Raw genomic sequence first — 144179 nt, forward strand, 5'->3', positions numbered from 1 at the left:
GCACGTACTAGTTTTGATATTTTTTAAGAACAACCTGGATATTTATTATGAGAACAGTTGTTTTGGTATAGTGGCAGGCTAGAAAGGCATTATTGCCTGAGTCTGAAATATCTGTATGTGTGTCTGTATCACCAAATCCAGTTAGCAGTCAGGGCCATTAGACCAGCTACTGTTATTATTTGCAAGTTTGATATGACAAAAAATGCTTTGCCACCTACACATTTTAATGGAATGCATTTACATTTAATTTATATGGTGAATAAAAGTCAGTAATGCAATCATTTTGTATATTACTTACAATTGCTACTACTGCAGCGTATTGCGTAGGTGCCTTTTTTGGAGTATTATATATGAATGTCATTTATATGTTTCATGGAGTATAGTAGCAGTATGATTTTTTTAGGGGGGCTGGTGATACTTTCAGCATAAATAAATATGTGTGTGTGTGTGTGTGTGTGTGTGTGTGTGTGTGTGTGTGTGTGTGTGTGTGTGTGTGTGTGTGTATGTGTCTGAGACTACCAACATTTAATAAATGATAAGAAAGACCTTTGAGGAGATAAAATGTGCCAAATGATATAAGACAGGCTGGGATTATACTTCATGGTTGTATAAACTCATATGCATTTGGCTCCATTTTGACTTTTCTAAACATAGTCAGCTTTGAGCGTAACTGAGATTTTCTGCTTGCTGCCACTGCATGCTGGGGACTGCTGAGGAAAGCTGGTGACTTTGTTGCTTTCCACAGCACATTCACATGAACCTAAAGCCACATTCATGAGTAGCTGACAGCTATTCACATGCATAAGTGGCTGTATCTATTCACGTATTACTATTCATAGAGATACAAGTAAAAAAATACATTTGCATACAAATCATGTAAATGACCCTGAACTTACATGAAAAAGTTTACCACCACCATATTAACATGTAGTTACTCGAGTTAGATGGCAAATTGCTTAGGAAACCACAGACTTTTTAAAGTAAGAAAAAATAATAGAAATATTATAAATTAATATGAAACAATTCAAAATTATGTAAAAGTGAGTTTACTTCAAGAAATGATTTGTTTTAATGATATGATATGCATAGTACAATGGCTTTAGTGAATGCTGTAAAGCTGTCATTTGTAAATGGAAAAGCATTACAACAGCAGTGGAAATGATTAGTGATCACTGAGAAAATCATTTACTTTGTTGCCATTTAGTGATTATCCATACATTGTTGAAATGCAGTGATATAACTGTGAAGTACTGAAGTGGCAAATGGTAATTTGTTGGCTCAACATACATGTGTCTTTATTGGGAGATTTCTGAGTGTCACTGATGAATGAAAGATGACAATATTATGAATACCAAAAGTGGTATGGGCTAGGGGTAGGATAGATGTTAACAAACTGATTGTCTGACTATTATGAATGTATTCATGATAGTGCAAACATTACTTCAGCACAACTTTATACCAGCTAAGTAATACATCCTCTCCATTCATGGGGATGACTACACCACCAAAGATGATGGCACTGGAATAATCAGCGGTAGTGTGGACATTGGCCATTACCAATGTCTGCATCAGCAGCACTCTTCTGCTCAGGAAGGTTAGTTTAAAACCAGTGACATATATTTATATAGAGAATTGAATAGTAACATGTAATGATTAAATTAAACGTGACAATTACTATTAATAGGTGAACCTTCCACTTCTACACAGAATGACAATAAAGGCAATGTGTATGGCAAGTGACTCCCGCACCAAGTATACAGTAGTGTATACTATTTTTATTAGTAATGTTTTCAAATCAGTTTTACAGGGTCAGCAGGGGAAACAAACACTTCCACTAAATCATTACATTTGGAGGGTATTAGAAGCAGAATGCCTGTTCGGAATTATAATTATCAGATGCACAGCTGGCTTTTATTGCACCTTTGACTGATGACTGCACTGTACTGTTACCTCAATGAAGAGCAAAAAAAAAAAAGGTTCACTCCTTATACTGGCATTAATGGCCAGCTCATCAATGAAAGAGCAAAAAAATAAAAAAAAAGCAAGTCCACAATCTGGTGTCTGGTGCGACTGAAACACTGGAGCCAACAAACCAATCTGGTCGTGTTTCTGCATCCTATCCCTGCTCCTTCTCAGCTAAAAAAAAAGTATGTGATCAGGTACTTGGGGCTCCTGAAATGCAGGAGCCAGTCAGATAATATTTCTGCAGCCTGCTCCCCACCCGACCAACCTTCTTCAGATTTCTATCTTTTTTTTTTCTTTTAAGCTATAGCAAACAGCTTATACCCAACACAGAGTGCTACAGTACTCAGGTTTTAGTAAAAGAAAATGTTTTTGCTTTAAACTATAGCAAACAACTTGTTACAAATGTAGCAAGCAGTTGCGATAGTTTATACCCTGCACACAGTGCTGCAGTGATCAGGTTTTTAGTAGAAAGAAAAAAAAAGAAGCACATTTTTTTTGTTGTAAATTGTAGCAAACTGTTTGCTACAAATGTAGCAGCTGCTACAGTTAAGACCACACAGGGAGTGCTACAGCACTCAGTTTTGCCCACAAATGCAATACCTGCTTTTAAAAGCCGGAATGCACTAAAGCATTATCAGGGATAGGATTGGATAGCTGATTGCACTCCCTAATGCACCTGGGGCAATTGATCCCTTTGCTCAATCCTAGCCATGCCAGTGATGATAACATAATTATATTTATTAAGTAACCTGAGGAAGGTGGCATGCAATCCCCAAGTTTTATGGCAGGATTATATGCCCCACAACATCTTAGTAACTCTGCAGGAAGTGATATTTCATCATAAAGTCAAATACATGCTGATATTACAATCCAGCTTGTACAGGGAGAAAACCCAGATGCAACTACTCCAGTATTTCCAAACCCAGATAAACAGTTTCAGGGTGATAGGAGACATTCAGAGGTGACAGGATCCACAATGACACCTTTCTGAAGAAGACCCAGGTGCATCAATTTTTCACAGCTACTCCAGGAAACACATAAAGCATTGGCTACCCAGCAGCAAATATGCCATGATATTGTAAGGTGTCAGAGCACTGCCACAGAGAGTCTACTGGAAATGGTCAAAGTTTTCCAGGGATTACATGAGGATTTCTAGCACTACATGGAAATGGCACAGAGTAGGGATAATGACATGATCACACTGATGCATGGTATGGTTGTACCCCAAGCATCCATGGCCGCCTTCATTCATACACTAGTTAGGACTTACCAGACTCGAGTAAGAGTTAGTCTTGGTTGGGGAAGAGGACAGGGTACTCTGTGGACATATGTGGGCAGATGACATGAGACTACAAGTGCTTCTCAAAAAAGTACTTTAATTAGTATGTGGAAACAAGCACAACAGATTTCCTTCAGGGAACATCAGCATTCATCTACACTTAGCAGAACCTCTCATTGAAGGTCCCAGCCCTGCAGCACTGTGAGATCAGTCTCTGCAGGATCACCTGCATCAAGTAGTTCATGATATTGGACCAACTCACCATCCAGCTCTCATAACAGCCCATCTTCAAAACCACTTGTACCATCTCCTAGCCTATCTTTCATATATGTGTTTAACACATTTGACCTTGACCTATTTTGATTCAAGTGTAACATTTCTGTTACTTATAATTTGACCTTCATACATACCTGTCAATGTGTAACTAAAATGGGAAAAAGTTATTACATAAAGTAATAAAAAGGGGGGCTTAGGACATTTTTAACTGTATGCATTTCATTTCTTTAATGGCATTGCTTAAAACCTCATGTAATTGTGGAAAGAAAGAAAGAAAGCTGTGTCATAACATAAGACAACAGTCATTAATACCATTAATTCAGAAAGAATTGCCATTGTTACAGCTGGCAGTTGCCTACAACTTAATAGCAGTAATAAACACATATTCAGGGGAAACACTAATAAGAAAATTAAGACTAAAATGAGTATCCTGCCATGTAAACAAACACTATTGCTACTTCACCCAAAACACTCCATAAATTATGATATTTTTGTCTCTGAGGTCACAAATTATTGTGTTTGACAAAATAAAATACTTTAATCTGCAGTACCTCAACAGACAACAGTCTTCAAACTGAGAAAACATTGCTTACTGTAAAAAAAAATATGCTAAATTTTCATTCAAATGCAAGGTATGAACTCATGTTAAATACTGAAGTAAAACTTTTCACTAATTATTCCACTTGAGGGCATTCAGTACATGCATACTTAGGTACACGACCTTACTAGAATTTATTGTGCAAAACAGTTGAAAATGTGATTATTACTTACATAATGCCTTGTGACATTGCTGAACAGGAGTCAGTGACCACTCAGGCATGACATTTACAATAATATGAGATAGTGATAATATAATTAAAAAAATAGAGCTTAAAAAGGCTCTAGGCCTGCTATCCTAGTAACATCCTTTGATCCTATGATTACCAGTTCTGAAACAAAAAAAAAAGAATTATTTAAAGATGAAAAGAAATGTCAGATGAACAGTGATAGTAGAACGTGTATCACCAGTCAACACAGAAAACAGATTTTACTGCATGCATTAATTATACTTTGTGTTTTTCACAAGAAAGAAAACACTAACCAGAATACCATAGCTGATAGCTCTGGACTAGATCCCGCCTGTTTACCTGTGCAGCCATATGCCATGTTCAAGCCTACTGCAATGGGTAACTTATTATTGCTGCCAGTTAGTTGCCATTAGTTAGACTGGGACTGGGAATGGGAGCTGCAGTGACAGCATGGGTCACTTCACCACCAGACTGATGCATGGACATGTAGCGCAGAATGCAACATGAAGTAAACATTTTGCATGCAGTAGCTGGGTCATACTGAAGGGTAGTCCCAGACTCACTCAGGCACCTAAAACAACTTTTTAGGAGGCCAAGACCCTCTTGATGACAATATGGGTCTGGAATAAGTCTGTATTAAAGTTCTCTTCTACAGCTCTACTTGGATTTCTCGCTGGGATCATGAGCCATGGATATCCAACATCACTTGAAAAAAAAAGAGAAAGAGAAAAGGGAGCATTGATAAAAGAAAGAAAAAGTGATTTAGTATTCAGCAATATAGTTTACCATGTTAACTACTGAAAATAGAAAAAAGAGAAAATATTTTTCTACTTAACAACAAAATGGACACTGGGCATCATGCCGGAAGAGTGGTAGAGTGAGCTAGTGCCAGATACGGGAATCATGTGCACTGCCAGGATATTGAGCAGAGGCATTGGCTGTGCACCCCATGTGTCAAACACCATCCGGCTATTTATGGAATGGTAGCCCTACTTATTGCAGTACTGTTCCACCAGTGGACTAGATGGGGGTCTTAACTGCAACATAGGTGCAATCTATCACAAAAAGTACCTCATGGAAATGTGCCATCCCATAAAAAGCACAAATAGTCCTTACTTGGTCCTGAAGTGACACTGGGAAATAGATGCATTGATCTACACATGCCAAGTGTACATCCAAGAATCGCTGCAGTATCCTCAAGGCAGAAGCCTGAGAGATGCCCATTGTATCCCCACTCTGTCTCCGGAAGGTTCATGTGGCAAGTGTAGTGAGGGCTATATATATCTTAGTATCCACAGGAATAGGAAGTCGTACCCTCTGGGGTTATACATACTCACTAAGACCCTTATAATATCCGTGTCAAGTCTAAAACTATAAAGAATCTTTTGATTATCAAAATTAAAGTGGTCTATTCTCTGCTTATATCTCTGCATTCTTAGCAAGTGAGCACCATTGGGAGAAGTAGTATTGGCTTGGGCAAGACAAGCAGTGCAAACCAGGAAACAGCAAACAGGAAATGCAAATGACAGCATCGTCATGGATTGCAAGGTAGATAGAATAGGTGTGACTCCTCTTTATATAACAGATATGTGGACAGTCCTGAAAAATGGGAACATTTTATTATGAATTCCAAGTAGTCATGAGAACTTTTAATTAGCATAGGCATGTTTACATCATTTCTCATCTACATCTCATTATAAGTTCATTTGCTTACGCTTATGCTTCTTTGCAATCAACACACATTACCATAAATGGCCACTGTGAAGGTTGCCAGCCTAGCCAGATAGAATTTTGTAGATAATTCTATGTCATTGTAAATATTAATATAATCCACAGGCTTATTTTTACAAACGTAAGAAAACTAAATGTAAGAAAACTGTGTTATATGCAGAACTTCAAAAATGTAACAACAGTGCACCCTGCTGGAAGAAAGCCGTTAAGTAAAGAATTACAACTGTGTTTGATTTCAAGCTTGGAAACAGGATATCTGGGCTAGCAATTTTTTTCTAGTGTCTTAATTTAAGAGATAATTACTAAGGTTTTACATGTAAAAGTGTCTTTTATTGCTGTGGCTTCCTGGCCAGGTGCAGCTTACAAAGAAATATAGATTTTGAGTTTCTGTTAACCTGGGAACTAAAGGAGTAATGATAAAAATGATGTACTGTGAAATGACTCAGCAGTGATGTGTATATCAATTTAAGACTATCTCAGAGATAAAGATTTGAGTATTTTGTATCTTGTCTGGGATCTAGTAAGAACATCCAGTCACAAGCACGTGCTTGCTCTGTATGTAAGTAGTATTTAGAACAGTGATTTCTCTTAGAGTTATATAGAAATATAGCCAAATTAGCCTAGCTGTTTTCTATATTTATTTCAGATCCTATCCTACAATATTGTTTTAAAGTTTATGGTGATATCTGAACTCTTGATTAGCACTGTGTTGAATTGATGAGATTTGTCTTGTGTTTTTATTATTTATTATTAAATATTTTTAAACCTTTCAACTGTAGCTGTTTTGTGTAAAGATAATTTAAGCTATTAGGGTACATTGCATGTATTTGGTGATACTGTCCAAGCCACTCCAATAGTCTTGCTGTTCAGCACACTTACTATTTGGATAACAGTAATATTACACAGTGAAATTGGCCACCCTTTCAGAAGGGCCTTATAGTAGATGATAGTAGTGGTTGGTGGCAGTTGGTAATACCTTATAGTCTGGGCAGAAAGGGGGCATAGCTGGAGAAACTGTGCCAACCTTCCCCAGGAGTTTCTGTCTGTATCAGCTACTTGGGCAGGGACATGAAGCACTGGTTGGACAGAGAGGGTGCTGGACATTTTAGCTTGACCACTAGGCTGAGATCTGGACACTATAGCTGTGCCAGTGGGGAGTCTTATTGGGGATCTGGAGAGAAAGGGAGAAACCAGCCCCAGACTAACTGTGATCTCTGTGTGCTCTTAAGGGAAATTGTACTTTACTGTGTGTGCACTTGTTATCCTCCCAATGTGCATGCCCCTCACTGGTGCTAGTGGTGAGGATTGAGGGTCCTTATTACTGGGCCAGTGCACGGGTGTCACAGCCTCTATGAATCTTGGTTACATGTGCTCATTTGCACACAGCTCTGATAACCTTAACGCATTTGCGTTATGACTATGAATACCACCCTAAATCTTGTAAGAAGGATTTTTAAATATTGTAATATATTGCTCAGAAGTGCCATAATATTTGACAACCCTAATCATATAATTCTGATTCAATGAATGAAAAGCTGTGGTCCCATCATGAATTAACAGAAAGACCATGTCCTGCCTAACTTTGGAGTTCCAGGCTTCAATTATCAGCTTTAAAAGAATTGTTTTTTTGGGGGATGGGTTTCTGATAGGGACAATTTAATTCTGTTGGTGAAAAATTAAATTGTCCAGATGAGAAATCATATGTGGATTTATTGCCTTCACGATGATTTTTTAATCATAGTTTAGAACTGAGATTAGTCTATAATGTTCAGTGGTAGTGGAAGTGTAAAGTTAGGAAGGACCTGGTCTCTCTGTTAACTAATGACCAGACATACCATCTTTCTGCAAAGAATAATTTTAACTCTTTGCAGTCAAGATTTAATATTATATCCTTAAATTGTCAAAAGATACACACTCTACCTTTAAATGGGGATCACAATTCTGAGAAGGTTATGTAGAGTTTGAGTGAAAGCCCATGTACAGTAACAAATTTTCCCTTCTTACAGTTTTTATTATATATATATCTTAATTAATGAACTGAAAAAAGGCCTAAAGTGACTCTCCATTTTAAGCAGGAAATATTTTCTATGCAGCTCATTAACGTGTCGATGAGATCACCTTTTGTCAAGAAGACGTTGCAAAAATACTGTTGAATATAACAATATAGCTCAATCAGAGGAATAATAATTTTGTCATTTTCTTTAAAGTGTTAGATGTAATTCTTAGTTCATTAAAAGCATTTCTGAAGTGCTAGTGATTTCCCTGGTTTGTCAGCTTAATATAAAAACTGCACAATGCCCCTTATCTTTAGTATTCCAAAACTGTGTTTGTTCTGGTACTTTTTGTTTTAGAAATTAAATAATTCCAAAATCTTTATCTGATTATCATAGACCAATAGCAGCATAAACTCTACTTTTATTTGGGAATCCAATTCTTTTAGCTGTTTTATTACACTAGAATCAAAATGTTTCTTTAAACTGTATAACTTGCTATACAGCAGCATTCTGTTGCATCACAGACATAAATTGTTGATATTAGATGGGTTATTGTTTTCAGAAATAAATCAGGCCAAATCACATTTAACCATTTAAACTATCCATTCAATAGCTGTAGTGTTATACATCAGATTGACTAACTATCAACATCTGAAATGTCTACACATTAACCCTGGAGCATGTAAAATAAAAATCAAGTGTTTTTGCAGGGGGGGAGGGGTGCTGGGGGCTTGCATCTCCATACCCTCTGCTAATTATATATACTAACTCTGAGATCGCACAATCCCCGAGGTAAGGGCATGTTTATTTACCCCAGGCACTGTCAATCTCACTCATCAGTCAACCATCTATTTTGTTGATCAAAGCATGCTGTTGATATTAGAATGTTTCTTTCTAAGGAAGAAAAAACATTTCAGTAGCTTGTAATAAAAATCTAAGAATCACCCTCTTACCAAAATGCCTTTATGGTGAATAAAACTACCCTTTTAAATATATGGCCCACTGATCTGAATAATGATAGTAGGCACATCCAGACTCATTTTGTACATTCAGATATTCTGGGTAGCCAAATGAAATATACTGTAGAAAACAATTTCTGCTTGATGGGCATATCTTTTCACCTCAGAATTATTTACTATCTGGATAGCATATGAGCTACTTATAAAAAGGAACTATGAACTTCATGATAATATCCTTGTTCAGGTTCTTAGGACCTATCAAGAATCAAGCCTAGGGCTGCATTCTAATAATCAAAATGAAGGACATGAGTATAAACAAATACTGCATACCTTTAGGTTTATAATCTAAAAAATATTCTATAGGCAGAAAAAGGGAGCATCGATCAAACAAAGGGCCACTAATAATAATAATAACAATAATAATAATAATCATAATAATAACCTGCTTTGAATTCTCAAATATATCTTTATATATTGATCACATCACAAGAATTAATTATAATTAGAATTATAATTAGAACTGTGGCTGAAGGAGGCATGCCAGGGTTCAAAAAAGCATCCATATTCTAAGTATTTTTTTATTTCCAGGACTTATATTTCCTTTTCTTTTAAGATATTTCAAAATGTGTGGTATTTCAACTGTCATTATACTATACAAATCATAAATAGCATGCAAACTCCAAGACATTCAGGAAAGGACCAAAGCAAAGTCGATAAGGTTTTAGGAATACAGTACAGAGTTCATTCATTTGGATCAGAGCTCTTCACAGGTCAGAGGGGTCTCTCCATCCATCCTGCTTCATAAAACAACTCTTCATTATCTAAACCACAAAAGGCCATCCACTTGATTGCTCTGATAGTCTTTAATTCCAGTTCTGCTGCAAAAGTTGTCCCATGCCTTATTCAGTGTTGAAAGAAGGGTAAAGTATGATTTTATTTGTTAAGACCAAAATAATTTTGTTAAAGTGGTAAAATTTCTTTCTGGACTCAATTATATCCCTGAGGAGATCCTCAAAATCAGAAATGCCTGCATATTCTGTTTTTTAATGCTATTTTTTTCTTTCAACTGCCCAGATATACTTTTTTCTTTCTAGATATATATTATATGTCTTTTAAATACTCTGATCAAAACTGAATATACATTCCCAGCTTTCTGACTTTCTAGAAAATGCATTTTTTCCTTGTAGCTCATCTTTTCCAATCTTTCATACATTCCAACATGTACTTCTGGGTTTTCAGATGACGTTAAAGATCATGATAAATTTGTTAAGCTTTTTTAGCTTTTTGGGGGTTTGGTGCACCTCTAACTCAGACATTTATAGCCTGATTTTTAGCTGATCTCATCAGTAATTTGCAGTACAAGCTATAGCTTTTCTAACTTGATAATGATATAACTTAGTTGTTACATGATTTTATTCCAGGGTTGTTGTATCTGGGTATTTTCTGAAGGATTGTCAGAATTCCCCATAATTTCAAGCTTGAGTGGGCAAGAAAATGTAAAAATGTCTCAGTTTAGGCAAAATCAGCAGGAGAGGTACAATCTTGGGCTGGTATGAAGTCACATTTGTAGAATCATTTTCTGTTGAGAGGCCCTTCTCTTTTTGGTGTACTTACAGATGTCACAGAAGACAAAGTGATAATTTTCATTTGTTTCTGACTTCCTGCAGGCTTGGCTAAGGTTATTTTGCTGTGCCAGATTTGTCTATGAAACACTAATGATTAACATTCATTTGTATATCACTATTATGTGACTACTGGGCTTCTCCTGAGAAGGTCACAATGCTAGTGTATAAAGAATTTCTCCTTTCCTTGTGATGGGCAGCCTTGGAGTCTTTATTTAGAAGTAACAGGAACTGGGATGCTTGTTGTAATTAAAGCTATAGATGATCAATGTAGATATGTGATCTCTGGATCTTACTAATTCCACTTATAAAGCTGTTTAAGGTATTGTAGCTCACAGTTAAGGATCTGCTTGAAAGTGTGGGATACAAATATAGTTCAATTTAACCTTTTGATTAGTGAGTTGTGTAGTATGTGACATGATATATGACGTAAAATGCATGTTAAATGTTCTGGGTATTTGTAAAGCTTTTGCTAAATTGATATTGACATTTCCTAGTGCTTCAAGATTATGGGCTTCCATGGGTGGTTTCAGGCATATTTTTGTGTAAGATTTTAAAAAGATGTAGTTTAGTTTCACTTGTGAATAGGTATACATGGAAAATAATTATCTGTGAGAGAAGCTTGCATTAAAGGTATTCTACTTGACCATTGTTGGTTTATATGCATGTGTGTGTAAATCTGTCTATATATATGTATATGTAAGTACATGTGTGTGTGTGTGTGTGTGTGTGTGTGTGTGTGTGTGTGTGTGTGTGTTTATATTTATTTATTTATTGACCAGTGAAGAACACTGAACTCAGTGGACCATTTTTCCAGCTCAGCTCAGGGGATACAACTAGAATAAAGAGCACAATGTTATAAGCATTTACAAAAAGGCAATTATGCAGTAGAGGTTGAATTTCATAAACAATCAGACAATGGTATAGATAGGCAGTGATGTACAAGATAAAGAGTATTTATCATAGTATGGAATTATGTGAGATTTTGTCGGGTTGATGGAAAGCACAGCAGTAATAGCAATGGATAGAAATGGAGAGGGAAGGAGGAAGTAGAGAAGGATGGAGTAGAGCTGATGAGAAATGCAGAGAGGAATGAGGTAAGAAAACATATCTGTGGTGTTTGGCTTTGAGTCCTAGTATAAGTGGCACTGTAAATAATCAGCGGATATCAGGTTTGCCTTTCACAGACAGAGCAAACTTATAAAACACGTGTGTTTGTGCATGATTGGTGCTAATACGTCTAGAGGTTGGTGTTGGTGAAGTTACCAATTATTTAAGTGTTTAGTGATCACTTCAGAGGCGAGAATATTTCTTTTCATTGATGCACCTCATAGATATGAAAGATAGTTGCTATGACATAATCAAATCATTGGGTATTTTATTTGATATGTATGACACTGAATATTTTAATTCTCAGAATGGGAGGATGCAGATGATGAAGCCATTCTTAAGAAATAGACATAAAACGGACAATATTTAAAAATGCTGACCTTGTTAACACTTCCATTATTTCTTTAGGTTTAACTTATATGTTGCCTATTTCAGCATTATTTTGGGTATATGGGTATTTTTTTATTTTTAAGTAAATATTCTTAAACTAGGTAGACCTAAGCCAAAGTCTAGAGCAAACATTACTGAGCTTACTATTTTGTTTAATGAATTTAAGGATACGAATGTCAGGCATTCATCTACAGGAAAATTAGTGGCTGGTAGCACAAGACATTTTATGGGACATAAAAATATGCAGCATTAAGACTGTGCGTGCCTTTCTTTGGTACAGATACGACTGAAATAGCCTATTTTGTTCTACAGATTCATTTTAAAAGTGAAATATGGGCTGTTTATATTTTATTGTTATGTTTCAGTGAATCACAGTTGGACAAGCCTAGTCAGGTAAAAAAAAAACTTGATAATAATGTTCTTAACTTACCCCGAGGATTTGCAAAGTTGCAGTTAGATTTATTGGGAAACAGCAAAGGGTGGACCCACACATGGAGGCAAGATATTCCTGCTGAGGTATTAAAGAACTTTCTTTTTAATTGTTAATGTTTCCTGTTGATGCAGGAAACTAGGAGGATGATCCATGGCCTTTATCAACAGAAACATTCTACACAGTGATGAGGGACTTCATACGTTTTTGTTTCTTTAGTCTTTACTGGTGTTGAGATAAATATTACTATCAACATTTAAATGTTAATACTCCCTTTATTTCAAAGTAATGCAAAAGTTTCTATAATGTTTCTTTCAGGGAAATAAGAGCAATATTAGGTAAGTCTTGATGGTTGGACACAGGCTAAGATTTTTTTATTTTCAACACTGAACCGCTGTGGTAACATGCATCTCAATCCTGGACCCAGTTCTACCCCCTCCCCTGAACCATCAAACCCCATTAACTGCTGCAAATCATTACATATCGTTACACTTAACCTACAGAGCAGTTGCAAAAAGATAACTGACCTTCATGCTTGGATAGCCCATAATAAACCGGATTTCATTGCTGTCACCGAGACCTAGCTAAAACCAAATAGAAATGATTCAGAATTCCTCCCACCTAACTACTCCACAGTAACGGTAGATAGACCTAACAAAAAAGGTGCTGGAGTTGCTCTCCTTTTTTCAATACCTTTAATATACTCCCAAACAGTGATCACATCCCTCAATTTTGTACTGTTGGAATTATGGTCTCCTTTCTCAAAATAAATAAATCAAAAAATCTTTGTATCATAGTCCTATACATTCCCCTTGCTAATAATATACCAGTACTAGAGGAAATTCTATCTTGGGTCTCCCACACTATTAAAAATGAAACTATAATTCTGGGTGAAGTAAATATTAATTGGTCAACTATATGTTCAAAATTTCCATCGTCAAATATAAACCTGTTTCACTTTACTCAACTTATCACCTCTCCCACAAGATATAATAATGGTACTAAGGAAGGTTCCATCCTAGATTGGATCCTAGCTTCTAACCCTACTAAAATCTCATAATCTGGTACCTTCCTTAGCACACTAAATGATCACCTTCCAGATATTTTAATTGAACAGTGCCCCATACCAAAAACATCATCACTTCATGCATGTTAGGAATCTTACCCACTTTGTCCCCAGACATTCAACAACATTTTGAAAAACATCATTTGGCATAACCTAAAATACCTTCCACTAGATGATGCAGTGTAGTACTTTAATACTACCTTTTTAAAAATATTAAACAGTCTCACACCCCCCCCAAGTGAAAAGGGTGAAAACCAGCCATACTCAATGGTTAACCAAACCTACTAAAGAGCTAACGCTAACTAGGGATAAAACTTGGAAACAGTGGCAAAACATAACAGCTATTCTGACCTATTAAAATACAAACTGTTTTATAACTTAGTGAAAAGATTAGTAACCAGGGCTATGAAAAAATTATTACTTAAAACTTCAAATAAACCATAAGCACAACCTCAAACAATTCTGCACTTCCATAGGATCACTTCTAAACCCTGGCACAAAAAGCAACCCTTGCTTTACCCAGACAAATCACCAGAATAAGCAGCTGTCTCATCAGCTCACACTTTATAAACACGATAGCTAATATTACACATCACAGCAAACTTTTCACAGCCTCTCTTTACTACAAATTATTCTGGTCAAACTACACAACCCCATCTCCACTCAACTACACTTTCAAATGAATAGACTATAAATGATTCACCTAAATTCTCACTCACTACAGCGCCAACTTCTACTATTAAAAAACTACTTCTGAAACTTCAACCCAGTTCCAATGCAGCGGATAGTATACCCTCTGAATATCTAAAAATTGCTTCTGAAGCCATTGCCTAGCCTATTAGTATACTCATTAATAGATCCATCCAAGAATCTTATGTCCCCTGACTTTGGAAAAGAGCCTTTATTCTACCTCTTCACAAAGGCAGTAAGTCAACTGATATCGCTAACTTCCATCCCATAGCTTTTTTATCTCCCATCTCTAAACTCCTTGAAAAATGTGTAAACAAGCAACTACTACACTAAATCACTAAATCCTGTCTCTAACGCAACATGGATTCAGACCAGGTCACAGTAGTTCGACTGCCTTACTATCCTTCATGGATTCAGTCGACAAAGCCTGTGACTCCAAAAAAATTATATCCTCTCTAGTCCTAGACTTATCAAAAGCCTTTGATACTATCTTCCACTCACTCCTTCTATCCCAACTCTCAAACACCAGTCTATCGACTCTCTCCCTAAACTGGTTCGCAAGTTATTTGTCTGGCAGAGAAGAAGCAGTTAAATGGCAAAACTCAATATCCTCGTATCTCTCCAACTTGACTGGAGACCTGCAAGTCTCCTTTTCAATATTTTTATCAGTAACCTTCACTCATTATTCAGTCAGGGATCTCTTGCACAATATGCAGACAACTCCATAATAATAAGCTCTGCTGACACTATATCTCATCTACAACAGACCAATCAGTCAGCATTTTCTGCTATAGAAACATGGCTTTACAGCTTTACAATACCCATCTATCATTAAATCCTAGCAAAACCAAACTTATTATATTTACCCCTAAGAAAAGTACCTCCCTAAACAAACCTCAACTTACCATACTTTCCCAGACCAATACAAATATCAAAGTAGTAACCAACACTAAGCTGCTAGAATTAATAATTGACGAAAGTCTAAAATTCGACTTACACATACAATACAATATCAGCAAAATGCACCCAAAACTAGGCATTCTATACAGGCACAAACATTTCCTTTATCCCCCACTAGACAAGCACTAGCTACTACTTATCTACATCCTTCTCTTGTCTATGGTGCCCCTTTGCTAATCAATATCCAATCTTCATTAAAAATATAACTAAAAGCATGTTCTGCCTACCACTGCATATCCTCATATTCATTAAACTGGCTTGAACCCCTCCCCCAACTATCTCACCTATCTTCAATTAACTACCATTCACAAAATAATTTTCAATCTCCCAAGCCCTGAAGTCCCTATTTACCCACTACATTCCCAGTAGGTCCCTTAGATCAGAAAAAAACAACATCTTCTGCAAACCTATAAGTGCAATCTACCTTCTGCTCAACGACTTTACTCCTGTGTGGTGGCTAAAACATGGAATACCCTTCCATTAGCAATTTGCTCTGCTCAGAGTCTCATTTCTTTCAAAGCAGCGCTGCATGAAAATGAACTCCTCTCCACTAGCTGGATCTGTAATTGTACTTAACTCATCCTTCCATAACACAGCTAACATCATTTTCCCTACTAACTGCATATATCCAAAGGCAGCTAACAATTAATTCTCTGCTGATAACTTAACTACGACTGCCTATTACCCCTTCTGACTCTTTAACTACTCTTTTGGTATTACTACTTTTGCATCTTTTGCATTTATTCTTAATCTCAAGATGATTATACTCTCTACTCTACTCCCTGCTTCTACTAATTCCTAAGTATGCATTATAAATTCTCTCATGAATTTCTATACAATCAATGTCCTTCATATGTTATATTTCCTGTATTTAGATTAGAATTTGTTGCTATTGCTTTGCCTTTGCTTACATTTCCATGTAAACACTATTTAGGAAACTTTTGTAAAATGCCTAAGCTGTATGAATTACATATTGTTACTATTTCTTATGGAGCTTTTCTCCCCGGGGCTCCACTGAAAATGGGCTCTTCATGGCCCAGCGGACTATCCCAGTAAACAAATGCCGATAAATAAATAAAATAATTCAGTTGAATTCTGCAGATTATTAATTGTTTCCTTTTCCTTTTATAGTGTGTAGATGTTATTTTGCCATACACTTTGGTGATGCTATCAGTATTTATATTGCTTCCCTTGCATCTTTTATAACTGTTTCTCTGCAATTTTCAGTTGTTAATTTTCTGATGCTCATACTCAGCATGGATGAATAATATTTTTCTCCTACCCTTAATTAAGTGCCATAGGATCATTAATTTCCAATTGAACTAATAATGAATCAGGCAAATGGAACCTTGGTTTACATTCTCATCTGAAAGGTGACAGTTAAAGAGTGCAGCACACACCTTAAATCATGCCACACTGCCAGTACTGGAGCATGAGTCCAAGCACCAGGTGTGCAGATAGAGCCTGCAGCCTTCTGATCTACCTTGCTTCAAATGTACATGTGCAACCTGCTGAACCATATCTAACAGATACAGTTTTTCCATAGACATATTTTCTGTTCTGCTATTATTTGGTTATCTTACTTTACATATTCAGTTGTGGCAGTGCTAAGCACCATCTTCAGGTAATCCTTAAAATGAGTCATATAAACAGTCATTATCACTCAGTTTCTGTGAGATAAACTCTGTCATGATGTCTCATAAGCTTGAGTTTTGTATGTGAAATAAATGTAACTGTGACATCCCTGCACTGGCCCAGTAGTCAAGGAGCCTCAATACACACCACTAGCACCAGTGAGGGATGCACACATTGGGAGGATGACAAGTATACACACAATAAAGTACAATTTCTCTTAAGAGCACACAGAGATCACAGTCAGTCTGGGGCTGCTGAAAATCTCTAACAAAGCATTTGCCACCTTTTCTACCTCAGTGGAGGACAAAACCACTGTCTCAGGGTATCTGGTAGCATAATCTACTAGCACTAGGATATACTTTTTCCCTGTGGAACTTGGGGTACTCAGAGGCCCCACAATATCCATAGCTACCCTCTGAAATGGCTCCTCAATCACAGGCAAAGGCATCAAAGGAGCTTTCACCTTGTCTCCTGCCTTGCCTACCTTTTGACGCTGCTCACAGACCATGCAATACCCTGTTACAGCTCTGGAAATCCAAGGCCAATAAAAGTTCTGTATAATATGTCTCTTTATACGTTTTATGCCCATATGACCTGCAGAGGGAATAACATGGGCTATGGCTAGAAGTGCCAGATGGTAGGCTCTGGGTGCTACCAACTGATGTATTCTTTCACCCCCTAGCCTTCCCTCAGGAGTCCAATCTCTATACAGTAGCCCTTTGTCCCAGTATACAGATTCCCCTTTCCCTTGAGAATCAGGTGCCTCATTAGCTACCTCCCTCAGGCCTTGTAATGTAGGGTCTAAGAGCTGAGCCTGTCTCAATTCTCTCTTTGTAACACTGCCCAGCTCCCCTTCCACTGGAAGTCTAGTATCCTCTGACAGCAGTGCCTCAATGTCAGCCTGGGTACTACTACTCAGCTCTGCCCTTGCGGTCACTCTGTCCAAGGGAACATCAGTACCCACAAGCAGCTTTGGCTCACCTCAGTCTCACTGCTACAGGGTAGCTCCCTCCCTGAAGTAACCACCTCACCAGTCCTGGCTAAAAATGTGTGGTCTGTCTGAGTCTCCCCAGGCTACCAGATCCACATGCTTGTCTCCAAGCCTGACTGTGTGTAACTGCATGCACACACGGTACTGCATTATCAAAATCATTCCGTATCAGGACATCAGCAGGGTGTTAGTTTGGTACCCTTGCTGTCTTGAGACAACCTAGTTTTGGCATTTTGTCACTCCCAGTTACTGGATCTCCTGTCTTTTGTTCCCCACCTTGCCTCCATGGACATTTATATGCTACATGGCCCCACTAGTTGCATTTAAAACATTTAACCCTTGGTCCTGGATGTGTACCTGGACTAGTGGCTTCCCTTGCTACTGGCGGACTCTGTTGGAGCAGTCTGGGCTGCCCAACATGGGCTCCCTTAGACCCGTGAGCAGCGCTGGGTGCCCCTTTCCTGAGCAGTGATGTCCTGCTTGCTAGGGTATAGGTCTCCCTTCTTCCTCAACTCATCTACAGTAGTGCATTGTCTATCAACTAACCAGTTTCTCATGTCCTCAAACAAAGTGCTAAGGGCTTGTTCCCTCTCCAAAAGGTTTTCCAGCCCTTCAGAAGTGGTGACCTGACATCCACTCACTCACTTATGAAAATAAGTGCTTAGTTCAGCAACATATTCACACACACTTTTATCTGCCTTGCGTCTATGCTCAGAAAACTTTTTCCTATAAGCTTCAGGTGTTAACTTAAAACATTCTAGCAAACAGTTCTTTACAACATTATAATTTAAACAATCAGTATCAGACAATTTAGAGATAACAGTTACAGCTTTACCATGGAGTAAAGGGGTCAGGCACCGTACCCACAGCCCTTGGTCAACATTATACTGTATACATACCGTCTCAAACAGATGAATGAAACTATCAAAATTATCCCCCCTCTGTAAATACTGGAAGAAATGTACTGACCTTTGTTGCTTCTGTGGTTCGGTTACTCCCTTCTGCATTACCTCCATGACTCTGGTGAAGAGTCAGCATCTCCTTTTCATGTTGCCTCTGCCTCTCCATCTCCTCACCTTCCAGGCATTGCAGTTTCTCATTTTCCTCAGCCTCAAAATGTCTCAGTCTCTCTGCTGCTTCTATTTACAAATGCTTGGCCTCCAACTCAAGACTCTTTAACTCCAGACAAATTTTTAAGTCCTCTGTGGAAAGGTTAAGCTGTCCATTTTCAGAGAGTTGTACATCTCCAAGGCAAGTCTGATTGTCCTCCTGGTTGTTATCCTGTGATACAGCTGTGACTAAAGCTGCAATTATGTCTGCTTTAGTCAGGTTGGCCTGCACCAATCCTTTAGCCTGACACATTTCAGCCAACTGGCTCCTTGTCAGCTTGCCATACTCCTCTGCTGACATGCTTGCCTGCTCTCCCTGACTAACTAAGCTAACGAAAAAATAAAACAATTGTGATATGAACTCTGAATATTCACTTCATGGCTGACTGAGAGTGCAAACACCTTCAGTAACCACTGTACACAGGCTACAGGAATTCAATATCCACACCACTACGACCTATTAATATGTGATGTGGCTATCTCACCACAATCAACCAATTAATATGTGATTTGGCTATCCCACCACTGCCACCAGTAAGTATGTGATGCCCCTGCACTGGCCCAGTAATCAAGGAGCCTCAATCCTCACCACTAGCACCAGTGAGGGAAGTACACATTGGGAGGATGACAAGTACACACACACTAAAGTAAAATTTCCCGTAAGAGCACACAGAGATCATAGTCAATCTGGGGCTGGTTTCTGCCTCTTTCTCAAGATCCCTTTTAAGACTCCCCACAGGCATAGCTATAGGGTTATGATCTCAGCTGAGTGGTCAAGCCAAAACCTCCAGCACCCTCTCTGATGAACTAGTGCTTCGTGTCTTTGCCCAAGTAGCTGACACACACACACACACACACACACACACACACACACACACACACACACACACACACACACACACACACACTTTGAGATTTGATTTATATACAAACACACAGACACTCCTGGGGAAGACTGGCACAGGTTTACTAGCTATGCCCCCTTCTGCCGAAACTATAAGGTAGTTATCACTGCCACCAACCACTACTTATCAGCTACTCTAAGAACGTTACTAAAGGGTGACCAATCTTACTGTCCAATGTTACTATTGTCCAGATGGTATGTGTGACCAAGGCTGGTTACTTACTATTAGCAAGACAAGTGCTGATGAGAGGATGTTTCCAAGTCCAAAGACAAATACAAAATGCACAGATTCTGATTACTATCAAAACATTACTTCTGAGTTAGCCTAGATGACATCACTCTTTGTCACCTGCCTTCAGTTCCCAGGCTAACAGAAACATAACAAAATGTTAGCATCTCTGTGTGAGAAGCACATATCTCTCAGACATTTGCCTAGAACTGGAAGTTGTAAAACAGTTAAACACTTTTACATTTTAAACCTAGTAATTATTTCTGTTTCAAGACATAGGAAAACCTCTAGCTCTAGAAACTGTGTCCGCTTGCTGCACTGAAACTAACTTTTTTATAGCACATCATAAAGCACTTAATTTCAACTTATTTTCTTAAAGTTTTGTAAGTTAGCTTTGCATGTTCCAGCCTCTACTAGCAAAACATACATTTACACAGGTACACATCTCTGTTCTTTTCCACTAGGTTACACTGTGGTTACATTCCCGAAGCTCAGTACATAGCATACAGTTTAACAGACACTTCTGCACCAGTAGTTTAATATCCACATAACATATAGTTCTCTTATATTTGCAAGACAAGCATACAAATCATATTAATATTCACAAATGACATATGATTATTTACAAAATTCCAGATCGTTGGGCTGGCAATGTCACAGTAACTTTCATACATTTGTTTTTCTTTTTGATGCTGCAAAACCCCTCAAAGCAATGACCCCTCCTTACCTGCACACTATTGGTTCATTCCCCTATGAGGATAAGATCCACGCTCACTATCAGGCAGATGAGGTCTCTTTGGCTTGTTCATGTATAGCCTCAGATAGAGAATGATGAGTCCACTCATTCCCCTGGGGTAAGAGTTGTGTATTAGGAAGTGGACAGTTTGGAACTCACGTGGGCTGACCCTAAACCTGTCCCCAGTTCACACGGGATTCTATGCATTGTGCTGCTGTCCTAGAGAGACTGTATAAGGGCAGATCTTCAGCTGTGCTCCTGACCACCTCCTGCCTTATGTGTTGAATTCTTCTGATGTCTCCTGTAGCTGCATGTTGATGCTTCCCAATTTGACCAGCTATGGCCAGCAGTGCAGTGGGGCTAGCCATCTCCATACCCCAGGATGGGTGAGCCAGCATTGTCCACTCACTTCCACATTCTCTTTTTGGCTCTTCCTGTACTAGAACTGCAAACCAAATTTGGGTTGCCTGGGCCATAGTCAGGGCTTTATCCCTCTACATGACAGGGTTTGGCTATACATAGGATTTTTTTCATCCTGAACTTGTAGGGCTAGTCAGTATGAATCTATAATCACAGTTAATACTGGTTTGCAGGTCAGTGAAAGGGAATACATTACATCAATTCCCAGGACAAACAAAAAGAAATGTCCATATGAGCTGGGTTCAGACCATTCAGACCATATACTTCTCAGAGGTACAAGCAAGCACAGGAGGGCTATGGCTGACCAAGTTCGCAGACGACTGTAAACTAGGAGCAATAATTAACTCTCTGGCCAACACAGACATCCTCCAAAAGGGTCTCACTGAGACGGATACCTGGTGTCAAAATCATGGCCTCAAGCTAAATGCCAAAAAGTGCATAGTCATCCCCTTTGGAAAAAACAAAGTACCCACAAACTACCACATAGGTGGTAGTCTCCTAAATATGGAAGATGTAATAAGAGATCTGGGGACCCAAGTAGATAGTAATCTCACCTTTGATAATCACATTGCCAAAGTGGTTAGAAAATCCTTCTACGTGGCCCACCTAATCAGAAAAGGGTTCGCATCCAGATCAAAAGAGGTCATTGTGCCCCTCTATTCATCACTCATCAGACCCATCATAGAGTACAATGCCCCATTTGGGATGTACCTTACAAGACACCTGCAACAGCTGGAAAGACCACAGAAGTACCTCACCAAGAGGATCACTGGCCTCAAACAGATGCCCTATGCAGCTCGAATGAACAAACTACAGCTGTACTCAGTTGCATACTGCCTACTCAGAGGTGATCTCTGCTTGACATACAAGGCCATGTCCAACCCAGAATTGATGGACATGCTCCACCTAAAGAAAACCTTATCCCCTCGAGCCACACTCTCTAGGGATCTAAACCTCACCACAACAATAAGCAGGACATGCTGGAGGGATAGATTCCTGTCCCAGAGACTTCCCATGCTTTGGAACAAGATCCCAATCTACATTAGGCATAGCTCCTCGCTAACACTCTTTAAAAGAAACCTTGACGAGTGGATGGGAAACAGAAAGTTTACCTCGGGGATCACTTCAGTGGCTCTGCTGGACAGAGGCACAGGGAACTAATCTAAGGGTGCGGCGAAAGCCAACACATTCTGGCTAGGCTTATAAATGCCTTCGGGCAGATAGCCTAGTACCTACCTATGAATCTATTAATCAGTTATCTAGTATTGATATTAGGTACAAAGATGACTTCAGTCTAATTTTCCTCTAACTAATAAGTATATGCCTGCTTTTGCTAGCATGTTCCAAGTGGTGAGTGCCAAACCAAATTAAAGCCTTAATCACTGACCCTTGCTGCCAGAACATCTTGTAGCTGAGGATAAAATTACACCGAGGCATGCTAACATATAACAGGCAGCATGTTGTTATAATAAGAATCATTGTAGCATTCAGGGGTATTGATGATAATAAATCAATCTCTAAAACAGCTTCCTATGAAGAAATAATATATTTATTTACACTGGGCACCAGAAAAAAAATTGATTCCTTGTAACAAACATGGTAAATGACAAAATAAAGGCTAGCTCTTTATATCAGGTTTAGCAAATACAGTTAATTTTTGCAGAAGTTCTTTACAAATGATTTTTAAAGCAAATATTACTTATAATTATACACGGGTATGGATGAGTTCTACTCAACAGCTCTGCTCCTTGCTCAGGCTTCAGGATTATCTTCCAAACATCATACTGGAGGGACAGCTTCCAGCCTGGCTCCTTCCATCAAACATAACTTAATTGAAGAAACCCTGACACAATCCTATTTAGACCTAGAGATCAAAAAACTTGAATCTACTTTTGCTTGCTTCTTTCCATTATATTTCCCAAAGGCAATTGCTCATTGCTCGTAGGTTCATAGGAAAGCACTAAGCTAGTTTCCCTTGTAGGCCATTTTAAGCCTAGCCAATTTCCATTTTTGTGCCTGAATTAAACTATTCCATTTGGTTATAGACTGGCCTTACCCATCCCATGGTTGATAATTATATATATTACTCCAAATGAGAATAACTGGGATCATACCATAGATAATTTGAGGGGACCTATGTATGGGGTAAAGCATTTAGGAGCTGCCTGTGTCTATTAGTAGTACAGGTGGCAGTCCTGGAGTAAATGTTCTGATTCTCATCCATAGAGCTAAGTTGTGCTTGAATATGGACAATAATGAACTTTGTTTTATGTGGATGTGGAGTCTGTTCCAATGCAATGGTATCCTCTGTGAGATAGTAAAAAGATTGTCCAGTTGATAAAAGTGCATAGGAAACAAACTTAAATGTAGATAAACAATATATTCCTTGCACTAATCCACAGCACGAAATAAGTCCTGTGAGCAGGAATCAAAATATAATGCTCTTTATTAAAACAATAAAATAAAATAATGGTAAGCACTTTTGTGATCCCTCCAGATCGCTTCCTCAGACCATAATAAAAACCATTTGACTCCAACGACTTAAATAGTAAGTAATTGCATAGATGGCCTATCACAAAACATCAATAAAACTACACCATAGCTGTTAATTGATTTAGTGAAGCATGATACTTTAAGTAATTATTTAACTAACACTGCTTATATACCATTTAAAAGTAATTTTTCCCTAAAACTTATTACAAATATTCTTAAAACCTCTTTCATCAAGTATGTAACATTTTTATAACATTTATATAACATTCTTAAATATGTTCCCTTAATTTCCTGTCTTTCAGGGTGGGTTTCAAAGAAATTTGATCATTCAAACCAGGTTCCTTATGGGCTGTTAATAGGATTATCCATCTTAATTCCTTCCATTCAGTTCTATTCAAAAGGTCACCCATCCTGGTTCCTTCAAACAAGTTATCTATTACTAAAAAACTAAAATAATGATCCTGTCCATATCGTAGCATGTGTTTAGCTATTGCATTGTAATCAAGATTTTTCTTAAAGCAGTAATAATGATCTCTGATGCATTCTTTCAACTGTCTATTGGTCTTACCAATGTAGAGCGTAGAACAGCTCACACAGTGAGCTAAATACACTAAATCTTTAGTTTCACAGTTTGCTGATATGTTAAATCTATACATCTTCTGTGTAATCGGATGTGTGAAAAATTTACTGCTGTCTACATATTTACAAAAAGCACATTTGTTGCAGCCTTTAGTACCATAATGCACATGTTGACTAAAGGTCTGCTTATTCAAATAACATAGTACTTGTTTTAAAGATTTCTTTTTCCTGCAAGTAAGTCTTGGCTCGCTCCCAACTATTTTCAAAATACGGTCATCTATGTCTAGCATGTGCCAATTTTTATTTATTATCTCTCTAATAGCTCTGCTATCTGTGGAATGAGTCATGCAGAATGATAAAGGTGCTTCCCTTTTTGATTCATTAATTAATATTCTAGATTCTGGTGTCGAGAAATAGGGTTTACCCTTTCCTATCCTCGTCGACCTAGCTTTAAGACAAGCTTGTTCAATTTCACCCTCCTTGTATCCTCTAGTTACAAAATCTTTCCTTAAGGTGACCAGATTAGTCTCAAAATCTAAATCCCTATCATGTAGCCTTGAACTTCTTAGAGCTTGATTATTGACTACATTTCTGAAGATATGAGGGGGATGCATGCTGGTGTGGTGTACATAACTATTTTGGTAGCAATCTTTCCTGTAGACTTTCATGTATAGCTTATTGTCAACTTTATCTATTAGTATTCTTATATCCAAAAAGTCTGTAATCAATTGTGAACTTTTAGCAGTAAATCGCAAAAAAATCACTGCTACTATTTAAATATTCTACAAATGAATGTAGTCTAATTTCATCTCCTTTCCATAACAGAAATAAATCATTGACAAAATGGTGATAGAACCAGATATCCTCCTTAAATGGGTTATTATTTACTAAACAGACCTGTTCCCGTTGTGCCATAACCAAATTGGCATAGCTATTGGCACTAGGTGTTCCCATAGCTATGCCTGCAGTCTGTAAAAAGTATTTGTTCTCAAATGTGAATATATTAAATTCAAGTACTAGTTCAAGTAAAAAACAAATTAAATCCACCTTTTCCAAATTTAATGAATTATTCCTGATAAAAAAGTTGCGTACATATTCTATCCCTTTATCATTCGGGATGACAGTGAAGAGTGATGTTGTATCTAACGTCACTAAATATTCATCTCCTCGCAATGATTTGTCTGACAAAAATTCATATAAATCCCTTAGAAAATGTTCAGAGTCCCTTAATACTATATCGCACTCAGTTAATAATGGTCTTAATTGTTTCTCTATGTAGATGGAAACCGATTCAGTTATTCATCCTGCTCCCGATACTATCGGTCTAAAAGGGGGTGTGGTGTTATTTTTGTGTATTTTAGATAACCCATTCAAATGAGGAACAACAGGATGTTCTACAATGAAATATGAAAACAATTCTTTAGTGATACATCTTTCTAGGAAACAGTTTTGAATGTGTCTGTTGTAGCAATGTATCATTTTCTCAACAGTAACAGCATTGATATGTTTATAGGTTTTCACGTCTCTTAGCATGTCATTCATAGATTCAAAATTAAATGCTTTATCCATGACAATCTCCTTGTCATTCTGTAAATTAATCAATGATTGGGTATCATCGTAGTTTAAATTATGAAAATTTCTACTTCTGCTCTTAAAATTCAATAAATCATATAATTCATTCTCACAAGCTTTAATAAAAATATCTAAAACTGCTGGCATGGAAGGTATAAATAAACTCATTTTTTTACACAAATTAAAGTCATTACCTTCATTGTATGTGGAACCAAACATTAATTTGGGTAGGAAGAACTCTATTATCAATTGCATATAAGAGAAACTGGTGTTAATATTTAATTGCTGCAATTTAGCTAAAAGTTCTGGAAACATTGTGCCATATGAGGGCATGTTTAGAATTCAAAGCCCTCTTGGAATTATTTTCAACTTACAGCATGCTTTGAGGTGCAGTCTCTGATATTGTAGCCTATTCAGACAACAAAGGTCATTCACCAGCTCATGGATTTGCAGTTGTAAACGCTGCTTCTCAATTCTGAGACAGTTCTCATTTTCTGTTTGTGTGTTTAAATCTCCCACTAGGAGTGGATTCGATTCCATAGCCAACAGACTATCAAACCACTCATAGCTGCTTTGTACTCCTATATGGTTCATGTATAATCCAATTCAATGTTATTGGAGCTTTCCTCAGCCATGTTCAACTTAGGCAATCAAACAAATGAACAATATATGAAGAAAGTAAAAAGGCTGCCCAGTTGACAAAAAGTGCATATGAAACAAATTTAAATGTAGATAAACAATATATTCCTTGCACTAATCAATTAGTAATGCACTAATCCACAGCACGAAATAAGCCCTGTGAGCAGGAATCAAAATATAATGCACTTTATTGAAACAATAAAATAAAATAATGGTAAGCGCTTTCGCAATCCCACTGGATCGCTTCCTCAGACCATAATAAAAGCCATCCATGACCTTACATATGAGGCTTGTCAGACGTATTGGCCTGTAAATACCCACATCAGTGGTTGGACCTCATTTGTGCCGGGAAACGACTGTAGCCATCTTCCATTTCTTGGGCACAAAACCTGACTGTAGACTCCAGCTGAAAAGTGATTCAAATGGACCAGAGAAGTTATGTTTCATGCTATTTAGTAAGCATCCTGGGATGTTATCAAGGCCCACTGATGCAGTGTTTTTGGCCTTGGAAAGTGCATTGAAGACCTGTTCCCTAGCAGTGGTTGGGGGATTGTGTTATGTGGTATTTCCTTTGGACTATGGGGGGAGTGTGTGGGGAGATTTGAGCTGAACCTGTCAGCCAAAATGTCAATGGCATCTGGTTCAGCGTAGTTGATGTTATTTACAATAAGTTCTGTGTATTGTTGCATATTTCCCTTTAGAATACAGACACAGCTGCAGAAAGCTTTGTGATTGCGTATTATCTTCGATACTATTTTTACTTCAAATTTAGCCTTTGAAGTACTAACTAACCCCCTTAACTGCCTGTTTAGAGTGGTCCGTTTTTTCTAAATATTTTGGGCTTTGTTCATCCTACACTTGGCCAAGATTTGTTTTCCTTTGTTGTATAACTGATTGATATTATGACTCCACCTCAGTGGCTTATCTTTTCACTTCTTATTATTGTTAATACATGTGGGCACAGCTCATTATACACAGCTATCAACATGGCTGTACAGGGATTTTGTAAGTAGCTCAGCATATGTACTGTGGTGTCTACTGGGTTTGGAGGTGCTTGGAATTTAGCCATGGTGTTGCTTAGTAGAGAGAGGTTAGCTTTGGATTAGTTCCTAAAGGTTTTTGGCTTCACTAGGTCCCTGGATTTAAATTTTATTTCAAGCAATACTCCTTGTGGTTAGATTTGATGAGTAAGGACATTACATTGGATGAAGAACATTGCTGCCCCATGTTTGTGAGCATAAGGACAAGAATGTTTGTACCCCTGGTAGGAAAATGAACCAATTGTTCGAGGATGTTGGTATTAATGAAGTTTAGGAATCATTGGGCTTGTGCATTAAAAGTAGTTAGGACTCCCAGTCTACAGAGGGGTAGTTGAGATCTCCCATTAGGACTGTATTGGGTTGAATGGTAAGGGACTCCAGTACATTGACAGATAGTATGGGTTTCCTGGGACATGGAGGGGGGACCTATAGGTTGCAAGGATATAGTATGAGATCCTGTTTATGGTGAGCTGCACATGTATGAGTTCCGGTGGCTCATACACTTTAACTATTCTAGATGTGAGGTTGTTTTTAATACAAACTGAGATTCCTCCTCCTTTAGTTCCCTCCTGTGCAGTAGCTGGTCTAAAGGTGTGGAAGGCATTATAACCTTGCACTGCTGGGGTACTTTCCATGACTTTAAATCATGTCTCCGTTACTACACAGATGTCTGTACTCTCTAGAGCGAGGAGGGCTTGTAGGAAGTGAATTTTTTTGTTAAGACTTCTAGCATTGAGCAGTACCACCTACAGATATTCATTCATAGGTTCAGCTAAGTCAGGAGGTTTATCAGTTTGGCATTGTCTAAAAAACGCACCATGGGGGTGGAAAAGGTCTTCACCAATATCCGAAAGCTTAGAGGGGATAAGTGCAGACCATTCCTCGCAAGGCAACCTGTCTGTCAACCATGTCATCCCAGGCTGTCAAATATTATATCCCCTTGAAGTGACACCAGAAGCTAAGCCAGTTGTTAAAATCAATAATTTTATTTATTTATTCACTGACATTTGATTAACAAGACTGTCCAACTGGGTAGAAGCCCATTTCAGTGTAAGCCCTGGGAGAAATGCTCCAAATTATTATCAAACATTTTGAGAACAATAATTTTACAATCTTCAAAAATAAAACAAAAATATCTGCAATTTAAATAATTATAACAAATTAAACATAATATAAAAACATTGATTAAGAATCGATACAAGGTATATAACAATAATTTAATATTTAGAGACATTTTAGACAGTTTGGAGAGAAATTAAAGGTAAGTTAGTCTAATACAAATAGGAATTTCAGTATGAACTGAGGGGAAAACTAATGGTATATTTAGAGAAATTGTCAGGGAAAATAATTAGATAAGAGTAATGAAGTAGGTTAAGAAGGGAGAGCAAGGAGGTATAAAGAATGAAAAGGTACTTGTTCACATTTAGGGATACAGTTTATCCTGGTTTTGAGCAGGAACAAAGCCAGATTTTAGCAAGGATGTCTTTCAGAGTGGTTTTGAAAGATGGGAGGGAGGGTATAGACATGATGGATAGAGGTAAGGAGTTCTGGGCCTTAGCAACCTTGTACAAGTATAGACAATGCCCAGAGGATTTGCTAGGTTTCTAGACCAAGATAGACAGGAGGTTTTGGTCACTGGATTGCAATGACTGACTGAGAATATAGTTGCAGAGTGAGGAGTGCCATTTTATTGACTGATGCCTATTTGATAGGTAGCTTTTGAACCACAGAAGGTTGGACTGAGAGAGACCTAGTGAGGACATTTGAAGTAGCAGTTTGCTGTGACAAACTGTATCAAAGGCTTTAGACAAGTCTAGAAATATGGAAGAGACTAGCTTGCCATTATCACTAGCTTTATTGACAGTATCAACATAGGTTAGAAGGGCAGTGCTAGTACTATATGAAGGATGGAAGCCATGTTATGTAAGGGATAAGAGTTCCTTCTGTAAGAGATCGTCTAGCAATTGTTTTTGAATGCATTTCTCAAGTATTTTGGTGAGGGGAGATCAGATTGCTATAAGTCTAAAGTTATTAATGTCTGTTAAATTTCATCATTTGTGTAGAGGGATAATGTGTGACTTTTTCCAGATAGAGGGACTGTGGGATTCCTGGCTTGACTATTTATAGGGATTGAGACAGGATAAGCAATGCTTTTGACTGCTATTTTTAGGGACTCACTTGGAAGGTTATGAGCTGAAGAAGAGCATGGTTTAGGTTTGTTTAAGAGTAGTTTTATATAGGATGTGGGCACAGGTTTGAAGGTGAAAGTGGATGTGATAATATGTGGCTATTGGGCAGGGTTAGGATTAGATGTTGAGGAATCCATGGTTACAGATGCTATACTATCTATAAGATAAGAGTTGAACTGTATTGCAATTTTGAGTGGTGAGTTGTGGGGAAGGGGTTTGTGTTGAATTTTTGGCTGGGATGTAAGATTTCTTTAATGAATGTCCAATTTTTTTAGGGTGTTGTTTACTGTTATTCTGAAAATTATTATAGTATACTTTTCTGTCTTCATTTATTTGCTTTTTAGTACGGTTGCAAAACATTCTGAAGTTTTCAAGATATTGAGGTGTTTCGTATTTTTGCCATTCTTTTCCATTCTTGTTCTCTATTTTGCATTAACATTCTACTTGTTTTTGAATAGCCAAATTGCATTATTTGTTTTCTTTGGTAACAGGGCATCATCCTTGGAGAAGGTAGTATGCTGCTCAGTGCAAGGCTCATACCTGCCTAAGACAAATAATCGGTGAGCTAGATCATGTCCCACTTCATAAAGTCAAGGGAGGTAAGTGTCAGGTCATTAATATCAACATGGACTATGGCAGTCATACTCGTACCTGTGGTTCAATGACCTGTGTGTGACTTAAGGGATCCTATTCCCTTAAAGGCAGCTAACCATGACTCTCTTCTCATTCAGTCTTGTGAGGTGGACATCAGTGTGCCTCACTATAGAATCACCAATGACCAGGACATTTTGCTCTGTGCTGGTTTGCTTTAAGGGCTTAGCAGTACAGACATTGAATATAGGGTTACTATATGTAGCTGTGGCTGGTGCTACAACGGAGTGTTTACATGATGGTTCAAGAACCTGTTTCTGATTGTGCTGTACAGGAAGTCTTAGTGTTTTAGGAAGTAGCTGTGAGTGTCTCAGCATGAGTAGTTTCATGTGTAGGGTCTTTACCTTGTGGGGTAGGCATGGCACAAGTGCCAGTGACAACCTCTACAGGATTAGTTTTGGTTTTATGAGTGAATTTTGCCTCCAGCATTAAAGTGTATTAACAGCTCACACATACGTTATCTGTTTTATTAAGAATAAGTGGGTTGTCAGTGTACATGAGGCAATTGCTACAATGCCTCAGAATACCTATCTCAACCGGTAGACCACAGAGAGTTGTGAAGTGCATATCCACGGCTGCTGATCTACTAGGGGTATTCCTTGCCGCTTTAAACCATGTCTCACTAACTGCAGAAATGTCTATATTATCAAGTGTGAAGAGGGTTTGGAGGGAGTGTAGTTTTTTTACATTAAGCAGTAACACCTTCAGGTTCAGTTGAGTTGATTTTGCAATGTGGGTAGAATGATCAATGCTACTTTTCTCTTCTTTTCATAGATCACTATATCCAGTTTTCTTGCATCTGCCTTTTGAACTGTTGGTAATGGGTGATCCCATGTGATGTAGACTTCATTTTCTATGATACTTTGTGGGTCGTTTCCAGTGTTTTTCAGCCATTTCAATATCATAATATTTGCAAAATCCCCACTGCAATAGTATTGCCACATTATTATGGCTTTCAATATACAGTCCTTCTGCCATTAGTATGTCACAACCAGTAGTGAAGTGTGTGAATGTTTCCAATTCTGTTTTACAAAACCTACATATGTCTGTTTCTCCCACGTCAATGGACTTTGTAAACCAATGTGTACATAGCTGACTATCTTGGGCCACCAATATTAACCTTTCATCTCTTGGTTTGAATTCGCCTCACCTTAACCATTCCTACATTCATAGGTTCATAGGTTGGTACTAGGCTATCGGCCCTAGGGCTTATACAAACCTAGCCATAACAATTCCCTGGCTATTTCTTCCCACATTATTTACTTCCCTGGACCCCTGTCTAGCAAGGCAACTGACGTGATCCCTGGGGTGAATTTCCTTTCTCCCATCCAATCGTCAAGGTTCCTTTTGAAGAGGGCCAAAGAGACACTCTGCTTGACATGTATGGGCAGTCTATTCCAGAGTCTGGGGAGTCTCTGAGTCAGGAATCTATCCCTCCAGCATGTTTTGTTTATTGTAATGACAAGGTTTAGATCCTTGGAGCATGTGGCTCTGAGGGATTGGGATTTCTTTAAGTGTAGCATATCCAACAGCTCTGGGTTTGACATGGCCTTGTATGTTAAGCAGAGATTGCCTCTGAGTAGATGATATGTGACAGAGTATAGCTGGAGTTTTTTAAGGTGGTCAGGATAGGGCATCTGCTTTAGGCCTGTGATTCTTTTAGTGAGGTATTTCTGTGGCCTTTCCAGTTGTTGCAGATGTCTTGAGAGGTACATACCAAATGGGGCATTGTATTCTATAATGGGTCTAATAAGGGATGAGTACAGTGGGACAATGACCTCCCTTTTTCTGGATGAAAAGCCCTTAGTGATGAGGTGTGTCACATAGAAGGATTTCCTGACTGTTGTGGCAATGTGGTTATCGAAGGTGAGACCACTGTCCACCTGTGTCCCTAAGTCTCTTATCACACTTTTGGTGTTTAGTGTACTGCCACCTATGTGGTAATTTATGGGTACATGTTTTTTCCCAAAGGGGATAACTATACATTTCTTGGCATTGAGCTTGAGCCCATGGCTCTGGCACCAAGCATTTGTTTCCGTAAGGCCCTTTTGTAGAATATCCACATAATTTGGGGATTCAATAATGGCTCCCAGGTTGCAGTCATCTGTGAACTTTGTTAGCCAGAGTCCCTTAGTGTTGGCCTGTATTTCAGAGAAGTAGATGCCAAACAAGAGCGGTCCCAGGACTGAAGCCTGAGGTTCTCCACTTGGCACTTGTCTGGAGCTGGATTTGGAGTCGGCTACTTTTACAGTGTGGGTTCTGTCAGTAAGCCGGTTGGCAACCCATCGAGTGACGTAGGGATTAATACCCAGCTTAGTAAGTCTATCTATGATTCCAGAGTGGGGGATGGTGTCAAAGGCCTTGGCGAGGTCTAGATAGGCTGTATGGACTGCCTTACCCTCATTCACGGCACTGGAGACTGATTCGAAGAAGTCAGTCAGGTTCAGGAGACAAGACTGGCCCTTCATGAACCCAAACTGGGTTAAATGGACAGCTTAATGGGTTAAGGGCAAGACAGAAAATTAGCAGTGACAAAGTCACCCTGGAATCCTCCCCCTTTGGATTTTTATCCCTGGGATAAGAATTTGTCCTTTATCATGGCTTAATTGCAAAGTGGTTTGCCACTGTTTCATGGCTATGTAATGTAATCAATCAATATATAGTGTATCTTGTATGTTTTTAGGCACTCTTTTAGCCATGAATGTGAGATGCTATCAAATGCTTTTTTGTAATCAATCCATGCCATACTTAGATTCTTCCCCTTTTTACAGTACTCCATTATGACTTTATTTAACAAATGATTCTTTGCTCCGTATGACTTTCTTTTATTGCCCCCTTTGTTCTATTGCCATAATTGAGTTTTATTCTAAATGACTATACTATAAACTCTATCAGCATCAATTCCAGTGTATGGTTTATACATCATCGGAAGGTAAGTTATTTGTCTATAATTTTTGGGGTAGCTTGCAGGTTCACTCTTAAGTAGGAGCATTGCTTTTCATGTTGTTAGCCAGGTTGGTGTCTGTTCTGGGTGCACATATAAATAGCTCTTACTCATGGCTAAATCTTCATGCCAAGATGTTAATATTTTTAACCAGAAGTTAGGTACTGCATATGGGCCTGGAGTTTTCAAATTAGAGGCTTTTCTTAACTTTCTTTCAATCTCTCTAGCTGTTACTTTATCCCATTTCATATCCTGTACCTTTAAACTTCTTATTTCTTTTACTTCTTCTCTCCATTTAGCATCTTTGTTATGTTCCACAGGATCTTCATAAATACTTCTCCAAAATATCTCTATTTCTTCTTTTTGTGGTGATATTTCAATTCCTTTTACCGTGTTTCCCAATTATCTATAAAACTGTTTTGAGTAATCAATAAATTGCTTATTTTGCACTTTTCCTTTATATGTAACTGTGTATCTTCTAAGTTATTCAGCCTGTGTTGAGATTTTGAGTTTATTTGAAATAGTGCATGACAGATCATGGTCTGTTCTAAAACTGGGCATTGCTTTTATCACATCTACCTTTCTAAATATTTTTGTTGATCTGTTCCCTCTTCTATACTCTTCTAACAATGACACTTCTTGTCTTAATTGCTTTATGGTTTTCTCTATTTGATACTTCCATGGTGGTACTCAATGTCTCCCCTTCCTTTCCCTTCACTACCCTGTGTTCTTCTGGTAGAACTTTATCAATTTAGTTGCTCAGTAATATATCCTGTTGACTTATTTTATATTGCATGGATCTCTATGGACAGTCCTAATTACTGTGTTCATTTGTTTTATCAAACTTCTGCCTTTTGGGGTTTTATCGATCTTCTGCAGTCTGTTTCATTGATCTTAATATGTCTATCTATCTCCATTAAATCAAGCAACTCTTCTCTTAGCTCATTTTCTTCTAAACTGAGGGCACATTTTTTGTTTTCTATTTCCTGCAGGCATTCAATAGAAAGTTCTATAGCATCTTCCTGTGGTACATTCTCTTCAATTTCATCCTGTGCCATCTGTTGCTCTGTCATATGGAAACTCACTGGCCTATCACTCCTCAACACAGACTGCATCAGAGTTTCCACAGTTTCCTGTTACTTCCATTGCTGTCCATCTTCAAGTGAACATTTATATTGGTTTCCTATGGAAGGCTCCAAATATCTTCATATGGCACCTGACCATTTGTTTTCCCTTCCACTGGTTTCCCCTTAATTTAGATGTCCAATGCTCTATCCTGTTATGGTGCTTTTTGAATTCAATTTTCTACACTAAATCCTTTACTTTGCAGGTACACCATAACCTCAGTTCCTATTTCTTTAACTTCTCCATTACTAATCTCCTTTTCTACTTTTCCTCTTTGTCTTCTTATTTTTGTATTGTAAAGTTTTCCATGTCCAGATTCCTTTGCCTGTCTTTCTCATCAAATATCTTTGTTGTTGCTCTTTTTGTATTGATTAGTTTTGCTTTCTTCTTTGCATAGATATTACACCATATTCAATCTCCTTTTCGTTCCCCATGTCCATATTTCTTCTTCAGATGTCTCCTGATCTTCCTGTTTCTATTTACATTGGGGACTTGCTCCATCAGGCTGTGATGTAACCTGTATTACACCTTCTACACCAAATCCTTCACTTTGCAGGGACTTATAACTTCAACTTCTATCTTTTTAACTTCTACTTTACTAATCTTGTTTTCTACATTCCCTCTTTTTGATATTATTTTTTATTGTAAAATTTCCATGTCTAGATGCCTTTGCCTGTATTTCCCTTTGAATATCGTTGGGAATACCTTCTTTCTATTGATTAATTTGGCTTTCACCCTTGCATGAATATTGTACCATATCAAATCCCTCTTTCTTTCCCATGTCCTTATTTCTTTTTTATACTTTTCAAAAATCTCTAAGTTTTGTTGTTTTTATTTTTGCACTTCCTCAGGTGCTTCTTTTTCCAAACAGATCAAAGTTTCTTGGTCTATATACTGTTTTTTACAAATCTGTTGTATTAATGAACACATTTTTTTATTTGAGGCTTCTGACAGTTTTTCTTGTGGAAGTATTTTTTCTTTCCTCTAATTTCTCTCTTAATCCTTTTGTCCTTTTGTTTATCTTGTGTCTGGAAATTCTGGGCTTTTTGCAAAATAGTAACAATACATAATTTCTTTCTTATCCTCAATAGTCCACTCTATCACCTTTATGGCTCTTGTTTGGCCTATCAATGTTTTTGATTTTTGTGGACTGCTACTTCCTTCTACAACTCGGGGGGGGGGGCATCCTCCCCCTGGTCCTGGTCTAGCTACATTGTAGGAATGTTTCTATATTTTAAGGATTCTACACTGTCATTTTTTCCAGTCCTGGCACCAGTGCGCCTACCAGGATTGGGCACTTTTTTTTTTATCCTGGGTCTTGTGCATACAGCTAGCTTTTTAATTTTTGACCTACTTCTGTTCATGATATATGCTATATAAATACAGTCTATATATCAGTGTCATCTTGGTGAGATTTTGTAAAAAACAGGGTCCACCTTATGAAGGTAATCACCAAAACTTGAGGACGAATTAACTTTTAGCAATACTACTCTTCTTTGCTTGCTGACTTATCATCTCTCCATTCCGACCCCAAATTCTTTAAGGATTAAGTGGTTGTCAATAAACCTGATACAATTGCTACATTGCCTCATGATGCCCATATTCACCAAGCTGGCTTCAGAGAAGTTAGGAAATTGCATATCCATACTGTCCAGTCCTTTGATTGGTGAGCTACAAGGGGTTGGTGTATTAGGGTTAGAAGGCTATTAAGGGGGCTTTGTTTGTGCAGACTAATAAGGGTGCTTTACTGGGACAGATTATGCTAAACAGTACTAAATTTTACTAGCTTTAATGCTTACACAATACTGAATTCTACTAAATTTGTAGGTATTGCCACTTAACTCCCTACTAGGCACTTTAAGCTTGTCTGCAAGCAAGGTAATATTGCTGCTTTACAGGGTTCAGTTTTATTGATTATTCTGCAGGGACATTTTGCTTTCTAGATGTTTGCTACTGTACAGGGGGTTGCTAATCCATGCAAAGATGCAACATTTATAGCAGCACAGAAAAAACAGAAAATTAACTTATGAGCCCTCTGGCCAATAAAATGACTACACTATAAGTCCTTTTGCGTTTACCAACTCATATAGACCAGGCAAATACCTCCTGCTGCAAGATGAATAAACCCAGTCCTCCTAATGTAAAAATGAGTAGAAAAGACCCACAGGTGCAATGCAACCACAAACCAATTAAACAGCTAGATGGTAATCCCTCACTGATGGTGATTTCAAGACAGTCTGGCAGTAATAACAGTGAGAGAAAGACTATTTTTTTCAAAAAGTACAGTGAAATGCACACATAAAAGCAGGAACCAGTACTGATTATGCAAAGTAACTTAACCAAGTGTTATTTAGCAGTCAAAGGTACTTAGCTTTGCCTGGATGACAATAGCTGCAAGTAAGACACTTCTGAAATGCAGGCTAGGACTCCAAGCTTTGTTGAGCTCCTGGAACATAAATAGGAGACAATATGTAGTAAAGAAGGTTTGGTCAAGAGCAATAATCGTTTGCTGGGTGGGGATTCAGTAGCATGGATCTATGGAAAAAAAAGGGTGGGAAGAGTACACACATAGATTGTACAACAGACAATAGCAATGAAACAGGGGAGGGGGGACTTTAAAAATAAGATTACCATAAGGGGTGGAGGCCAGAGACACAGCCTTATTCAAGGAACAAGCAGGCTAGCTAGAGAGGCATCCAATCAAATAAAGACATTTGCCATAAAGCCATATTGGAGCTCTTTCCGAAACCTAAGCTTAATGTGTGAGTGGGGGGTGTGACATACACAGAATGCAACTTTAAGCAGGTAAATGATAAGCAGAATATAAAAGCTTTGAAGCACAAAGTAGAGCAGAGACAATTCTCTCACTATTGAACTTCTATTATAGTTTAAGTCAACAGACTATGCAGAAATTTACCAGTAACACTCTCTATTGAAATATGCAGTACTAAATGACTAAGGCTCATATCTGGTGGTTGTACATAGCCCTGCCACAACTGTGAATTAAACTACAGACTATGGCCCAGAAAAGTTTAAAATGCAAACAGATAGCTTTTACAAGTAATTCTACCTGTGGAAATAGTGCAGAATAATGTAGAAACACAATCTTCCCACTACTGCAGATTAAAATGTAAGACTAAGGCCCCACAACAGAGTAAAAAATGCAAACAGATAACTTTTTTGGCTAAAACATAGAAAAAAGCAGAACAATACAAAGAGGTATCACCACACGGGTCACTATAAGTAAAATTTAAATATTTACTCAGAATTGAAAAAAATCTTTTTTCTTTTTGATGAAACACTAGTTACTTACTGTTCCACACCTCTCCAATTCTTAGTTATGATCAGCGATCTGATAATAATTTTTTCTAGTGCATTGAGATTGATCTGCTCCATGTACTACTGGCTAAAGACAAAAAGTGTAAAGTGTTTTTCTGGCTTTCAAAGACATTGAAGCACTTATTGAATGCTGTCAAACAGACTGCTAGACACTTCAGAGAAAGATTTGGAAGAAAGTCAAGGACAGACTGTAGGAATAAACATTAGGCAGAAATGAAGATGTTTTGACTTCTGCCACTATCATTTGCTGGCTAACACTGTTGCTTCTTAGTGCAAGATTAAGATCTTAGCAGCACTTAGGGGGTCTGTTTAACAGTTGTTAAGACCACGTCTCACATTACTGAAGAACTTAACAGGTTTGTTTTTTTCCCCGATATTGGAGCATAACTAAGGTGCTCCATGCACTACATTGCTGTTACCTATACATAATTTAATCAACATTTATCAATTGCATGTATAACTATCTCAGAAACAAGTTTTTTTTTAAACCTCATCCTTTAAACGTTTACTTTTTATAGATTGTAACCCTTTCCTCTCTTGTAGATGTTAAAGTGCATGACTTCACATAATATTCATTATGACTGTTATTATTATTAATGAGTCAAAAATTATACAATACCATTGGTTAGCAAGATTCTTATGTTATCTATTAATTTACATGTAGAAAACTGTGGACTCAAAATATTACTTATTTGAATTAAAGGGAAAAAAGTGCAAACTATTTTGCTGGCTTTCAAATCACTTTTGCTTCTTTGAAATGACATGTTTCTTCCATAAAAATATTAAATAAAATATTATTCACATTTTTATTATAAGTTCTTATGCAGGCAAACATAACTAAAGTCATTATAAAGCAAAGCACATGCTGGGTTTGTTTTAACCAAATATAAGGAAAAGCATGTATGCGGCAGTCAATACTTGTACACCAGATGTACTTGTAAAGAAAGGGTGCTCGACTAAGCTATACTCTTTGCATGAGCAACTGACTTGTGTTTAAGGCACATGAATAACATATATTTTGCGAGATATATATTTTGTAAAATGAGATGTAGAGAATACATATCTAAAGACATACATTAACAACAATTATTCTATGTATAAATGTCTGTTTCTATGCATGTGCCATTTGCATTTTAAACATTCTCTTATATATTTTGTGCAATATACTGTACTCAGTGGATGTTAACCTGTATTGAGCTTTTATACCTTAGATGCCACTGAAAAGGAGCCTTTTGGCATAGCTGATCTATCCCAGTTAATAAATAAATAAATAAATAAATAAATAAATAAATGAATAAATACATAAGTAAACGTATGACTAAATCATTTCGGATTAAATGTAATAACTCAGCTTATAATGTTTGAAATATGTTGTGCAAATACAGACGTAAAAAAATGTCAGATAACACAAAATCATCTCGACGCAAATAATCAGAATTTATGTTGAGCAATGTCTTTTAAAGTAGATCAGACATAGTTATGTATTACAGAGAAGATCTGTGCAAACAAATGTTTACATTATTGGCAGATATTAGTCTATAAAAGCACATATTTGTAATATCTTTATTTATGCTCTTAAATCTTAACAGCATGTGTGTGTGTGTGTGTGTGTGTGTGTGTGTGGGGGTGCTTAACAATTATTAAGATTGGGTGTTGGACTAGTGAAGCTCTTAAATGGTATGTTTTTTCCCCACTATCTGAGCTTAATCACAACACTTCCTTGCTACATTACTGTTTCCTATACATTATTTAATCAGCAGCTATCAATTGCATGTATAGCAATCCTAGAAACAAGTTTTCTTTAAACCTTATCTGTTGAAGTTTTACTGTTCATAGCTTGTAACCCTTTCTCCTCTTGTGGATGAGAAAGTCTCTGCCTTCTTATAATATTTATTGAGTCAGAAATTATACAATATCCTTTCTTATCAGGATTCTGAGATCCTTAGGTTATCTATTAACTTACATGCAGAAAACTATATTATTATGTGTCCCCAAAATATTATTTATTTGAATAAAAGCAGAAAACTGGATTAGGCACTATTTGTCCAAAGACACCTCTCAATGAACACACCAAAATTGCATAGCAACCATTTATTGATAAAATACAATGATGCATCATAAATATAGCATATCATAATAAAAATCAGTACAACAATAACATAACTGTTGGCAATAGAAATCTGCTCATCTTCCTTGACAACCAGCAGAGCTAAGTTCCACCACTTACCCTGACATCAACAAACATCAACATGCTCTGAGGCAGCATCCCACCACTCACTTCTGAATGACCATTTGCCCAAAAGAAAAAGGAGGGTAGCAGAAGAGGGTTTAATTGAATCTCTCTTCTCCTGCCCTAATCATAATACATAACTCCTACAAGTCCACACTCCAAACAAAAAAGGGGGAGGGAGAGAGTCTTACTTCAAAACACGGCAAAGAGGTAAACCCACTCACATTAATATAAACCTTAATCCCCCTCTTCCTACCTCCCTCACTTACTCATAAGCCCACCTATCACTTTCTCCAGCCAACTAACCCTTTCCTCTCTTGCCTAGCTTAAACAAATCTCTTAAGATATTCAATTCCCCTTCCCCCCCAACTCACTATCCAGGAGCATTTGGACAAATGTGTCTGCAAGCAAATGGTATTTGTTTACAGGCACCTCTGAATGAACACACCGAAACTGCATAGTGATCATTTATTGATAAATTCCACAATGCATCATAAATATAACGTCATAATAAAAATCAATACAATAACATAGCAGTTGGCAGTGTAAATCTGCTCATCTCCCTTGACAACCAGCAGTATTAAGTTCCACTGCTCACTCTGAAAACACCAGTACCAACATCCTTTGACGCAGCATCCCATCACTCAATTCTGAATGTCCATTTGCCCAAAAGAAAAAGGGGGAGGGGACAGAAGAGAGTTCAGTTGAACCCCTCTTACTCTGCCCACCAGACTACCCTTACAGGTTGTTCCTCCATTTGCATTAATAGTCCTTAACTAAATACTTCAAAAATAAAGATAAATGCATAGTCAAGAAGTCTAAACTTATGTCACTTAAGTGAACTCCAACTCATCTGTAGCAAGAAGCTGCCCCATCACATACAAACCTAGCTTCTTCAAAACCCTTGCCACTCTGTGATTGACAAATTGTCTAGCTCTCTCAATGTCCTTAAAGCTGTCTGCATGCCTTTAAAACCACCCAAGGAATAATTTCTGACCACATAATAACCATCTGTGGGAATCTCTGCTTTAAATATAAAAAAATCAACTACAATCTTCCCGAACAAGGCCCTTTCAGACAGTTACCCCAAATCACTTCACCCTAAATGTACAACCAAAACACAAGGTAAACCAAAGCCCACCCGAAACTAATGTTGGCAGCAGCTTCTGTCATCTAAGTTCATGAAAACCATAATATCCCCTTCAAAATGTGTTGATCCAATCTCAACATAACTTCAGCAGGTTGAATCATCACTCTCTTCTACACCCAGAAAACAAAATATTGCCCCAACAGAACAATTAATTCACCTGTAAAGGAAACAAAAAACAGCAACTAAAAAACAGGCCTATCTAATGTAAGGTAAAAAAGCTTTAGAAAACCATGTCCCCACCCTATGAATCAACTATTCTAACTGATTGTACTGAGAATCTAACACCATCAATGCCCTGACATTTCAAAATATCCCTTAACACATCTTTAAACTGCAATGCAACAATAATTTTACCATTATCAAATGAAAAGCTAAGTCCTCTGTCCTACCACTTCTTAGCTTCCTCAGTTGCCTAACCCAAGCCACTGGACATGACGAATGTTCAGAATTGCAGTGCATAACAACCTGCTGACCCTTTACCAACTGGTCTGTCCTGGATCTCCACAGAAAAATCACTACCACAGAATCAGTAATGCAGATGTCATTCTACCATAACATCCCCAGGACTTCTCCAGCTCTAAACTCTCCCATATACATAAGAGCTTGCACATGTGTACAAATACTGAGCACATGCAAGCCTGACTGCCATTTTGTAGTAAGCTGTTGAGATGTAAGCATGTATGTCTGTAAGGTCTGTCTGTTAATCATTTCATTTATATTTTATAATACTGCTATCCATTGTGATGTGTTTCTATGTAATAAAGCATCTAAATGACCTACCCCGCCTGTTCATCATCTATGTTAGAGAGGGACGATCGACATGGTGTCAGAGGTGGGATCGCTAAAAATGACATTGCCAGAAAGAGTTCCAGTTTCTCCAATTTGAGTCTGAGAGGCATCCGGTTGGTATTAGAGGAATATACAGGAGTGGATCATCCCTACTGCATGTATAATTCGCAAAACAGGTCAGAAACAAATTTTAGATGTTATAACGCTCAAATAATTTCTTATTCGCAAAATATGAAATGAAGCACACAGAATATTCTAAACAATATTTAAATAAACCAAAATGTCCAATATTGATAAAAATATTTGAATTGCTACGGAAAATGTTTGAAATAAAGTCCAAATTGCATAAAACAAATAAAATAACAGGAAATGACTGCATTTTCGCTAAGCACATATTTTTCATATTAATTAAATATATCTGAGTTATCAGAACTGTATGAAGTGTTCACATGTTTGTGTAGTATTATAGTAAAGTTATTTTGCAAGATACAGCCATTTCAGATCATATTTTGCAAAGTACAGACTTTTAAAGAGTTCATTGTGCATTTGAATGTTATTACGAGCTCTCACAGCACAGCGTGTTCATACATAATTACAAGGGCCATATTTTCAGTGTGTTTGTGTACACTTTGTTGGCATGGCAGATGAATTTTGAAAACCCAGTGCACTTGTGTTTGACAATAATATTGCAGAGAACTGGAGAGTGTTTGAGCAAGAGTACATTTCCATATAGGCTGCATTTTCTGATAAAAAACATACAAAGGCATTTATTCTACTTAATTTAGCTGAGTCAGAAGCCATTGAAAGGGAAGTTCATTTGTGTATGCACCTGCTATCTTTGCAGGAGAGGGGAAAAACATCATATTGTTGTACCTGCTAAGTCAAGGGAGGGCCCTGAGTGCTTGTAACATAGATTTAGAGAAATGTGTAACCCCCAGACAAACATTACAATGGAAAGACACATTTTATACAAAGGATCAAAAGCCTTGTAAAACTTTTGCAGCATATATAACTGATTTGAGAAATAAGGCTAAAACATGCAGATTTGGTGATTTAAGGGATGAGTTGATATAAGGGTGATGCTGTGAGAAAGATTTTGCTTTGTGATAGTGATTTAACTTTAAATAAGACTATTGAAATTTGTCAGATATATGAGCTCACAGAAAAGCACACAGACATGCTTACAAATGAGAGATGCATGCTTCCAGTAACTTCTAGAGCTCATGTTGATAGTATGCAGCATGTGGTTAAAAGAAACAGGCCCAAGCACATGGCAGGAACTGTAGCCCCTGCAGCACTCACTAATAAACCCAAAGCTTTCCAGCAAGTTCCAGAGTTTACACAGTCTCAGTGAAGCATAAGTGGGAGTCAGCAAACTCAAAGCATGGGCCCTAACCTACTTTCATTGCCAACTGTCATAATTGTGGTGGAAATCATCAATCTAAAAAGGAAAATGTTTAGCTTTGGGTCAGCAATGCCAGAAATGCAATAAATGGAATCATTTAAAGAGGTTTTGTAAATGAAAAGGCACACATTCTTTTATTAGAAGGGAACATTTCAAGAAATTAGTTAATCAATTAGAAAGCTGTGACCCTACATCACGTACTTTTTATGTTGATGGTGTGTCAGTGCTTAATGAAACAGTCAATGCAGTAGATTTGTGGGCAAAGAATGAAGTAGTTCCTATTGTTCGGATAAATGAAAAGCCCACAGAGCTCAAAGTTGATACAGGTTTCAAGTGCAATGTTATGTCAGCAAAAACATTTGCTAGAGTGTGTAGTGGTGAAAGGCTTGATTTGGCAAAGTGTGCGAAGCTTGTTGTTTATGGTGGTAAAGAAATTCAGACTTAAGGCTCAGTAGTGCTTTCATGTTACTCTGCTGGGAGAAGTTATGACTTGTTATTTTATGTGGTCAAGAGGCACATCCATTCATTATTAGGGATCAGATACAGTTTGAAAATGGGACTGCTTTCATTTAATAAGGAAGTCCATCATATTAACTTGAAAAATCATTACTCTAATTTTGCCCAACATATTTTTCTACCTATGCTGATCTTTCTGAAGACAAACTAGGCAAGCTTCCAGTTGTATACTCCATGATGTTAGACCCAGATGTCAGTCCAGTTATCAGGCCAGCCCGAAAAGTTCCAATAGCTATGCAGGACAGAGTCAAAGCTGAGCTAGATAAAATGGTGCGACAATGTTATTTGTCCAGTAGATGAACCGAGTGGGTATCTTCCATGGTGGTAGCTCATACGAAAAGCTCAGATGACATCAGAATATGTATTGGTCCATGAGATTTGAACAGAGCTTAATAAAGACCTCATCATCCAATGTGCACAGTGGTAGAAGTTACAGAGTTAATTTTGGCAAATTTTGCTTGACAAGAAATCTTCATTGCTAACTACTTTCAGTACTCTGTTTGAAAGGTACAGATTTCTGAGAATGCCATTTTGTATAAATTCTGCAAGTGAAGTCTTTCAACGTGCAATGGAGCAATTTTTTCTGGGAGTCCTTGTGCTATTATAGTAGATGACATAATAGTAGGATGTAATGGTGAGGCTGAGCATGACAGAAACCTTAGAAAAGTTTTGGAAAGAGCATATCAAGTGAATCTTAAGCTCAATTCACAGAAATGCAAATTCAGGCTACAAGAAGTTACTTATGTAGGTCATTTATTTACCATTTCAGGCCTACGACCAGACCCTTCTAAGCAAACAGCCATTCTCGAGAAGCTAGCTCCAGACAATGTTCAAGCCCTGGAATGTTTTTTTGGCATGGTTAACTATCTGTGCAAGTTCATTCCAGACTTGAGCCAACTTTCAGCACCACTCAGAGAGCTGATACATAAATATGTATACTGGTCTTGGTTAGAGCAGCACCAAAGAGCATTTGATTTCTTGAAACAGAGAATTGCTAGTCCACCAACTCTCAGATACTATGATGTTCACAAGCCAGTCACTCTTTTATGTGATGCTTCGAGATTTGGCCTTGAGAAGCTCAGCCTGTTGCCTATGCATTGAGAACTCTTACCTAAACTGAAATGCAATATGCTCAGATCGAGAAAGAGGTTTTGGCAATTTTGTTTGCATGTTCAAAGTACCATGATTATGTTTATGGTAGACCTATTCAGATCAAAACAGACCACCAACCTCTAGTTACTATTTTGAGAAAGCCTATGCATACAACACCAGCCAGATTGCAAAATATGATGTTGTGATTGTAGAAGTATCATTTCACTCTTGTCTACAAGAAAAGCAAACTTCTTTATCTTGCTGATACATTGTCCAGATCACCCAGAAACACAGCTGAACAGCATGAGAATGAGAACCTTGATTTTGAAGTCATGGAAATGAGAAATGTTTCTTCCAAACGGCTTGATGAGCTGAGAGATCACACAGCCACAGATCCAGTTTTACAGAGGCTCAACCACTTTATTCAACAAGGATGGCCATCAAAGCAATAGAGTTTACCTCAAGAAGTGCAACCTTATTTTCCATACAGAGATGAGATTTTGTCTCACAATGGTATCATTATGAAAGGTCCAAAAGTAATTGTTGCAAAGTCCTTGCAACAAGAGTACATTACTATCTTGCATCATGGTCCAGGAGCAGACTCTACCAAAAGAAGGGTGAGAGGTATAGTATTTTGGACTTTTATGTCACAAGATATTAAGAGAGAGAGAGAGTGCTATTATCTTGTTCTGTGTGTAATAGTACTAAGTCACATCAACAGAAAGAACCACTTCAGCTAAATCAGATTCCTGTACTACCTTGGTCGACAGTAGCTACTGACATTTTCAAATGGAATGGTCAAAATTATTTGGTGTTAGTACTCTTATTCAAATTGGTTTGAGATTATCCTACTTCTTAATCTAGCATCCAATACTGTCATCACTAAGATGAAGCATCATTTTGCAGTCCATGATAGTCTACACAAAGTTATTTCTCACAATGGCATGCAGTTTACAAGCCAACAGTTCAAAAGATTTGCAGAGGAGTGAGACTTTACTCATGTCACGAGTAGCCTAGAGTATCTGCAGTCAAATGGTTTGGCAGAATGTACAGTTCAAAGTGCAAAACAGTTACTTGAGAAGTCAAAACGAGACAATAGTGATGTTTTCCTGAATCTCTTGAATCTCAGAAATATTCCTTGTGATAAACATCTTGGCTCACCTGCCCAGATATTTCTGTTGAGCCAGACCAGAACCACATTACCAATCAGTAGTCAATTCTTGGTTCCATGTGTCAAGAACAACAGGTCAGTGAAAACCAATCAGTCAAAGAAGCGTTTAACCCAGGTCCCACTACAATAAGACCAGCAAACTGCTTAATCCATTATGAGAAGTAGAAGTCGTAAGGATGTAAACGTCCAAAGGTTATGATCAGACTGGAATCGTGAAGAATATTTGCTCAGAGCCAAGATCGTACATTGTGGAATCACAAGGAGTAGAGTTTAGTTGGAATCAGAAACATTTGATTTGATAGCACATAGCCTGGGAAAAAGGCTCTTTATTTAAGATTGAGTTATCCAGTGTTCCAATTCCAGAGAGTTCCAGAGAATATTCCCATTTCTGTGATGAATCCAGAAGTTACTGATACAGTTGTTCACTGAAGACTGTCCCTGTTGCTAAACCCAGTCCAGATTATTATGTTACCAGATCGGTCACAACTCCAGATGATGTAATAGGTACACGGCAACTTGGACGTGAACATTGTGTTTGTTTCTAATGTCTATAGTAATGCATGTCTAACTCCAATGTTATTTTCAGCTAAGGGCAATCTTTTTAAGAGGGAGGATGTAGATCAATGTGTGTGTATGTACCTTTAAGAAGCTATCTAAGGGCTTGCACAAGTGTATAAATACTGAGCACATGCAAGCCTGACTGCCATTTTGTAGTAAGCTGTTCAGATGTAAGCATGTATGTCTGTAAGGTCTGTCTGTTAATCAGTTCATTTATATTTTATGATGCTGCTATCCATCCTGATGTGTTTCTATGTAATAAAGCATCTATATGAATTACCCCACCTGTTTGTCATCTATGTTAGAGAGGACCGAGTGACATATGGGTCTTGAAGCTCCCTGGTTACCTGCACAGCATCCTCTAATGACACATGTAGCACCTGGGAATCAAATCTGCTGATAAAATCATTTGTGGAATCTCCTTCTAGATAAGATAAATGCTGAATCAATCTAAATTCCCCTGGCTTCTTCTTAGGGACTAAACCCAATGGAGAAATGCAGTAGCTCTGAAAAGGAGGCACCTTAAAAGGGCATAACACCCTGCCAGCCTCCACTTCCTTATCCAACAAACTGCACACAATGACTTCCTTCCCCTGAATAAATTCAAATTGGTACAGGTCATCCCTGCATCCCCATTGCCCACAGTTTAATGGAAGACCCTTCTTGAATCCTTCCAACAACTCCTGCCTCACCTCAATATCTGGCAAGGTTTCCAACAGTGCCTCCAACTCCACTACATTAATAGGTGAATGACAAAACTTGCCTCCCTGCTCGACCTTGAATAGGCAAAGAGCCTCTCTGGCTGTGAAAATACCCCTGCCTCTTAAGTTCTGCTGCTGTCCGACATTAACCCGCCTAAACCCTTTGTGCACTGGTGCGGTCAACTGCCCAGCATCTCTGTCTCTATGCCAGTACTTCAGTGAAGAATAATTGCCTCCCATACCCTGGACACACATGATTAAACCTACAAGCTGGCCAGGAACATTGACCAGCATTAAAATCCCAGCATGTCTCTATCTTATCTCCCTTTCCATATTTTCTCTTTAACAGCTGTCATAATGTGGGGTGTAATAAACAGCCCAACCCCCCACCAAGAAAAGTCTGAGTTTCCACCCAATCCCCTGTTTGCATACCCATGTCCACAACACTATCCTCAACCTCCTGCCCCAAAACCAGTTCACCCTGGCCTGGCACCAGCACTAAGCAATCTCCTTCTTTACCCAAAGTCATGTCTCCATCACCTGTCTCCTTGTTTCTTGCACTTGCTCCTCGAAACCCATCATCTCCTGCAAATTGTCCCTTTCCAATTTCTCTAAACCTTGCAGTGACTCAGATAGTCTTCCATCGACTACCCCATTCTCAATGTGATCAATAGCATCACTGCTTGTAGGCAGTTGGGGCTCCACTGCCAAAACTCTGCTGGCCCCCCTCTTTCCCCACTCTAGGTGATTTCCTTTAGCTCTTCCCCCTTATGCTGCTCCTTGGCTCCTCCACCACCTTGCCCTGCCTTCTTCCTCTCATTCATCTGTCTGCAGCCAGCTCTGTTGAAGGCTCCCCACTGACTTGCACTGATGTCTCCACATCCTTGGTCAACTCCTCCACCTAGGATGGATACCAACTAGGCCTACCACCCCTTTAGCGCTTGCATCTTGACCAGCTGAAAAAAAAGACAATTAATGACAGACTTATACTATGCCATATGACTCCTCCCAGCCAATAAACACCCCCCCAAAAACTGCTCCTAGTCTCCCCATCCCAGTGTCCCTCCAGCCTCAGTACCACCTGTTCAGCATACTCTCAGCCAGCCCTCTCAATAATAAAACCTCTCCCCTTTTATTTTTATTTTTTGCACTGCACCCCCCCAAAAAAGCAACTGTGAAGAAACCTACTCATACACTGTTTTTGCACATATGCTTGAATACCAAGGGTGATGTAACCTCCCTCATCCTGACACTGACTTGCCTTTGCAGTAATGCCTGAAACAAGTTGTTACTGTCATGTCAGGACACTGACAACCCACTCCACCAAATCTACCCAGTGGATACCTAACCTAATGCCAGTAAGCTCCCAGAGTCCAGAACCCATAGTCAAATTAACTCCAGGCAACTGCCCTATAAAAGTGCAGCTAGCCCTTACTGCAGCCAAACTAAACCAAGTGTGATCACTTAGACAGCTGGAACCGTACCAACACCTCACAATATCTGCACCACCTAAGCATGAGAGTTGTAATTTTAACAAAACTGTGGCAACAAGAACCCACCCCCAGTCTGATTTGTCCGCAACTATGAAAATGCCCTGTTTCCTGAGACATCGGAACAGGGAATTTTTTTTTTTATTCCTTCTTGACTTGGCCTAAAGAAAATGTAAGGCAAGACAAAACCAATACAGCTGTGATGGTGTAGCAACACCAGAAATAGCCAGAGCTGATAATGCACAGTGAAGCATACAAGGAACTGGAGCAACCCCAAAGACAGACCTACTATGGTCCTCTAGCCCCAGCTCTATGACCATAAACCAGGGAAGTTCAACATACATACTACACTGAGGAGATCCCAACTCAGCACACCCATAAGAAACTGTCCATGTCACAGTCATGCTTCCTCTTCCTACAGCTGAGCAGCACATTCTCTTCCCTTCCTATCTTAAAAGTATTTCTTCATCTCTCTCTCTCTCTGGTGTTACTATATCTCTATATTATTTTTTTAACAACAAACTGACACTGTGCATGAAATACTGGCATTACTGCAACTTTAACATCTCAGACTTTGCAACCTCTGCCCTCCTGCCATGCTGTTGGGAAGAATCAACACACAACTCTTCCCTTTTTCCATCCCATGCATAGAAGTGCCCTTAAGTAAACATTTACCAGCTGCTATCATCATCATCATCTTTCAGCTTTTCCCATTAGGGGTCGCCACAGCGGATCATCTCTTTCCATTTCTTCCTATCCTCTGCATCTTGCTCTGTCACACTAGCCACCTGCATGTACTCTCTCACCACGTCCATAAACCTTATCTTAGGCCTTCCTCTTTTCCTCTTACCTGGCAGCTCCATCCTTAGCATCTTTTTCCCAATATACCCATCATCCCTCCTCAGCATATGTCCAAACCAACGCAATCTCATCTCTCTTGCTTTGTCTCCAATCTGTCTAACATGAGCTGACCCCCTAATATACTGATTCCTAATCCTATCCATCATAGTCACACCGAGTGCAAATCTTAACATCTTTAACTCTGCTACATCCAGCTCTGACTCCTGCCTTTTTGTCAATGCCACTGTCTCCAACCCATATAACATAGCTGGTCTCACTACCCTCTTGTAGACCTTCCCTTTCACTCTTACTGGCACCCGTCTGTCACAAATCACTCCTGACACTCTTCTCCACCCATTCCACCCTGCCTGTACTCTCTTCTTCACCTCTCTTCCACATTCAGCATTACTCTGAACTGTTGATCCCAAGTAGTTAAACTCGTCCACCTTTACCAACTCTACTCCCTGCATCCTCACCATTCCTCTACCCTCCTTCTCATTTACACACATATATTCTGTCTTAGCCCTGCTGACCTTCATTCCTCTGCTCTCTAGAGCATATCTCCACCTCTCCAGAGTCTCCTCAACCTGATTCCTACTCTCACTGCAGATCACAATGTCATCTGCAAACATCATAGTCCACGGGGCCTCCTGTCCGATCTCATCTGTCAACCTGTCCATCACCACTGCAAATAAGAAAGGAATCAGAGCTGATCCTCGATGTAATCCCACCTCCACCTTAAATGTATGCACAAGCCAGTGCATTTCTTTGTGCCGGTCCCAAGCCAGGATAAATGGGGAGGGTTGCATCAGGAAGGGCATCCGGCGTAAAAATTCTGCCACAACATTTACGGCGCAGAAATTTACCAGCTGCTATATTACCTACAATTTAACAGTATTAACCATCAACCTCAAATCATCCCCTAATCATGTCTGCTACCTTCTACTGTTATTTGGTCACAAAACCCTGCTACACAACTCACACTTCATTATCCAGAGAGTATAACCCACAAACAAAAGTGACATCAAACTCTAACCATGCTTATCAGTCAAGATGAGATGGCATTATCACCCCCACATTCCACATTCCAGGATATACAAAAAAAAAAAAAAAAAATATATATATATATATATATATATATATATATATATATATATATATATATATATATAAAGTGAACCTTACCTCTCCAAAGGAAATCAAAATGTACCTGGCTTTGATTTACCTACTATCAGGCCTACAACGCTCTTGGTTGCTCAGACATGGCCTCACATAGTCAGTTGCTTCAAACCACACCAAAGAGGTTTAACCTAGTCCACTCACAGTAATAAAAACCTCAATCTCCCCTTCTTTTGTACTTCACTTCCTTATAAGCCCACCCATCACTTCTTTCAGCCAATAAACCCTTTCCTCTCCTGCCTTGCTTAAACAAATCTCATAAGCCATTCAATCCACCCCTTCCCCCTACAAACCCCAATTTACTACTCAGGAGCCTTTGGACAAAAGTCTGTGCAAGCAAACTGTATTTCTTCTTTTAACATCATACTTCTTCCATAAAAAGTATTAAATAAAATATTCTTTACATTTTTATTATAGGTTCTTATGCTGGCAAACATAATTAATTTTATTTGAGAGTAAAGTGATGCAGAATATCACATGCTAGCTTTATTTTCGGCAAAGTATAAGGAAAAGAGAAATGCAAAGAAGATAAGCATTTGTATGGTAGTCAATATTTGTACACCAGACATAATAATATGAAAAGGCACCGGACTAAGCTATGCTCTTTACACTGAGCAACTTACTTTAAATAGAGGAGTTGCCTTTGAGCTGTGCAAGACTTCATTGGAGTTTTTGCATTCAGGGGACAGCACCTTATGTTCTTAACCTGATACTTACCATGTCTCTCTCTGTCTCTCTCTCTCTCTGTCTTTCCTGTTTATACATCATTAGTACATCGGGCAACAAGCACCTTTCAGCACTCATTTCTGTAGTAGTTACGGGTTTTGCGGGCGCTGTGGTTGCTAGACCAAGGCCCAACCCTCCTCATAGGGTCACCGTAAACACTCACATGCACACACTCACACCTACGGCCAATTTATAGTGCCCAATCCACCTACTGCATGTCTTTGGAATGTGAGAGGAAACCAGAGCACCTGGAAGAAACCCATGTGAATGCAGGGAGGACATTCAGACTCCATACAGAAGGCATCCCAGCCAAAAATTGAACCGGAGAATCTCTTACTGTGAGACAACAATGCTTATTGCTATGTCACTGTGCCATGCCACCCATCCTTACCATGTAGTGCATAGAGAATAACTGTACACTCATGTTATAGAATCTATATGCAAGACTACTATTTATTCCTACTGTTCTGCTCACATTTAGCCCACTGAAAGAAGTATAAAGGTTTTCTTTACGTACTTATTTGGTTAAGATTTGCTGACCATCTAGTAGCAGATTGGTGTGCTAACAATCTGCCAGCAGGTTGTAAAGGTTTAAAGGTCACCTGACTTCATTCTCAATATATTGCAGTATCTCTTTGTAATAAAATGCATTCTTTCATTTCAGCAGATGAGATCTCTCTGTGTCTTTATTGAGCATAATAGCCGATTGGCTTAGATAGTTTCAGTCACTTACAAAATTAGTTATTTTAACCTACTGTTTGCTATATGAAGCTTGCCTTTTGAGGTCAGTTTCCTCAGCTTGGTTTAATATTTAAGTAAAAAAAAAGTGTTGTAATAGCATCACTAGAATACTGACAGAAGTGCATTCTGGCTGTAGAAGTGAAAAGAATTTTGGATTTGTGCATTGTTTAAGAGACATTCCATAAGAAGCATTCTTCATCTTGAGAAAGGAAAAACAATAACAGCAGGGAGGAGTAAATGGTATATACTGTTCCATAGGCTGACATAAAAGTTATGCAAATGACTACTTAAGTTTTGTCGAATAAAAATGATTCTAGTCTGTTCTGAACTGTGCTGGTACATTTAAAATTAATGTGAGAATTTTCAAGTAAACTTTGCCATTTTCACATGTATTCAGAAACTTCACTCACTCTGTCACACTCTCTCCCTCTGTCTCTCTCTGTCCTTCATAGTCACACACACACACACACACACACACACACACACACACACACACACACACACACACACACACACACACACACACACTGCAGTTTAGTCTAGAAAAAAGTACTAAAATATTAAAGAACTAGAATCTTCAAAGTATTACTAATTATACAGCGACCCCCCATTAATATTCCAAAATGTGCACTTTGTAAATCAGACTTATACTAATGAAAAAAGGTCCGGTTGCCTGGACTTTTTCCATTAGTATACGTCTTTTTTTTTGTTACAGCAACGGAGAACGCAAGATCTCCATTGCTTTTTAGAAACTGTCTCGCTATGCTAAAGGAGTTTAACATAGCGAGACAGCTTTAAAAAAAGCAACGGAGATCTTCTTTTCTCCGTTGCTTTTTTTAAAGCTGTCTCACTATGTTAAATTCCTTTAACATAGCGAGACACTTTCTATAAAGCAATGGAGATCTTGCATTCTCCGTTGCTTCCACACACAGCTCTGATATACTGCGTAAGCATACGCATGCGCAGTACATCAGAACTATCGTAGAATACCAGACAGCTGTGGAAGGGCAGCATGGAGGCATTATACAATGCCATTATTTAAGAAAGCATTTTTTTTTTCTTAAATAATGTCATTGTATAATAGCATTAACCCACTTCTGGGTGTGGGTAATGCTGGATTTACCCACGGTTGTCTTTGTTTGGCCACTCGGGCTTCACCCTCATGACCAAACCACACCAACCGTGGGTAAATCCAGCATTATCCACACCCAGGCATGGGTTATTGCTTAAGTAATACACAGTAAGGGCATAAATATGATGACAATAGTCTGTTACAGATTACCATTTAAACAAATAATACATTTAAAATAAAGAGCTAAATATCAGAATCAAATTATTAATAACAATTCTCTAGCAGTTCAACTGGAACCTGTAATGCTGTACCAAATACTGTAGTCATTCTGTCTCAGTGAGTACAAATGCTCAACAAGGTTTTAGGGTCTGTAAATACCTTCATGAAATGTATGTTGTATTTGGAGTCCAGTTCGAAGCAATTCACTTTTAAGTTTCCAGTGATATTGCCACATTTTAAGTATCAATATGTATAAAAAGGATGTGGTATGATTTCCATAACACACCAATTAAGGGAAGTAATACCCCTCATTTTAAAAATGCCAACTTGCATTTATCAAGCAGGATATTACCAAATGCTAATTCTTTATGGATAACAAGACATTTTATTTATTTAGCATTTGTTCACCAGGAAAGTCTGACTTGGAACAAAGCCAATTTTCAGTGGAGGCCCAGAGAAAAATGCTCCAGATGCATGTCTTTACAATGTGGGAGGAAGCCCACACAAATGCAGGGAGGACATTCAGACTCCACACAGAGGGCACCCCAGCCAAAAATCAAACTGGAGAACCTCTTGCTGTGAGGTGACAATGCTACCGCTGCACCACTGCACCATCCCTGATGCGACTGACGTGGCAGGAGATGATACAGAACATAATTACATAATGGAGAAATTATTAAAAAGTGGTTCATAATGGAGAATACTAGACTGAGTGTAACTTGTGTCTTTGAATATGAAAGTCAGTTACACTCAGTCCAGTGTTCCCCGTTATCGACTAGCACTCAAAATCTTGCCTCCAGAAACAATCAAGGAAACTTTTTAAGATATCAATTCTATTATCTTGGAAAGCTGAAAAAGTAAGAGAATCTCAGTCTATAACTAATTATTGCCATTGCCCATTAAGTATAGTCCACCATTTTTCTCTCAGAGTAATAATTACAAGAGAAAGAGCAACATTTTGAAGCAAAGACAAAACAGTTGAGAGGCATGCTTGGAGAGAGAGAAGTGCACAAAAATAAAGATTGCAACCTCAACTGCCAATAAGTTTTGTAACTGTTACTTCTAAATGCTGTGGGAAAGTTACCCAAGATTTGTAAATATAAAGATGGTTCAATGCAAATAACTTACATTGAAGTAAAAGCAACAAATCTACACATTATAGTACCTGTCAAACCAGCAATAATGGAGATCACTGGACTGAAATAGTGTATTTTTGATCATGATTTAAAATGTTATGACAGGAGCACACGTGTAGAACTACGCTTCTGCAATAGCACTTCAGCCATCACACAAAGACATTGTTTCAGTCCAGTTTCTCTGTTATTGTCAAAAAGTGGTTATGAAACTGTATCAACATTACAGGGAATTAGAATTAGATGAAATTAAAAGTTCTGTGGCTTCAAAAACATTCAAGATTTACTCAAACACGGTATATATGAAATAAACTCCAAAAATAATAAATGACAAGACAGCAGGAGTTAAAATATAAGTAAATATTTCAACTCAGCTCCTCAGTTACTAGACCTTCTCAGGGTTCATAGAATAAAAGAATGAGTAGTGTATAAGCAAGCAAGAAGTATTTAAACCATTGACTGACAATCTGAAAGCCAATAAAAACAGAAAATTAAAAAACAACTAAAGTAAAAAAGCTAAACAAATTTGATAAATATTAAATGAACAAATTTCAAGTTAAATAGTTAATAAATCATGTAGGTATCAAAATACCAAATTTCAGTATTAAAATATTTATTTCCAAGATGCATCACACCCTATACCATCATTTCTTTTTTTTCAAAAACATTTTTATTTTGTTTTCATTATAAACATACGCAAATGTACATATAACAAATACAATAAAACAATAACAAAATGATTTACAATATTTACATTCATCCATGATAAACAATCATTTTATCCATGAGAAGTTATAAGTAAATGTTCAAACAGTTTTCCAATTTTTGCCATGCTATTTTTTTTTATGAGTAATGTTATGAGTTCTATAACAAATGGTTTGCAGTTCTTTTACAAACAACTTTTGCTAAATATCTTGTTTACTTTTCCAGTTCAAAGTAATAACTTTTCTGGCAATTGCAAGAATTGACCAGAGTAACTGAATCTGAGATTTAGGTATTACATTAGTTATAAGAACATTGAATAGGATTAGTGAGTTAGAAATATGACAGTTATCAGACCATAAAGCATTTACAAAATATCTAAAGTCTTTCCAGTATTGAACAACATTTCTACATTCAATGAACATGTGAACCCAGTTGGCCTCTAGTAATTCATCACATTTCCAACATTTACTTTCACTGTTTTTGAGTATAAGATTTATTTTATGTGGAGTATAGAAACTCCTATTCATAAATGTCCATGTATACAATCTCCAATATAATGAAGAAGAGGTACCATACGTAGAATTCAATAACATTTTTTGATTAATCAGATATTTGTTCTCCATTAATCTTTACATAGTAATTCCAAAAATCTGAGTCAAACTTTAGAGTGTCTTCTCTTAGTATCTTATAGATAGGTGAAATACTTAATTTTTGATTATCTGTCTTTTCAGGACAGCTAATAAAAAGCTGAATCAAACTAGGTAGAGGTTCAGTCTCTAGGTTGATTGATACTCTCATTTTGTTTTCTATAAACTGCCATAATGAGTGTATAAACAACCAACTGCTTTGACTATTATCAAAACTACATAAAAGAGAGTTTAGTGGTTTAATACTCTTATTTTCAATAAACCGATGCCAGAATATCAAGTTGTTTTCCTTTAATTTTTGCATTGCATTGATGTTGAAAGAATCTAGGGAATCAGGAAAGTATGCTATAGGGAATATAAGAAATAAAAATTGTTTAATGTTGTAATTACAATCAATTATACTTTTAAAGTTATTAAATATTTGATTAATGCCATAAGAAAAATGATCAAACATTTTATTAACTAAACATAATTCACATAAAAGCCAATGAACTCTACTTATTCCATATTGTTCCTTGAACTGATTTTCTATAGTTCTGACATCAGTTATATGAATCCCATGTATTGTTTTCCAGCCAGGTATATAGGTAGGTATGATCCAATTTAATATTACATTAATTATAACTGATTTGGAATAAAGATCTAAGCTAGGGAATGCTATCCTGTTACTGTTCCAAGCTCTAATGTGCCATTTATATGCAATCCTAAGTTTTAAGGGGAACCATAAAAATTTAAGTAGTATGGAATCTAATTTTTTTAAATAAGCTTTTGGGAGGGGGTAGTATCAATGACTGTATATAAAACAAAATTTTAGGTAAAATTATCATTATAATTAAAGAGAGCCTATCCTCCATTGTGAAGAACATTTTATTCCATCTTTTGATTAGTTCACTAATGGTGGTTATTAAATTACTGTAGATTAGTTTAACAGACTCTTTCCATGTACTCTTTATACTGACACCCAAATATTCTAATACATCATTCTCCCAATTAAACAGGCTGTTCTCGTTTAGGTTTTAATTGTTTTTTTTGTTAATTAGCAATGTTTTGGATTTATTATGATTAAATTTAAGCCCAGAAATTCTTTCAAACTTGCTTAAGGTATTTATAACATCATGCAAAGAACCATCAGTATCACCCAACATTAACAACATATCAGAAAATAATTGTATCTTAGGACAAAAGTCCTTATTAATTTGAAAGATTTTATATTTTGCTTGTTTCTGGCATATGTAGCAAAAGGTTCCATTGAAAGAGCAAACAGTAATGGTGAGAGAGGACAACCTTGTCTAGTTTCCTTGAAGATTTCTAGTGACGAGGATAGACATGATCCGATTTTCACATAAGATTAGGCCCCACTATAAATTGTCATTAATAAGTTGACAAAATCTGAGGAGAATTCAAAACCAATCAGAATTTCTGGTAGATAAGACCAACTAATAGACTCAAAAGCCTTTTCTATGTCTAGACTGATAATAGTTAGTTGTTTTTTTGTATTTGCTTGCTATGTTTATTAATGATAGTAAATTAATAATGTTATCTTGCACTTTTCTATGAAGAATGAACCCTGTCTGGTCATTATGTATTAGATTAGGTAATATTTTCTTTATCTTATTAGCTAATATTGTCATGAAAAGTTTATAATCAGGGTTTAGTAATGAAATTGGCCTATATGAATCACAAGATTTGGGGTCCTTACCTTGTTTTAATATGGGGGAGATAATTGAGTATTTCCACTATGGGGGTGTTATACGTTTTTGCTTAACCATAGTAAAGGCAGTCATCATTTTCTTTATTATATATTCAGGAAAAATCTTATATAGTTCAGGAATTATTCCATCCAGTCCTGGAGCTTTATTATCTTTTAACATTTTTATTTGCTCTTTCACTTCTTATTTGTTTATTTAATATGTTATTTTGTTGCATTGATACCTTAATAGTTATATTTTCTTGAATAAAAATATTTATTACATTATCTGTCTCCAAAAGTGGTGTGTTGTTGTTTATATCTTTAGAGTAGTTTTTGAACACTTCTAATATGCCCATTAAATTAGATGTGCTCTTAATTGAACCCTCACTTTTATATTTAATCTCATTAATAAGATTTTAAGTGTTTATTTTTTTTGATCTTGCCGCTATTTTATGTAGATATTTGGGATTTACAGCATAAGATTGTAATTTCAAATTTTCCAGGTTTATGGCTACTTTATGATTCAGAACTTCTAAGTATTTTTGGTTTAATTTAGCAATTTCATTATGTGCTACTTTATTTAGTTTTGAGTCCATTTTTATCTTGTCTATTTTTTTTTTGTAAGTCTAAAAGTTCTTTGTCCCACTCTCCCCTTTTTTAAGGTACTAATATTTTATTCTACTATATATATAAACTTTAAAGGTGTCTTATAGTATAGTATTAGTCACTTCACCACTATCATTTGTTTCTATAAACATGTCTGTTTCTTTCATTATCCATTCCCTAAAGTCTTTTAACTTAGTTATGTAAGCAGGAATTCTCTGTAGAAATCTTAAATCATCTGTATGCGTAGTTAATGTAATGTTTATAGCATTATAGTCTGAAAGTGGACAAGTCATTATAGATACATCACTTATTTTAGAGTATATATTATTTAATACAAAGACCTTATCGATGTTTGTTTGTGTACCAAACCGATACAAATAGTGAGTACAGAATAAGGAATAATGTTCTCTTAGACAATGTATATCTTTAAGGTTCATCTGGTTTGTAAAGTCATTTAACTTCTTGGCTTGAGATGTTAGTTTTATTTTACCATTTATAGATGTATCATTGCCTGATAATAGGCAGTTAAAATCACCTGTTGCTATAATTTCTCCCTTTGCATTTAAAGTAATCAGGTCCAGATATTTGCCAAAATATTTAGTACTCAGTCCTAGTATCCAGTATGTATTAATCAAAGTATAATACTTCCTAATGATTTTCAAAATAACCATGCTTAACATCCCATCTTTATCTGAAATTGTATCTATAATTCTTGGCATAGTATAAGTATGTTTCCATAGAATAAGAGTGCCCCTTCTCTTAGTCTTAAAACATGAATCAGCCAGAATGGTATAGCCATTGAATGAGTATTTTTGTAGATCTTTTTTAATAGATTGGTTTCCTGTAAAAAGATGATTTGGACTTTATGCATTTTGATATATTTAAGCAAACCAGCTCTTTTGACAGTATTGTTCAAACTATTACTATTTAATGATAAACATTTATAAGCCATTGGCTATAATGTGTATGTTATTACTAAGTGAAAGACCTTTCTTCCATGTTGACTTGAAATCTACTGAAAACTTACTTATCATGGATGCATAATGTGTATTAAGCACTACTTTCAAAAACCCAAAACTATTTACAAACACATACATGAAACATAAAGTTTCTGGTTAGGTTAAAAACTTAACTAAACCATCCATCCACCATCTCTCCAATGACAAAAGACACAATTTATCCATCTTTGCTTAGAATATAGTATAAAAATGAAAGCAACTAAAGAAATCTGAATCCATGAAATATACATTAAAATGAAAGTGTCCAAAATATCTGAAGCTATATGAATATGTCACATATAGGTTCATAGGTTCATAGGTTCATACTAGGCTATATACCCTAGGGCATTTATAAGCCTAGCCAGAGTGTGTTTGGCTTATGCCACCCATTTTAAATGAATTTTGCTATGCCCTTTTTTGAGGTTAGTATACTGTGCCTCTGTCTAACAGTGACACAGAAGTGATACCCTGGGTAAACCTATGATCTCCCATCCACTCATCAAGATTCCTCTTGAAGAGAGTCAATGAGGGACTCTGCCTAACCTGGACTGGGATTTTATTCCAGAGTGAAGGGAGCCTCTGGGTTATGAATCTGTCCCTCCAGCATGTCCTATTTATTTCAGTGCTGAGGTTCAAGTCTCTCAAGCGCGTAGCTCGATGGGATTTGGATTTTCTGAGGTGCAGCATGTCCATTAATTCAGGGTTGGACATGGCTTTATACGTCAGGCACAGATTGCCTCTGAGCAGGCGGTATGCCACTGAGTAGAGCTGGAGTTTCTTTAACCGGCAGCATATGGCATCTGTTTGAGCCCTTTGATCCTCTTGGTGAGGTACTTTTGGGGTCTTTCCAGTTGCTGCAGGTGTCTGGTAAGGTACATCCCAAAAAGGCATTGTACTCAATTATGGGCCTGATGAGGGATGAGTAAAGAGGCACGATGACCTCCCCTGATCTAGATGTGAATCCCTTCATGATTAGGTGGGCTATATAAAATGTTTTTCTAACAACTTTGGCCATGTGGTTTTCAAATGAGAGATTGCTATCAACTTGGGTCCCCAGGTCCCTAATTACTTCTTCCGTGCCAATGGATTACCACCTATGTGGTAATTTGTGGGCACTTTGTTTTTGCCAAAGGGGATGACTATACACTTTTTGGCGTTTAGCTTGAGGCCATGGCTCTGGCGCCAGTTGTCTGTTTATATGAGGCCCTTTTATAGGATGCTTGTGTCGGCTGGAGAGTCGATTATGGCGGCTAGTTTGCAGTCATCTGCAAACTTGGTCAGCCACAGTCCTTCCATGTTGGCCTGTACCTCCGAGAAATATATACCGAACAAGAGAGGTCCCAGGACTGTGCCTTGTAGGACGTCACTTGTAACTGGTTTGGAGTCTGACATGGCTCCAGCAAGTCTAACCATGTGGGTTCTGTCCTTGAGCCAGTTTGCAACCCATCTAGTGACATAGGGGTTTATATTTAAGCTGGTGAGCTTATCTATAATGCCCGAGTGGGGTATTGCATCGAAGGCTTTTGCGAGGTCCAGGTAGGCTGTGTGGACCACCTTCCCCTTGTCAATGGCCTTGGTGACTGTTTCAAAGAAATCGACCAGGTTTAAGAGGCAGGATCTGCCCTTAACAAAGCCAAACTGGGTAGGATCCAGTGTCTGTAGGTCCCCGATATCTTTATTTATGAGGTCCATGATGATCCTTTCCATAGCTTTGCAGACCAAGCTAGTCAGGCTTATGGGGCGATAGTTTCCAGGATCTGTTGAGGCACCACCTTTGTGGAGAGGGACCACTGTTGCTGTACACCACTCTTTGGGTACATATCCTGTAGTAAGGCTGAGATTTTACAGTAGTTTTATGTTTGGGTTTAGCTCTTCTTGGAGTTCATGTAGGATGCAGCCTGGGACACCATCTGGTCCCACTGATGCTGTGTTTTTTGCTTTGGAGAGGGCGGCTCTTACCTGAGCATCTGAGATGTCAGGGGGGCAGCACTCTGCTGGGATAGATATTTGCCCTTTTGGTGGGGGGGGGGGGAGTTTGTGCTGAACCTGTCAGCTAGGATGTTGGCAATGTCTGTGGGTTCAGTGTATTTTTTGTCATTTTGGACTAATTCTGAGCATATCTGGGAATTCCCACCCAGGTTCCTAACATAACTAAAGAAAGCCTTGTGATTATCCTTAGTGTCCTGTGCAATTTTTCTCTCTAAACTGGCCTTAGACGATTTTATGAGTGCCTGTAGTTTTTTGCTAATACTGATCAGAGATGCCTTCCCTTTTTGGGATTTTGATCTATCATGTAGTAGCTTCCTCCTTCTATTGCATAGTTTGTTTATGGCTGAGGTCCACCAGACAGGACGCCTGCCTTTGGAGGATTGGGTCTTGGCTTTATTTGGGATTGCATGATCCATGCATTCCTGAAGGTGTTCATAGAATGCGTTTATAAAGGATTCTGCGGTCTGGGCCATATTTTCCACAGGCCCAGGGGCTTTGAAGGATTCCACCTCAGTTTTGAGGAGTGTGAAATTTGCTTTAGAGAAGTTTTTCTCTGTGGTTTTCTGGGCAGGGGGTGAGGTCGGGATGTGAATATCCAGTGAAATTAGTTTATGATCTGATCTTACCAGTGAGGGATACACTTCTGGTCTGGAGCATAGAGCCCCCATGTTGGTGATGATCACGTCCAGTATGTTTTCCCCTCTTGTGGGAGTGGTAACAAGTTGTTCCATAGCATTTGAGTTTATAAATCCTAGGAACCTTTGTGTTAGGGTGTTGGAGCTAGAGTAATGCTCCCAGTCTATGTTTGGGTAGTTGAAGTTGCCCAGTATAATGGTGTTTGGAGAGACCTTCATATTTTCCAGTGTTCTCAGGAAGGCCGAGTGGGGTTCCTGGGTTTGGGAGGGTGGTCTGTAGCAGGCTATAAACTGGAAGGTAGTTTTACCCACTGTTAGTTGCACATGGATAGTTTCTGATGCTTCGTGCTGTGCCACCAACCTGGAGGTGTGGGTATCTTTGACGAATATTGATACTCCCCCTCCTTTTGTGATTTGGTCCAAGTTTTGGGACCGAAAAGCATGGTATGAGGTATAACCTGGTAGTGCTGAGGTGCTCTCGGGAGCCTTGAACCAGGTTTCTGTTACTGCACAGATATCGACGTTCTCCATGCTAAGGAGAGTTTTGAGTGCATGCATATTGAGGTTTAGACTTCTGGCGTTGAGTAGCATTACTCTTAGTTTCTTATCCCTCGTGATACCTATGGAGGTGGGTTTGTCTTTTGAGCCTTGCCTAAAAAAGGCACTATGGGGGTGGCAAGAGGGTTTGCCAATATCTGAAAGCTCAGGGGTGACAGGTGCAAGCCGTCCCTAGCAAAGCATCGTGGCTTGTCGAGCATGTCATCCCAGGCTGACAGGCATTGGATCCCCTTTGAATGACACCAATACTTAAGCCAGTTGTTGAAATTGATCATCTTGTCTTCATATTGTGGCATCATTCTTGGTGAGGGTAAGATGCTACTCAAGATCAGGGTCATACCGGCCTGGGCTACATGCTCAGAGAGCTCCTCTATGTCTCTTTTCATGTAGTCCAGGGAGGTACATCTCAGGTCATTCACACCAACATGGACAATGACTGAGTCAAATTTGTACTTGCCTTGGAGTGACCTGAGTGCTTGTGTTATGTGGTGGATCCTAGCGCCCGACAGGCAGCTCACTGTGACCTTCTCCTTGTTCAGCCTGGTGAGCGGGACGTCAGTGTACCTGATGATAGAGTCACCTATTACAAGTGTATCAGGTGTGTTGTTTAGCCTGAAGGGCTGTGACTGTTTGGCACACTGGCTTTGTGAGCTATGTGTTGCATGTGTTTTGTTTTGGGGTAGCGGTTGCTTGGGTGTCTGCTTTGGAGGTCTCTGCTGCTTAGGCAGATTTTTATTTAGAGCCTCCGAGTATGTTTTTGTGTGTTTATGTGTTTGGTTTGCTGTCGTGGTAGGTCTATGTGAGACTGGAATTGTAGTGAGTGTGGTTTCCTTCTCCTCCTGACTGGTTACACCAGTACTGAGTTGAGAGAGCTTAGCCTCCAGTTTGGCTATATGGTTGCATCTCTCACATGTGTTGGAATTTGTTGGGAGGAGGAGAGGGTTGTCTGTGTACATGAGGCAGTTGTAACATTGCCTCAAGATTCCCAGATATGATAATAGCACCTCTAATACGTAGATATGCCAGAAGAACACACCAGATCAAAGTATGTATAAACAATTAGAAGCTGAAGGTTAAGAACATTGTCAATATTTCCAAGTCTTTTCAAGAAATGTCAGATGATTTAACCATTTTATCAGTCATCTATCTAACATTTTTCATGTAAGGATCTGTTGAATATATATATATATATATATATATATATATATATATATATATATATATATATAGCACTTATTACAACATAACTATTATATTTTGCAATTATACACATATTACTCATATGTATTAACAATATCTATGCTGACGTCTTTCATCAGGAAGCGGGAGAGAGAGAGAGAGAAAGGGGGGCCTCACAACCCTCCGTTTAGTTACTAAAGGTTTAGTTATATACTATAAGTCTGATGTTAATATGCATAATGAGTTTTCTAATGCAGCTCCTAGTTCACTTGATGTCATTTAGTTACTAAAAGTGTCACTGAATCTGCAGAATGTATGCATCGATAAGAGAACATAGGGATTTTCAAAGGAGTAAAACACTTTTATCAGAACTAATTATTTACCATTTAAAGTATCTAGTGAAGGATAACAGAATTTCAAGAGAAAAGAATTCTAAGTACAACCATTTAATAAGTTCAAAATGTCAAATGATGTCATCACTGTTGTTTCCTCAAGTTGTAGCTTCATAAACTTGTTAAAAAGTATCTAAATAGGCTCATGCACAACAGAAGTTGTCTCTAGTCAAGAAAAAAGCATTTTCGGCAGGAAATTCAGATCCTGAAGCTTTCAGTGTTTACAGAAAGCAAAAAAAAATAAATAAAAAAAAAAATGCTCAAGCTGCCTTGTCAGTGCATGTCATGAATCTCCACAATGAGAACAGTCACACAGACCACCAGATTCCTCACAGAACTTCAACATCATGAAAAAATTAACCCTTTCATATAAAAACAGCTATTTAGAAGTAACAACAGCAGCCTCAAATCAGAAATCATATTATAATATTTCAGTCATTTACTCACCAGTTAACCAGGCCATAGAAAAAACAAAAAAGGAACCTAGTATATATATATATATATATATATATATATATATATATATATATATATATATGTATGAAAACACTTATATATAGCTATCTATAAAACACAATTGATGTACTGTATTAATGTTTAAATGTATCTAAACAAAGAGTCTAAAACATCTAGTTAGATACACTAATCAGAAACACCTTCCCCCGGATTTACTAATCTCCTATGTAGGACTAGCTTAGTCCTGCATGGAAGTGACCATTTAGGAGCAGGATGGCAGCGTGCCATGCATATTCATGAGGCACACTGCCCAAGCTCCTAGGCTTACATGGAGCATGTAAGAGTGCAGAGGGCGTGTCTGAGAGCAGAGAGCTCAGAATAAGCATGCCCCCGCAATGAAGAACAGCAGAAAGGGGTATGCAATGAGCAAGACCGCTCACAGGTGATCACATATCCCCACCAACAGTCCCCCTTGTGAACAACAGCAACAGAATGTATAAATAAAATAAAGAAACCTTTTTATTTTTTTAAAAATTCGATTACAGCTAACTGTAGGTGCACGGGTGTGCCCATCGCTTAGCTACGGTTAATGTAGCTTAAATGGCTGAAGAGGATAACAAGGAAGATATATGCAAATGAAGCAGCATAGCAATAGTGTAGTGGGCAGAGCAATCACCTTTTGAGCAGGCATTCCTGGTTCGAGTCCCACTGCAGCAGGTTTCATTTTCCATGGCAAAGCACATTATGAGTAATATTTATGTTGCATAAGCCACTAAATAACATATTTTTATGAACTGCAGTACTGCAGTAAATGCACATGTGAGATGTCAGTATCATGATGAATAAGGCACTAGTAAGCAGGTTTAAGCACCAAAAAGCAGTAGTAAGCATATTTAAGCACTAGTAAGTGAGTGTAACCCCGTTTGTGTGGCGGTAAGCAATGCCTACACTGGTTAAGCAATTCTAAGGCTAACTCTCTGTAAGCAGATGTAGCGGCAAGTTAACAGTGCTTACCATCGCACAAACCCGTGCACACCCACTTACAAATGCTTAAAAGTGCCCTAATCACCCTGTATCCAATGGCCCTTGTTCTGCCCATCAACAAATAAACAGCCATGCAAGTTTCGAACCCAGGACCCTATACATTATAGTCACAGTAGTTAACCACCAAACCATCGTAGAAGCACAGAGAAATGAGGTATCAGCAAACAAGTCCTCACCATAGTAAAACCAAACTGAACCTGTGAAAGGAATCAGTATACAGTCATATGTTCCATAACCCACTATATAACATAAATATGTAAACTGGAGTACAGTAGTAAGTCCAGAAGTGAGGTGTTATAGTAATAGAGTGTTAAAGTCCCCAATAAAACACAAGGACCCCATAGAGTGAATATACACATTGATCTTGGATACCAGGCAGATATATAAGATGCAAGGAATAAGAAAATCAATGCCAAAAAGAAAATATAATGCAAAGTCTAATCTAAGCAATGCAAAGCATTGCACAGGCCAGCTTAGGAGGTGTAAGCAATGTGTAGGCCAGCTAACTCATTGTGCCCAGTGGTATACACCTTTAAACAATGCCAACCTTAGGTAAGCAGGTTTGCCTATTGCTTAATCACAACCAACAGCAAAGCCAACAAAATAATCCAAGAAACGACAGTAGATTCAGTTCCACAGTAAAATGTATTACTTGTCTTAGCGCCTCGGCCACAACAGCCTTCAAAGAGTACAAAATTACAAAAAACACATTCCCCTATTTATACATCACCAACAGTCATTTAATTAATTAATTAATTAATTAATCAATTAAACAAATACTTTAAAATTTAAAGCAAACTTCTCCAGTTAACTTCTCTATTCAAGCCTCTTGGTGTTAGTGTATCAAACTTCAATATACATACAGTTTCTTTATACAATAAAACATTTTTAATTAATTTTTCATTCCCCTTCCTAATTACCACTTCTTCCAGAATTTTAGCTTGTAATAAATTAGCATCATTATTATGTTTTTCCCCAAAATTTCTCTCTTTCTTAATATCTCTAATATGTTCCTGCAACCTAATTCTAAATTTCCTCTTAGTTTCCCCAATATAGAAAAGGTTGCAGGGACATCTCAGGCAATAAATTACACCTGTTGTGTCACATGTAAAGTGATTGTGTGCTCTAAATATTTTCCCATTAATCCTAGAGAAACTCGATTTAATATGAGAACATATATTACAATTATTACAGGGTATAGTACCCAAATATACTAGGGAAATAGAAGGACTAACTACTGGTACAATAAAATAAGCTTTAACCAGTTTATCCCCCAAATTCTGTCCTCTCTTATAAGCCACGTAGGGTAAATCAGAAAAAATCCTATGTAGCAATTCATCTTTATGTAAAAATTTCCAATAATGCTTTATTAGTTCCCAAATCCTGGTGCTTAAAATGTTGTAAGTAGTCACAAAAAACATTTTATCTTTCTCAACCGGAGAGTTAATATTGCTAACATTAATGTGTCTTTTTCTACTATTAATATTATATTTATTAAGGTTATGCTGTATTAATTTATCGATAGACCCATGAATTAAGTTCTCACTATATCCTCTCTGTAAGAACATAAATAAGGTTTGACCAATTTGCTTTTGTAAATCTAACTTATTATTACAAAGCCTAGACAATCTAATCATCTCCCCATAAGGTAAAGATTGAATAGTATGAACCGGATGGCAACTAGTACCAAATAAGTACTGGTTGCCATCCTCAAATTTTCGATTAATTGTATTTTCAATAGAACCATCTCTCATTCCAGATAGATGAATATCCAAGAAATTAACCTCTGTGCCACATTGTAAACCATCAAATTTAATATTGTAAACATTACCATTTAATTCCGAAAAAAATATTGGTACTGCATCTAATCCTGCATCACAAACAAAAATCAAATCATCAATGTATCTAAAATAAAATAAAACATGTTGTTGTTCAAATTCATTTATATATATATATATAATCCAGCTCAAACCTAACCATAAAGAGATTCACATAAATGGGGGCAAATGGTGCCCCCATGGCTGTACCTCTTAACTGATGGTAGACAACTTCATTGAAACTAAACTAGTTATGAAGCAAACAGAAGTGAGTTAATTCAATAATGTAATGAGAACTCAGACTATCATCTAAAAAATATTGCAAGGCTGGTATTCCATCACTATGTCTAATATTGGTATATAGACTACATACATCCATGGTTATCCAAAACATGTTCTGATTCCAATGGATGTCCAAAATTTTGTCAATAAAATCAAATGAGTCTTTAATATAAGAATCCAGTCTCTCAACATGAGGTAATAGATAACTATATATCAAAATTCCAATATTGTGTAAAAAATAATTTACAGCAGACATAATAGGACGCCCCGGGGGGGTTAACATTATCTTTATGCAACTTCGGAAGACAGTAAAAAGTAGCTAAATTGCAATTATCTAAATTAAATTTAGTATCCAAGTCCTTCTTAGAAAAATAACCCAAGCATACTCCCTTTTCAATCAGTACAGAAAAATCTTGCATAGCATTCAGATATGTAGTAATCTCACATGTTTCATAAGTTAAACTATTACTTAAATGTTGCATACACATACTATAGTACTGTGATAATGAAGCACCACTATTTTGTTGCCTTTATCAGAAGGCTTAATAATTAAATCATTCCTAGTTGCAAGATTCCTAAGAGCAAGCCATTCATTCTTTGTGAAATTATATTGAAAGGAAGCATGACTATGCTCCTCAACAAGTTCCTGTATAGAAAAGTTGAGCATTTCTGAAAAATGTGTAACAGTACTGTTAACATGAGGGGGTATAAATTTACTTTGGAAATTAATTCCATTAGTATCTAACAAAGCATAAGCATTTGGAGAAATGTTAACATCAAAATCATCAGATATACAAGAAAATAAACTGTCACCTTCACTATCAGTTTCCAAACTATATTCAGGATTAATATTTCTTGACTGTTTATCCCCTTGCACATGAAAAAAACATTTGATATGTAATTTCCTAATCAATTTAAAAACATCTTGTTTAATTAAATATAACCTAGGTACTACAGTCGGTACAAACTTTAAACCAAGACGAAAAACAGCAACCTGTTCATCGGTTAAAACACATCCAGATAAATTCACAACATTTGAAATATTTGAAACATTTGAACCAGTATTTGAAAAAGAGTAGCCTAAAGGAGAAAAATCAGTTCCATCTACCTCATTTGTAAGGCTGTTTAAATTGTCCTTCACTTGCTGCAGGATTGAAGCCAATTCCCTTCTTCTTGTTTCCCCTTTTGGTGCCTTCTCCATTGTGGCGAAAACGCTGCTGATGAGATTCAGGTTCTTGTGCTGCAGGCAATGGGGGAAAATCACGGACATCATTCTCAGAGTCCGTAATATAACCTACCCCATCTGAAGAGGCAAAAGATACAGATAACTGTTTTTTATTACCTGCAGTTTTTGCATATTGTCCAGAACAAGCATTATGTTTGTTTCTCCATAAAAAAGCACGTCCATTTCCGTAATCACGTACATCACGTTTAATTTTATGTAATTTAAGGTGGACCTGCTCATTTTCAAACTTGTTCAATTTTTCTTTTAGGTTTTTAAAGATGTCATTAACTTTTAAATTACCCACTTGGTTCAAAAGTTGTGTGTGCATCACGTCATTCTTCAATTTAGAATGTAATAACTGCTCCCTTTCTACCAAAATGCTTACCCACTCCATAGCACAAGTATGTGCTGCAGCTAACCAGCGATCCTTAAAAGCTGCATCTGTAGTGTCCGCTGGATCAAACGGAGTAGCTGGGCTCTTAAAAGCTCTCAATCCTCAGGGGGGCGATATTCAGTTCCGTATATCTCACTAAGCCTAGTAAATTAAAATTACAGCGTGTTTCACAGAAAATCAATTTTTCAAAGCTGTCAATATCATCTTGCACTTCTTGTGGAAAAGAGGCATTCGACTTATCACCAATACCACCGAAAGGATTGTTATGTCTCTGAATTCTATTCTCCATAAACTTCGACACAAAATTAGAAGGTATTAACTCACCATTATTAGAAAAATGAGCAGTTCCAGAGACACTAGCAACTCCAGCAGCATGAATAGGAGTGGGTAAAGCATTCAGAATAGAACCTGAAGTACCATGGACCACAAAGTTATCCATGGTTTTCTGTAGCACCATACCCGATGTACCCGATGTACCTGAAACTGGTAGGGATGCAGTCAAGTCCTCACGAAACACCCGGGGAATGTTCAGTAAGGAATCTGAATCCATGAGTAAACACCAAAAATCACAGCCAACAGCAAAGCCAGCAAAATAATCCAAGAAATGACAGTAGATTCAGTTCCACAGTAAAATGTATTACTTGTCTTAGCACCTCGGCCACAACAGCCTTCAAAGAGTACAAAATTACAAAAAACACATTCCCCTATTTATACATCACCAACAGTCATTTAATTAATTCATCAATCAATTAAATAAATACTTTAAAATTTAAAGCAAACTTCTCCAGTTAACTTCTCTATTCAAGCCTCTTGGTGTTAGTGTATCAAACTTCAATATAAATACAGTTTCTTTATACAATAAAACATTTTTAATTAATCTTTCACCCCCATTCCTAATGAACACTTCTTCCAGAATTGTAGCTTGTAATAAATTAGCATCATTATTATGATTTTCCCCTAAATGAGATGCTATAGGGCTTTCCAGTCTCCCTTTCTTAATATCTCTAATATGTTCCTGCAACCTAATTCTAAATTTCCTCTTAGTTTCTCCAATATAGAAAATTCCAGTCGTGTGTAAGCATCCCCCCAGTATGTGTGTAATAATTGCCAGCTCAGGTAGATCACGGACAGGTATGGCTAAATATTCCTCTTATGTCCACCACAGCTGCAATGGAGCAGGCCGCGAACTAGGAGGCCCACATCAGTTGCCTGGCGAGATAGCTATGTGAGGCAGGTCAGTAATACTCACACATTTACTGTCGTAGAACATAAAAATAAAAGTAGTATTATTTATTTATTTATTTTTATTTTATTTTACATTTGTTGACTGGGCTAGTCTAGCTGGATACATGTCCATTTTCAGTAGAGGCACAGGGAGAAAAGCTCCACAAAAAGACAGTAATATAGAACACTTATACAAAAGGAAATATTTTACAATTGGAAAGTAGTATATAACTATTTCATAAGTAGTATATAACTATTTCATAAGTAGTATATAATTATTTCATAAGCATAATCAAGAAAATCCAATAGGTGCCTTTTTTTGTCTATCTCAGTGGAATTGATAAATAGAGAATAGAAAAACAAAAGTACTTTAGTAACCTAGTAAAGATTAGAAAGTCTAGGAAAAGGTAGAGGAGAAAAAAAATTTAGTCAGGGTTAGTACAAGGGCAGAGCCATTGGGAATTAAGCAAAGTTTTTAGATGCTTCTTGAAAGTAGGTGAAGAGGTAATTGCAGTACGTTTACTTGGAAGCTTGTTCCAGATAGGTGCAGTACAGTTGGAGAACAGACTGTCCCCAGCTGTGTTGTTGGATTTATAGGAGGCAGCTAGAAGCTTGGTGGCAGAGCGTAAGGAAGAGATGTTTTTATAAGGAGTATTAAGGGAACTAAGTATAGTGGTATTAGAAGGCTGATTTTGTGGGTGATGGTTAGTTGCTGTAGTCGTATTTGATTTTCTAGTTCTAGCCAGCCTAGTTGTTTAAGATTTGAGCAATGATGGGTACGAAAAGGGGCTCCTGTTGCAAATCTGGCTATATTGTTATATGATGTTGCTAGTTTATTGAAGTTAGATTTAGATAAGTTTGTATAAATCGGTGAGGCATAAAGAAGGGTAGAGAGTAGGTGTGTTTGTGCTATAGTACTTCTGGCTAAGATTGTAAGGTAGGATTTAAGCCTATAGAGAGATCCAAGTTTTCTATTGACTGACTTGATGGTTAAGTTAATGTGGGAATCAAAGTTGAGATTGTGGTCTATTGTGACACCAAGATGTTTGGTAGTAGGGTCAGGGGATATTATAGTGCCATTGTTAGAGGTTATATTGGAGGTAAAAGAAGATGACTTTTGTGAAGGTGTGAAAAGTAATAATTTAGTGTTTTTGGGATTCAGTAAGAGGCAATATTGGTGGAACCAGTTTTCGGCTGCTGTGAAGACTTTTTGTATAGTAGTCTGAAGCTCAACTGGGGAGGATGCTGAACATATCAGTGTTGAGTCGTCGGCATATTGAATACAGATGGATTGTGGAAGGGACTCATTTAGGTTGTTAATAAAAATAGAAAAGAGGAGAGGACCCAGTGTTGAGCCTTGTGGTACTCCTATTTTGATAGGAAGAAGAGATGATAAGTGATTTTCCCATAGCACTGCTTGTCTATTTTCTAAGTAGGAATTAAACCACTGGATAGCCTGAGAGTCCAAATCAAAAGATTTAAGAATGTTTAGTAAGAGAGTATGGTTGACCATATCAAAGGCCTTAGAGATGTCTAAGAATAGAGCTGAGGACAGCAAGTTGTTATTCCGATTTTTATTAATATGGTCAGTGAATGACAAGAGAGCAGTAGTAGTGCTGTGATAAGGTCTAAAACCGTGTTGGCAATCTGCTAGGAGATTGTTTTGGAGGAGATGGTCAAGTAATTGCCTATGTACACATCTTTCCATGATTTTAGCTAATGGAGAAAGTAAAGCTATGGGACGGAAGTTGGAGAGCTCATTTGAGTTAACACCCTTATGTAGTGGAATGATATGAGAGACCTTCCAGAGGGTTGGGATAATGCCTTCAGTTATGGTTCGATTAATTAAAATGGAGACAGGAAAGGCAAGTGCTTTGGCTGCAATTTGTAGGTACTCAGCTGGGATGAGGTCAGCTGAGGGGGTACAAGGTTTAAGTTTCGTAAGTAAGGTATAGATGAGATCTGTCGAGACTGGTTGCAGATTGAAAGAGGGGGGGATTATTGTTTAGGGAGTGAGGTGCTTGAGTAGACTGAGGAGATAAGGTTGATGCTAGGGAAGTAACAGTGTCCGAGAAAAATGAATTGAAAGTATCAGCGATTAGATTGGGTGTAGTCTGAGTGAGGTTAGAAGGAGTAGGTGTTTTGGACTTGCCTGGGTGTAGTAGTTTGTTGATACCAGCCCAGAATTTCTGAGGTTTTTGACATTGTGTGTGTTGGAATTTCCAGAAGTAATTTTTTTTTTATCTAGGAATATTAGTTTCTTTGTTTCGTTTCTAAGTTGTTTAAAGGTCTGGTGGTCAGCTGGGTTTTTGGTAGATCGCCATTTGTCCCAAGTCCTATTTCTAAGTAGCATTTTTTGTTTGGTTTCTTTGGTTAGGCAAGGAGCAGGCTTTGCTTTGGTTTTTATTAATCTCGTGGGGGCATGGTGGTTGAGGATTTAGAGGAATTTGTTGTTAAAGTATTAAACAGACTCATCAAGAGGTAAGTATTTTAGGGGAGACCAATTGCAAGCTTTGAGTTCTAATTGGAAGTTGGCTTGCTTGAAATTAGTTTCGTTCCTGGTAGATCTGAGTTGTGTATTATTGGAGATAGGGCTTTTTTGTCTGTTGATGAAAGTGATTTGATGGTCACTAATATTATCAGGTAGTGTTCCTGTGATATAAGTCATAGGGTTGCTATTAACTAGAATCCAGTCCAGGGTGCTCTGTTTGGAGCTGGTTTTGTTTATTCGTGTAGGGACGGTAATGGTTTGATTAAAGCCATAGAGGTTTATGTGTGAAGTGGGTATTTGGGAAATACAACAATTCCAATCAATATTAAAGTCTCCTAGTAGTATAGTTTCCTGAGGGAAGGAGGTTGAGAGCCAGCTCAGTAAGTTTTCAAGGGAATTAATATTGTTACCTGGTGGGATGTAACAGCAAATGATATAAATGGATTTATTTGTATTAATTTGTAGTTTGGTGATTAAGATTTCACTATTACTTTGTGAGGGTGGTTTGGTATCTAGTAGGGTAACCAGTAGTTCAGTCTTGTAAAGTATAGCTACACCTCCACCCTTTTTGATGTGACGGTCAAGTCTAATGATGTTATATCCTGGTGGTAATATGTCATTATCCTTGGTGTCTGCCTTTAGCCAGGTTTCAGTTAGGCATAGGGTATCAAATGAATATAAGTCAAGAAGGGCATGCAGTTGGGTTATTTTATTATTCAGGCTGTGAATATTAAGGTGGGCTATCTGGAGAGAATTGGGACTGGTGGTAGGATTTATATAAGTAGCTTGGTTTATTGATGGGATAGTGGGGTGGTAGGGGTTTGGGCCTGGATTAGGATGAATGTCGCCATAAAGGAATAATAGCTGTTGGTGACTATGTGTGTGTTTGGAAAGTTTGGAACATATTGAAAAAGGTTTCTTATTTTGGAGAAACTTGGTATGTGTTGTTCTATGGTAGTGAGGTATGAGGTATGGAGATGGTGAAGTTATGTTGCTGTGTGGTTGTGGGGTGTATTCAAAGTGGGTAGTAGTCTGTTTTACTGTTAGATGGGGTACAGTTAACTTTCTGTTTTCGAAGAAAGTGAGGGAGTAGGAAATGAGAAGAGTGTTTAGGAGTAGGAAGGAGGAGAGAAGGATGTTATATTTAGAAATGCTTGGGTTATACATAATAATTAAAGCGTGTTCTAAGAAGCAGGTAAAAGATAGGTTTGAAGATAGAGAGTAAACAGGGTGGAGTTACTTTACTTTACTTTCTTATTGGTGGATGAAGTCGTGGGTTGGGTTAGTAGTAAATTAATTGCTTGTATAAAACCTGTATTGTTCAAGGCAAGTACTGCATACACTAGAGAATATGGCAGGAAGAGTCTCATATTGTTTGTAAGTCAATACAATTGTAATAGCCTGACAAAACAGGTATAACTGCTGGACTGCATGTGTATATCCTGGTATCATATGGTAATGTAGATATGCAATCATGTAATAGTACTGTAGTATTAAGCACTGTTACCCACACTGTGCACCATAAATTGAATGTGTAGGAATGCCTGTATATGACAGGTGTAATCCCCAGAGGCCATTTAGTACAACTGAGAGACACATAGACAGTAAACACGGAAAATGCAGACAAGAAAAACCACGTAGCACATGCAACTGAGATGTGAACTGCTGTTTTTTTAGCACACACAGCCACTGTTTGAATCCTGCCAGCGGTAGTAGTCTGCTTACAGAATCATAACCCACAACTGTACAGATATGTCCGGAATGTCTATTAAAGTTGCTCATATCTGTTGCCTAACAACCTGTCCCCCTGGGAAATCAGTTGGATGATCCCAGACATATAGGCAGCAAACAGGAAATATGACTGATTGACACACAGCTATGAGAACAAAGCTGGCACACTAGCAACTCCCCAATACCTTATGTGACTAAGAAGCCACGTATGTCCCATTTACACCCCAGCTTGTCAAGCTGTGGTCAGAGTGTGTACAGTAACAGAGTGAGATGCATGTGCATAATAGTAATGTGGAATCTGGCACTGTGTGTGGGAACATTCAAGTAGTGCTAATAAACAATCCTCCCTCAGGTCTATCAGATACCAACACTGTGCCCAGAAATACAAGAATGATATGCAGTTGTTCTGAATAATGAGGTATTACACATCACTGTCACCCACACTGTCCTACAACATATAACTGTCTAGGAAATCTGTATATGAGTGTTGTAATACAAGGTCAGAATGCATGCAAAAGCACATGGGGATTAATAAGACAGAAAGCAGATAGGTGATATACAGCAATATCTATATAGCAGACACAACTGTGATGGATAGCGTTTAAGTTGTAGCAGACACAGCCATGGTCTGACTCCTGGGAGTGGAATTAGGCCGCATACAGATTCATACCCCACAACTGTACAGATGAGGCCAAAATGTTCAGTATATGTGCCCAAATCTGCTGCCTGTCCCCCTGGTAAGTCTGTGGGATGACCCCAGATGTTTAGCCAGCAAACAGTGAATACAAGTGAATGTCAAACATCATGAGAACACACCTTGTCACTGTAGCAACCCCCGAAACTGTTAGGAGAATAATATTTCAAGTATGTCCTATCTACACTCTCATGTTGTCAAGCTGTGACCAGAGTGTCTACAGTAACAGAGTGAGATGTATGTGCATAATACTAATGTGTAATCTGGAAATTTTTGTGGCAACAGCCAGGTAGTGCTAACAAACATTGCTCCCACAGGTACATTGGATGCGAACACTGTGCTGAGAAATACAGACCATTATAACCTGTACTGGTACTGTTCACTCTGGTATTGTAGGGAATTGTGAGTGTTGCAGTTTCTCTGAATCACTGATCACTGTCACCCACACTGTACTACATAATATAACTGTGTAGCAAAGCATGTATATGTGTGTGTCAGGTCACTAAAGGTTGAAGAGGGCAATATTCTAGATACGTCCCAGCACAAAAGCATGTGGTCAACACATGGCCAGAGTCTGTGCAGAAAGAGTTGGATAGCTATGTGCAAAACAGCAACCTGGAATCTGGGAGTATGTGTAGAAACAGTTAGTGTTAACAAACGTTCCCTCCACAGGTATACCAGGTAAGAGGTGTATACTGCAGGTAAAACCGGTTCATGTGTAACGATGACGACAGCCATATCACTGTCCAAACTAAGGCTATAGGGTAGTGTAGTAAGACTTGTAAGGCACAGATAACAGCACTGAATAGGAAAGTAATGTGGACTACAGGAATATACTAGTTGTTAATTGACATCTTTCTCTCCCCCCACCATATCTCCAACAATAATCAACATACCCACCCCGACTGGTATGTAATGACTCTGATAATGTCCGATTGATAAATATTTTAATGGTTCCCATGCATGTGCTATATTGAATTATCTCAACATTGGTGGCATGGTACCTGCATGCTGTTTGTATTACTACTGTAGTCCCATATATGCATGTGTTCTGTTTGCTATGCAACTGTTCCATATCTTGTGTCTGGGTTAATGGGAATATCTATGCATGCTGTTATACCTAACCATGGAATGTGTTGACTATTACTAACCCATATATGATTAAATCTAAACATTATAGCATGCTTGGGAGGGCCGGTCCCAGCAGACCCACCTGTCTCACTTCAGCTGGCTGTGGCACTGGGCACCAGCATATCTGGGGCCCAACCCCGGACCTCCCTGTCCATTGGTCCTGCACCACCTTTGGGTGGAACTGCCTCAGGGGATGGGGCTTTCCCCCCTGGGAGTGGGCATGGACAAGCACCTGTCACCCATTGCCAGGTCAAGGCTATGGTGTGTAGAGAGATCGACCAGCAGGTTGGTGATCTTCTACGCCAGCTCGAGGGCCACGTGTCACGATTAGTCTGCCTGGCTCTGCAACACAGCCCCCAGCACAGCCACCTTCGGGGCTGTGAAGGTGCAGTGGTGACTGCCCTGGGTGGGGACCTCAGTCTCACTGTTACCACTAGGGAGCTTGTGGGCTTCTGATATCCCAGCACCCTTCCCCATCAAGGTGTTTACCCCCACATGTGTCATATACTGCCCCTGTATGCATCTTGTTTGTCTTGTCTGTTAACCTACCCAACCTACCTCCCCAAATATACCTACTACCCCTCCCCAGCATCCCACTCTCACCTGAAAAAAAAAGGGCAATCTGTTCCCCCCAAAAAATCTCACCCCATACATAGCTGTCCATTTCACACATGTTTCCACTGGACACATGTAATCTGGTCTAACTGGCATCATGACTTATTGTTGTCCTCACCCCTTTCCCATGGGTTTGAGTGTCTAAATCTACCTCCAAATTCAGTGTATATGCACAGCTGTTGCTGTAGAAAAAATGGGCAGCTATGGACCTTCCCTACACCCTTCCTGGCTATTTTTCCTACTGTCTTTCCCTCTTTGTGCCCCTTTTTCCACCACTTTCCTATCAACCCCTTTTTCATTTCTTTTAAAGAAATTAGTGTGGGGGTAAGCAGGAGTAAGCACTTTTAATCAGCAGTAAGCGGGTTTAACCTTGTTTGTGCAGGAGTAAGCAATGCCTACACAGGTTAAGCAATACAGAAGCTAACAGAGTATAAACAAACTGTAACCGGAAGTTAGCAGTGCTTGCCTCCACGCAAACCCTCTTACAACTGCCTTAATCACTCTGTATCCAATGGCCCATGTTCTGCCCAGCAACACAATAATCAGCCACTGCAAGGCTCAAACTCAAGACCATGCACACCATAGACAAAGTGATTTACCACTAAACCATGCCAGATTCACATAACCCTTGTGTTTTCAATAACATATCATCCAGCCCAGTCATTAAACAGTACAGAGAATGTATTCCAACATTTAGATGTATGTGTGTGTACATATATTATCTAAACAGATACAACATATCTATATATGTAAATATATATATATATATATATATATATATATATATATATATATATATATATATATTAATATATACATATATATAAATATATATGAACATATATACATGCAAATTCCTACAGCCATAGAGATGTATGTGTCTGGATATATATGGCAGGTTATATATATGTCAGCAGATATATATATGTGTGTATATATATATATATATATACATATATATATATATATATATATATATATATATATATATATATATATATATATACACACACACACATCTGTAGATAACAATGGGAAAATAAAAACATATATGTTCACATGCAACGTCAATGGGGTTGGGGGAGTATAAACACTATACGTCTTGTACGAATAGATAGACCCCCCACAGCCAAACATGTCTCCCCTGTGGTACACTACCAAGTGTTGCAGATCCCATAACCAGGACCAGACATGACATGGGCATCCCTAGGATACATATACACAGACACATATATGCAGATACAGATATATGTATATGCATATATATATATATATATATATATATATATATATATATATATATATGTAACTACACATACACACGCAGAGGCATGCACATGAAGTTACATATGTAGTACATGCACACAATATGGAACAACCACTATTCCTACAGTTACCACCTCACCAACTGGAGACTGTATGAGCCACCCATACAAATAACATGCATTGCCTGCAACATATACCCACAGAGATATCAAAGGCTATAACACCACACACAGGTGTGCATAAATGGGAAACCATTAATTGTGTACTATTACAGTTGGAAATTCCATGCCATATAGCTGTTTAGACACAGACATCCATATCAACTGAATAATGCAACTGTGAAATAGGTATACTAATACAGTAGTCTGGAAATGTTAACAAATGTTGCTGTCCAGGCCAAGGCCATCAAGTAGTACAATAGTAAAGACAGACTGGGCTACAGGATACCAAACAATCAACGGTAAATAATGCAGGTATATAGTTCAGCCGCCTCTATCTACACTCTGTAGACAATCCCTAGGGGGTAAAGACCTCAGTTGATACACTGGGATGTAACTATTACTTAACAAGGCACAACTGACACCATCACAGGCACACTGACAAACAGTATGGTCTGTATGGCATAGCAGGCTGTACAGGCATACCACATCACAAAGTAACATACACCTGTGTGTAAGTGCATCACCACAACCAATGTGAACACAGCCGCAGCTACATGTGGCATGCTAGCGTATTATTACAGTATATGGACTATCTGTTCAACACCAACCTCATATGTGCCACCCACACATTAACCCTGCATATACTGGGCCGCTACACAGTGTGGTCTGCTGCCTGTCTGTGGTATGGGACTTGTGCGTGTATGGCCCTATAAACATGTAAGCTGATAGGGTAACAGACAGTGGAGCAGCATGTAACATCAGATAGAACAGGACCAAGAACAATGACATCTACCACAGTCTGTACACAGGCCAAGGTACATATTAACAGTACACACACTGCCGGCAATTACCATAACTACACAGACCTCAGTACTGTACACACAACCACAGAATTTCCAGGTTATGTCATCAAATATAACCCCTACTATACATTACATGTGTAGCAGTCTGATATCTCACTGGCTTGTTACCAGATATGATGTCACTAATTATGGTGTACAGTACATATGCACCCCTTACTGCATGACATATGTACAAAGGTTGTCAGGTTTGTGGCTGGAGGCACATACACAGGGCCAATAGTGACATGTTGCTGTGATAACCTCATACAGTTACTGTTGTAACGGGGTGTGTTGTACCATATGTCCTATGAGGAATATGAAGTCATTAACTCTCACAGCTGTCACCAGCTACAGACTGCAATCCTCACACTAACTTCTGCAGTTCACAGATAGGTGCTCAGTGGATAACACCTGAAACAAAAGACAGTACACACTGGCCAGTCTGCAGATGGCCCTACAGATGGGTGTTCCCTCATTAACATAGCACTAACATGGCAGGTATGTAAGCATGTAGGACAGCCATATCCACACACACCCTGTTAAACCAACACTACTCCAAATGCAGTATAGCAGCACTTACAGTCTGTAGTCAGGTCAGGCACATCCCTCTCATGTGTGTTGGCCTGCTTCCACAGCGTATGTTGTTAGAGGTACTCCCCAATCCATCTGAGATGCTGTTTGCCAAACAACAGATCGAGTTCCTGCTCACAGTGACTGAAAGGCCCAACAGCAGCATGATGTTCCCAGATATTGGTGTGTGTTTCCATGCAACTGTCTATGGGAATGTTACCACAGCTGTTCCACATGCAATCAGCTAGAGGAGGGCTGCAATTCATGCAGAGACCATCAGCTGATTCTGCACATCACTTCAAATACACATGCTGTTGCCTAAGCAAAGCAGGTGTAGGTCTCCATATCCACCAGAGAGGGGGTAAGAGGGGCAGACAGAGGCATAGAAAAGCCAAGGAGGGGTGGGAGAGAAAAACTTATGCATGTCTGTGTCACACACCTACCAGTACAGGGTATCAAACCCCCAACAACTATGCAGTGCTACCACATATCCCTGCAATTATTGGATGCACCACATAGGTTACATGATGGGGAGCCCCAGAACGTATATGTGATGGTGAGTGACATCTGCAACAGGGTTTTGGTAACTATGTTGTAAGTGTAGTACCCATGCCTGTCTGCATGAACTGGTGTCAGCGTCAACACAGCCACAGTCTCACAGGGATGCACACACATTGCCACACTTGGCAGGGCCAGGAATACAACTCATCAGTAGTGAGATTGCCACAACACATTACTGTGCAGGTATTACATGCACCACAGAGATCATATGGAGGTTATATGGGCAAAGGGTATGGGGAGGTGTCAGACATCAGACAGCATGCTTCAGTATGCCAATGGGGGTTGTAGTGAGTGTGAATGTGATCATACGCATCATACAACACACACACACACACATACACACACACACACACACACACACACACACACACACACGCACACACACACACACGCACACACACACACACACACACACACACACACACACACACACACACACACACACACACACACACACACACACACACAGTGCCAGTACTGACATGCAGGGTGCATTGATTCATGGGTGTGTAGTGGTTAACTGTGCCAGATGGCTACACATGGCTAGGTGATGGCTATACATTGGCAGCAGTGCACATGACAATGGTCTGCATTGTGGCTCAGGGGTGTAGTTTCTGGAGGTGGCCACACAGGTGTGTATTGTAATCACCATCCAGTCACCTGGGTGACTATTGCTTGTGGCCAATGTTGTGCATTGCTTGCCATGTATACCTTCATTCATGACATGGACAGTGTCTGTGATGTGCACACCTCCCACATGCATGTACAGTGACATGTGGAACTGTTCCTGGGGTGTCTGGCCCATATTGTGTACACAGATTATCATCAGATGTGTCAGTCCTGGCCTCATGTGTCGGGAAGTGGTAATGGACAGCAGGTTTACCCTACACCTACATTGATAGCATGCTAACGGCATTCCCTGCTGTCAGTATCTGTCCATACAGGGCACGTTTTCAGGCATGGTATGTCCTTTGTAGTTCACATTTGATAGCACCACAGGTGTTGCAGGTGTCCAGTGGGGAACATGGGGAAGGTGCACTGTCTGCATGTACGTGCCTATTGGACAGATGAACAGGGTACCATGCCCTTTGTAGCCCACTGCAATCACTCCATAGTTACTATCAGTGGGCAATATGCAGTGTACTATCAGCATAGTGGCTGTTGCCTAGGCAAGTGTGTGTGTATGCGACATGGGCCGGGAGTATTTTCAGGGTAATACTAGGGGTGCTAACTTTGTTGGCCTGGCCTTGATATCACATGTATGGGTTTCTATTTGAACCCCAGCCTCTCAGCTATTTCACATCTGTTATCCCTGTACGGTGGACGTTGTGATATATACTAGGGCCACCATATAAGAAATTTGCAAAACCCACTCCACATTGGGCCCAGATGTTACACACTCACAACCACCTCCACACAGGATTCGTGTTACACACACACACACACATGTCATGTCTGGGATAAGAACTCCTAGCTAAATAGCTTATAACATTACTGCACTACACAGTTATAGGATGCACCGCAGAGATTACTGGAGTACTCCTTCCCCAAAGGTGTATTTCACATTGGATGACATCAGCATGATTGCTAAAGCAGGGCATTGGAATTGTAGTGAGTGTGGCTAGACTAAAATGCATTGCTCCCTACACAGACACCGAAACACACACAAAACATCCACAACCGACATGTGTTGGCATAGAACCCTTGACAGAGGACTATATCACACTACAGCATGAAGCTGTTACAGGGTGCACCACAGGGATTACTGGAGAGCCCTTTCCCCAAAGGTGTATTTCACAATGAATGACATCAGCAGGATTGCCAAAGTAGGGCATTGGAATTGTAGTGAGTGTGGCTAGGCTAAAATGCATTGCTCCCTACACAGACATTGAAATGCACACGAAACATCCACAACCGACATGTGTGGGTATAGAACCCCTAACAGGGGTCTATATCACGCTACATCAGTATGCAGTTATGGCATGCGCTACAGAGATTACTGGGCTGCAATCTTCCTAGAGGTGTATTTCTAGGTGGATGACATCAGCAGCCTTACCAAAGTACAGAACTTGAATTGTAGGGAGTGTGACTACCCTAAAAAGCATTGCTCTCTACACAGATAGACAGACACACACAGGTGCCAAGTCTGGGATTAGAACTCCTACCTAACTAATTTATCACACTACAGCAATACGCAGTTATGGAACATGCTACGGAGATTACTGGGCTAAAGTCTTCCCAGAAGGTGTATTTCTAGGTGGATGACATCAGAAGCCTTGCCAAATGTGCAGTCATGTTGGACGGCTAGCACGTGCACCACATAGTCTGTAATGCTGACAGATACCGGTGGCTAGAATCTGCAGTGAGTGACATCTGACCCTCATGTGGTTGTGGCCCTTTGGCTGTCTACTGGGTGGGACAGGCCTGTATGGCTCCTTGTCACAGTCACCCTCTTCCACACATCTATGTACATCTACCTTTGGCTTATTATAGTGTGTTGTCCTTACATATATGCTTGTATTGCTATCCACTGTGTGTGCAAAGCATGAGTGGTGCATACTGAGAAGTGTCTGCACTAACATGTGCGACTGCCAGATATGTCTGGTCCACTGGTGTTTGCAGACATGGCCTTCATGTGTTTAAGTGTGTGAGCATGCCCAATATGCCTGTCTGTATTGACTGTGTGGATTCAGTCCAGGTAGTTTGTATTGCAGTGCTGACCTTTGTGTTGTACACCTACAAGTAGTATGCTGTCTCTGCAGGGTATCTGTCATTCATTTGGCATTGACTGTTACTACATTTCTGCATAGGATGGGGGGGACACACCTGACAAATTTCTACATTTCTACACGTGTTTGGGGGGGGCAAACCCGACTTATTACATTACTACGTAGGATGAGGGGGGGGCAATCCTGACTGTTTCTACATTTCTACACAGGATTGGGGGGCACACCTGACTGTTACTACATTTCTACGTAGGATGGGGAGCACACCTATTTCTACATTTCTACACAGGATTGGGGGGCTCACCTGACTGTCAATACATTACTACATAGGATGGGGGGGCACACCTGACTATTTCTACATTTCTACACAGGACTAGGTGGGCACACCTGTCTGTTACTACATTTCTACGTAGGATGGGAGGGCACACCTGACTATTTCTACATTTCTACACGGGATTGGGGGAGGCACACCTGACTGTTACTACATTACTACGTAGGATGGGGGGCACACCTGACACTTGTACACATTTGCTAGGACTGTACTGGTATGTCAGGTACTCCATTTTATTCTGTAGTCTTACCTATCATGCTGACTAGAGGCATACCAGTGTACTACAGATCTTAGCTTTTATTTACCTACATATTAGTTTCTGACTTTCTACCCTTCAGAACTGACATCCCACTGCCTGACCTGCTGTAGTCTGTCTGTATAGGCCTGGGGTGGTGGTTACCCACAGGCTTCATTCAGAGGCCATAGCACAGCCTTTGCTTGTGTTTGCCTACACCTGTCCTGCTGGCTGTGACTGTTGTTGGGTATGTGAACCCCCCCTGACTGGCATGTGCAAGTCACTTACCTGGTGGGTGTCCCAGTATTGAAGATGGTGCTGCAGGGCTGCCCATGTCAGATGCACATAGTACACTCCCTACACATGGCTGAGCACAGATAGTGTAATCTTTGGCATCCTTTTTACTGTATGTGAGAGTCAGGAAGAGGTGTTATTACCAGGGCCCGTCCTGTGTCAATGTATGTGCTATGTGTTGCCTCTTTGCCAAGGCCAGGGCATACTGGGCATGCCTCCTTCTGCCTACTGGGGCAGGCTCAGGTTGTTCCTCCAAGTCACTCTGTGCCTGTGCAGGCCTTGGCAATGGTGGGGGGGGGGATGTGTGGCCCTGCCCCATGCTGTTCCTGCTGCAGCTGTTTCCCCAGGATCATATTGTGTAGCATGGCACATACAAGGACAATTTGGGTACATGTAGCTGGTGAGTACTGCAAGGCTCCACCGAATGTGTCCAGGCACCGGTACCATGACTTGAGCATCTCAGACACATGCTCTACTATAATTCTGGTATGTGCGTGTGCCTCATTATTTAGTTTTTGTTCAGGTGTGTGTGAATTTCTGATGGGTGTCAACAGCCACGGCTTCAGTGTGTATCCAGCATCCCCCACTAGGTGACCGTCAGGGATTTCCCCATTGGCAAATCTCTGCTACAGCTGCATCAGATGCCAGATGTTGAATCATGATAGCTTCCAGTGCAGCCAGCACACACATTCATTATTATGCCCTGGGCATCACACGCAACCTGGAAGTTGATGGAGGGGAAGCCCTTGCGGTTGATGTAGACCCTACCCCACTCACCGGGTGGTGCTTTGATTCATATGTGTATGCAATCTATAGCACCCACTACCTCACGGTATTCTGCTATTTGGTGGAACAGTTGCATATTGCTGGCCAATGCCTCACGGGTGTTGGGGAAATATACATGCTCACCGACATGTGCTTTCATGGCATCCAGGAACTGGTGGAGTACCCTGGATGCTGATGCCTGTGAAATCCCCATCATATCCCCAGTTGGCCTTTGGAAGGTACCTGAAGCTAGCATTCTTAGGCCTACACATACCTTGGTATCCACTGGGATGGGTTCCCCTCTGTTAGTTCTGTGTGTCAGGCATGGCTGGCACAGCTCAACAATTTGCTGTAGGAGGTCCCTGTCCACCCTATAGCATTTCACTATCTCCAGCTCATGTAGCCCCTGGTAGGTTACTCTGGGTCTGTACACTCTTTTCCGTCTCTTCACTGTGGGTTGGTTAAAAGCATTCACATACTCACCACCCTCAAGTTGTTGTATGATAGCTATTGCAGCCCCTATCATTTTGCTGTTGTGAGTGTTTAAAGTTCCATGCTTGTTTACACCGGTGGTGTAGAGTGTGGGAAAAACCAGAGGGGAAGGTGTTTGCATAGTTTATAGTAGTGTTTTGGGCTGGGCTGGTCTGCTGCCTTTGTAATTGGCTGATTCCGATACATTTCACATGCCAGCTATGCTAGTTCTCCTTGATTACCTTCCTACTGCTGTTTTCCCTTCCCATTGCCTTCCTGTTTAAGCCCAATTTGCACGCCGCACAAACAGAGTGCTCAAATGTGGACAGTGCTGTGCTAAGCTAAGAGGAAACCTGAGCCAAAGGGTTCCAATCTGTTTACAGTATGCCTGACCCCCTCATGATGTCACCTAACTCCTAGGCTTGCACCAAGCTATTCCTACTCTTACACTGTTGGGACCTGACTAGCATGCTGGGGAAAACTGGGGTTCACTATCATTCCCCTCATTTTCATAGGATTGCCTGCTAATGCATAGTTACATGTCTCACACTGAGCCTCCCCCATTAGCAACCTCTACTCACTGGCCATGTTGTCTTCTGCCTGCCATTGACTTGCATGGCAGAATACTGATTTTAGTTAGAATGCTTAATTTAGGTTTAATTTGTTATTTTCCCCCTGATCCCGTTTGCGAGCCGCTGCCCTACACTTAAATAGCCGAGATCGGCTGAAAAAAAATAAAAGTTGATTTTTGTATTTTTTTCACTGTTTGCAATGCATGGCCTTATACATGGCCTTTGGCAATCTTACTACATGATATGCAGCCTTTATTTGGAGCTGTCACAGCTCCATTTTGCATTTTGCAGAAATGTACTCTGTTACTAACCGAGTACATTTCTACAGATTGCACTAGTCCTGCACGGCCGGTTGCAAGCTTCCTGGATTGCAAAATCACCTCATTTACATAGATTTCTCCTGCAAATGGGGTGATTTGCATATAGGGGCTTAGTCCATCCAGGATTAGTGCAGCAGCGCTCGTGCACACCCCTACAGGCTGTTCCTGAATCGCACAGCAGACATATTTCCTGCTAGAGCTTCTGCACCAATCTTGCACGCCGTGCAAGGTATAGAGAATCTGGGGGCTTGTTACCCCACCACTGACCCACTAGAAAAAATACACTTTGGTATTAAGTCAAATTATACTATTACTGAAGAATTAAAAGACATACATCATTAGTAGTTATTTAAAAGGGAAAAGTATGTAAAGTACTTAAAATGGGTAAAAGAGAGAAAAGGAACATTAGTAACAAAAAAGAATAGGAAGAAAGAAGAGAGAAAGAGAGAGAGAGAGAAATAGAACATTATTTAAATACTTGGTACTATATGTAATTAGAAGAAGTAGATATAGAAAGGAAAAGAGAAAGTTAATAATAAAAATGATTCACATTACCTTACAGCATAGAGACTTTCCAGAATCAAATATATTATGATTCATAAAACAAAGCATTTAAAATTAGAAGGAATTTAGTCATTTGTCCTTTAGTTTCTTTGTTTTGTTTGCTCCTTCCTTCACAGACCATCCATTTTTTGTTGCCTGTCTCTTAAAACTCTGGGATGATAATTCCATTTCTTCTAAGTCAGACAGTATTTTCTTCTTTTGGACAAATTCTACTGCTTCTTGTAGTGAATCAAAGATTTTCACTCCTTCTGGCAAGGTGATTTTTATTCTTGCAAGAAAAAGAATGTATTTGAGCTTTAATATTGACTTTTTTCAAGGACTTAATTAGAGGAACACACTCCTTTCTTCTGGATATGACAGTAGAGGTGTAGTCATTGTCAAAACAAATAACTTTTTCACCTATCTTGATAGGGGAATTATTCCAAGCTGGTTTCAGCACTAAGTCCTTGTCTTGCGAAGAAAGAAATCTAACTAGTATAGACCTGGGGTTAGATGAACTCAGAGATGAAGCTGGATTTGCCAGGGACTGATGAGCCCTCTCAATTCTAAAAGATAAGGATTCAGGCATGTTTAGTGCTGATGAAAGCCACTTATTGAGGAACTGAATCATGTTAGCACCATCTTCTTTCTCAGGAATTCCATATATTCTTATGTTATTCCTCCTTGATCTACTTTCAAGGTCTTCCACTTTCTCAATCGGCGTGGTGTTTTGTTTCTGAAGAAATTCATTGTGATGTTCATTTTCTGTCACTCTAGTATCTAGGTCAGTTACTGTTTCCTCTAAGGCAAGAATCTGTTCAGATTTTTTTTACTATTCCATTTAGAAGTTCCAGTTGTTTACTGCATTCTTGTTTGATAATATCCATTTTGTTTTTGAATTTGTCAATGTTTATTGACAGTTCTTGGATGTTTGTTATTATAAGATGTAGTTCTTCCTTCACTGCACTCTCCTGGTGTGGGGTCTTCGAGTTGCTCATCTTGAGATCTCCAGTAGAAAATGTCTTGACAGGAATAACTAAAACACTCTCTTGACTATGTATTAATTTTTAGAAAATAATAAAGAGTCTATGTTAATCTAACTTTTAGTATACTTTTAGTTAGACTTTTTTCTAAAAATTAAAGTATATTTCCTGTCAGGATATTAAAATCTAAGCAGAGCTATGGATTCCTGCTGCTATCAGACTGGCATCTTGGCCAAGCCCCCACCCATATCATCATTTTGACTGGCAATCAGCACAGAGGACTAAGGCTATGAGCTGTTAATGAACTATGTCCTGTGATATTGAGTTTCAGTTGCTCAGCTGTTGTTTGCCTATTGTGCAACCTTGAGCAACTCACTTAACTAGAAAGTGCTTTGGGGTAATTGGAAATTTGGACTAGGGCCTTAATGGTCTCCTGGACTGCATGCCTAATAGCTACCTATGATATACATGGCAGTGGAAGAATCACTAACATAGCCTTTATGTATTGCATTAATATGTGTAGTAAGATGACCATGCAGTTTATTATGAACCTCAGGTGCTCCTGGTGTCTTCATTTAAACTTCCATATCACAAGAACACCTTGGGGCATATATAACAGCTTTCTGTAATCACATATTTGCAAATAATTCATTGGTCACAGGGGGTAGTTTTCCTTTATGAAGGCATAGGGCCTACTTCTAACAGTGACTATAGTAGGTTGAGTAAACCTTCTGCACACCAAACAGTCTGAGATCTTTTTCCTCTTTTTTTAAAGAAAAAACTGGGGAAGTTGCAACCAAATTATTTAAAGTAATAAGTTCCAAAAGTAGGTGCTAAGCTTTATGAATAACCACTTTCAGTGGATTTGTTAGCAAGTCATATTGTAAGACATAAACCATTCTATCAAAAATATCTCTAATCGCATTCACAAATCAGTCATTAGACTAATAATTTGCAGTTTAATAGTAGTTTGGTTCATTGCAGATACCAATACCTTCCAGTAAGCCTTGTAAAAAACATTGTAACTATCTTAATTGTCTTATTCTGATAATCTTCTAACTGGGACACAAATGTGTAGATCTACACACATCTGTAAAATGGAGAGATTTCATAATGCAAACTGAGCAATGAGTGTTACTATGTAAAAAAGAGACAGAAAGCCAGCCTTTTCAAAGTAACTTTGCATAAATATGATGTATTGTTCTACCACATAAAGCAATATCAAGAAAATCAGTGTCTTCTCTACTTGTCTGATAAACAAATTTCAAAAAAAATCTGTTAGGATGTATATTCGAAACAGGATTCAGTACTGTGTTAGGTTAGAATAAACATTTGTTTTTATTCCTGCTCTTCAACATTTATTATTATTTAGGTATGGCCAGTTATTTTATTGAATATGAATTTTTAATGCTTTACTGACAATAAAAAAGTTCTGTATATACATAGCATATGCCATAAGCAGCATGGAAAAATGCTAACAACAAACAAAAGGATGATCTGTGTAGCAGGAAAAAATAGTTATACAAGAAATAGAGTGAGTTATTCAGAAAATATGAATGAGGTAGTTGTATAAAAAGGTCTGTAGAGGCATCTAAACAGGGCACCCATAATTGTTTTAAATGTAATGTGTGTGCTTATGGTCAGACTCCTGCTTGCTTTTTGCATCCTGAAATCAGTTGGGGATCCCACTACCTTACCCACTTGAACATTTAAATCTTGCGAGTGTGCATCATCTTGGAAACATGTTTCCTCTTCCTGAGGATGTCTGATATCAGAATAATATTTAACTGACAGAGTATAGGGGAAGTGAATGACACATTGTCTTTCTTTTTTTTTTTGTTGTGTCTTTCTGCTTTTCCCGGTTAGGGGTCGCCACAGCAGAACTCCGGTCCGCTAATGATTGGTAGTTTATTTTTATGTGCCGAGTTACCAGCCCTGATGCACAACCTTCAACGAAGGTACTCCCATTCACACATGTCTACATGCAGAAGACACCCTAGCTGAGAATCGAACCGGACAAATTGCCTCTCTACAAAATATAAATCAATGTTCAGCTTTGTATTGCTTTTCCAGAGTTTTGATCATATGCCTGTTTGATCTTAATTTTCATTCTTCTCAGCTATGTTATAAAGATCTTCAGCACTGAAAATATAATTTTTTTGTCATCTGAATTTTACCATGACCTAATAAAAATATTCTGTTCCTTGTTGTGATTTTATAACTCTTGGCATCAGGTTGGCGTTTTATCCTTCTTTTCACAAGCATAATAAAAATGTAATTTCTTAACCTGCTTTAGAAAAATAGTCTTGTACTATTAACGATTTCCTTTTGGTACCAGCTCTGAAAAATGATCTCATTTTATCAATTTATTCAAACCAAAAATACTGTTGTATGGTCTAATTAATATGTTCCTTTTAAAAGGTTTAGGTGCGTTGTCATATATATTAAAGCTTGGATCAGTCATTAGACGATCATACTATCATTCTTTATACATAAGTTTCCTTTTCTTGTGCACTATGACTTAAACTGATATATATATATATATATATATATATATATATATATATATATATATATAGCTCCCCTTCACAAAGTCAAACGTTCAGAAACTCGAAATGCATATGGCCGAAGCCATATGCTCGAATTTTTGAAGCTCGACTTCATGAAAGGGAGCTGAAAAACAGAAAAAAACGTAACACAACATAGTGTTTCTGCAGGGGGGCAAGCCCACCTGCCCCCCCCACACCCCCACTACTTATTTATTCCAAATCCGAGAGCGCACTACAGCGCAGAAAGGGAAATCTGCCGTTCTGTGCTGTATGCCGTTCCCCATTCACAGAGTCGCGCTTCCACAATTTCGAGCATATGGTCTCGACCATATGACTTTCGAGATTGTGGCGTCATTTCTGAAGGGAACCATATATATATATATATATATATATATATATATATATATATATATATATGGGCCTACTTCATTTGATTGAAAGACCATTTGACCTAAACCCATTTGATCGAAATTTCATTTGATCGAAAACCAGCATTCAGGGCATAAAACTGGGATTTGTCCCCCTCCCCAAAGTTGTGCAACCCTGGAGTTGGTATATATAGTTAGGGGGTGTGTGGGGGCACAGCCCCCCACATTGGGGGGTGTGGGGGGTGAATCCCCCCACCTAATTACCTTAAAAAGAAGAAAATAAAACAAAAAGTACAGATTTTAAACAAAAATAGGTGGGGGGTTAGCTCCCCACACTCCCCAATGTGGGGGGCTGCACCCCACACCCCCCTAACTATATATACCAACTCCAGGGTTGCACAACATTGGGGAGGGGGACAAATCCCAGTTTTATGCCTTGAATACTGGTTTTCGATCAAATGAAATTTCGATCAAATGGGTTTAGTTCAAATGGTCTTTCGATCAAATGAAGTAGACCCATAGATATATATATATATATATATATATATATATATATATATATATATATATATATATATTGATATATATATATATATTGTAACACACACATGAACACATAGTATGAAATGGAAGTGAATGAACATATAGGGAGCCCATTCATGTTGAATAATGGTCTGCATTAACAAATAGGTGGTTTTCTGCACTTTAATTTATAAATGGACATAGTGGAGGTAATCTCTTAACTGAGGAAGCAGAAAATTCCACAAGATATAAGACATTTTTTGGAAAAAAATTTTATATTGACAGATATTAGTCATATCTTGGATGTGGCGTGATTCCCAGGTATTTGTTAGGTTTTCAAGATGTCTTTCTGGTAATCAGGCATCAGATCATGGAGAGCAGAATAAGTCATCATTAGCAATTTATAGGAGATGTGATGCCCGTGCACTGGCCCAGTAATCAAGGAGCCTCAATCCTCATCACTAGCACCAGTGAGGGGTGTGCACATTGGGAAGGATAATAGGTACACACACAGTAAAATACCATTTCCCTTAAGAGCACACAGAGGTGACAGTCAGTCTGGGGCTGGTTTCTCCCTTTCTCTCCAGATCCCCAATAAGATTCCCCACTGGCACAGCTATAGAGTGGAGTCTTTAACCAGGGTTCCAAGCCAAATCCTCCAAGCACTTCCTCTGTCCAACCAGTGCTTTGTGTCCCTGTCCAAGTAGCTGACACACACACACACACACACACACACACACACACACACACACACACACACACACACACACACACACACACACACACACACACACACACACACACACACACACACTCACACTTTGAGATATGATTTATATACAAACACGCAGACACTCCTGGGGAAGGCTGGCACAGGTTCTCTAGGTATGCCCCTTCTGCCCAGGCTATAAGGTAGTAATCTACTGCCACTAGAACCCCTACTTATCAGCTACTATAAGGCCTTTCCCAAATGGTGACCAATTTCTCTGTGTAATAATACTGTTATCCAATTAGTAAGTATGACCAGAACCTTTAAGGCTATTGGAATGGCTTGTACAGTATCACTAAATACATGCAAGTACTCTAGAGCTTAAATTATCTCTGCACAAAACAGCCACAGTTGAAAGGGTTAAAATATTTAATAATAAATAATAAAACCACAAGACAAATCTCTTCCATTCAACACAGTGCTAGTCAAGCGTTCAGACACAGAAATTTTAAAACAATGCGGTAGGATAGTCTGACATAAATATAGAAAACAGCTAGTCTAATCTTACTATTTTCTATCAATTTCTAAGAGAAATACTAAACTCTAAGATCCTACTTACATATAGATCAAAGAAAGTGCTGGTAATATTGTCAGTTCTGAACACAAATGCAAAATGCTATCTTTTTCTCTCTGAGTTCTCTTAAATTGATAATACACCACTGCTGACCCAGTTTAGATTACATCATTCTTGACACTTCTCTGGTTCCCAGGCTACCAGGAACTCTACATTTACATTTCTTAGTAGGCTTACACCTGGTCAGGAAGCCACAGCAATAAAAGACATTATACATGTAAAATGTAGCAATTAACTCTGGTCTCAAAACAATAGAAGGAATTCCTTCATCCAGACATCCTGTATCAGAGCTTTGAGATCAAACAGTCATAAAATGCTTTACTTTATCAGCTTTCTCCAGCAGGGTGCATTGTGGTTGCATTTTTGAAGTTCAGAACATATAACACAGTTTTTCTTACATTTAGCTTTCTTACATTTGTAAAACAGCCTGTGGATTATATTAATATTTACAATGACATAGAATTATCTACAAAATTCTATCTAGCTGGGCTAGTAGCCTTTCAGTTTTTTTACAGGAGATTGTATAACTCACTTTAAATCAATGTGATAATATCAATAGGTTTGATATGGCACCCATATGGTATCTTAGTTACTGCATTTTGCACAAGTTGTTATTTACAGTATCTACCAGTAGCAGCCTCAGACAGTGTACATTGCAATAATTCAAACAGTAAAACTAGAATATGTGTCATCATTATCATAAAGCTGAGCTAAGGAATAAGATGTCTTATACTGTGTTTACTGGTGTCCCTACAACAAAAAAAATCTGAGTTTAAAATAATACCATGTCACAAAATATGGTTGTGCAGATACATAGCTTAAATTCAGAAGGCACCACATTATAATATGATTCCTGTCCAGATTTATATTGGTCTCTATCAAACTGCATTTTTCTAACTTGGAGAAGACAATTACTGTTTTGTACAGCATATGATTTGAGCTGTCCATGACACAGTTTCAGAAAGTTGTAAAGGTTTAAGGCTTACAGATTCTGATATCATTGTTTTGTCAACAGAGATTTTTTTTAATGTTTTTAATGTTTAGCATTTGCTGGGTGGAGCTGTTTATTAGTAGGCATGTAACACATTAGGAAGTGTAGGAAAGATGGAACTGAAAACACATCGCTTACTTGAAAATTACATTGGAGATCTACACAGCTGGCTATAACACAATTCTTGATTCTCTGAAGTTTTATTTATTATTGTTCTTATAGTGTTCTGCCACCATTTTTGAACTAGCTGCTGTTATGAATAACACAGAAAAGATTATATGGGCCTACGTTGTTTCTTGGTGAGACATTGCTTAGAGAAATGTATGTTGATAGAAACTTAGCAGCATTATTTATTTATTTTTTTTGGCATTTGCTTTAGTCTAGTGGTAAGCTTTATTGTTTTGCAGAAGTCATAGAGTAACCCCCAAGAGTCTGATGATTTCACAGAGCACTTCTTAACTGGAAATATTTGAATCTGTAACAAATTAAAATATATTATTCCAAGTGAACTTATTAAATGCAGAAGGTTCTAAAAACAGTATTGCAAGACTGCTCTTCTGCAGTTCTATTTTATTTTGGAGGCACGGCTGGGCTTTGCTGATTTGGGGTATGGTTTTCTTATACATTGCATGATTTGTGCTGTCACACAAATGTCATCCACAATTTCAGAATTTAATCCAACATATCTAAATGGAAAAAGTCAAGATGTGCTGAATTTGGAAATGTTGGATTAAATTCTGGAATTGTGAGTGTTGTCTGCATGAATTTACAAGGTGAAATAAACTGAAGTTAGTAGAAAAGGTGTTGATTTCTCATATTCTGCTTATTTCTTTTTTTTTTCCAACTTATATTTTATCGCATTTTCAGATTTAAATGTTAACAACAATGACAAAAAAAAAACAGTATACAATGAAAGAAAATGAAAAACATTATACAGACATTTAACATAAATCGCCTATATCATCCTGTCATGACAGAAGAAAAAAGAACTGGTTATCTACTGTATAGTAAATGACATTAACCAACACAATATGACATTTATCTAAATAAACTGAGGTAATATAGACTTAATATTAGGAAACAAAAGGTGACCAGTAGATAATATAAGAAGTAAATTAAACCTTTGAACGCAACTATTTACAACTGTACAAATAGTGCCACTAATAGTTGAGAGATAAACTTTTACTAATCATATGTTATTTTACAATGAATTATGCTGCTTAGAGATTTTATTTCAAAGTTATTAGAGAGAGGGTCTTCCATACCAAATAATGCGGGTAATTACATAGTTATAACATAGATATTTATTATTCTAATATATGGTCTAAGATATTTTTCCATATTTTTAGGAATTGTATTCATTTCTTTTTATCATTAATCATGAGTTTGTGTGAGATTATGTAAGCATGGGCCATATAATATATAATTTGACTAGTTCAAATATGGGGATCAGAATTCTTAAATTTGATGTGGGTACGTGAAGTGAGTTAACATGTAGAATCGCAAATTCCCAGGATAATGTAGGTTTCCCATAACCCATTTTGTTGAGTTTAATTCTTAATGAGTCCCAAAGGTTATGTGCACATTTGCAGTACCAGAAGATATGTAATAAGTCTGCTATTTTTGATGGACCGAAGGGGCAGAAAGGTGAGTTATTCGGGAAAAACGTATTTAGTCGTTCTGGCGAGTAATAGGCATCATTTATTGATCATTAACTGGGTGTAAGTCAGTTTCATGTAGAGAGAGTATTTGTTTGTATTAAGCCATGCTTGTGAGATCAGAGCATTAGTTATTTCTGGATTCTTGTCTTTCCAGTATTGAGCAGATGTAAAGGTGGACTGGTATTTTATAGAGGTGCTTAACTTGTATGCAGCTGACAGCATTTTTTTTTGGAAGTTTTAAGAACTTGACTAAGGCCTGTGTGTTTGTTATTACATTTTCTATTTCTTGTGGGATGTCTCTGAAGATAGATATTTTTTCCACCAATTGTCTCAGTATTATTGTGTATTTGTTATTAAGGTTGAGATGATGTTTGATATATTTTAATGACCTGTTTTTAAGTCTATATCGATCCCAGACTATAAGATCTTTGATTTGTGGATATTGATCTAGGGTGATCATTTCATTTCCTATTTTTAAATTTGGGTTCAAGTGTATTGGCTGTAATAGGGTTAAAGCACTTTTTAGTTGTAGGTCTGACAGAAGCGATTGAAAGGTTTTGATTTTGTGTTTAATGGAGGCATGAAGTTTTATATCTTTTAGATATAGTCTGCTTATTTCTGCTTATATGTTACACAGACATTTGACATATTACCATGCCAATAAAAGATTAGTGGAAAAATTAAGTAAGTTAGTGGCAGGTCTTAGAGTAATACCATGGGAAAAATATTGACTAGGCAATAACACCAAGGGGATTATAATGAACAGAGTTCCCTGAGAGGAGCAGACCGAAATTACTGGCATATCGTGGTGCTTAGTCTTGTAGGCGGTCTATTTCAATGTCTTTTTAAGAGACCTTATGAAAAGTCTTATAAAGGCTTGAAAGGAAAAAAATGTATGTTTCTACTAATGACATAATTTTATGTGATTGGGCTGATACAAAATAAAATGCAGTAAAGACAACAGAAGAATTGACAAGACGAAAATCTGGTCTAAAACATGGCAGCTTAAACTCAGTGTACTATAGTGCAAAATAATGCACGTAAGAATCAGAAGAAGGAAAGGAGTATACACTGGTGTAGGAAGTAACAACAATCACAAAACAGGAAAGTGGGCTGAGAGTAGGTATATCTGACTGACTAACAGTAAGTAAGCAATGGGAGGAATATTGGGATTTATTAGAGAGACCTACATGGCATAAAACATACACAAAATAGGGGCAGTTCAGAGGAATCCAAAATAATCCATGGTCTGTTTCAACAAATAGAGATTGAAAGGTCTAGATGTATATACCTTAAGAAAAAAAAAAAGCAGAAGTGGACATAACAGAATATTTCAAGGGGATATATCAAGGGGATCCATATAGTCAAAATAGGCATCATTCTTCCAAAACCATTTGCATTAGAACCAGAGAATATAATTTGAATTTATAATGTGAGTGGCTGTAGTGGATATATACAAACATTGTTTCATGCAAATGATAGTGGATGATTGGAAAATTTTCCAGAAGTAATTGGGTCAGCACACGTGACTGAAATCAAGAATGTATAGGGCATGCATACTGTTATCCTTATGAGGACTGAGGTACATGGGAAAGATTAACATTAGTTAAAGATGACCTATGATGTATTGAATAAAAAGGGAAAGGAGACTGAGAGACAAGGCAGGCCATAAAGTCTACCTGTTGTCAAATGATTATGTTAAAATTATGACTGTGGTCACAGAACTAAAATTTGCAGTATCCACTGTAATTGTTTAGGGAATGCACAGAGTTGACACAGTTTTGTTTATAGTTTGGATCATTACAATTTCTTTTGTACTGAGATTTTGTTTTGGCCAGATATCTACAGACCACTCAAAGATATCTGCTAATCATTGTTGTACAGCTGAGCAGAGTTGGTCTTAGGCCAATTGGATGTACTTGGACAAATAGGGCCCTGCTCCTTCGGGGGCCCCTACACTAGGATATAACAGGATCATTATACCTTACACGATCCAGACATTTGCCTGAGAGACATTACAGCTAAGTGTGAGGTATTTTCTTACTTTTCCCATAATAGTAGCAAGTCTCATTAGTGGATGGACAACTTTTCCAATCATGTGGTGCATTAGTGGGTATTAGGCTGACAGTGTCAGCTGCTCACACCCTCACAGTCATTGGTTGTCATTGCTGAATGTTCAACAAGGTTGTCAACTCCAAATTGGTTGAATAAACCATCTGTTTTTTGTGCCTGTCCATTTACTGTCTTGGAAGATAAGACCAGGTTTAATTTGAAGACTGATGATGGGTCCTGTTTTCTTTTGCTTCTGCTGCTGACTTTGGGTTTACGATTGGTTGCTAACAGTACAAATACAAGAACTAGCTGTGGAAAAGTCAGTCTAAGGTGTATGAGATCAAGCACTAGTAAGCATAACAAATAATAACAGATACTGCCGGTTTAATTTCTTCAAGTCTTTTTGTGTTTTAATAGCATGATGGGAATGGACCCCATTTCTAAGTCAAAGTGTGATTAAAGTTTGTGAAATTAGCATTGTTTCAATCTTTGATGTTAGCCAAAAGTGCTATTTCCAGCACAAGTGATATGTCCAGAACTGACTCCTGCAATCCATATGGAGTTACATGAATCAGTAGCATAGCTAAATACAATTGTGCAGTAACTTCTGATGACCAAGACTTTTGATAGAACGTTAGCAGTTCAATACTATACTAGTGAAATGCTTGCTGCAGTCACACACAAGTAATCCCAGGGAAGTGAAACATAGTGTGTGTGTGTGTGTGTGTGTGTGTGTGTGTGTGTGTGTGTGTGTGTGTGTGTGTGTGTTCAGTGGTGGGAGGCAGTGTTGGATAGAAAAACATATCTGTTTAGCTTAAAGTAGAAAAACCTCAGGAGTATCATTCTTTGAGTCATACACAAAATAAGCTGGCAAGCAGAAACTTAAAGTTACAAAATAGTCGGCCTGGAGTGAGGAGCAGTTTTGGGATGGGAATTGTTTTATTACAAGCTGAACAATCTGTGGGGCTTTACATGCTCTCCCTATATCTATGTGGGTTTCCTTAAGGCATTCTGATTTTTTACCATCTGTCAAAACACGATGCTCAGTGACAACCTTTGCCCTTGTGACCTGGGTTATTGCTGGAGAAGTTGGCAAGTTGTCATGTATTAGTCCACTTATCTAGCTTTTGTTAGTGTCAGTGACTCCAAAGGAAGCACACTTGCCTTTGATGTTGGAAGATCAGAAGGCTGTGGGTTCTATTCCAATTTCATGTGAGTGGATTAATTTCCCAGTGCTGCCACTGCAATGCAACATGGGGGGGGGGTGCTGTAATATTGTGTGTGCTGTTCTTTAGATGAGACATTAAACCAAAGTCCCATCTGCCTAAGATGATGTTAGATCATGTGATGTAATAGATCCCATTGTACTTATCAAAAAGAATAGGAAAAGTTTCCTGGTTCCTTTCCCAAATTTCACCTAGTTAGTATAAATACCACCTTGGGTCTCCCCTGAAAAGCAGCTACTAGACTAGTGAAACTACCCTTGTCAACAAAGGATAAACAAATAAATTAAATAAAAAATAAATTAAAAATAAAAAACGCACTTTCAGAAATAATTAAGTGCCCCCTTTATCACCATGATTCAGGCATATGTGCAGAAGAGCAGAAGGCAATCTGGTGAAGAATATTTGGGACAGACAGGAAGAAGGCAAGAGGAAACAAGGGCATCCAGTAAAAAGGTAGATGGATTTTTTGAGAGAAGACTTGTGACAGTCAAGCATGACTGTTGAAGAAGGTAGAAGAATGGCACTGAATTGAGATAGATGATGAAAGGTGACATGACACCCTGACTACATGTAGAAAATGGGAAAAAGGGGGCTGATGATGATGATGATGAGCATTGTGCAGAAGTTCCCCAATTTTATGTGGTTTGTGGAAAATTGTTGACAGTTACAAGGAATGAAGATTATATAGGGAAGAAAATTTAACCATACAAAGCAGGGATGATGAAAGAAATGGGTAGTATGAAGTGAGAATGTTCAATGGAGGTTAGAAATTAGTCATGATCTTTCTGGCCACCAGTCTTCCCACAGCCATTAAATGCAATTCCAGTGACTAATCTGTTCAGCCTTCCTGGCATCATAGGACATTGGGCATGGGAGATGAGAGCTGGGGACTGTAAAGAGTTAAAAATTTTAACAGATTTCATGTTTCAAAATGAACCTGCTTTTTAGTAGCACAGTGTGCTTGGTGTTATCTGCAGCACCACCCAAAGACACTGGAGTATGTAAGGCACTTAACTTACAAAGATACTACTCTTTTAATTAATTTATTTAGAGTTTATTAACCAAGTGCACTAATCATCCTAGACTATTTGAAGGCTCAGCATCACAGAAAAATAACCAAAAAAACAATAAACTTTAATCAATATCTCTGCAATAGTTCATATGTTGGTACTAGGCTATCGGCCCTAGGGCCTATACAAGCCTCACCATAACAATTCCCTGGATATTTCTTCCCACAATATTTACTTCCCTGGACCCTGTCTAGCAGGGTGACTGATGTGATCCCCAGGGTGAATTTCTTATCTCCCATCCAATCATCAAGGTTCCTTTTGAAGAGGGCCGAGGAGGCGCTCTGCTTGACATGTATGGGCAGTCTATTCCAGAGTCTGGGGAGTCTCTGGGTCAGGAACCTATCCCTCTAGCATGTTTTGTTCATTGTGATGACAAGGTTTAGATTCATGGAGCATGTGGCTCTGAGGGATTGGGATTTCTTTAAGTGGAGCATGTCCAACAGCTCAGGGTTTGACATGGCTTTGTATGTTAAGCAAAGATCGCCTCTGAGTAGACGATATGTCACAGAGTATAGCTGGAGTTTTTTAGACGGTCAGCATAGGGCATCTGCTTTTGGCCTGTGATTCTTTTAGTGAGGTATTTCTGTGGCCTCTCCAGCTGTTGCAGATGTCTTGTGAGGTACATACCAAACAGGGTGTTGTACTCTATAATGGGTCTAATGAGGGATGAGTACAGTGGGACAGTGACTTCCTTTTTTCTGGATGAAAAGCCCTTACTGATGAAGTGTGCCACATAGAAGGATTTCCTGACTGTTGTGGTGATGTGGTTATCGAAGGTGAGACCACTGTCCACCTGTGTCCCTAAGTCTCTCATCACACTTTCAGTGGTTAGTGTACTGCCACCTATGTGGTAATTCATGGGTACATTTTTTTTCCCCAAAGGGGATAACTATACATTTCTTGGCATTAAGTTTGAGCCCACGGCTCTGGCACCAAGCATCTGTTTCTGTAAGGCCCTTTTGTAGAATGTCCACATAATTTGGGGATTCAATAATGGCTCCCAGTTTGCAGTGGAACAGTAAAAGCAAGCATGCAGAGAGGTAATATGTAGCATAAATGGACACAGTCATAAATAAATGTGATTACAAGAATTCAGTCAACAAAATAGTAAGCAATGTACCTATATGCTATCATAACATCATATAGAAAAATGTTTCTATGGAGAAAATAATATACAAATAGCAAAGTATTTACAGTATGTAATATTACTGGACATGGGACGTGAGAGACAGAGAGAGTGAGGCATGAGTCAAACTAGGGGAAAGGAAAGAGGTATAAAAGAGAGAAAAAAATAAAAAAAAATAGAAGTCTGGGGTTGGGAGACAAGGCAGAATTCTGCAGCTGTCTCCTATCCCTGTTTCAGGAGATCCAGGCCAGGCAGTACTACAGGAGTTTGGGAACATGTTTACTGGTAACCCACCTGATGAAACATTCTGTAAATGCACACGGCCTCAATATCCTATCAAACAGACCCTTAAAGTGGTCCTGAGCTAGCTAAGCAAACTCTGCGAGAGCAAGTACAGGAACTGCTGGATCTGTGAGTAATCCAGGAGTTCAGGCTTTGCTTCTGTTTTAATCTGTATTACAAAAATATAAGCTAACAAATGTATTGTTTTATTTATAATTTGCAATAACAGCATGTGTTCCTGATACCTAATCTAAAACTCTCTTAAGTCTGGGAAGCCAGCAATCCCACCAAGGGTTGGGGTAGTAGATGGAGGCATCAGGTGAGGGGTCCTACACAATGGTCCAAACTGGACCCACAATTGTTAAGTCCAGTCCTGAGTTGAGACTGACTTTTATGAAGAGGTGATTTTTCTTACCTTTAATAATGGTCTGAAATATTAAATAGACTTCATTAGTGGACTTCGTATATCAAAGCATCTCCAGCTGTATCTGACACTTGCTCCTCCTTCTATAAGATTGCAATGCTTTAGTTAACATCTCTACAAATGAAACTTTCTTTTTCAGACATTCTTTAGAAAATCCATAAAACAGACTGTATCATCTTTCCCCTCAGTACTGCATTTACTTTTTTCCACTTTGATGAATGTACATCAGGTAGGTCCACTGTACCTTTTAATATTTATATATGTACACACACACACACACACACACACACACACACACACACACACACACACACACACACACACACACACACATATACATATATATATATATATATATGTGTGTGTGTGTGTGTGTGTGTGTGTGTGCATATATATATATATATATATATATATATGTATGTGTGTTTCTGTATGTATATATATATATATATATATATATATATATATATATATATATATATATAGTAATCATGTCAAGGCTAGCCACCTTCATTGATTCTAAATGATTGCCACTGACAATATGACAACCTGACTCCATGTGCAGAAATGGGAAAAAGAGGTTGTGGATGGGTGGAAAGTCTAAAGAGAGACTCGCATGAGTGTTATTTGCAAAGCTGTGATAACATAACCCAGATCATCTCATGTTTTCTTCTGAAAATAGCAGATAGACGGAATTGACGTGAATGAACTTTGATGCATCTCATATGTCAGGATAAACTTGTAAGAGGTGTGTTGCTCCTTAAGGAAAGACATATAGATAAAAAGCAAACCAGTTTACATCTGCAGCTGCCTGCCCTCGGCAGGTTCTTAGGCATTCCATCAGCTTAGTAAGTTACTATTGGAACTTAATCAGGTGATAGTTCTGTAGATAACAGTTCTTAGTTTTTTTGCACCTCACTATGAGGGTATAATCCACATCTTTTACAGAAATTTTGCAGGAACATTTTACAGAATTTTGCCTGAACTTTCAGAAATGTATACTGTAAGGGATCCCGAAAATGATATGCCTTAATGCATGCATCTCTCTAGCTGGTGCACCAAAACTTTCTCCATTTTTTTCGATAAGAAAGATTATTAATATAAATTGTAATCTTCTCTGATCACTGCTTTTTAAGAGATTTTTTTATGGGAGACACCAAACCTCTTTCAATTATCAAAACAAAGAAAAAATGTTGTAGTTCGCAAAATGAGCTTACAAATAATAAATTCTGTAACCTTAATCAGTTTTAGGGAGACTTTTCTAAATTATGATCTGGCAAAGTAAATGCATCTTTTCAGTAATAATAATAATAATATAAAATAGCAGATTTACAGTGCAGTGCCTCTTGCGGTGGGCACCAGGGCACCATAGTGGCAAAATTAGCCAAAACGCATTGCAGTGAGGTACAAAAGTGCCTTGCAGTCTGATAAGCAGGCTGAACAGCATATCATACTGACAGTGCAAAAAACAAGTCAATGACAGGTATGCTTTTGAGGAGTTTCATTTCAAATATTTTATATCTATGAGTTTCACTGCAGTGTGTCAGATTAAATGAGTTGGTAGAATAATTTTCATTTTTTTTCTCTTTTCTCCACTGTGTGTGACTGTGGAGATGGTAAATTTAGTTTAATGGGGTGCAAGGGGAGCTTGCCACTTATAAAAGAAATGATGTTTTTTGACTCACTGTTATTTTCATATACGTTTTGGAAAGCAGTGAGGTGAAAGATAATACTGCGAAATTTCATAGAGAAACCAAAAAGATGAGTGGATTGATTTGATACTGCAAACATCTTCAGTAACAGAAAGACTGTATATTAAATTAAGGGTTCTGAACTATACAGATTATAGCATACTAACAATGTAAACCTGTCATTTTAACAAAAGTCATAACTTCCAGCAATTTCCCAGCCGGCATCTTGTGTCCTTAGGTAACTGAAAGACTGGCAAACCATTTTGGATAAAACCTGCCCTATTTGGAACACACCTGAATGGCAACTAACCTGACTAAGTGACCAGCTAGTGATTATTACTGGGTGCCAAAAGAACTTCTGGTCTGCCACCATCCAAAGAACTGAAGTCCATCTCAGTCCAATGATGGCCTCAGTTGTGTAGGAGTTAGTTCTTTTATGTTATAATGCTGCATAAGGTGAGCTTCTCAGGAGGCTATAGTGTGTGGAATCCAAGAGTAATGATAACCAGGAACTGGTTAGGCAATTGTAGTGGTTACATCACCATTGACAGTATACTGAAATGGGTAGTGCTGAGTTGCTAAAAAGTATTGCCTATAAATAAACAATTTTGGTCTTAATATAATGCTGCAATGTACACTAGATGGAGCCTTGAATACATGTCCTGCATGATACGGGTACAATAAGTGTGTGTGTGTGTGTGTGTGTGTGTGTGTGTGTGTGTGTGTGTGTGTGTGTGTGTGTGTGTGTGTGTGTGTGTGTGAGTTTGGGCACATGTTCATGGCTGGGTATATGTTGGCATGGATCTAGAAGTGACTTCTTATATAACAAATGATTCTGGACTTAAAATTCCCAGTTTGTTACTTTGCCAAGGACACCACTACAGGTATGGTTAGTTGCAGCATGTGTTATTACAGGTCATGTTTTGATGATCAGCACTGTTGCTTGACAGCTGTATAAGCTATGACATCAGCATATATAATGTACAGAATGTCAATGGTCACAGTAAGATGTTCATTCGTTGTTTATTTCCTCTGATTATGAAAAGATATCAGTTGTCAGATAAAATATGTAATGGGTTAACTGATCTTCACATTTTTGCAAGATGTTTCTAACAGATTTTATGTAGCCAGCTGTAGCAAATTACAGTGGTAAAGGTAAATTATTCATTAAATATAATTTGTAAGGGAAGTTTGACCTTGAAGTGGCTAAAACAAAATATTAAATTCTTTTCATATAGGTACCCTCTGAAAAAAGTAAGCAAGATTTTGTATTTTTTATTTGAAATGCCACTTGCATGAGGTTATTAGGTAAAAAAAAAAATGACACTTGCACGTAATTACAAATAAAATTTGATGTTTGCAAGGAAACAGTCTTCATAGTACTGCCCCTGTTATACCTGAATTATACAGAGCAGCTGGAGGCTGGGAATTATGAAAGTTGTTAGATTAGCAGGCATCTTGGACACTCTGAACTGCACTGTTTCCTGAAGTTCAAACAGGATGAAACGATCAAGACATTCGTGCTGTATCTTATATGAATAAGACCCTCAAAACTAAAAGCTCTACGTGACTGTCACATGTTTATCAGCTATTATTGCTATCAGGTTCGCACCCTGCAGGAGATAATGGAATCTGACATCTCCTAGACTTGGTTGAGTCACCTTAATGCATGACAACTTGAAAGAACCAGTGTCCTATGCATTCTGTCAAATCACAGCAGTATGAGCTCTTAAAATCTCTTTGCTGACATTTCTTAAGTGCTCACAGATAACAGATCATCAGTGCTTTAAAAAGAATCTTTTTATGTGTTTTGTTCTTAAGCCAGAAGAAACTAAGCCTTGTCAAGGTCAAATTTAGTGCAAGATGAAGGCATACTGTGACTCATCTCTTTCGTTCCTCCTGCCATTAGATGTTATTTTTTAGAATAAATATCGCATTACTACCCAGCTCTGCTCGTTTCTGACATGCGGTTACATGACTGTTGGGGTAGGCTTAATGTCTGCAGCTTTACAGCACTGCGGTTCTGTGACTTACAGGAAAGCCTTTACATTTCACAGGTTGGAACAACATTTCTTGACAAAACATCCTCTCCTTGGTGAATTATTGTCAAGTCATGTACATTAATTAAAATGTAAACAGAAATTTAATAAAATATGGCACATTTGATACTGTGATCGCCAGAAATGTTCACATACATGAGGCATTTGATTGATGCCCAACTCCCTATCAAAAAGGTGTATGTACCTAACATAAAAACGTTGAAAGAATTATTTATGTTAAACTTCTACATGCATTTTAGCTATTACTTCTTATTTAAAGTGGTTAATGCAGCAACTTAAGAGTGCTGATTTACCAGTTATGAAAACTCATATTATCAAAAATGCTCTCCAGGGGTTTGGGGAGGAGAACAGATGTACGTTGTACAAGAATGCCCCAGATTATTAAGGAGCTGCTGTTTTTGTTTCCTTCCCTTTCCCCAGGTTTCTCACTTACAGGGATATGATTCTCTGTTCTGGTTATTAATACTTGCTACAACTCACAGAGCTGATTTGCAAGGCATCTACCTTCAACTAGTCATTACATGCAATGGTACATGTTTTCCACACATCTCTCTGACAATACCTTTTAAAACATCTGAAGAGAAAACCCTTTTGCTACATCTACTGAAGGTCCTCTTCAGCTCTTACATGCAGCTGCTATTTCCTCACATCTTGGGCTATCCAAATAATTCCAGCTGGCCCAAGCCCTTTTTAGTATAATGCTTCAGTTTACACTGGATGGAGCCTGTGATGACAGGAGAACACAAGTGGTTTAACTAGTCCTTCCACCTATCTACATCTGTACTTAGCTGATATTTCCTCACACCTGGGGTTATTCCAAACCATAGCAGCTGGCCTATGTCCTCTTGAATGCCCCCCCTTAGATTCACAACCTAAAACACACTCTGGTAGTCCATTGTAAGGGCCCAAAAACATCTGATGACCTCTCCTTCTCCGTCCTCATTTCTTGTACTTCATTTCTATCACTTCAATATCCATTACTTCACATCCTTTGAAATCATATCATATATACCCCACTCAAGCATAGCAGAAAAAGTAAATAAACTTGGAAAAAAAACACCAATGTCATCCACTAGATTGCCAACTGGCTCACAGATGGGATGCAGGAAATCAAAATAGGGGAACTTACTTTCACAAAGCGACCAGTCACCAATGGAGTCTCCCAAAGTTCTGTGCTGGGAACTCTCCTGTTTGGCATCTACTTTTCTGAAGTAAAAACAATGCCAAAGGTCTCTGGCTGACTAAGTTTGAAGATGACTGCAAGCTAAGAACAGTCATTGAATCCCCAAATGACTTAATCATCTTGCAGGAAGGTTTGTCCTAGATAAATAACTGGTACCAAATTCATGGACTGAAACTAAATGCCAAAAAATGCATTATTTTATCCTTTGGAAAGTCATCTATTCCAGGGAACTATCATACTGACAATATGCCCATAAGAGTTGGCCCAGTTGTTTGGGATTTGGGAACTTATGAGGTGAGTGACCTAACTTTTGACCAACATGTGTCCATTGTCAAAGTCCTTCTATATTGCACAGCTTATAAACAAATGGACTGTGTCAAGATCTAGGAATATCATTGTCCCCCTTTACTCAGCCCTCATTAGGCCAATCATTGAGTATAATGCCCCATTTGGCATGTATCTGTCCAGACATTTGTAATAACTGGAATGCCCATAGACATGCTTTGCTAAAAGGATACAAAGCCTAAATAACATTTCCTACATGGATCAATCAACTCAAAGCCCTGTTACTATATTGGTATCCTATACACACTGCTAAGAGGTGACATGTGTTTGGGCATCCTCCAACCCAATACTGATGGATTTATTGCACATCAGCAAGTCAAATGGCATCAGAAGTACTCTGTTTAGGGATCTCAACCTCTTCTGCATCATAAACAAAATGGTTTGGAGGGACAATTATATCTTGCAGGAGATACCACTGCTCTGGAACAGATTCCCCATCCATATAAAACAAATCTCATCCCTGTCTACATTCAAGCAAAATTTGTCCCAGAACTGCCCCTGTACAACTAATGGACAGAGGCAGTTTCTGAAGACTTTATCTCATGCATGGGTCCCCTCAAATTATCTGTGGTATGATCCCCCTTATTATCATTATGGGTGATACATAATTATCGACCATGGGATGGATAAGGCCAATCTATAACCAAATGGGATAGGTTAATTTGAGCATAAAAAAGGACATTTGCTAGGCTTAAAATACTTGCAAAGGCAGCTAGCCTACTACTTACCTATGAACCTATATATATCCATTCTCGCATATCGACAAAGGAATACAAATTCAGCAATTCCAAATGTTGTCCCTACTTCTTTTGTCTCATCTCCTGATGACACTCTTGGCCTTCTTCTGAATACCTTCATCTGGTTTTCCATGCCTTTTTCCACAACTGCACACAGCTTTCTCACCAGCTTATGTTAGTGGAACTATAACTTCCCTATATTTGATAGTCTACGCCAGGGAAAATACAGCCCATCACGTTGTTTGCTACTCTCGTTGTCCTTGGTTGTGCCTGATGAAGCCAGAGACAGATTACTGATCACTTCTAGGAGATTTTCATTCTCTCTTTCTTCTGCACTCACTTACATATACTTGATCTTAGGTGACTGTGTCCAAAGTACAGAACCTTGCAGTTATTTTGCACTGAATCTTAGCTGCTGCCTCTATAAGTATAGATGATTTCTTGTTCCTTTTTCAAGCTTTCCCAATCCAGGATCATTGACCTTGTTTGTTTTCTGTGTCATTCTGAAATTAGGTTTAGTTTCTAGGAGAACCCATTATATATTAAACATAAGTATGTTGAATAGTGAAGGACCCATTACTAGCCAATTTTGCACTGCACTTCCCTTGATCTTTGGCAATTTCCCCTAATCATTACCATCTGAATTCTTCCTTTCAGGCATATCTCCACCCATTTCATAATTCTTTGCTGTAATTGTAGCCTTTTCAACTTTCTGAGTGGTCTTCATCAACATACTGAGATAAAGTCCTTACTGAAGACCAGACAGACCACATCTACTGATCATTTAATTCTCCTGATATCTGTCACAGAATTGCAGAAGTTTTGCCATGAAGGGCAGCCATTCTTGGTTTAAATCTTGAAGCATTAAATACCTTACAAAGACCTGAACCCTTTGTCTCAGGAGATTCTTCATAACAACTCTGTCACCAGTGTCAGGCTAACTAGCCTTTAGCTGATCATGATATTTGCACGGAACAGAGGGGAAATGAAAATATTTTCTACTGATATGGCACTTCTCCACTGGGCAGAGCTTTATCAGAGTGGTCTTACCACAGTATTTTCTAGCATTTTGAAGAATGTGACCAGTATCCTCTGTGGGCCTTGTGTTATGTGCTCTTTTAAGCTAATCAGTTCCTTCCCTATCCTTTCCCTCTCTACTAGCCCAGCCATCCATCTCTCATGCCTTTCTGTCTTCTTTCAGTCTCAACACGATAAACTTCCATTCTTTTATTTACTGAATCTCATTCAATACTTCAACAATGTTGTTGTTCCTAACCTCCCTTTCATCTTGTTTCATTTAGGATAACTATCCCCTTTCTTCCTGTTTAAAATTGACTTGCAAAATTATTTCCCTCCCCAATTTTCCATCTACAGTAGCCCCTCCCATTCCAGTGTTGCCATTCCTCATCTTTTTGGCACTTCTATCCTTGCTTTGATATAGGTCTGCTTCTGTTTATCTGATCCTACTACTTTCCATTATTTTAATGCTTTTTCCTTATTTCAAACACCAAATTTGACCTCTCTTTGCAAATTATTTGAATCTCATTTAGTGCGTCTTGTTCTTTCGTTATGGCTAACACTCAGCTGTCCCTGAATCCTATCCAAAGGTTGTTTACCCATGCACTTCTCAGCATTCTTATAACTCCTTCCAGACATTTACTCCCAGCTTGTTAGTAGTTCAGATCTCTGCAGTCCTGCTCTGCTCTATTTGTCCATTGGATCTTTATTACTCTGCAATAAGTGAATCATTCTGCCGCATTGTCAGTGATGACTGGTACAGATTTCCTCTCTACATCATAAACTTCACCCAACCTGATGAGGATTACATGTGAAACATTGTTTTGGCTTCTGTGGCAATTTTCTGCAGCAATCAAACAGATTTTTATTGATCCCAAACTATCAGGATTCTTTCCCTTTATCACATGGGGACTAACCAGTTGGCACACCAGAAACTAATACCGTGTCAACACTACTGACAATTTTCTACCCTCCTGATTCTGCCAACCAACTGACTACCTCATCCACTGATGTGTCTGGAGAGTGATAAATGGTGTTGATTTACGAACTTTCCCTGTATTCTACCTGCAGTCTGACTGCCACTCTGCTTACCTTCTTCACCACTTCCATTCTGTCCACTCCCTTGGATACTGTTCTTCAAAGGATGGTGCTTGAATCTGCCCCACGCTCCTGGTTTCTCTTCTTCCACTGTCAAATCACAGACTAAACCACATCTTACATAAGACAACCCTCTCCACCTTGGTTATTTTCCCTCCTTTTACTTATAAGGATATGACACCATGAAACAATCGTATCCCATTCCCTTTTCTATTGTGCACATCTCTGTAATATGGCAACATCCAGTTTACCATATTCTAAGATGGATTGCCATTCTCCTAACTTTGCCCCGGGTTCCTCTTATAATGAAATATCACAGTCCACAACCATTTTCTTTATCATTTCTCTCTTCTTTCTTTTCCCAACCTTTTTTCTTAGCATCCTTCATGTTCACTATATACTTTCTATTTTCGTCCCTGCTAATATAATGTCATCCTACATGCTCCACTTAAGACGTTTGTTTTTACTTTTTTTCTCCCTACCTTCCACCTCATTTTAAAGATACAGTTACACCTACACATCTCTGAATCCTGTCTTTCAGCAATGCAGTCCCTCGTCTACAAAGATGGAGCAAATCCTCCATAGTCAATGCCTGCTCTGATTTTCTCACATACCCATTTTTCCTTTCCCCTTGTTAACTGCTGCAGTCTTGCATTGGAATCCCTGATTCTAAGCTTCCTTTATGTTCTGTTTCTCTCTGTAGGATCTCTGAGAAAACCACTGTGAACTAAGACATTGATCTTTTTGGGCTAGCTGTTTTGGACTTGTGGCTACTTCCTGCACTGTCCATAGTGCCAGGCCATAGATCCTGATCCAGAACATGACACTGGGCCTGGCTCTGCCCTTTCCCTCTTTATTAATTGTCTCTTCAACTGTCCTGTCCAAGGCCAGTTCTAGCATCATCTTGTTTGTGAGCAGACCTATTGTATTCCCCATGCCTCAGTGCACTGATCCCCTTGGTGATGAAAACACAGATTATCCATCCTAGATGTGCATTACCTTTTCAAACTGTTTGTCTCACAATAGTGTTTCTTGGTTTCTTAACATCCCTTCAGTACCACTGTAAACCATGTATATAATGTTTTTGAAACTTTTTATGTTTTTATTTTATTTTTATGAGTATGTAACTTGAATGTATTTTAAGTTTCTGTATCTGATCTATAATTTTATCTCACTGTGGAGCTTTCCTCCCCGGGTCTCCGCTGAAAATGAGCCACTAGCTCAGTTGGACCAACCCAGTCAACAGATGTAAAATAAAATAAATAAATAAATAAAATAAAAATTAGTACCTTAAATACACCCCAAATGGTCACTTTTGGTCTGGTCTAACCCCTAGCCTCCACTGCCCTTTCCTCCCTTAGGGCATTACAAAAAATCCTCAGCAACACGATGCTGTCTGAGATGCCTCAATCTCCTCACCTGCCCTGAGCATAGGTAGGAGAAAATTGGTTTATGAGATCACATCTGTAGTGCCTGCAGTTCAGAAGACATCTTCTTCATAAAGGTGCAGACAATGAGGATGTTTAAAGAAGGTAGTCTAATTGACAGAGGGTCTGGGAAAAAAACATATAAGCAGAAATGATGACCTGCTTTAATATGTATACACTTGATGAAGGTGAAGAAAATCTTGGTAGAATATTTCTGAAGTAATATCAAGGAACACTCAGACTACAAGCTGGTACATTTTTCTAGAAAAAAAACAGATAGGCAAAACTTGAGTTATGGGACAGATGTCCAAGTTTATAGGAAATTGGCCGAAAACCTCAGTGATAATTTAAAGAAGTATTATTTTTCTTCAGAATGGTTTGTGAATTCACAAATCAGTCTTTTGAGGAAACTGCAACCAGAAAAGGAAGAATTTAACCTTGAATGCAACAGGTATGAAACCATTTATAATAAAGAGTCCAGGGATGTAGACAGTATTGCTTAGTCTAAAAACACAGCTTATCTATTACATATGGAAACTGACAGACTACAGGGGGCAAATCATTTCTACTTGTTTTTCAGGCTCTGTAACAACATTCAGAAAATCCCAGTGTTTACATAAAATGCTAATTAGTCAATAACTGTTTTTTTATTTTATTTTACCTGTTGTCACTGCTTCTGAAATACATGTTTTTCCACTTAAGTGCAAAAGTATGTATTCAACGTGAATAACAAGCCACTTTAGTTACATTCCATGACAGCAGATAAAACTAAAGAAGCACCATATTGTGATAATTAAATCTTCACATAAACATTAAGCTTTTCTGAACACTCCCTTATGTCTCTGTGTTAAAAGTTACTGGAAATTATCAAAGCCAGTGAAGGAGCACTGTAGCAGAAACCAGTAATTTCTGGCCGCATCTTATTATCAGCATATGCAATGCTTTTTCCTGAACTGTGCAACTTCTAGAATGTCACAAAGTGTAAGCACCAATTTCAGTGGTCTCCAACCTTTTTTGCACTACAGACCAGTTTCATGTAAAACAATTTTCCATGGACCGGCCATCGCACATGCATAATAAGCAAACAATAGTGCCCGACAGTACAACCCAACAATTTTACAGAGACATTCTCTAAGCGCAATATGTCCTCCATGGTGTGCGTTAATATGCAATGAATGCCCACCTACACCCTGGAAGGGCGTTAATTACACATTAACACACACCCTGGATGATATTATTGCACCTACTACTCATACTCAGTGAGTTCATACATTTTGCCTGCATGACTTTTACAATTATTAAATGGTCTTGTGTTGTGATACACTCAGCTAACTGTTAGGCAGTGTTTTTGTTATACACCATTTTGCTGTTCAATTTTTTTGTTTGTTTTCACATTAAACTGTGTATATTTAATTCTAAAATTATTTTCCTAATTTCTTTAAGTAAAGAATTGTATCATTCTATTTCAAAGTTTATGAATGGCTGCTTATTGATGTATAAAGGGTAACTGCACAAAAATGATGAATTATACCTGTTACCACTTACTTTTTGAAGAAGGAGACTACTTGGTACATTTTAAGAGTGCATACATTGACACTGATGTACCATGTTGATCTAGGCAATGGTATTTTATTAGAACAGGGAGAGGTAATAGGACTGAAAAAGGTAATTATAGGCCCTTCTGAAAAACTGTGTGTGTGTGTGTGTGTGTGTGTGTGTGTGTGTGTGTGTGTGTGTGTGTGTGTGTGTGTGTGTGTGTGTGTGTGTGTGTATGTGTGTGTGTGTGTGTGTGTGTGTGTGTGTGTGTGTGTGTGTGTGTGTGTGTGTTAGAAATTAGTCATGATCTTTCTGGCCACCAGTCTTCCCACAGCCATTAAATGCAATTCCAGTGACTAATCTAATCTGTTCAGCCTTCCTGGCATCATAGGACATTGGGCATGGGAGATGAGAGCTGGGGACTGTAAAGAGTTAAAAATTTTAACAGATTTCATGTTTCAAAATGAACCTGCTTTTTAGTAGTGTGTGTCTCTGTGAATGCAAAGTAGTTTTAACCTAAGTACAGGTAATATTGACACTGGGCTGAGAGTGACGTGGACAGATTCATAGGAAGCCAGTACTCATAACTCATCTCTTCAACTGTTCACTCTGAATCTCATTTCAGCGTCGCTAATGTTGGCTAAAGCTCAGAGCAACAGTGTTTGTTTGCTGTATGGTCAAGAATGAACACCATATATATATATATATATATCTATATACAAATGTGTATTTCTATTTACCTGTCTATCTATCTATCTATCTATCTATCTATCTATCTATCTATCTATCTATCTATCTAACTTATCTATATAAATATAGCTATATATGGATTTATGACATTTCATTGAAATAATTGAACGTAATAGCTCAAAACACAACTCATCGACAAAATAAACAAAACAAAAGCACATCCTTTTTGCAGGGCAGCAAGCCCCCCTTTCCCCAAGATTGTACTACAGTGGGGAAATGGCAAATTCCCCAATCCCCACTCTTTATTTATTTTATTTTTATTTTACATTTGTTTACCGGGATAGTCCGACTGGACACAGGTCCATTTTCAGCGGAGGCCCAGGGAGAAAAGCTCTGTAGTAAGTACCAAAATCAAACAATATGATTAACAATTTTGAAGAGGCAAATAGAAGAAAAAGCAACAACAACAAAAAAAAAAACAATATGAAGAAATACATAAAAAAATATGAAAAAAATGCTGTATAAGCAAATATGGAAAAGCAGGAGATATATACAGAGAATAAAACATAGTTAACCATGGATATTCATGTGATAAGTCTACAATTTCCATAAGCAGTTAGAGTTTTATAAGACTGTAAAAAGTTATACAGTGGTTGAAGTGTACAGTGAGTTTTATGGAGTGAATGAACAAAAGGAATTTTGTGATGCAAGGGCATGACCATTTTTCCACTGTGTGATTTGTAAGTTTTTAAAATGGGTAAGAGTTGAAGCAGAAATCAGAGCAGAAGGGAGGTTATTCCAGGTTCTAGCTATGGTGTGAGAGAACAGAGCTTTTCCTGTGGTATTGTTAGCCTTTGAGATACAGAGTAGAGATTTGTCGGATGAGCGGAGAGGATGATTTGTATTATAGTGGGTGAGGGGTTGGCCTAGTGCTGGGGTTTTTTCAGGATGTCTTACAACACTGTAGGCAATGACTAGCTGGTAGTAATTTAGTAGTTGGGGAAGTTCTAACCATTGTAGTTCCCTCAGAGCATGGCAGTGGTGGGTTCTGAAGGTGGAGTTAGTCACAAATTTGGCAATTTTGTTATAACATGACTCATGTCTGGGAAGGTCAAGCTTTTGACTTGGGTAAGGATAGGAGCGGCATGCATTAGAGTGGACAGTAAGTGAGTTTGGGCAAGAGTAATCCGAGCCTGTCTTGTGAGGGATTTTCTTTGTCTATAAAGTGTTTCCATTTTTTTATGGAACTTTTTGATTGCTTGTGAAATATGGATGTCGAAAAGTTGGCTTTTGTCAATTTCAATGCCCAGGAGTTTGGTGTGGTCAGAGGAAGAGATAATAGTGCCATTTTTGGAGGAGATAGTGAAGGATAGAGGGGTAGGTATGGTTTTGTTGGGGGTGAAAAGTAACAATTTAGTTTTATTAGGGTCTAGGATAAGTTGGATTTGAGTGATCCATGTCTCGACAGAGCTAAAATATTCCAGAGTGAGTTGCTGTAGAGTGGTGATTGATGCTGCTGAACAAATAAGAGTTGAATCATCTGTGTATTGTATAAGTGAAGCATGCTGCTTGGTGGTATGGAAATTATTGGTAAATATATGGAGAAAAGAAGTGGGCCTAATATTGAGCCTTGTGGTACGCCTATCGTAGCTGGGAGTAAGGGGGATAGTACACCTTGCCATTGGACAGATTGTTATCTTTCAGACAGCTAGCTTTTAAACCATGCTATAGTGTATGGGGCAAAGGATAGGGAGGCCAGGGTATTGAGTAGTAAGGAATGTGAGACCATATCAACAGCAGAGCTATTATCTTGTCAGATCAACTGGTCTGCTTCTGGAAGCATTGTAGGGTAAAGCAGCTAAAGAGTACATCCTATCGTCTACAACAAATGATGTTGTGAAGATGTTAAATTCTACTTTAAAACCACGTTCCTAAGCACCCTGGAAACTATTATAGTTCAATCCAACACTCTCATACTAGGTGACTTCAACTACCCCTCCATCAACTGGGAAAACTACTCATGCACCAATACACTGGCCCAATGCTTCCTGGAATTCATCAATTCCAGTGCCTTGGACCAACTCATTCTTAACCCCACCAGAGGAAGCAACATCCTTGACCTGGTTATTACTAACATGGGCAACCATTGCCAAACACCAATAGTCAATTCCTCCCTGGTTAGATCTGACCACAAACTAATCACCATGGAAATCCACATCTCACCTACACCCCCTGCAAAGGTTTGTTTGTGCCTTTCGGCTTTTCCCGGTTAGGGGTCGCCACAGCGGAACTCCGGTCCGCTAATGATTGGTAGTGGATTTTTATGTACCGGGTTACCAGCCCTGACACACAGCCTTCGATGAAGGCACGTCCCATTCATGTATTCCTCCACACAGAAGATGCTCTAGCTGAGAATCGAACGGGACAACATCTTGCTATGAGACAACAACGCTACCGCAGCACCACCACTGCAGCTCCACCCCCTGCAAAGGTAACCACCATAACCACCATGAAAAACTTTTGCAAAGCTGACTTTGGGCTCCTAAAAACAGAAGTGGCTAACTTCACGGCACCCATGTTAATGGAAAATAGATGCATGACTGCTGAATCATACACCAATGCACTGTATGAACACGTACATAAATGCATGGAACTAGCCATATCCAACAAAACCAAGAAGCTCTCCTCCAAAAAAAGGAAGCCAATCTGGTGGTGCCCTGCCATTCATAAACTTTACAACAGAAGGAAGAAACTGCTGCAGAAAAAGGTGAAGTTCCAAGAATGGAAAAACTCCCTTATTAGCCTTAACAAAAAGTTGAGCTCCCTCATCAAAACCTCTAAAGCCAGCTATGAAGGCAGAATTGTGGCAGACACTAAAAACAAACACAAAGCCTTCTATAGCTATATCAAGAATCTGCATGACAATACCCAGGTTTGCGCTGAGTTACTACACAATGACAGACTCAGTGCCAACTTTACCCCTCTCTCCCCCCTAAAGGACCAATCACAATACCAAAGGAATGCCAGGCACCCAGCATTACTGCAGCACAGGTTAAAGCTGCATTGTCCAAGGCCAAGAATATAGCTTCCATGGGACCTGACAATATCCTTGGATGTGTTCTGCATGAGCTACAAAGTGAACTGGCACTACATCTGTGTGCTCTGTTCAATCACAGCCTCATCTCAGGCTTTGTCCCTACTGAATGGAGCACTGCTACAGTCATCCCTCTCCATAAAGGAAGAGTGACTACAGACCCTGAGAATTATCGCCCCATTAGCCTGACGAGTCTGATATGTAAGGCTATGGAGCGCATCATCATGGACCTAATTAACAAGGATATAGGGAATCTCCAAACTCTAGATCCCGCTCAGTTTGGCTTTGTGAAAGGTAAATAATGCCTGCTCAACCTGGTTGACTTCTTTGAGTCAGTCATCAGAGCTGTGGATGAGGGCAAGGCAGTTCATACAGCCTACCTTGATCTGGCCAAGGCCTTTGATACCATTCCCCACTCAGGAATTATTGATAAACTCATCAGACTAGGCATCAATCCCTATATCACTAGGTGGGTTGCAAACTGGCTCACAAATAGAACCCACAGTGTGAAAGCAACATACTCCAAGTAAGACTGCCGACCAGTCACGAGTGGACCCCCACAGGGATCAGTCCTGGGTCCTGTTCTGTTTGGCATCTACTTCTCAGAAGTCCAGACCAACATGGAGGGACTCTGGTTAACCAAGTTCACAGATGACTGCAAGCTGGGAACCATTATTAACTCCCCAAGTGATGTAGACATCCTACAGAAAGGTCTCACTGAGACCAATGATTGGTGTTGAAACCATGGCCTTAAGCTTAATGCCAAAAAATGCGTCGTCATCCCCTTTAGGAAAAACTCAATTCCCACTAATTACCACATCAATGGGAGCCCACTGAACACTGAAGGCATTATAAGAGATCTGGGGACACAGGTTGACAGAAACCTCTCCTTCGACCACCACATTGCCACTGTGGTCAGAAAGTCCTTCTATGTGGCACATCTCATTATTGAGGGTTTTGCATCCAGGAATAAAGAGGTCATCATCTCTCTCTAATCTTTCCTCATTAGGATAATCATTGAGTATAATGTCCCATTTGGCATGTACCTCATTAGACATATGCAACAACTGGAAAGGCCACAAAAGTACCTCACAAAGAGAATCCTAGGCCTTAAATACATGTCCCACATGGACAGACTCAAAAACCTCCAGCTATTCTCTGTCTCATATCATCTACTTAGAGGCAATCTCTGCTTGACTTGCAAAGCCATGTCTGACCTAGCTCTGTTAGAAATGCTACAACTAAAGAAATCCCAATCCCTCTGCACCACATGCTCCAGAGACTTCAACCTCATTACCACAATCAACAGAACGTGCTGGAGGGACAGGTTCATAACCCAGAGACTGCCCATGCTCTGGAATAGACTTCCCATACATGTCAAGCAGAGCACCTCACTGGCCCTCTTCAAGAGAAATCTTGATGAGTGGATTGGAAATAGAAAGTTCATCCCGGGGAATCACTCCAGTGGCTCTACTTGATAGAGGCACTGGGAACTAACGTCATGCGGCATGATGCCAAGGCACTTCTATGGGCTAGGCTTGTAAAAGCTCCAGGGCTGTTAGCTTAGTACACACCTATGAACCTATGAGAATATTCCCAGACCAGTTTAAGTGGGGTTGGGATGAATACCTACTCCATTCCTCTTTGCATATAGAGGTGTACGCCATGAGTCCACAGATTTTTCAGCATCTGAGTAAATTTATGGTTGGTACATGAGAGATCTTTTTGATTTAATTCATGACACATGGGATGGTGAAAGCTTGTCTGAGAAGGAGTCTGTTGTGGAATATCTCATAAATTACAGGACAGGGCTTAGGGATTGTATTGGGATTGCAGAGGTGCAGAACAGCAAGGGACTGGTATGGACAGATAGCTAGATTCTAAGACTGTACAGTTGGACAAAAGGTGATGTTTATTCTTGTTTGACATAAAAAGCTGTAGGCAAAATAGGAGAATCCCCTTCAGTGATATGAAAAAAAATGTAAATTATGTTGACTTTGTAGTGGAGTTCCCAGGTAGGACACAAAAATGCACAGACTCAGCCACATTAGTATGACAGAGCCCTTCCTTGACACAGACACACTGTTACTCACTATCTGCAGTGAACTACAGGAGGAATCAGACAGGTATCTTGTGATAAACCTTCTCAGAGAGTCTCCGTTCTGTACCTTGATGAATGAGGTAGTACTTTTAATGCATACATCTCCTTCCCAGGTTCCAGAAATGTGAGTAGCACTAGAAGGAGTTTAAGGATGTCTTTACTGCTAAGCTAATGTGTAGTCAATGGTGGAGCACCATGTGTACCCAATGGTGGAGCACCCTGTGTAGCCAGTGGTGGAGCACCATGTGTACCCAATAGTGGAGCACCGTGTGTAGCCAGTGGTGGAGCACCATGTGGGCACAGTAATGCAGAGATCAGTTCCAATGGCACCTTCCAGGGTATTTATGGAGAAAGCAAGCCTTCTAGGAGAAAGAGAGGAAACATACTAGGTAAATGATTATGACAACCATAAGATGCCTAGTCATGTAGACTTTAAAGTAGAATGTTTCTTTCCCCTTTTTCAAGCATTTAATAGTTTTTATCTCCAGATTTGAGGGTTGTACATGACAGTCCTCATGTAAAATTGGCCTATCCATCCAGTCAGTAGGACTAACCTTAAAGGTAGTCAAAGTAATATGCTGCTTGACCCGTAATGGTAACTCATTCCACGGACTGGGAATATGTTGAGTTAGGAACCAATCTCTCCAGTCCACCTTGTGTGTTGGAGTAGATTTATGTCCTTAAAGCTACTGGTTTTGCAAAGACACAGGAGGTCAGAAAGGACTGGGTCTTTCATGACTTGAAAAGTGAGACACAGGTCACCTTGGTGTAGCCTGTAGGCTGCTGAGTATAAGGAAAGTTGAGCTAATCTATCAGGATGGTTGCAGGATTTAAAGCCTTTCATTTTCTTGGTAAGGAATCTTTGTGGTATTTCTAGTTAAGTGCTATATTTCAGTTTATACATACCACAGACAGAACTGTATTTAATGATAGGTTTGATAATGGAATAGCACAGGATGATGTCTTTGGATCTTGAAGATGTTCTCTTGGAAATTAACTATGCTAGATAGAAGGATTACCTGATTATGGTGGAAACATGATGCTTGAATAAGGGAGATTTGTCCGCTTAAGTATCCAGGTGTCTTATGACTGTGTCTGTCTGAACAGGAGTACCGCTACCATTTATAGCATATGGGATGTGAACAACTTTTCTGCTGAATGTCACTATGCTGCATTTTTTTTTTGCATTTAACCTTAGACTGTTTTCAGTATACATGGCATGTGCACAAGCCAGCCCTTGCTAGAGCTGTTTAGTATCACAGGATGAGCAGATAGCAGTACCTATCTTGCAGTCATTAGCAAATTTGGTCTGCCACTCGTATGGGATACTGGACTGGATGTCTGCAAAATAAATGCCAAAGAGGAGAGTGCCCAGCACTGATCCCTGTGGGGTTTGCCTTCATATCGTCGATCACATATAATCAGCCGGCCACATCGTCGACCCGTTTCCATGAAACCAGAGCTGCAAAACATTTAAAATGTTGAATATATGTCGAATTTTGACATTTCCGGCTACGCCACACCTCCACACCAGTGCTAACATGGGTCAAAAAGGGGCCGAGATTTTGTCGTTCAGATATGTGGAATTCGATGTTTGGGACATTCGCACTTTGGTATTCGCAAATGCGGGGTCGACCATATTGAGATCGGCGTTATGAAGGTAAACCTCCCTGTGGTACTAAACTAGATACAAATTTATATTCAAAGTGGGTACCAGCAACTTTCACAAATGAGATCAGTTAGATATCTAATTTGCAATCCCATGGCTAACTCAGGAGTTTTCATTAAGTTTGTTTAATTTTCTACCAGTATCAAGGAGAACATCAAAAGCCTTGGCCATAGCAAGATAAGCAGTGTGCAGTGAATGACCACTGTCCACACCCTGTATAACTTTCTTTAAAGAAGCTTACTAGGTACAGGAGACGGGATCTACCCTTCATAAAACCAAACTGTTTGGCATCCAAGTCAGTTAAGTTGTCTATATCTGGAAAAATTACCCCTACTATGATGCATTCCATGGCTTTGTATATAAATCTGGTAAGGGTGAAGGCTCTATTACTGCATGAATCTGTAGAGGGGCCACCCTTGTGTTAGGAAGTCACAGTTGCTGTTTTCCAGGCACCAGTCATGACCCTGTGGATAGGATGAGACTGAGCAGCATATGTGGGGGCTAAGATAGTGCATATTTTTTACTGATGGAAAATGCAGTCCAGTATTTTGTATTCTTTTTAATCTTCAACAGGGGTTTTAAGATTTCTTTTAAAGGTGACATCGAGGGAAACTAAATGTTTAGGGATACTGGGGACAGAAATGTGGGTAGGTTGAGTAAAATTAGAATTACACTTGCCTGCAAATCAGTTAGCTATATCCTTGGGAGTGGAATATATTATATAATTTTGGATGAGCTTAGTGTATTCTTAGAAAATGTTCCTAAATTTCCTAACATAACTGAAGAAAGACTTGCAGTTTCATTTGGTATCTGTGTCACCTTTAAGCTCATACTTTGTTTTACATTTTAATAGCATTCTTAAGTTCTTGTTGGCATGCTTCATTGAGGTGTAAAGATAAGGGGATATGGATTTCTTACAACTTATCATGATCTTCCTTCTTTTGTAATACAGTTTATTAATATGGGTGTTCTACCAGAGATGTTTTTTTCCTGGATACAGAGAGTATAGATTCTATACTGGGCCTACTGTTATTTAGGGTTGGGAGGATGGCCTAATGGTTAAGGTGTTTGCCTTATCAAACACAAGGTGGCGGGTTTGAGTATCACAAGGGATAATTGGCTAGGCTTAAAATGGCCCACAAGGGCAGTTAGTCTAGTACTAATTTATTTCATTTCATTAATGTATTTGTCAATGATCTGCACACCACTTCCAGCTCCCCCCTCAGTTATTCAAAATGCAGATCACTCCGCCCTTGTTTGCAATTCCCCATCCATAAATGAACTGCAAATTAAAACCCAGGAATCATACTCTTCATTCGATCTTTAGCTACAACAAGAAGACCTAGTACTCAATGCTAAAAAGATAAATGTCATGCTCTCCCTACCTATGTTTAGTCCTGTCACACATACTCATATTTCCATTTCCTCTTCCAACAATAATATCTTGGATATTGTCCCAAATGCCAAACTCCTCAGACTTAGCCTGGACAATAAATTAAAAGTTGACATCCATATATCCAGTGTCATAAAAACAATTATTAAAAACTAGGTGCTTCATACAGAATCAAAACAATCCCCAATGATTACCACCTATTGGTTTCTCTATGCTGTCCCAATCTGCACTAAACTTCTTGCTGTTTAAGAACAAAGACTAGAGCAATCCCACAACAGAATAACAAGATTTTCCTCCAATCTCTTACTGTGTTGCTCTACATAAAAACAACTGAATGGAATTTCCCAACTATCTTCAATACATTCAGCTGAAGATAGTCTCTTTCTGTTCTGCACCAACCATCCAAATGTCTTTTTCAAACAAGAGAACTTTGCTCTAAAGACAGACACCTTGCCTGTCATGGCAAGGCCTTAAATGTACATGGTGAAGGCTTGAACTCATATTATGTGATCAAACTCTGGAAGCAGATGCCATCTGGCCAGAGACAACCTCAAACTTTGAATGGTTTTAAGAAAAATATCCACACTCATCTCCTTAATTCTGAATTCTGTCTCCTGCTCTTCCTTTCCTGGTTGATTAGTTGCCCCCTACACAAGCAAGCACACACGCACGCACATGCGCATGCACGCACGTGCACACACACACACACACACACACACACACACACACACACACACACACACACACACACACACACACACACACACACACACTATTCCTTTTCTCAAACCGGTGAAGAGTTTCTGTTCTCATCAGTGACTCTAGAATTTTTCTCTTTTCATAGCAATCAATACAAACCCTTAACCATTAATTTTCTACGAACTTGATCATGCAGATTAACAGTGTAACCCCCATCTACTTTTATAATCAGTCCTCTAGATTTGTATACATTTAGTATTTCTAGATCTCAGTGAACATTTAATTCTTGATCCCTTTCTCTGCTGTGTTTCTGTTCCACTCTTCTATGGCTAGCTTACCCTAACTACTTCCTTCTTCGCTGCAATCCCCTTTTATCTTTTCTTTCTTTGACAGCTGCTATTTGTCTCATGCACCTAGACAACTAGTTTGTATTAGATCTGTAATCATTATACTTCAACTATTGTTTGCACTTACAAAGATTCTGCTCTAATTTCTGTGTATGTTTTCTCTTACTGTATATGTTTTGGCGCTTTCCTCTCCTAGGTCTCTGCTGATAACGTGTCTTGCATTACCCAGTCAGACCTTCTGGTAACCGAATACAAATAAATAAATAATACACAAATTTACCATTATATGTAATATCGACTAGTACTGGAATTTCAGTGCAGCTGTTATGTGCTGTTAAATATCAATGAATGTTACATCTGTCTTAGGTGGGTCCATTTGCAGGGGATTGTTGGGAGATTAGCAGTGGTCTTCTTCAACCTGAAGTAGGTTTGACTTGGTGCAGTCCTTAAAGATGGGCTAAAATGCTGCTGGGGTGGTGCTACTAGACATCAAAGAGAAGTTAATTTACTTGTGGTCAGATTTAGCCAGGGTTGAGCAGATGATGGGTGGGGTACATGCAGGTGCTAGGCTGGTAAGGACCAGGTAAAGAATAATAGAGCCTCGACTGAGTAGTTTTACAACTTGCTGTAGCACATTAGCATTAACAAAGTTTAGGAAATGCTGAACATTTCCAGTTTTAGAAGTATAATTGTGACACTTAATGCTTGGGTAACTGCATTCTCCTAGCAATAAAGTATTTGGTTTGATAATTAACCTCTCAATGATGTAAATGTAATTTCCATGATTGTTGGGGGACATTAATAGGATAGGCTTGCAATAAAGTAATAAATGTATTTGTTAAAAAATTATTTTGAATCTGTAGAATATTCAAACTGGCAAGAGATTATGATACTTTTGACAAATATAGATACTTTCCCACAGTTACTTATGGGCCTGAAGGCATGATATATGTTAAACCCAGGTATAAAGGGAGTGCTGTCTATGTTACTACACCGAAACTATGTATCATTAACTACATACATTTGAATTTGTTGGAGTTGCAAGACATCCTGAAGTTCAGGCATCAACCTGTTCAACTTCCTAGCAGTGACTATTGCCACCGTGATATTCATATCTGAGTTTGAGTTTGCTATGTACGACTGTCCAATAGAGGGACCCTGCCTAAAAAGGCACTATAGGGCAGCGAATGCTTTACTCACTATGTGAAAATCTTGGTATAACGTGTAAGCCATCCCTGGCAAAACAGGAAGTCTTATCTACTATTTCTTTCCTGGCCAATGCATAGTGAATTTCCTTAGAATGGTACCACCTACTTAGCCATTTGCTAAAACCAATTATCTTGCACTGATATCTAGGCATTATTTGTCATGAAGGCAATACACTACTTAAGACTAATTTATTTTCTGTCCCAACACATGTATAATAAGTTTCATTACGTCTCCCTGTATGTCCCTCTTGGTGCACTGACTCAGGTAATTCACTCTCAAATGGGCCACCACAAGGTTAAAATCATATCTGTCTGGTTTAATGTCTCTTATGGCCCTTGTAACATTATGGATCCTGAGAGTGGACAAACAACTTACTGTCATCATGTTGTTGTGTAGTCTGATGAGTGTGGGCTCTGTATACCTAACTATGTAGTCACCTATAATTAAAACTTTTCCCCAGGCAGAATTAGATTTAGTGGACCCTATGGGCTTAGGTCTGCTTTCCTGGTGACAGTTGGATGAGCTTTTTGGATTTGCAGAATGTGTAAGTGGAAAGGAAGTAGGCATTGCCTTTTGTGCTGGAGAGTGCGATAGAGTATGTTCAAGGAAGCTTTAGGAAGGTTTTTCTTTATAGCCTCAGCATAAGTTGTGGGCCTAGTGGTGTAATGTGAATAGTATGGTGTTGTGGATGTATGAGGCTTACCAACAGTGGACTGATGAGAGAGATTTAGCTCCAGGTTTGTTAAATATTTACATCTTTTCTCAACTGGTAGAAGCAGTGAATAGTTGGTAAGCATAAGGCAGTTGCTACACTGCCTTAGAATACTTAATAATGTGAAAAGTCTGGCCTTTGAGGGGTGAGAGCAGACTACTAAGTCATGTCGAGGTCTAGGGCTCATCACAGTACTCAATGGTTGTAGGTAGATTATTGTAGTAGACCCTGAAGATATATGAATGAAGTATTTAGGATGATACTCTAAAGATAAGGTAGATGGTATCTAATCTAGCAATACTTAATGAAAAGTAAGAGTTAGTTCGATTATTGACTGCTACTTGTCTACTTTTGCTGGTCTCACCACAGCTGCATGCAGCTGGGGATCAATGGCACTTTGTCCCTCTACCCAAAGGCAAAACAGAGGCACTAATCACAAGCTCTCTCCTACATAATATTGTTGCTGCTGTCAGTACACTTACTGTCTTCTCTTGGTGGATACCCTGGATAGCATGTGCAGTATCTTATCACAAAGTAAAACAAGCTGAACAAAAGTCCAAAATTAAAACAGAAGAGTCTTCTTCCAGCACATTTTCTGACCAATCAGAAAAGTCTCATATGCACTGCCTAATCAGAGATGATCAGAAATCAGTGTCCCTCTGTTCCCTCTCTCACTAGGAGCACAGGCAGTAGCGGTAATCCCAAGATGGCCCCTAAGAGTCAGTTCCCTAACTTTGCAATGGTTAGTCATCACTAAGAAGGCAAGAAAATTATGTCTGTCTGCTTCTCTCACCAGGAGCAAAACAGAAGTACTAATCCAAAGCTGATTCCTGAGAAGTGATTCAGAGGCTCTCCAGTGATCAGTGATCTTGTACCAGATGTTGCAGATTTTAAAATAAGAGTGAAAAGGAAGTTAATATTCTATTTATTGCAGTGCTCACCAAGTATGTGGGATATACAAATCTCTGTCTTTATAAATGTACCGCTACTCTTCTCTACCTTCCTGTCTCTTTATGTCACCTGCTTCTTTAAAAACCTACCACTATTTTCCTCTGTACTTTCCTGTCTCTTTCTGTCACCTGCTTCCTGTTTTTTTTTCTGTTACCTGCTGTACACCTATCAATCTTTAAAAACTTACCACTATTCTTCTGTGTACCAACCCGTCTCTTTCTGTCACCTGCTTCCTATCTCTTTCTGTCACCTCCTGTTCACCTCTCACTCATTCTGTCCACCTGCTTTACACCCTATAACCATATGCTTCAGCTTGACCCTTACACATTAATATACCTATTCTCATGTTTTTAACTCGGATATTCTGCATCCTTCTTTCCTGTTCACAGCTGACTTTCATACACTTTGCCACTTTTACTATTCACTTTCTCCCATGTGATAGTAACTTCCCATATGACATCATCCTACATACTAATCTATCTCTTTCATTATTTAATTTTTTCTTTCTCTCTCTCTCTCTCATATAGATTAAGACCTTTGTTTGCAATTAATGAAATGATATCACTGTTAAACTTGTGTTTTTATTTGCAACCTTGAATCCTAATTTCTATGTATCAACATTGTATTTAAATCTTTTGTATATATTTTGTATGTTAATTTTAATTTTGTGCAGCTTTTCTCCCCGGGCCTCCACTGACAATGGACTCTTCTAGGCCCAGTGGACTTTCCCGGTCAACAAATGCAATAAATAAATAAAATAAATAACATATGAAAGAGAAAGCAATTCAAGCTTTAATAGTCTTAAGGGGAGGACCTTCCCAGTTTGCAATTTTAGTGTGCAATAGTACGATGAGATGAGATGAGATGCAGAAGTTTCTAAAATCAGATTTACAATAAGGATGGGCAACTCGAGAGCCACTGGATTTAAAAGTACAACAGGAACTGGGTGGGAGATTAGAAAAATCCAGTACAGCCGCTCAGCAGTAGTAGTCATTTCAGAGCACTTGCAACCCCCAATGAATAAACACTTTCCTGTTCAGGGTTAGAGAGGAACTTTGCTTCACATAGATGGAGAGCCTGTTCCAGAGAATGGGAATATAGTGGGAAACATGTCTGCCTCTCCAACATGTCTTATTTATGTTTCACACAAAATTTGGGTCTTTTGATCTAGTAGTTCTGATGCTGTTAGTTTTACAGATGTGTGAAAGATTCATCAAAACAGGGTCCAGGGATGCCTTGTATGCCAGGCAAAGATCACCTCTCGGAAGTCTGTATGATGCTGGGTAAAAAGACAGGGCTTTCAGGTGATCAGCATAGCCCAAACTCAAAGGTAAATTCACCCAAATCTGTCAGTGATTACTGACTGATAACAAACACATAGTCACTCACAAATATCTTAGAAAAAATTGTTTATGACCAGGTACTAGAATATATATGCATCTGTGTGTACATCTCTCTCTCTCTCTCTCTCTATATATATATATATATATATATATATATATATATATATATATATATATGGTTCCCATTCAGAATGTCAGCTTACTGGAACATTGAATCACATAATAGTGAGACGACAACAGTGAATGCTTAAAACAGTGAATTCCCGGAACAGTGAATTTCGCTTCCGGGAAACTAACCACTTAGCCACCACTGACTAACTTTGCCCTTTTCTCCACAGTAGTGCTATCACAGAGTTGGTATATTTAGGTAGGGGAGCACAACACCCCACGTGGGGGAGTGTAGGGGGGGTCAAACCCTCCACTCCAGGGGGTTTTATTTATGTATTATTTAGTTTTTTCCACTCCAGTGGATTTAATTTATGTATTACGTTGTTTTCATCAGTGGTGGCCAAGTGATTAGCTTCCTGGAAAATAGCATAATACGTAATTTAAACCACAGTAGTGGGTAAAACAATAAAATACATAAATAAAACGTAGCAGAGTGGTGGGCTTCCCCCCACCCCCCTACCTAAATATACCAACTCTGAGACTGCACTTTAGTGGAGAATAGGAGAAGGGTTGCTATGGAGCCAAGTGGTTAGTTTACCGGAGGTGAAATTCGCTGTTCCAGGAGTTCGCTGTTTTAAGCATTTGATGTTGTCGTCTCGCTGTTATGTGAGTCGATGTTCTGGTAAGTCAATGTTCTGAATAGGAACTATATATATATATGGATATATACATACATACAGATCTATCTATATGTATATATATATATATATATATATATATAGGTTTATGTCAGATTATCAAGCTTATGGAAACTCGAACTTCATATGTTCAAAACCATATGTTCAACTTTCAGAAAACTGGAATGAAACAAAACAACTAAAATCTAAATTTTTCAGAGGAGACCCTTGCACCTTCCCCCACCCCCTCCAAATTATATATACCAACTCTGATATCGCACTACAGTATGGAAAAGGGTAACTTCCCTAATCCCCACTGTACTGCAATCACCTTACAAATGCTTCTAGTTTTCAGAAAATCAAATATGTGATCTCAACCATATGCAATTCGAGTTTCCGAAAACTTGATAATATGACATAAACCCATATCTAGCCATCTATCTATATCTATCTATATATATGTATAAATATATATATATATATATATATATATATATATATATATATACACACACAGACACACACACACACACACACACACACACACACACACACACACACACACACACAGGCACACACACACACACTATATATATATATATATATATATATATATATATATATATATATATATATATATATATATATATATATATATATATATATATATATATATATATGGGTCTACTGTATTTGGTCGAATTACATTTGGTCGAAAATGATTTCAGGCAGTTCACTTCACCAAAAATGCATTTCACTGAAAACCCATTTGGTCGAATTCCGTTTGGTCAAAAATGGAATATAGCCCCTGCCCCACTGCAGTGCAACCCTGGAGTGAGAATATAAAGTAAGGGAGGTGTGGGTAGCACAGCCCTCGACATTTGGAGGTGTGGGGGGGGCGGAGCACCCCACATAATTGCAGTGTATTCACTATTATATACATGTGTATCCATTAAAAATACATTGAAACATATAAAGTCAGTAAAACCTAGTTGCAAAATGTGGGCCACACTCCCCCATGTGGGGGGCTGTGCCCCTCACCCCCCAACTTTATATTCTCACTCCAGGGTCGCACTGCAGTGGAGCAGGGGCTATATACCATTTTCGACCAAATGGAATTTGACCAAATGAGTTTTCAATCAAATGAGCTTTCAGTGAATTGGGCTGCCTGAAATCATGTTTGACCAAATGTAATTCGACCAAAAGCAGAAGACCCATATATATATATATATATATATATATATATATATATATATGTGTATGTATATATATCAATGATCCAACAACTCTTTGATGCAGGAACCAACTTCTGGTGCATGGATCAAATATACAGTTAGATCAACATCAGAAAATCCAGCACTCCAGTAATAAATTGACGAAATAGCAATTTATTCAAACATCATCCATAAAAAGCTGTTTAAAGCCAGGGCAACAGCCAAGCTAAAGCAGACTGGTTTTGCCCACTGATGTCATCAGTGCAATACCAGGCACATTCCTCTCAGAAAATTAAATCCCCATCATTTAAAGCAACAGTATCAATTTAATCAAATATATTACCAGATATTATATTACATTCATAATAATTAAAACATGTCTTATTAGGACAATCAGCTAATTTATAAACTTTCAACTAAACAACAGTTATTAATATCCAATAATTACATATTTTTAAATCAATTCATACCAAACACTATAACAAAAGCCCTAAATTTTACCAGTGCTCATTAAATCCATGTTTATACATAGCCCCCAGATTGATAATCTGCAATTTCTCCTTCGGATCCAGTATTTTATGTTGAGACATGTCCCCTGCTCCTCCCCCATCCCATGCACATTATATATACCAAATAGGAGATTGCACCATAGTGGGGAAAAGTGTAAATTCCCCACTCCCCACTGTACTGCAGTCACCTTACAAATGCTTCTAGTTTTTGGAAAATTGAACATGTGATCTCAACCATATGAAGTTCGAGTTTCTGAAAACTTGATAATGACATAAACCCATATATACTACCTACATATAGATATAGCTATAAATAGTGATATGATATTCTTTGTGACAAACACCATGGATTCCATCCTATTTGCTATACATGTACAGCACTACACTCTCACCAAACAAATATACAACAGTATGGAAAATGGTGAGTTAACAAGTGCCATTTTTCTTGACTCTAAGTGCATATCTGAAACAGATGATCAACACTCACCACTTGCTTATTTCTTTACTGCACTACACTGATTTTGTTTATGAAGGGGTGCAGTATTTTCTCAAGTTTGTTTCAGACAAAACGTTTACATTATGGGCAAACAACTCTTTTCCTGAAACCAGATTAACCACTAAAGGCATTCCCTAAGTAACAGTTTTCTGCCCTTTATTGTTTTCATTATTCATCAACAACCTACCTTTTGATCTTCCAAATATCAATTACCTTCAATATGCTGACAATTTATTTCTTACTAAGGCACAGAAATCTAGCACTAACTTAAATAAACACCTTCAACATAATTTCTCCCAGATTTGGAACTGACTTGTACATAATAAAATGACATTAATACCACATAATTCTCCATAATGATATATGGTACCCCACAGAGAGACTCACGTTTAAAAGCCCCAGCTATAATTGATCCTTACGTAAAAAAACAACTTTCCTACAGCACTCAGCAAGAAACAATTGGAAAAGTTCTGGCCCAGCTAAAGATGACAACCAAATGTTCCCATAGTCTCAGTACTGATGCTTGCAGAGATATTGCCTAATTGCAAAACATTACCACAATACCAAAACAGAAATCAAGATTTTTGAAAAAAAAATCAAGAATCTGAGATTTATTTATCATTCAAACAGAACAGGATATCACTGTACTACTGTTTTCAAAGCCAAATGGCTTCCACTGGAAGCTAGACCTAAGTTGGTGCTAGTTTCTCTTACTTACATGAATGAAATATACTGTCATCTACAGACTCCATTGTTGATCAGACAGAACTTACATAATTTAAGATGTTAAAATAGCCCAAATTTACAGAGAGCCTCTTATACTCTAGCCACACTATAAAAACATTTTATTAGCTATCATCTGTGTCATGGAATTCTCTTCTTGATATGGTTCAAAATGCAAAGGACCTTAAATCATTCCACTCACACCTAAAAACTTACATCATAGATGAATAAAATCTAAATGTCTCAAAGACCCCTGGTACATTCTACCATCTTTTTTTAATTGCAGTGTTAGGGTTCTATGCAGCATGCATCATATCCAGTTGACCCAGCACTGTTGATGTCTGTATTGCCAGTGTAAATATTATTTATTATAATGCTTGTAATTAGATGTAAAAGTACTGTACATATACCTACTTATTCACATTTTAAAATTTATATTCATGCCTTTGTCAAATTTTACTTTAAGATGTTATTTCATGTATGTATGTTTCTGTATTTTGAACATTACATGTCATCCTGTCTTTCTGGCTTGGGTAGTGGCTAAAAAATGGTCTCAGGACTAGCCCATTTATCAAATTATCAAAATAAATAAATAAATAAATAAATAAATAAATAAATAAATAAATACATACATGAATAAAATTCACAGTGGACACAGATCACAATCCTTTTCTGTGGTCATACAAGATTAATAGGCAAAATAACTTGTTAGATGGAGTTTAGGATTGTATTCCTACCACATGACAATCCAACAGAAGAATGGTGTCAGTGATATTAATGTTGATGGTCTACCAAGACAGGAGACTGGGTGCTGTTAAGAACAGCATGTACTGTTTATGCAAACTACTTTTCTAGGGTTGCCTAAAAAAAAAAAAAAAACTCACTTGTGATCTTGAAAGAGGTAGGGAGAATATTAAAAAAAAAGCCTACAACCTATAAGTGTTTTTGTTTTCCTGTAAAGATGCAGCAAAAATGTAATGTAGCAAACTGTACAGTACAGGTATTTTTTTTTTCTCCTTAGAAATGTAGCAGAGCTTTGTAAAATGAAAATATTTCACATACATGCACATGCACACTCATTTGCATGTGTGCATGTGCATACACACACACACACACACACACACACACACACACACACACACACACACACACACACATACGAATATGCATGCATATTAGCACAACATGGGCTCCTTAGATTTGTCCTTCCTGCCAAAGGCCGTGTTACCTGATTTGGGATTATATAGTTCTATTTATCTAAGATCTTTGCTTTGGAGAAATTATTTGGATTTAAAATGTTGACATTTTTACCTAATGCAGCAATAGAAACTATGTCTAAAAGAACAGTACTAAATTAATATTTCCCAGTGTTGCCTCATTCCAAGACATATTTTTGGAATATTTTTTCAAGTAAATGGACTCTTTCTTTTGAAAATCAGCTCATTTGTTAACCTTTTAGATTGTGCTATCCTCTCAGAATATCTGGTGGAATTTTGGCGAGTCTGGGAGCATGAAGGATATCTTCACATGGTTCCTGTTTTCTCCATTTTCCTTGTTTGGTCAAGGGGTAGTTTCTTTACTCACTAGTGGGAGTAGGGAGTACTGAGCTGCCTGTTTGTCCTTAGAGGAGTGGTTTAAAGCAGTAACTTGTAGTTTATTGGCCATTTTGGGTCATTTCCTGTCTTTTCCAGCCCCCTGCTATAAAGCACGCTTTGGCGGGCTTTTCTTGCTATAGAGAACTCAGCACAGCTCCTCGTGGTGTCCAGCAGAGTTCCTAGAGCAGCAGAGACCAGAAAAGACAAACTTTCCAGATTTTAAGTATTTTTTCTGCATTTTCGACTTTTAAGCCTTTCGATTGCTATTTCTGCCTGTTTTATTCTGCTATTACCTATTTTTACTGTTTTTCATAGCTTGAACTGTTTATTGCACTTGCTTGTTTAAGTTTTGCTTAAAAGTTAAACAACAGGCTAATACACTCAAGTGTACTAGCTTTTGATAGCATTTAGTCGAAAAACACAGCATTTATTGTATTTTCTGCCTTTCTGAAAACTTGAAAAAAAAAAAAATACTCTTGTTTTTCATATTTTTCTAATAGTTTGTTCCAGTGATCAGATTTTGCTGATCCCTGGGCTTTGTCTTAGTTCCTGTTTTCTCCATTTTCCTTGTTTGGTCAAGGGGTAGTTTCTTTACTCACTAGTGGGAGTAGGGAGTACTGAGCTGCCTGTTTGTCCTTAGAGGAGTGGTTTAAAGCAGTAACTTGTAGTTTATTGGCCATTTTGGGTCATTTCCTGTCTTTTCCAGCCCCTGCTATAAAGCACGCTTTAGCATTTAGCACGGAGTTGCCACTGTTGCACACTAGGGCAGCTCGGTTAAGCAGGTTTAAACTATTCGGCTACCTAAAGTCCACTCTTCAAGTTTTCCCTTAAAACTACCTTCCTCGAACTATACTACTGATCAAATCAGCGCATCCTTTAACTAAAAGATCATCTCTACTTGACTCCTAGTAGACTATTCTCTATCTGTTAAACCTAGCACTTGCTCCTACAGTACTTATTACCTTGATACGGCACTCTTGTCATAGATAGTACCCCTAAAGGCAACCCCCATTCTCGGTCACCCACATCCCCGGAATCTTTTTTAAAGTTTTTTGTCTATCCGTCTAGCATGTCGAGGGATCAGTTGCTAGTGTCCTCTCCTGCTCAGCTGGTGAACCTGGGAATATTGAGGCAATGTTACAATTGCCTCATGTACACAGACAACCCTCTCCTCCTCCCACAAAACACAAATACATGCGAGATGCAACTATACGGCCAAACTGGAGGCTGAGCTCTCTCAACATAGGACTGGCAAGACCAGTCAGGAGGAGAAGGTTACCACACACACTATAGACCCAGTCTCACATAGTGCCATTACAACCTCAAATCATACACATAAACACACAAAGACATACTCGGAGGCTCTGATCAAAAATCTACCAAAACAGCAGAGGCCACCAAAGCAGACACCCAAACAACCACCACCTCAGAACACAACACCTGCAACACATAGACCTCACAGTCAGAGTGTCAAACAGTCACAGCCCTTAAGGCCAAACACAATGCCTGACACACTAGTCATTGGTGACTCCATAGTCAGACACACTGACGTCACCCTCTCCAGCCTGAGTAACGAGAAGGTCACAGTAAGCTGTCTGTCGGCGCTAGAATCCGCCACATAACGCAAGCACTCAGGTCTCTCAACAGCAGGTACAAATATGACTCAGTCATTGTCCACGCTGGTGTAAACGACCTGAGACGTACCTCCTTGGACTACATGAAAAGAGACATTGAGGAGCTCTCTGATTATGTAGCCCAGGCAGGTATGACCCTGACCTTGAGCAGTATCCTACCTTCACCAAGAATGATGCCACAATACAGAGATAAGATGATCAGCTTTAACAATTGGCTTAAACACTGGTGTCATTCAAAGGGGATCCAGTATCTGTCTGCCTGGGATGACATGCTGGACAAGCCACGCTGCGCTTGCACCTGTCACCCTGGGATTCCGGATATTGGCAAAGGCTCTTGCCACCCCATAGTGCCTTTTTAGGCAAGGCTCAAATTCTAAACCTACCACCCTAGAACACAAAAAGGAAAAAACTAAGGGTAATGCTGCTCAATGCCAGAAGTCTAAATCTCAAAATGCACGCACTGAGGCCCTTCTCAGTATGGAGAACATCGATGTCTGTGCTGTGACAGAAACCTGGTTCAAGGCTCCTGAGAGCACCCCAGCGATATCAGGTTTTACCTCATATCATGCCCCCAAAATCCGGACAATACCAAGAAAGGAGGGGGTATCCATATTCATCAAGGACACCCACACCTCAAGACTGGTGGCAACGCATGATGCATCGGAGACCATCCAGGTGCAATTAACCATAGGCAAGACTGCTCTGCAAATTGTAGCATGTTACAGGCCACCCTCACAAACTCAGGAACCTCACATGGCCTTCCTGAAAACACTAGAGGGGATAAATGTATCACCAAACACCATCATACTAGGTGACTTCAATTACCCTAATATAGACTGGGAACACTACTCAAGCCCAAACACCCTAGCCCAAAAGTTCCTGGAATTCATAAACTCAAATGCCATGAAACAACTAGTCACCATCCCCACAAGAGGAGATAACATACTTGATCTCATCATCACGAACATGGGAGCACAATGTTCAACACCGGAAGTATACCCCTCACTGGTGAGATCAGATCACAAACTAATCTCGCTGGAGGTCTTCATCCCACCCCCACCTGAAATAAAAAAGACCACAGTAAAGAACTTCTCAAAAGCCGACTTCACACTTCTAAAGACTAGTGTGGTCTCCTTTAAGGCCCCGAAAACAGTACTCAAGCCACTGAATCACTTACAAATGCCTTCTACCAGCACCTGCAGGACTGCATGGATAAGGCAATCCCAAGCAAAACAAAGACTCTTTGTACCAAAGGCAAGCGTCCAGTCTGGTGGACCCCAGCCATAAATAAACTCTACAACAAAAGGAGGAAGCTACTACAAGATAGAGCAAAATCCTTAAAAGGTAAGACACCCTTGATCACTATAAGTAAAAAACTAAGAGCTCTCATAAAATCATCCAAAGCAAATTTCGAGAGAAAAATAGCTAAAGACTCAAAAGACAATCATAAGGCCTTCTTTAGCTATGTTAGAAACCTAGGAGGAAACTCCCAGATATGCACAGAACTAGTTCAAAATGATGTGAAGATTACTGATCCTACAGACATTGCCAACATACTGGCTGACAGGTTCAGTGCAAACTTCTCCCCTCCCCAAAAGGAGAGATATCTATACCAAACGATTTCAGCCCCCAAACATCTCCAGCGCCCAAGTGAGAACTGCTCTCTCCAAAGCAAAAACACAGCATCCATGGGACCTGATGGTGTCCCCGGCTGTGTGCTCCACGAACTCAATGAGGAATTAAACCCACAGCTAGGACAGCTGTTTAATCAAAGTCTTACCTCTGGATGGAGTGGCGCACTGCAACTGTGGTCCCACTTCACAAAGGCGGTGCCTCCACCGACCCTGGAAATTACCGCCCATTAGCTTGACAAGCCTTATCTGCAAAGCCATGGAGAGGATCATAATGGACCTCATAAATAAAGACATAGGGAATTTGCAGACTTTGGATCCAACCCAGTTTGGCTTTGTCAAAGGCAGATCATGCCTTTTAAACTTGGTTGACTTTTTGAAACAGTCACCAAAGCCATTGATGAGGGAAGGCAGTCCATACAGCCTACCTCGATCTGGCTAAGGCCTTCGATACAATACCCCACTCAGGTATCATTGAAAAACTCATCAGCTTAAATGTTAACCCATACATCACAAGATGGGTTGCAAACTGGCTGAGTGACAGAACCCACAGGGTCAGAGTTGCTGGCACCATGTCAGACTCAAAGCCTGTCACAAGTGGTGTCCCACAGGGCTCAGTCCTGGGCCCACTCTTGTTTGGCATCTACTTTTCCAGTAAAAGCAAACACAGGAGGGTTATGGCTGACAAAGTTTGCAGATGACTGCAAACTGGGCCATAGTAGAAAACACATCTGACACAGATATCCTTCAGAAGGGTCTCACAGAAACGGATAACTGGTGCCAGAGCCACGGCCTAAAGTTAAATGCCAAAAATGCATAGTCATACCCTTCGGGAAAAACAAGGTTACCCCTAGCTACCAAATAGGTGGCAATCCACTGAGCACAGAAGAAGTTATCAGGGACCTGGGGACCCAGGTTGATAGTAGTCTGTCATTCGACACCCATGTAGCTAAAGTAGTTAGGAAGACCTTCTACATTGCCCACCTTATCATGAAGGGATTCTCATCTAGATCAAGGGAGGTCATAGTCTCCCTTTACTCATCACTCATCAGACCAATGATTGAGTACAATGCCCCATTCGGAATGTATCTGACCCGACACTTGCAGCAGCTGGAGAGGCCACAAAAGTTCCTCACCAAAGGATAAAGGGTCTCAAAAATATGTCCTATGCTGCCCGACTGAAAGAACTCCAGCTCTATTCAGTCTTGCTCAGAGGTGACCTTTGCCTAACATACAAGGCCATGTCAAACCCAGATTTGATGAATATGCTTCACCTCAAAAATCTAGATCCATCAGAGCCACAAGGGCGGAGACTTAAACCTCGACACGGCTATTAATAGGACATGCTGGAGGGATAGATTCATCACCCAAAGACTCCCTATGCTGTGGAACAAAATCCCGGTACATGTGAGGCAGAGCACCTCGCTGGCCTTGTTCAAGAGAAATCTTGACCAATGGATGGGAGATCGCAGATATACCCCAGGGATTACCTCAGTGTCACTGCTCGACAGAGGCACAGCAAAATAATGGGTATAGTTCCCCATACTAAAGGGGTGGCGTAAGCCACAAAACGATGGGCTAGGCTTGTAAATGCCCTTGGGCAGATAGCCTAGTATGAACCTATGAACCTATGTAGATGAGAAGACAGAGGCAGCCTGATATCCAGAGTCAATGAGCTCATGTCTAGAAGTATTTTCATTTTGACTTTTACAATGGCTAAATGAGCTTGAAAGTCAGGTGTAGAGATAGTACAATTATACAACACCCCCCCATTAATATTCCAAAACGTGCACGCTGATTGGTCAGTGTGCACATTGTAAATCAGACTTATAATGATTGAAAAAGGTCCGGTTGCCCAGACTTTTTCCATTAGTATAAGTCTTTTTTTTTTTCTACAGCAACGGAGAACGCAAGATCTCTGTTGCTTTTTAGAAGCTGTCTTGCTATGGTAAAGGAGTTTAACATAGCGAGACAGCTTTAAAAAAAGCAACGGAGATCTTCCTTTCTCCATTGCTTTTTTTAGCAACAGAGAAAGGAAGATCTCCGTTGCTTTTTTTAAAGCTGTCTCACTATGTTAAACTCCTTTAAAATAGCGAGACACATTGTAAAAAGCAGCAGAGATCTTGCTTTCTCAGTTGCTTCCACCCACAGCTCTGATGTACTACGTAAGAATATGCATGCGCAGTACATCAGAACTGCCGCAGAATACCAGACAGCTGCAGAAGGGCAGCACAGAGGCATTATACAATGCCATTATTTAAGAAAAGTAAGTATTTTTTTTCTTAAATAATGTCATTGTATAATAGCAATAACCCACTTCTGGGTGTGGGTAATGCTGGATTTACCCACGGTTGTCTTTGTTTGGCCACTCGGGCTTTTCCCTCATGACCAAACCACACCAACCGTGGGTAAATCCAGCATTACCCACACCCAGGCGTGGGTTATTGCTTAAATATCTACTGTTAGTGGTAATATTAGAACCATCTAACTGGTGGTAATCAGTCTGTTAATATTTTATGTTTGCATTTCTTTGAGCAAGTTCATATTTAATTCTGAAACTGTGTTGCCTAATTTATTTATGTAAATATTTGCCTTATTCTGTCCTAAAAGCTCATGACTGTTTGCTTACTGCTATATATAATGACAGCTGTACACAACTGGTAAGTTATAACTGTTTGTATCCATATTTTGGAAAGAGAGAGAGAGAGAGAGACTGCTTCGCTATTGTTGGCATTTTAGAACTTCTTTATAAGTATTCTAATGCCATTGCTTCCAAGACGCTGACTAATGGAATTCCTTACTATATATTAACCATACTGTCCAGCACACCTTGGAATTATTTCTCCTTGTTTAAATGTGCAATCAAATTCCGAAGAAGTTGTGGTTAGACTCGATGAAAGTGCTTAATATTGGTGTTCTACAATGAAGTTTTCCTGTGTATTTTACTGGTGGTCTCTGGGATCTGGTTTTTAACTTTTGTTTTTTTTTTCACCAACTTTTGCCAGGCAAGCAGTGTCACACATTTCTCTGGATTTTGGTTCATTTATTATAGTCATGCTCCTACCAGTACCAGCCTCAAAATTTGCAGGCTTGCTTTTTTCTTCATTTAAACCAAGAAAACTTTTTTTTCTTTTTGCATATTCAAGCTGAGCACACTAAGCAAATGCAATGGACGTTCTGCATTTCATCCCCAGCAAGAACATTATGTGAGTAATCAAAGCTAAATTTTCCTTTCTTTTGCTACTGGTTTTCTGACTTTGTTTCTTTTTCTTATTTTTACAGACTGTTACTGTGTTCTACATTCTTCTTCGGATGCTACTTTTATTTTGTTTAAATTTGCAGAGAGAAGTTGTGTGTTGTGTTTGTTTACCAATACATTAATAATATGCATTAGCTTTCCTGCAGTATATACTTTCAGGACCACACCTTTTGGAGTTTTGTTCCCGTGTTACATGCTATTTCCAACAGTCCAAGATGAAACTCTTGTGCATTTTTATTAACTGCTTCTATTGGTAAGACACTATTTAAGATGTTTTTAAATGTCAAGTTATTTTCTAATATGGAGGATTATAACTACCCCACCAACTCATTCTCATGCAACTCTCTACCGCCCACCAAATGTACTATAAACCCGATAAAACACCAGCTCTACAAGGCCTCCTTAATCCCCATATAAGTACACGTTCACTAAGATCCACTAATAAAGCAATAATTGAAGCAACCAGGAGTAAAAATAGCTCAGGTGACTCTCTATACTCCTACTACATTGCTAAACTGTGGAATGCCTTACCTCTTGAAATTAGAACTATAACTAGCTTAAAAAACTTCAAGCATCATATTAAAGCCCACCGCACCAATTCCTGGACTTGTACATGTACTGGGCATGGGTAGGCCAAACCATGGAACTAGCTGATTTTAAACTTTTAATTGCATATGTAATGAGCATTGAATTTAAGCCATATGACTGCCTTACGTTGTTTTTTTCTTTCTCACTTTCCCACAAAATCTATCAGATTTTAAGTCTTCAGTTTGCTATGCCACCTGTATATAAGACTAAGTATTGTAACTGCACTCTTATTGTATACAGTGGCACTACCTGCTACTACTACTGTAAGAACCGTCTTCTAGAAGCATTGTTATACAAGATTATTGGTCTTGTCTCCCACATGATTCAGTTGTTAGGATCGGGTATCATATTAAGCAATTAAATCTGCCAGTACTAACTAGCAAATGACAACTGTCTGTGCTGTTAATGAGTCTCTGACTTTTTCTAACATAACAGAATGCCTTACACTGCCTTTCTGACAGCTCTTGCTAAGTACATTCCAGCTTTGAAAGCCAGAAAAACACTTAGCATTTTATTTAATCTGTAACTAGTAGTTCATGGAGCAAATAAAGGTTGGGAGGGTGGTCTAATGGTTAAGGTGTTTGCCTTACAAACACAAGGTGCAGGGTTTGAGTCTCAGAAGGGATAATTGGCTAGGCTTACAATGGCTTGCAAGGGCAGTTAGCCTAGTACTAACCTATGACCAATTTATTCTATTCTAGTCTTTTTACCGTTATGAATGTATGTTACTATTTTTACTTTATTGTATTATACAATTTTCTTTCTACTAACAAAATAGTTCACTAACAATGGAGCTTTTCTCCCCGGCCCTCCGCTGAAAAAGGGTTATACACCCAGTCGGACTCTCCCGGTAAACAAATGTAAAATAAATAAATAATAAATAAATAAATAGGTCTCCAACTTGTAGTGTATGGAATGTGGTGATTATATTACAATATCAGGAAAAAGACAAACCAGTTAAGCACTTCTATGGTGCAACATCTGATCTTAACAATTGTTAAGCACTCACTGATTCAGTTGTTAGGATCGGGTATCATACTAAGCAGTTAAATCTGCCAGTACTAACTAGCAAATGACAACTGTCTGTGCTGTTAATGAGTCTCTGACTTTTTCTAACATAACAGAATGCCTTACACTGCCTTTCTGACAGCTCTTGCTAAGTACATTCCATCTTTGAAAGCCAGAAAAACACTTAGCATTTTATTTAATCTGTAACTAGTAGTTCATGGAGCAAATAAAGCTCCATGCTCTACAAACAATTATGATCAGGTCTCCAATCATAACCCATTATTATGTGTTCTTAACATGGATGCCAAATTCACCTCAAGAGTGAAATTTCATGGCATCCATGTATCTAACATATAATAAGCAGGTTATGATTAGCAACCCAATCATAATCCTCTATGTTATTTGCACTGATATCTGAATGTCAATAAATGCACTGCCAGAGCAGACTGAAATGAAGCTTGAGAAGTGAATCTTGACCTCCATGTGCATTTTATAATCAGAGAGACCCAATCATGATTTTTTTTCAGTTTATGAAGCTTTATCCATTCCATATCCTACCATCTAGAGGAAATAGTGTAGGAGTGTAAAGTGTTTTCTAGCATTTAAAGCATTAAAGCACAGAGCTACTACATAGATAGTGGGAAGATGTATTCTGCTGATAAGTGAAACTGGTGTATAACAGTTTTTAAGCTTTGAAAATGCTTTTGATGTTATTTAATGTGCTCCAGTGTAAGACAAGACATTAACAGATTTAAGTGAAATGAGGACCTGATCAAACAAAGCATCCTATTCCCATTTCAATGAAACCTTAATCAACACACACACGTGCACACACACACACACACACACACACACACACACACACACACACACACACACACACAAATATATTTGTATACTTGCCTATTTGTATGCATGTATACATAGATGCGCACATAGACACAGACATGCAAACACACTAAATCACACACATGTATTTCCATATAAATTTATCTGTGCAAATATTTTTCCTTCTGCTATTACTTGGAACAATTTGTATTTGTGATTGAATATGAAGATGGGCTGAAAGCTGTATATCCTTTAGGATTCTGTACATTATGTAAAATGTAGGCTAATGATTTGTTACTGTCCATATACTATAACTGAATGTTAATGACTTTGGGCAACTGTGTTCTGTGATAAAAATATATGAAAAAGCAGCAAATGCGCAGATTTCAGACAAAAAATATTTCCTAAGCTTTCTGTTATAGTCACATAAAATCATTCTGTATCTGAAATATCTTTATATTGTATAAAGCACCAAAAATAACAAAAACCCAAACAGCTGAATGGACTCCAATAAATATAGATAATAAACAGAAAGCAAAAGGTGAACCAACCACCATAAAATAGAATAAAAATGAATTTAATGCACAAAGCTTTTGAGCATCAAGCTCCTCCTCAGCATAATAAAATGCATAGACTAAAATTCATATATATATATATATCCATATATGGATTCGTATCACTTCACTGAAAGACCATTTCAATGACACCCATTTCACTGACACCAAATCACCTAAAGTTTATTTCACCTAAAACTCATTTCACTGACAAGTAGTACTCTAAGACAAGTCAAAGGTATATGTCCTTTTCCCCACTGTAGTGCAATCCTAGTGTTAGTATATCTAGTTAGGTGGGGTGTGGGGGCACAGCTCCCCACATTGGGGGGTGTAGGGGCATAGTCCCCCACCTAGTTGGGTTTTACCAAATAATGTAAAACAAAACCAGACAACAGAAAACCAAATTAAGTGGGGGGCTATGCCCCCCACACCCTCCAATGTGGGAGGCTGTGCCCATCCCCCCAACTATATATACTAACACCAGGATAGCACTACAGTGGGGAAAAGGACATATACCTTTTACTTGCCTTAGAGTACTACTTGTCAGTGAAATGAGTTTTAGGTGAAATGGACTTTCAGTGAAATGAACTTTAGGTGATTTGGTCTCAGTGAAATGGGTGCCAGTAAAATGGTCTTTCAGTGAAGTGATACAAATCCATATATATATATATATATATATATATATATATATATATATATATATATATATATATATATAACACTACATAAATAATCACCAGTAAAATCAATTAACTAATTAAAACAATTATCTAGATAATCATTGAAGATTCACAGTTCATCAATTATTTAAAGATACATGACCCGGAGAGTTACTTAAAGGAGCATTTGCTTCATCTTTAAAACTGGTTTAACACCGCTAATAGTAATAAGACCTGGTTCACAGTCAGCTCTAAAATAATTAATCCATTTATATTCATTATACTCGATTAGTGCAACTATATCACCCCCACACTCATTCTTATATATCCTTTGTATAACTCTAAATTTTGAATGCGTCCCCCTCATTATTCACTACAATATGCTTATACAGAGCATTAGTGCCAATATTTCTCATTTCAGATAATATGGACATATCCTATCCTTTAATCTACAGTTTGTCTTACCTACATAAAACATGCACATTATGTTATGTGCCTTTAGATAATGGCCTCCGAAAGGCATGCGTGAATGGGTGTGCCTTCGCTGATGGCTGGGCATCGGGCTGGCAACTCGGCACCATAAAAATCTACTGCCAATCATTAGCGGACCAGAGTTCCGTTGTGGCGACCCCTAACCGGGAAAAGCCGAAAAGACAAACAACAACAACTAAATTCTCTATATTACATGTAGCCACGTCTTTAAATATAAACTCCTTTAAAAAAAATGGACATATAAATTTAATATCAGTATTAATATATGTGCAAAAATGACAATTATAACAGGGTTGTGTTGCATATTTAACATTTATTATCCTGTTTTCATGGGGAATATGATCTTTATAACATAATTTTTGTTGTAAGTTCTTCTCCTTTTTGTAAGCAAAATTAGGTTTAATTCCTATGATATAGTTGCACTAACAGAGTATACAGAATATAACTGGATTAATTATTTTAGAGCTGCCGGTGAACCAGGTCTTAATGCTACTGAAAAGGGTCTTGTACCCATCCTCAAACTCAGATGACAAACATCAAATAAAAAATAATATAAAAAATAAATACAATTATTCCAATCCCCATTTTTACCCCAGTGCTAGTCTCATGGATTTTTATTCCGTAGTTCAAACCTACCCTGACTTGCTGTGCTCAGGATTTGGTATTTTGGCATTTTACTTTGTTAAATATTAGCTGCTGTCTGTTAGACCACACCTCCAATTTCCCCAAATTCCTTCTCATAATAGTCCTATCTGGCATTGTATGTCTTAGACTGGTATCATCCCCATATGGTTTCATCCTGTCCTGCAACCTCTTATACTGTTAAATGTACAGACACTGAATACTGAGGGCCCACAGAACTGACTCCCGAGGTGCACTGTTATTACTTCAAGCTCCTTAGACAATCACTTCCCCCAGACTTCCCTCTCTGTCCTTGTTTGATATCAAAACCCCCCAAAAAACAATAAATGTGGTGCTGAAGATAACGAGAAGGATCCGTTTTAATATGATGAAAGTAAATATACAAACACTCAAAATATGAGCAGAGATTAGCACTTTTGTCCATTAAAGTAATTGACTTCATCAGATAATTGCTAATAATTAGTTAAAAACATAAATGTTTTTCAGAGGTTTGTGTTCTTTTTTCATTTTTTTGGGAGTTGTTTGATATCAAATTTTATCTAGCTTACCAATTGTTTGCCATCACCACTCATGTAAGTTTCCACATCACACTGTTATTGTCCCTGTCTCTCTCTCTCTCTCTGACCTGACACCATT

Source organism: Protopterus annectens, chromosome 1.part2, assembly GCF_019279795.1.
Source record: "Protopterus annectens isolate FY-2018-M chromosome 1.part2, PAN1.0, whole genome shotgun sequence".
NCBI lineage: Eukaryota > Metazoa > Chordata > Ceratodontiformes > Protopteridae > Protopterus > Protopterus annectens.